Source organism: Dendrobates tinctorius, unplaced genomic scaffold, assembly GCF_039654945.1.
Source record: "Dendrobates tinctorius isolate UK_male_01 unplaced genomic scaffold, ASM3965494v1 ptg000376l, whole genome shotgun sequence".
Classification (NCBI taxonomy): Eukaryota; Metazoa; Chordata; class Amphibia; order Anura; family Dendrobatidae; genus Dendrobates; species Dendrobates tinctorius.
In genome coordinates, this window is record NW_027362042.1 from 158,885 (window position 1) to 303,063 (window position 144,179).

At 49.2% G+C, this 144,179-nt stretch overlaps 1 protein-coding gene and 1 long non-coding RNA gene across 2 annotated transcripts in view; one reads left to right on the forward strand and one right to left on the reverse strand.

The window, feature by feature from the left end:
- LOC141075842 (uncharacterized) overlaps positions 1 to 182 on the reverse strand; it is a 15,781-nt gene extending 15,599 nt beyond the window's left edge. The window contains exon 1 of the long non-coding RNA XR_012227346.1: positions 111 to 182. This is a non-coding gene — a long non-coding RNA (uncharacterized lncRNA). The remainder of the gene's footprint in view (positions 1 to 110) is intronic.
- Positions 183 to 24,499: 24,317 nt separating this feature from the next.
- On the forward strand, positions 24,500 to 113,858 carry PGM2 (phosphoglucomutase 2). The gene is made up of 14 exons (XM_073563007.1): positions 24,500 to 24,657; positions 51,766 to 51,933; positions 54,759 to 54,865; positions 57,702 to 57,786; positions 58,926 to 59,009; positions 60,066 to 60,259; positions 64,670 to 64,859; positions 75,585 to 75,682; positions 97,074 to 97,254; positions 97,347 to 97,440; positions 97,978 to 98,107; positions 106,167 to 106,356; positions 113,230 to 113,363; positions 113,446 to 113,858. The coding sequence occupies exons 1-14, from the start codon at positions 24,601 to 24,603 to the stop codon at positions 113,546 to 113,548; spliced, it is 1,815 nt and encodes a 604-aa protein (XP_073419108.1). The 5' UTR covers positions 24,500 to 24,600; the 3' UTR covers positions 113,549 to 113,858.
- The last annotated feature ends 30,321 nt before the right edge of the window (positions 113,859 to 144,179 follow it).

The following is a 144,179-nucleotide window of genomic DNA, read 5'->3' on the forward strand; positions in this document are numbered from 1 at the left end:
CCTAGGTGGGTGGGCGCCACGGCCCAGAGGGTCCACTCAAAAAAGGAAAACAACTCAGCGTAAGCTGACGTTCGTCACAATCCCATACACATATTAAAACACATACTCACCTCGACCGTTTCCCCGGTGCTCTGCACCTGTCCTCGAGGCTCCAATTCTACTTGTTGCCAGGGCGTACATGCTGGCGCGCGCAGCTGGCTGTTGACGTCATCACACTGGCATGTCACAGCAGAGGCAATGGGAACTCCCTTGGAGCTGTGTTGCCATGTTTCATCGGCAGCAGAGCGCCAGGAAAGCTATCTGATGGGATGTGTGCCACCGATGGCAGCACATAAAACTTTATAATGAGGGCAATCGGGCCCCATGCGGTAGCCCAGATTGCACTCATTATAATCCGCTTATGTAGGTAGATTTAAATATGCAAGGAAAAATAAGCAGCGTGTGTATGAATCTTCAGCAATCTCATTCACTTTACTGGTCAAAAAAAAAAAAAACGCGATAAAAACACAACGTGTTCACAGATCTTAGGGCTTTTAGTAGGTCACTGAATCGTTCACAAAATCACTGAGGGTCTTGAAGGTCATACTTGTGCCTATCAGGCATTTATACCATAAATGAAGAAATGTGGTAATGTCCCTAAAATTCTATTTTTGATGAAGAAAATAAAGACATCCATTATTTTGGCATTTTTTCCAGTCCAGGTAAAAACTCCACTTGTATGAGGTCCATGCTCCGGTTACCAGAGGGAGCCCAATATTTGTGCTTTATTAGAGATGCTGCATAAATCTGTCACTAATGAAACTGACTAATGTTTAAGGGAAACAACTGTTTATTGTGTAGTCTAATTGTGTAGTCTAATTTTGTAGCACATGACCTGATGAGGGACAGAACGACCTCAATTTAGTAAGAAATGAACATGTCTTCTAGGAAATTCAATTACCCAGAACTTCTACTCACAAATTATCTTTAATCCATGATCACATACCAGACCAAACTTGAGGACATCAAGAATTTGTCCACTTTTGTGGATGATGGAGAGGGGGGGGGGATTTTAGGAGCTCACCACGCCATGTCGTCTTATGTTGAAGGTTGAAATCTAGGCGTCTTGAATTTATATTGAATTTTTTTTAAACTTCTCATTATTATACATCCGACCTGCTGTTCCATTTTAAAATGGGCATAAAGGTGTCCTGCCAGGGATTAAACTTCCCACTTCTTCTGATTGTACATTCCAATTATGGTGGCACCCAGTAGATGTGCAGGAACCTACTGTATTTTACAGTCAACGCTCCACTATAAATGAGATAATGGCTAACAGGTATTTGCATATAGCTGTAGGGTGGGCCCCAAACACCCCAGTACGTTGTTGGGTGTCAACAATTTTGTCCAGCTCATTTTTGGGGCTTTGTGGGATAGTGTCCAATTTGCCTTTCTGTTTGGAGGAAATTTTTATTCACAACAATGGGGTACAGCCATGGGGGCCAATATGGACCTGGTATATGCTAATTTGTTCATGGGTGTCTTGGAGGAGAACCTGGTCTATGTGTACCACCACTTCCGGCATGTGCTAGTGTGGTGGAGATATATAGACGATGTATTCCTCCTATGGGCAGGCACCCAGGAAGAATTGGAGGATTTTCATGTATATTTAAATGAAATTGCTCAAACTATCAATTTCACTTTGGTGTCATCCAAGACGGACATACAATTCCTAGATGTTCTTATCAATATAATGGTGAATTAATTTCAACATTATTTGTCAAAAAACCCAGAAACAATTTAATTATGAACAACAGTCAACATCCTCTTAGTATGGTAAGATCAATATCTTTGAGCCAGCTATTGAGAGTGTGACCTATAGTGAAAGAGACAGGATGTAAATGAGGTTATGGATTCCTTTGTTAAAAAATTTGTGAGCAGGGGTTACCCTAAAAACCTATTAGATTAAACTAAAAAGAAAGTCTCTGGGCAGGAAAGAGTAGAGTTATTGCAGACTAGATCCAAAAAGAAAGGACTGACCTGGATCCCTTTTGTAACAACATACATGGAAGAAAGTAGAGACATAGTAGGTATCATCAAAAAACATTGGAGGATGTTAACAAGATGTCTACCAAATATAAAGGGTTTTAAAATCCCACCACTCCTTTCCTATAGGAAAAATAAAAACATTAGGGACCATCTGATTAAATCAGATATTGGCCCTTTGAGGAAAACCTATTAAACCTCATAAACAGAAATAGAGAAAAAAGGTTGTTTTCCATGCCTAACGTGTGTAAATTGTGCATTATGACAAAGGGGACAACTTTTTAACATCCAAATACATATAAGGTCTAAACAATAAAGCAATACCTGACATGTAATTCTGACTATGTTATCTACCTTCTCCAATGTCCCTGCAATCTATGGTAGATCGGTGAGACGACCTGTGATTTTAAAACACGAATAAATCACCACCTATAAACCATTAGAAAAAAGTGATTAGATCTTCCGGTCTCTAAACACTTAAGGGGGTTTTACACATAGCGATAACGCCAGGGCTGTGGAGTCGGTAAGCCACAGTTGCGACTCCGACTTCGACTCCTGGATTTTATCAGGTTCCGACTCCGGCTCCGACTCCTTCATAAATGGCCAATTCGTAACAATAAATTTACTTTTGTCAAATATTAACATCGTGCTTATTCAGTTTCTCACCATCATATAAGTAATCAGACCACTTAGAGCAAAAACTGTATTTATTAGAATACAATTAGAATATAGCAAATAACTTTTATAAACTTTTCTAAACTCTTGTAAGTAAATATGCAATAAACACTGTTATGCAGTTAATAAGAAGAAATCTATAAATTTGTCCTCAGAAAAAGTATTGCCTCTGTCAGATCCTCCTTCATGGATGCCCTCAAATCTGATCTAATTATTTTGAGAGCAGAGAACAACCTCTCTACACTAACTTGGGTTGGTGGCAAAGCAGTAACCACTCGGGCAACATCTCTGACAATGTCAGGATACAGAGGAATCGCTTGTTGCACTGTTATTTTTGATGAACGGTCAAATTTCTCAATTTCTTTTAGTGCACATGAAAAATTCTGCTGAAATGTACTGGCTGTGTTCCTTGATGGGGATGACTCTTCTATGCGGGAACGCTTTGCATGGTCCTTGTGATCCAAATATTTTTCGAAATTAAATTCTTCATCAGTTGATGAGGGTGAAGATGTGGCAGGACGACCAAATTCTTCTTGTTCCTCCTGACTGTTCTGCAACCCTTTCATCCTGCTATTTCAAACAGAGCTTCTTTTCCTTTAGTTAGCTGTTGATCATCTAGAAGAATCCGATGCATTGGGTCTACATAAACAGCTGCCAAAAGAATGTTATTTTGTAATAGTAGCTCCTCTCTCCGTTTCATTGATGTAGCAATGCCACTTGCAATTAACCCTCCTCTTTAGGACAGGCGAAACATCAGGTTCTTCCACTCCTTTAAGAAAATACCTGGAGTTAAGTCCTCTGCTTGTAATTTTTTAGTCACTGTAAATGGGTGCTCTAGCAATTTTTCCAGCTCAGTCACCTGATTCCACTGACTTTCATTTAGCGTCAGTTGAGGGTTAGCCATGTCTACAAGAAAGGTTTTCAGTTCAACCAAGCACTGAATCATTAATTAAGTACTGCCCCATCGTGTGGCTTAATCAATAATTACCCCTTTTCCAGCACGTCTCTTCAAAATTGAGTCAACTTTAGGGGTTCTGGCAACAGTAGCCAATTTTCTCACCTTGCCAATCAGTGCAGCAGCATGTCCTTCTTGCAGACTGTCTCTTATAGCCAGCTGTAGCGTATGCACCACACAGCGCATGTGATGAATGAAAGAACGTATTGACACAGTTTCAACAAGATCATCTAAACTATCATGTTGCTGTTCATCTGAAGCAACTTCAGTTTGCTCCTCAGTTACAATACTGTGTTCCTCTATTTCAAACATTTCTGTGTCTGTGGACCCAGAATGTTCTTCTAGCTGCTGGTCACCATCATTACTCTCATTCATTAGCTTAATAGTACTTATCATATTTGAAGCATTGTCAGTTACGACAGAAAGAACTTGCTCTTTAAGTTCATAGTCTTGCAGAACCTTTTCCACCAAGACCTGGAGAAACTCACTGGTGTGATGAGCTTTGGTGTCTTTTACTGCCAATGTCTTGGTAACTATTTCATTTTTGTCACAAACAGATCGGACATTGATGGCAAAATAGTTCACTCTGTGACGTGTGCAGGCATCCATTTTAAGAAACAGAAAGCGTCCCTTGAGAGTTTTTTTAAGTTCTTCCTTTTGTTTAAAAGCTTCTTCGATTACTAATTTTCTAATACTCTCTCTCTCCAGAGAAACACCAAGCTTGCGGGCCATTTCCCCATTCAGACACATAAAAGCTGGTTGTGAAAATAATGAAATAGGCACACTATCCTTTACAACAAGCTCTATGATCTGTTTTTTAATTGTATCTACTGTCATCGTCACAGTAACTTTGTCACTGACAAAATATCTTGCAACTGATGGCTGCAAAGTTCTCTGCTCCTTTGTTTGGCTGGAAGAGCTGGGCACTGGTTCATTGGTTTGGATGCAGTCTTTCTCATCCACTGCTTTCAATACTTCTGGATGAAAGCGCTGTAAATGTCTCTTTAGAGTAGAAGCTCTGGTAGGAGCATTTTTATCTTTGCCTGAATATGCACTGATCTTGGCTTCACAGCATTTGTTTTCGTCTGGCTCATTTGTCATACACTGACAGACATAATGTTTTCTATTTTGAGTGATGGTGAAATGTTCAAATACAGCTGATTTAATGTGACGCTTCTTTGACATTCTCAGATTTTTAATTCTGCATTCACAATCCAAATGACAATTGTTTTTCCTAAAAACAATTGTACAAAATTATTGCCAGGTCGTACAACTGATATAGTGGTCAGTAATACTGTTATTCCTCATGTACTCACAGTTAACTGATGCAAAGTTTGTTGAAAGGATAATACTTCTTACAGTCTTCCTCTTCTGAGTAGCAGCTGTGAGATGCTTGGAAGACCAACACCAAACATCTAGTCTAGAGGAGGAGCTTTACTACTAAGAATTTGCAACACATTTTCACTTTCAGTTTCATACATTGTAAGTAGGGGGGTTGGGGCAGCATGAGGTTAACCAAGTATAAGATTAGATAAGGGCAGTGGAGAACAGTGACACACAAGAAGTAAGAAATGTCTCTATCTCCAGCAGAACTGCTTATCACTGTTGTTCATAGTTTGATAGAACATATATATTTGAGTAACATTTATAAAATTCATATGAAAGTTCAATTATGAAATATTAATACATTTTTTTTAAAGCTGGAGTCGGTACATTTCTACCGACTCCGACCAAAACTAACTCCGACTCCACAGCCCTGGATAACGCTAGCAATATCGCTAAAGCATCACCGATTTGGTGCGCTAGCGATATCGCTATGTGTGATACTTACCTCCGACCGGCTCCCCCGCTGTCTGTCGTTGATCGTTGGAGATCGTGCAGCTCCATTTCTCGTCGGGCGCTTCCTGCTGGCGATGCGTGGACGCGGACGGGAGGACGTCAGGATCGCCGCGTCTGAAAGGTAAGTAACGACCGCTGTATCGCTGCTGCATCGCTGTGATAGTTGGGTCGCCCTCCCAGGGCTGTGGGGTACTCAGTACCGGGCCGGTGTCAGGGGAATGTGTCACAGCAGCGGTGACCCGGTCCATGCCCCTCGGCGCCCAATATCAATGGCGGTGGTGTTAAAGGTGTTAGTTTATGGGTATAGTTCGTGACACCACCCGTGGTATTTGGCAAGTGAGGTGTTAGCCAACGCTGAGTACAGATCCTCTGGGACTGATGGTGTGGTGCAGCAGAGATGGTATAGCTCCCCACAGGTGGAGCTGTAGTCCCAGAGCAGTGTAGGTGCAATGGATGAGGAGAGGCACAGGATGGTGTAGATGTTGTTACCCAGGTATAGCGATGCGGGAATAACTGGAGGACACCAGAGTATGCGGTTCCAAAGCTTTACTCACTGTTTGCAGTTCACACCACTGCCTGCCTCCGTACCGTGTTCTCCAGGTCAGGGCTCCAGCCAACCTCCAGGCAGGACAGGACTCTCCCTTGCACACTCCGCCAATATGTACCTTCACTGAACGACTCCTCACATGCGCCTTTAGGTGCGAAGCACTCCAGTACTTAGTTACCCTGGAATGCCTCTCTCTAGATGTTCCTAGTCTCTACTTGTATGACAGACAGCTGTAGCCTGCTTCGGGGACTCCTCTCCTGAGTCCCTGCTCTCTATCCGTTTCGCTGTTGTGTCCCAAGTCTATGGTGGGAGTAAGGCGTTAGCAGCTCACTACTCCTCCGGTGTCTGTTGCCGGATATAAAGATTCAATCAACCTTGGGGACCGGGCCCCGACCTTTGCGCTGAGAACCTATAGGCAGGGTTCCTATCCAACCCACTCCTCCTCTCTGTTCTCCTCCTTCGTTCCGATCTATTCTATCTCTCTCTTATGGAATCTGTAGTCTTCGGTCTATGTCTCTTTCTCCTTCTCTTCCTTCCCTGAGAAGCTCGTTCCACTAAGACCAGTCCTCAGCCTCTCCTGTCTGACTGCCTTCCTCCGCCTTGAGCTCCTCTCAGGCTGACCTGCTGTCAGCTTGCTCTCTTCCCTGGGTCTCTCCCCAGACTGACCCCTTCTGGGTCTCTCCCAGACTGACTCCTTTTGGGTCCCTCCCAGACTGAACTGAAATCCTACACTTTCCCTCTTTTATATCATCTAACTCCACCCGCCTCCCAGCACATCTTGTGTTACGAAGCAGGGTTCTACGAGGGGTGCTCTGCTAACCCCCAGCCTATAGCTGTTAGGTGGCCCCACTGAACTATCCTGTGTGTGGAATGCAGGTGTGGAGCATGGTCAGGAGTTCCCACCTTACCTGGATGGTGGGGTACTACACCTTAGGAGAAGGTGCAGTACCTCTGTGGCGACTGAAGCCTCAGGGGCGCCACTTATCTGCCTGTTTGGCAGCTCACTAGCGACCATTTAGCGATGCACCAGCGATCCTGACCGGGTCGTATCGTTGTCGGGATCGCTGGCTCATTGCTAAATGTAAAGGGGCCTTTAAACACTCTAAAATTCCAATTAAAGGAGAGGGAGCGATAGAGTACGCCTTCTGAAGAAGCAGGAACTAAAATGGATATACGAATTAAATACTCTCAAACCAATGGGATTAAACGTAGATTTTAAAAACCATTCTATTACTTACTATACTGTATAACTAGGATTTCTCTTGATTGTAATTCCTTAGAATTAGCAGTATATGGACCTCAGATTTGTAGGAATATGTTTTCTGTTGTAATTTTAATATGTATGTACTTATTGTTTTACAGATACATCACCTTTACTCACAAGTCACCATCACATCATATAGTCACTAAGGGAGAATCTGTCATGATGGCGTCCAATGCCACCGCTACCTCGGCTGCTGTGCCCACCTCGCGCCTCTCCACTTACGTGCCCTCGCGCTGCGCTGCTTCCCCGTCCTGTCCTCCGGCTGCCCGGGGGTTCCAGCATGTCTCACCTTCACTGTCGGCCTTCCGGCCGGCAGCGGTCCCATGCATGCGCCTTACGCCGCGGGCGCGTGCTTCCCAGCTTCTTTAACCATACAGCACCTGCCCCGGAAGCACTAATGCTCCAATTAGGTACTGACACAGGGTATATCAGGCGGCTCCTCCATATTGGAGGCGCCTGATTACCGTGTGCATACTATACTTTTGTCCTGGCCTTGTTTGTGGGTTCTGCCCACTACTTTCTGTTACCTGCTCCGTCCTGATTCTCCTGCTCCGTCCTATTGTCCCGACCCTCCTCCTTCTCCGTCCTGTTATCCTGATTCTCCTGCCCCGTCCTGAACCTCCTGCTCCATCCTGTTATCCTGCTCCGTCTTGTTATCCTGACCTCCTGCTTCATCCGGATAGTCCTGTCCTCCTGTCCTTCCCTGGTAGTTTCGTTCCCCTTGCTTTGTTCGGGTTTGGCCCATCTGTTCCTCTAGTCCTGTCTGCATGGCTTCTCTGCCTATCCTTGAGCCGTCCCTCTTGGTGCCAGCTGTCGCGGTACTTGACTCCCTCGGGTCAGCCCCAAACAATCCCTGTACAGGGGTTGGCCCCACCTGGTCTGCTTACTCGAGGGTGCTTCAGTGTTGCGACACAGAGGGTCCACTCTCGGAAGCACGCCATCCCCTAGGCCTCACACCATCCCCTAGGCCTCACAGAAGCATAGCCGTATGGAGGACCTATGGTTTTTGTATCTATGCATTTATTATTTTTTTATATATAAAAATGTTTTTTATATCATTACAATGTATAAGACTGTTGGCCAAGAATGTATAAAGGTGGAGAACAGTTATGTGATTTTTTTATCTTGAAAATTTTTTCATCCTAGAATGGAAAAGGTTGCTTAGGAATGGGTATACTTACCTTTACAGACACCTGGGTTGCTGTATCATGGTCCGGGAGGATCAGATGCTTCTCGGCTACTTTCACACTTCAGGTTTTCGGCGTCAGGCGCGATCCGGTGTCGTGCCGGAACGCCGGATCCGGCAAATGTTTAGTAAAACCGGATGTGACGGATCCGTCTCATCCGGTTCATCCGTTTTTCGACGGATTACGCCGGATCCGGTTTTTAAAATTGACCCTTGTGGCCTTCCGAACGGGATTGGCTACTGGAAAACTATATATAGCATGTTCCTACAGCCCTTCTTTGACAGGTTGTAGAGGAGAAAGTGCAGGTTGGAGAGAAGAGCAAGTTATTGGCGAAGATGGATGTTGTCATTGGAAATATTTTGAAGAATTTGGCGGATTTTATAGCGGAGGCGAATCGTTTGAGGGTGATTGTTCTGGAGAAGTAGAGAGCGAGACAGCAGCGCATCAGGCATCGTAGACGACGTTTGTGGATCCACCCCATCACAGCCAAGAGAATGACGCATGGGGTCTATTCTACACTCTGCATGGACCTTCGACGAAACCCGGATAAATTTTTTGGATATGTTAGGATGAAAATGGAGAATTTTGATTACTTGGTGGAGCGCATTGCACACCTCATAAGAAAAGCGGACACCTATTGCCGCTTCTCTGTTTCACCCACAGAGTGTCTGATGGTGACTTTAAGGTAAGCCACATTTATTGGATGTGATCGCATCAGAGCACACTTTCACTGCAATCTTATTGGTGGTAGTTTGTATCTCCAAGTGTTATAGCTCAGTTTTGGTATGTAATGCTGTGATTTAAAACTAATTTATTGTTTTTTAATTCCCCACAGATTTCTTGCAACTGGAGAATCCCTTTCGTCACTGCATTTCCAGTACAGACTCGGGATTTCCACCATATCTGGAATAGTGAAGTACACATGTCGTGCACTGTGGGACTCCTTAGCTGAAGAGTTTTTACCAGAGCCCACAACAGAGAGGTGGATTGAAATTGCTGACAAGTTTCAACAGATATGTCAGTTTCCCAACTGCTTGGGCGCTGTGGACGGGAAACATATCCGCATTGTAAAGCCAGCTGGATCGGGATCGGAATATTTCAATTACAAGAAATATTTTTCAATTGTCCTCATGGCCATCGCTGACGCGGAATACAAATTTATTGCGGTTGATATTGGGGCCTATGGCCGCTCCAATGACTCTCAAGTTTTCAAACTGTCTGCCATGGGGCGTAAACTGTATGGAAACACCTTCCAGTTCCCACCACCTAGACCGCTGCCGCAAACATCTGGTCCACCTATGCCATTTGTCTGTGTAGGGGATGAAGCCTTCCAGCTGTCAGAACACCTTTTGAAACCGTACTCTAGCAGAGGATTGACAAGACCAAAACGCATTTTTAATTACCGCCTCACAAGAGCAAGAAGAATGGTTGAATGTACCTTTGGTATTCTGACAGCCAAATGGCGGGTCCTATTGACTGCGATCAACCTCAAGACAGAAACTGTGGACGAGGTGATCAAAGCGTGCGTGGTACTCCACAATTTTGTTATCTGCAAGGAACCCATTTCCATTGAGGACACCTCTGAAGAAACCACCTTGCAAGATTACCATGACATTACCACTAGAAGTTCTGTGACGGTTTCAGTAATGAGGGACAATTTTGCACTATACTTTATGTCACCTCAAGGCAGAGTACACTGGCAGGATGACAGAGTGTGAAAGATTTGTGCCCAACCAAACTTGTGTACCTTCTGTACCAACAGTATATACCTTTGCCAACCAAAGTTGGCTATCTTGTCATGGTCTCTATTTTTAGCTTTAGGCCACAGGTGTGTACCTGGTTGTGTTTTATGCAAAGTATTTCACCTTTTAACAAAAGTTGTGTACATTGTTAGGAAATCACCAACAATAAACACAACTTTTTAGGTGAAATACTTTGCTTCAAACACAACCAGGAACACAACTGTGGCAAAAAGCTAAAATTTACCCACAGTTATATACCTAGTTTTGAATACCATTTCACCTTTTAAATACCCTGTATTTAACCTTTTTCGCCGCAGAAAGAAATGACAGACAACCAGTGTAAAATAATTTAACTTTTATTGAAAAATGTTTTTTTTAGTAAACTTTTTTAAAATTTTAATAAACTTGTTTAATAAAGCTTTGAAACTATAAAACTGAAACCATAAAACTGGTCATTTTTATTTAAATACACACATTATAAATCTGTGTAGTGTGTGGTGGAAATACTGCTGTAGGGGCTGCGGGACACTTCGACACTGGGAGTGTGGAGAGAGGACTGGGATCGTGGTGGGGAAGGAACAGTTAGAGGTGAAGGTGTGGAAAAAACTACAGAATGGGTGGACATGTGTGAAGCAGAAGAGGTGGTGGGTGGTGGAGTGGAGGGTTGGGCAGGGACTGTAGGAGCAGATGATGTTGATGGCAAGTTGTATGGGGAAGGAGTTTGGTACGGGGCAGGTTGCTGGAAGTGGGGAGATGTCTGGTACGGGGCAGGTTGCTGGAAGTGGGGAGATGTCTGGTACGGGGCAGGTTGCTGGAAGTGGGGAGATGTCTGGTACGGGGCAGGTTGCTGGAAGTGGGGAGATGTCTGGTACTGGGGAGGTTGCTGGTACTGGGGAGTTTGCAGGTACTGGGGAGGTTGCTGGTACTGGGGAGGTTGCTGGTACTGGGGAGGTTGCTGGTACTGGGGAGGTTGCTGGTACTGGGGAGGTTGCTGGTACTGGGGAGGTTGCTGGTACTGGGGAGGTTGCTGGTACTGGGGAGGTTGCTGGTGCTGGGGAGGTGGATGGTATGTAATAGGAGGGGGAGGATGGAAAGTGGCTGGAGGGGGTGTAGATGTAATAGGAGGGGGAGGATGGAAAGTGGCTGGAGGGGGTGTAGATGTAATAGGAGGGGGAGGATGGAAAGTGGCTGGAGGGGGTGCAGGTGGAGGAACTACTGTGGTGGGAGGAGGAGGTTGGGAGGTAACTTGCTGGAGAGCAGCGTGGCATGAATGCATTACATGCATCTGCTGGGCAGGAGAGAGCGTTTCCATGCGCTCCACAACAGACCTGAAAAAGGTGTGGTTTGGCGAAGATCTTGCTTCTGAATGCATGGTTTGCAGAAGTGTCTTCACCTCCAGAATGCTGGAGTTGATCTGCTGTGTGACATCGGCGGCCGTGCCCGCCGATGCCCCTTCAGCGGCGGTGCCCGCCGCAGCTTCCCCTCACCTGCGTCCTCCTGTCCACGCGCACTCCCGCTCTGCTCCCCGCTCTGCTGCGGGTAACCGCGCCGGCCTTAGGCCGCGCACGCGCGTTCCCCCGCTCTCTTCTGCTAGTAGGGGGCGTCGCTGAGGGGAGGGTCTGTAGGACGTACTTCCGGCCTCTGGATATATCAGGCGTCCGCTCTATTCTGAGGGCGCCTGGTGATTGTGTGTGACTTCTTGCACCCATCGGCCCATACCTATTCTAGTGTACCCTGCCTATCCTTTGCTGTTCTCCCTGTGTGCTCTCTGTGGCCTGCTCCACTCCCGTCTGTCTGTCTCTGCCCTGTGGCCCCCCTCTCAACCCTTCCCTGTGGACTCCTGGCCAGTATTTTCCGCTATCCCATTCCGCTATCCTTGCTCTGCCTGCCTGTCCATCGAGTCGTCCCTCCTGGCACCGGCTGTCGCGGTTCTGCCCCCTGCGGTCCTGCCCCTAACGATCCCTGTACAGGGGTCGGTCTTCACCAGGTGCGCTCGGCCCAGGGGCTCCTGATCCACGACCCAGAGGGTCCACTCTTGGACGTATTAGCCCAGAGTTGTCACAGTATCACCAGGCCATGGATCCCGCCGGTGCCGCAGCCGCCACACAAAAGGAATTACTTTTCCTTCGTGAAAATCAGACCCGGATAATGTCCTTTATGAAGTCTATGGACACCCGGCTATCCGCCCTGCAGACCTCTGACCCCGGGCACGCTCCCCTCCTAGTCAGCCTCCAGCAGGAGCTCGCGCAGCAGCGCGACGCTCAATCCCACATCTTAGGTTACATGGCATCCGTGGATGATCGATTGCTTGCTCTGCAATCCTCTGCTGCCGCAGCAACTTCCCCCCCTGACGTAGTCTCTGCCCCGGCTCCCCGTCTGGGTAAACCCCCCAGGTACAGCGGAGACCCTAAGTTATGCCGGGGTTTTCTGAATCAATGCAGGCTACATTTTGAGCTTGCCCCCCTTCAGTATCCTACTGACCGTGCCAAGGTGGCGTTCATTGTGTCCCATCTCGAGGGTGAGGCCCTGTCCTGGGTGAACCCCTTGTGGGAGAGGGATGACCCCGTAGTGTTAAGCATTCAGACCTTCTTGGAAACCTTTCGCAAGGTATTCGATGAACCGGGTCGCTTAGCATCCTCCACGGAGGCCCTTTTTAACCTCCGCCAGGGTTCCCTCACAGTGGGGCAATACGCCATCCGCTTCCGGACCCTCTCTTCAGAGTTGGGGTGGAACAATGAGGCTCTTGTGGGAGCCTTTTGGAGAGGCCTCTCCAGTAAGATCAAGGATGAGCTTGCCGGGCGAGACACCCCCACCACTCTGGAGGACCTTATTTCGCTGGCCACTCGTATTGATCTACGCTTTCAGGAGCGCGCTCGAGAGGCGGTCGGAGAGAGAAGGTCCTTTAGGCTGTACCAGGCTCCTGTCCCTCGTTTCCCTGCATCTCCTGTTAGTACCGCTCCTGAGCCACTGCAGATTGATCGTGTCAGACTGTCCGAGCAACGGCGCAGGGAGAGGATGACCAAGGGACTCTGCCTGTACTGCGGAGGTGCCAACCATTTTGTGCGTTCTTGTCCGGAGAAGCCAGAGAGGTCGGGAAATGCCTCCACCTAGGTCAGGTAAGAGAGGACCCCCTAGGTGATCAAAATTCCTCTCTCCCCCTTACCCTTTCAGCTTTGATAATTACAGGTCGGGAGCGTGGATCTGTGGAGGCGTATGTGGACTCGGGTGCTGCTGGTAATTTTATCCGCCAGGAGGAGGTTGATAAACTCCGGATCCCGGTGATTGTATTGAGGAACCCTCGCGCTATTTCCTCCGTTGATGGTAAACCTTTACCCGGACTCATCACCACGGTTACCGTCGAAGTAGACCTTCAAATCGGAGCACTCCACCTCGAGAGGATAGCCTTTTATGTCCTGCCACAACTAGCCCATGCTGTTCTTCTAGGGCTACCCTGGCTCAGACGGCACGAGCCGGTGATTGACTGGCGCTCTGGGGAAGTTCTCCGTTGGGGGCACTTCTGCCAGGAGCACTGCCTACGGGCTCTCACTCGTCCCCGTCCATGCTCGAAGCCTGCCGACCTTCCGGGCCTACCCGCACCCTATCACATGTTTGCCGATGTGTTCAGCAAAAAGGAGGCGGACTCCTTACCACCTCATCGCTCCTATGACTGCCCTATCGACCTGGTCCCCGGAGCCACCCCTCCCAGAGGGAGAACTTATCCTCTATCCCCAGCAGAGACCACGGCTATGACGGAATACATACAGGAGAATCTGGCCAAGGGGTTCATCCGGAAATCCTCGTCCCCTGCGGGCGCAGGTTTCTTCTTCGTCCGGAAGAAAGATGGGTCCCTGCGACCCTGTATTGATTACCGGGGCCTGAACAACATCACTGTTAAAAACCGGTACCCGCTCCCGCTGATTCCAGAACTCTTCGACCGGCTGAGGGGGGCCAGAATCTTCACGAAGTTGGATCTGCGGGGAGCTTACAACTTAATCCGAATCCGAGCGGGGGACGAGTGGAAGACGGCCTTCAATACTCGGGACGGCCATTATGAATACTTGGTCATGCCGTTCGGTCTCTGCAATGCTCCGGCGGTGTTTCAGGAATTCGTAAATGAGGTGTTCCGGGACCTACTCTATTCCTGCGTGGTGGTGTATTTGGATGATATCCTCGTTTTCTCGGCCGATCTCTCCTCCCATCGGAGAAGTGTACGCATGGTTCTGCAGCGCCTTCGAGAAAATCGTCTTTACGCCAAGATTGAGAAGTGCCTCTTCGAGCAAACAGCGTTACCTTTCTTGGGATATATCATCACGGATTCCGGCCTTAAGATGGATCCGGAGAAGCTGTCCGCGGTACTCCAGTGGCCTCGTCCAGTTGGCATAAAGGCCATCCAGCGTTTCCTCGGCTTCGCTAACTATTACCGACAGTTTGTACCCCACTTTTCTACAGTCACCAAGCCCATCACGGTCCTGACCCGTAAGGGGACGAAGTCCAACGTCTGGTCTTCCGAAGCCGAGGACGCCTTTCTTGCCCTGAAACGCTCGTTTGCCTCTGCTCCGATCCTACACCGCCCAGTGGCTAGTAGGCCCTTCATCCTGGAAGTTGATGCCTCCTCCACTGGAGCTGGGGCGGTTCTTTCCCAACAGGCTCCATCCGGACGTCTAGTCCCCTGCGGGTTCTTCTCCAAATCCTTTTCTCCTTCATCCGTTGCCTGTGCCAGAGGCCCCTTGGCAGCAAATCGCCATGGATTTCGTGACTGATCTGCCTCGCTCTGCTGGATGTACTACCATCTTAGTCGTCGCAGACCGCTTCTCCAAGATGGCCCACTTTATTCCCTTGTTCGGACTGCCATCTGCTCCAAAGTTGGCCGAGATCTTTATCCACCAGGTTTTCAGGCTGCATGGTCTTCCTCTACGAATCGTAACCGATCGAGGGGTCCAGTTTACCTCCCGATTCTGGAGGGCCCTCTGTCGGCTCCTGGGCACGTCTCTCGACTTCTCCTCAGCGTATCATCCTCAAACCAACGGCCAAGTGGAACGGATTAACCAAATTCTGACCACCTACTTACGCCACTTTTCTAACGCCCATCAGGATAATTGGGTCTCACTCCTACCTTGGGCGGAATTCGCTCATAATAATCATCCCAGCGAATCAACGTCCAAGACGCCGTTCTTTGTGGTAACTGGGCTAAATCCTGGGGTTCCGTTGCCCTTTTCCGCATCGTCTGGAGTCCCTGCAGCAGATACTCTCGCCAAGGAATTTTCGCAAATTTGGAAGGAGACCAGGGAGGCGCTCGAGGTAGCCAGCATCCGAATTAAGAAACACGCAGACAAGAGACGAAGGGATCTACCATCCCGGGGACAAAGTCTGGCTTTCTACCAAACATATCCGCCTGAAAGTCCCTGCTTACAAATTAAGTCCTCGATACATCGGGCCTTTTGAAGTACTTGGGCGCATTAACGAAGTAGCCTACAAATTGAGGTTGCCGGCATCGCTCCGGGTCCCTAACGCCTTCCATATCTCGCTCCTTAAACCTGTAGTTTTGAATCGGTTCCAACCAACCTCCATGTCCCCTCCCTCGCCAATTTGTTCTAACGATGTCTTTGAAGTAAAGGACATTTTGGCTATGAAAAGGGTCAAGGGTAAAACTCTTTTTCTTATCGACTGGAAGGGTTTTGGTCCAGAGGAGAGGTCCTGGGAGCCCCGAGAGAATGTCGATGCCCCCCTTATCATGAAAAGATTTCTGACCAACCTCAGAAGGGGAGGACATATGGGGGGGGTACTGTGACATCGGCGGCCGTGCCCGCCGATGCCCCTTCAGCGGCGGTGCCCGCCGCAGCTTCCCCTCACCTGCGGCCTCCTGTCCACGCGCACTCCCGCTCTGCTCCCCGCTCTGCTGCGGGTAACCGCGCCGGCCTTAGGCCGCGCACGCGCGTTCCCCCGCTCTCTTCTGCTAGTAGGGGGCGTCGCTGAGGGGAGGGTCTGTAGGACGTACTTCCGGCCTCTGGATATATCAGGCGTCCGCTCTATTCTGAGGGCGCCTGGTGATTGTGTGTGACTTCTTGCACCCATCGGCCCATACCTATTCTAGTGTACCCTGCCTATCCTTTGCTGTTCTCCCTGTGTGCTCTCTGTGGCCTGCTCCACTCCCGTCTGTCTGTCTCTGCCCTGTGGCCCCCCTCTCAACCCTTCCCTGTGGACTCCTGGCCAGTATTTTCCGCTATCCCATTCCGCTATCCTTGCTCTGCCTGCCTGTCCATCGAGTCGTCCCTTCTGGCACCGGCTGTCGCGGTTCTGCCCCCTGCGGTCCTGCCCCTAACGATCCCTGTACAGGGGTCGGTCTTCACCAGGTGCGCTCGGCCCAGGGGCTCCTGATCCACGACCCAGAGGGTCCACTCTTGGACGTATTAGCCCAGAGTTGTCACATGCTGATAGCCTGCGGAGATTTGCTCTGACAAGACTTTTAGACAGTTCTGGAAAGATGCATTCAGATGCAAGAACTCTGGCGCATAAGTCTTTTCCTGACCCCTCTGCCGCTGCCGCCCAGTACCCGCAGGTGTACTAGAGGTGGCAGGGGCAGAAGGGTGGGGTAAAGGGAAAGCGATCTCCTCACCAGCAGCTTCATGTAATGTAGGCGGCCACGATGCTCCTGTGCTGGTGGATGAGACTGATGGGTCGAATGTGTGGGAAGGCTGGGAAGGTGCAGATGTACCGGGGCGGTCGAAGTCTCCCTCGGTGCCGGTCTCCTCAGGGATCGCCTCAGAAGGGTCCAATCGTGCAGGCTCCCGAGTGCTGCTCACCGTGCTGTGGAATAAAGAGAAAAAAAAAAAAATAAAATAGTGACATGGTATGGCCCTGGCTGAAAAAAAAAAGTTACATCTAAACATTTTTTTGTCACATGTGGTGTGTAATATTTACCTTCTGGTGAGCATTGTCTCCCGGAGGAACGACAGGGTTCGTGCGTACTTGTACTTGCTCCTGCGTCCTCCAGATCCACTCGGGGCCCGCATCTCTTTATTGAACTCCTTCTTGAAACGATCCCTCACAGACCGCCACCGCTTCACAATTCTCTCCCCTGAAATGAGAAAGGACAAAGTGGTTAGTATACAACATCAGTGTTTCCCAAACTCCAGTCCTCATGGTCCCCAGGGGTCATGTTTTCAGGATTTCCAAAGTAAATAGAAATCCTGAACATATGATCCGTGGGGACCACGAGGACTGGAGTTCGGGAAACACAGGTTTAAATCAAGCAACCGGTACTGTATATACTTACGCTCTTTAATCTGGGCCCGAGCTTCGAGGTCCTCCCAGCGGTCCACAAGGAGCGAACAGATTTCCTCCCAGAGTCGTCGGGTAACAATCAGGTCAGCGTGGCGTCGGTCAGCCATATTCCAGAGCGGCTCCCTTTCTCTGACGAGATCGATGAGGCGGTCGACATCAATCCCTCCATCCTCACCGTCAGAGTCGGGAGCACGCTGTGAAGGCTGTTAAAGAAAAAGACAAAAATAACATAATTAGCCTCCACAAAAGAAATGAAATAAAAAGTGCAAAAAAAACAAAGCAAAAATATTTATACTTACACGCTGGTGACCGCCGCGTTGCTGTCGCCGACGACCCTGGGAGGCACTGCAAGGACCTCTTGGCCGAGCACCAGATTGGGAAGACTAGAGAAGAAAACAAAAAATGTTATGTCTTTGGATGTAGGCATTTGTTTGCTGTGTGTGGTCTGCAGAACATTGTTTTCTATGTGTTGTGTGTAGTGTGATGTTGTGTTTCTGCGTTTGATGCAAAAAACTTACCAATTGTGAGCCCACTCTAAGTGTCTGTCCACCCCTTCCTTCTTCTTCTGGGAGCTCCTCTTCATCTTGTGATTCCTGTTTTGAAATAAAAGGCAATGAATACACATATATTACAGAGATGATGGATTTTGGAAATAAAAACTTACCGTCAAACGCTGACGATGCGAGGGAGGGCTCCCAGAAGATGTGCTGTCTTCCTCATGGCCAGACTCCATGGCTGTGGGTGGTGTTTCTGCTGCTGCCATTGCTGCTGCTGCTGCTGCATCTATTGGGCGGCTGTTGAATAAAGAGAAACAAAGGGCCAATGAATATCTTGATATTCCATAGCCCTAGTTTGGAGGAATGGGGGATTTGATAATTACCGTCTCTCATCTGCTGCTGGACTCCCCTCCCGTTGTTCAGCATGCTGCTCCATTTGGGGTGGTGCTGATGGTGCTGCAGATGTCTGCTGCCTTCTCCTGCTCCTGGTTCTTGGCTTGGGTGGCATGTTGGGTGTGGCTGAGGGTCCCATTGTCTTGCTTTTATATATGTCCTGTGGGCAGAGCTACTGAGCATGCTCAGACCAAAAAAAACGGATCCGGCGCATTGCGGCGCTCATAGGCTTTCATTGTATGAAAAAGCCGGACACGCCGGATCCGGCGTGTCCGGCTTTTTCGACGGATACAAAAAACGTTACAGTCACCGTTTTTTCCAGACGCCGGATCGCGTCACATTGCCGGATCCGGCGAAAATCGGATGAAACGCATGGCCATCCGGCTCGATCCGGCTCTAATGCAAGTCAATGGGGGGGAAACCGGATCCGGCATTGCATTTCGACGGATCCGGTTTTAGTCAAAAGCGCCGGATCGCGCCTGAAGCAGAAAACCTGATGTGTGAAAGAGGCCTAAGGTGCAATTTGCTTAGTTTTAGGCACTCCCTCAAAACACATTTGTTCAGCGCGGCCTATCACATTCACTAATCAAAGTCATTTTATGTGGAAGTGTGCGTGTGTAGCCCATGCACCAGCTCCATCTATCCCTCACTCCCTCAAGAAGGCTGGACCATCATTGTAAATACACACCTGTACTTTGCATCTCCCCCACCTCATTGTAGATTGTAAGCTCTCACGAGCAGGCTCATCTTATTTTGCTTTAATGATAGTATTGTTAACGCTGTTACTTATGACATGTGTTTTTAAACTGTTAAACTGTAAAGCGCTGCAGAATATGTTGGCGCTATATAAATACAGATTATTATTATTATTGGTGACTGGAGGTAACCTGCATAGGGTGCCATCCGGTACATCAGAGTAGGTTTAAAATACTTCTAAAATCCTATACACACTTACATTCCTTTTGTGTTCTATTTTCTAAAAAACCCCTGCGAACTATGGTCACAAATGCACAATTGTTATATATATAAATAAGAAAGGAATGGGTTGAAATTGATGACCAAGGTTCAATAAAGCAGTGATATCATGCAAGCACAATGTAAGAATACGAAGTTTACCATCAATAATAGGGCAAAGATGCTTCATAGAGAAGGTATACGCTGGCGATACGCTATACACTGGGAAGAACCGCCCTCTATTATGCAGATGTTGTGCTTTGCAAAAAATCCCTCTTCTTAAGCATTTTGCCTCACCTAAGATGGCGCTGAGACATCCGGAATGTGGGAGTGCGCATGCACGGGCAGAATATGCCACACACTCCCGAGGATTGGCAGGCAGCTTATGACACTGCAGTGATGCGCTGATACATGCGCAGTGGGCAGTAGAGGATGCTGAATTCAGCGCTCATGGCTTCCTCCATGTGAAATTCAATGATCCCGAGGAGGTGAGACACATAATATCAATTTATACACAGCTGCACTGAGTATAATAATGTGATTAACAGATATTGAATCATTTTATATCAATGTATATGACACTTTAGCACTAAAGCACTATCTTTGGGGATGTATACGATATTATGTCACATGGACATAGATGGAATAGCATATGCTTTATGAAATACTGTTTTTTATTGCACTTTGCAATATAATTATGAGTGATTAATGATTGTTAAATATACCTAGAAAATTACACCTGTACAGTATTACGGTATGTCACACCCACTGCTTGAGAAAGGCTCAGTGTGAGCCGAAACGTCGTCTTGCTATGTGGGTCTGAATAAAGTCCACTTTTCATCACCTTAAACAATATGGAGTGCTGCCTTCATTTTTATATCTTTAACTGGATATATATATATATTCATGGTCAAAAGTGTTGGCACTATATATAGTGGCTGGTATAGTGTAATGGTTAAGCGCACAGCCTACGACATGGGAGACTGAGGATTGATCCTGGCTCTGCCATGTGCCTGCTTCAATAAACATGGGAGTGTCACGAACAAAGAGAGTCATGCCGCCTCGGACGTTGCCCAGATTACCAAGGTCCGCGTCAGATGTTCGAGGAACCAGGACAACCTGATGATAAATGGGTTACTGGAACAAACCATACATGGACAAGGCAAGAGAACCTGGATCTGATGAAATGTTACTATAACAGAGAGGATATATGAAGTGTATGAGGAAACTCTGGATGATACGAGACCTGCATGTCCACTGAGAAACAACTTGAGATGGATCAACTGCACCTTCTGAAAATCCTGATCCAATCCTGCAACTAGAGAGCACTGCAGCTGATCTGAAACAGAAGATCTTAGATAAACTAAACACCATCAATACCAGAGCAATAATGTAAGGGGTTGCAAAGTATGGCATCTCTCTCCAACCCCTTTAAGTGACATCCCGGTTCAATATAATTGTGATTTATTAATATTTCTATGCATATGTAAAGTTTTTTTTGTTGTATCAATATAGGGAAAGTGTAGTGTTCCTTTCTGGTCACTATATGGGGGCATTATAGTGACCTAGCTGTGAGTAGGTATCCTGTGTGGTAAATAGTTAAATATAGGAGGGGCAGGATGGATAAGGCAGGGAGGACTTCCTGATAGTTTGAGTTGAGGGCCAGAGAGCCCATTAGCTCAAGTGGGCTGACTAGCCCTAGGCAACACCGTGTCACGCAACGTGGAATAAGTCTAAGGCCCAGCCATATAGTATCCATGGCCAGGACCTCATTAGGAGCAACAGTGGTAGCAGTGCAGTATTAGTGGGACTGCAGATGCTAAAGACTAAGCAGTACGGGCAGGTCGCTCATCATGTGGCAGTTTATTGCGTCGGCTAATGCCCTCAGAATGGGGCGAAATGGCTGAGTGAATCCCCAAACAGAGTAAGGCTGGACAGAGAGGAGGCTGAGGGATCGAAAGTTACGGTCTGTCCTGGAAGTGAGCTTAGTGACAGAGAGAAGGACAGGGACAGAAGAAGAGTTGCACGTTGTGAAACCTGATGTTAATGCTGGAAAGAATGCTGATATGCTGTGTACAAGATTCAGTAAAGTTTCCTATTTGAAAGTTGAGTTGGACTGTGGCTCAATTTATAGAAAACCGGACCGAGAAAACATCCAGAATAGTACAGAGGATCCTGACGGTGCTGGTGAAGGAGCCACAGGTATGCAGAGTTATGGACAGTATGTGTATGTGATGGGAGGGCAGGGCGCGCTAACTCAAATGCTGTCAGCCACGACTACCGCCATGTAACTCCCTCACAATTCAACCAGCAAGAACAGCAGAAGTATACCTGGAGCCCTCCCGATGACCAGCTGTACGGCGCTGCATGTGTCGCGGCTGTTTCACTGTCACAACACATGTATGGAGAGCCCAACAAACTAAGATCCTACGCAGAACCTTCAAACTTCCAGGCCTCTGGTAGAGGACCTGAGAATGAGAAAGGACAAAAAAGACTAACCCCATTGGGGGCATGTACATGGAACATTGAAACGTGCGTCGGGGCTCCTAACCTGAGCACACAGTCTTGTACTGGTATCCTATGTGTTTATAGCCTTAGTAATTTTGTTATATGCACCTATGCAACCATTCTATAGATGAGACCTCCATCTTTCCCTTCGCCTACTTTGTGCTGCTCTCGTAGTTCTACCTCATATCCCCTTGTTTACACATTACTTCTTTGCACATATCTACTTGCTAGCTTTGAGTGCTGCTATTATGTGCTTCAATCATTGATAATCACTGGATACTTTATTTATTGCATTATTCTCTTTTATATATATAATGCATTAGATTTCTGCACCTTAGCTACTATCCATGACATTATGTGCTGCTAGCAGTTTCACACACATGCACTTTTCTGCATTTATTGTGCCTCTGATCGTGTAACTTGGTCATTTATTTTTTCACCCAGCAGGCGGCTCTACTATATTATTACAGCTTTGATTTGTGATTTTTTTTTTGCTCCTATTTGAATTCCCCTGTATTGTACACTATGTATTCATTGCTTTACTCTGCCCTCTGTTTGTTCCTATTTATTTGTATTTTATTGTTGTTTTTATTAATTGGACAATAAAGATCTCTACATTTTATCATTTGGGTTTATCTACTTCTCTTCTTTTTGGGTATACATACACATTTATTGGAGATGTTCACCAACTAAAAACTAACAGTTGAGCTTCTTTAAAGAGGTTGTCCGGTCTAGAATGACAAGTTTGCGCATGCTGTGCGCTGCGGGGATTCGCCATTGTCTGCGCTGGGAATGGCGATCAAGTATGCGATATGCATACTCCAGGTTAGAACCTGTCCAGTGGGTGCAGCATCGCTCAATACACTTGTATTCATGGGTTCTGCCCGGGAGTTTGCATATCACATACTTGACCGTCGTTCCCAGCACAGACAACTAGTCTGCACTCACCAGAGGGAATGCAAACAACCGGACAACCCCTTTAAAGCACCACTCCAGCGTTTGGGTTCTTTTTTTTATCAGCACTGGAGTGGTGCCTCTAATGTAAGATCACGGCCCCCAGTCTTATATTTTCCCCATTTTTTTTTTACGCTGCTCTGGTCCCGCGGCGCCATCTTGTGACCATAACTTTTGAGTGGTTGGAATGAGGCTCTCATAGACTTGCAGAGTGACCTCATTGCAGCAAACACTGGAGCAGCGGACAGGTCACAAATTGCCGTAGACCGACAGAAGTGGTGAGGATAGAAGGTAAAGACGGCGGAGGGTGAGTACACCAAGCACAATGGGTAAAAGAGAAGAAAATGCCGGAGTGGTGCTGCAAAAATATTTATGGCTCTCTACAGATTTGAAAAGCAAATTCAAATGCAGTTTAGAATTATGGAGTTTTGGTGAATAAGGCCTGATGATTGTAATAGTGACAGGCACAGCCATAGGGTATCAATATAAAACACATGGGGGATCACTGACAACACACGGAGCATTGCTGAAGGCACAGGGGGCATCGCTGACAACATATGGAGCATCATGGACAACACACAGGGCATCACTGACGATACAGGGAGCATCGCTGACAACACACAGGGCATCACTGACAACATATGGAGCATCATGGACAACACACAGGGCATCACTGACGATACAGGGAGCATCGCTGACAACACACAGGGCATCACTGACAACATATGGAGCATCATGGACAACACACAGGGCATCACTGACGACACAGGGGGCATCGCTGACGACACGGGGGCATCGCTGACGACACAGGGGGCATCGCTGACGACACAGGGGGCATCACTGACGATACAGGGGGCATCGCTGACGACACGGGGGCATCGCTGACGACACAGGGGGCATCGCTGACGATACAGGGGGCATCGCTGACGACACAGGGGGCATCGCTGACGACACGGGGGCATCGCTGACGATACAGGGGGCATCATGGACAACACATGGGGCATCACTGGCGACACAGGGGGCATCGCTGACGACACAGGGGGCATCACTGACGATACAGGGGGCATCGCTGACGACACGGGGGCATCGCTGACGACACAGGGGGCATCGCTGACGACACAGGGGGCATCGCTGACGACACAGGGGGCATCGCTGACGACACAGGGGGCATCGCTGACGATACAGGGGGCATCATGGACAACACATGGGGCATCACTGGCGACACAGGGGCTGGTCTGGGGCTGTGAGGGTCCCGCTGCCATATCCGCACTCCTGACTCACAGCCGGTCACAAACACTCCATTGTTGGGATGGTGGTGCGACCCCCAGCGGTAATGACGGAGCCCCCTACTGCAGGTGGAGGCAGGGACAATCCTCTCCTGCCCCGGCTCTTCATATCGCTAGACTGGTGGCTGCCCTCTGCGATGCCAGGCGCCGCCATCACTCTCGGGCACGGGGTGAGGAGGGCAGTGGGCTGTAGGCGTTTAACCCTTTCGCTACCCCCCCTCCGCGCCCCTTCTGTACGCTCTGCCGCCCCCTCCCCGGTGTCCGTTCCTCCGGTCCCCGCGCTGTGTCTTGTTACTGTCATCATTTCTCATTGAAATTATTAAAGTTGTAAAACTAAAAAAAATGAAAATGTGAATTAGAAACCAACTCCCCGGTAACCACTGACAGCGCCGCCGCCCACTGCCACACGTGCCTGGTCACATGACGCGGTGACGGAGGCGGCCCTGGTGATGAGGACGGCCGATCTGTGAGCAGTGACGGGCGGACCGCTGACATGGCCGGGAAGAAAGCGCTGGACGCGGCCGCCGCCACCTGGCTCACGTGGGACAAGGTGAGGAGGCCCCGGCCGCCCCGTATCCGCTGCAGCCGCCATTCATCGCTCCTGTCACTGGCGGCTCGGCGGGACAGACAGTATCCAGCCCATCACACGCATCAGCTCCGAGCTCGCAAAATGATCGGCCACATTATAACATCGATTGTGCTCAGATCGAGGGTTAAAGAAATAACTCATTTATCGGGCATGACAGATTGTGACCGATCTAAATGCACCAAAAGCCAGGACTGTGAGCAGCTCACTGTGCTACAGATCTGTGCACTGCGTGTGAGGTCCCCTGGGAACGGCATCTGCGCCCCCCCCCCTCAGATCTGATCTGCAGACGATTCCCTGGGGACGGCATCTACGCCCTCAGATCTGATCTGCAGACGATTCCCTGGGGACGGCATCTACGCCCTCCCCTCAGATCTGATCTGCAGACGATTCCCTGGGGACGGCATCTGCGCCCCCCCTCAGATCTGATCTGCAGACGATTCCCTGGGGACGGCATCTGCGCCCCCCCTCAGATCTGATCTGCAGACGATTCCCTGGGGACGGCATCTACGCCCCCCCTCAGATCTGATCTGCAGACGATTCCCTGGGGACGGCATCTGCGCCCTCAGATCTGATCTGCAGACGATTCCCTGGGGACGGCATCTGCGCCCCCCCCCTCAGATCTGATCTGCAGACGATTCCCTGGGGACGGCATCTACGCCCTCAGATCTGATCTGCAGACGATTCCCTGGGGACGGCATCTGCGCCCCCCCCCTCAGATCTGATCTGCAGACGATTCCCTGGGGACGGCATCTACGCCCTCAGATCTGATCTGCAGACGATTCCCTGGGAACGGCATCTGCGCCCCCCCCCTCAGATCTGATCTGCAGACGATTCCCTGGGGACGGCATCTACGCCCTCAGATCTGATCTGCAGACGATTCCCTGGGGACGGCATCTACGCCCTCCCCTCAGATCTGATCTGCAGACGATTCCCTGGGGACGGCATCTGCGCCCCCCCTCAGATCTGATCTGCAGACGATTCCCTGGGGACGGCATCTGCGCCCCCCCTCAGATCTGATCTGCAGACGATTCCCTGGGGACGGCATCTACGCCCCCCCTCAGATCTGATCTGCAGACGATTCCCTGGGGACGGCATCTGCGCCCTCAGATCTGATCTGCAGACGATTCCCTGGGGACGGCATCTGCGCCCCCCCCCTCAGATCTGATCTGCAGACGATTCCCTGGGGACGGCATCTACGCCCTCAGATCTGATCTGCAGACGATTCCCTGGGGACGGCATCTGCGCCCCCCCCCTCAGATCTGATCTGCAGACGATTCCCTGGGGACGGCATCTACGCCCTCAGATCTGATCTGCAGACGATTCCCTGGGAACGGCATCTGCGCCCCCCCCCTCAGATCTGATCTGCAGACGATTCCCTGGGGACGGCATCTACGCCCTCAGATCTGATCTGCAGACGATTCCCTGGGGACGGCATCTGCGCCCCCCCCCTCAGATCTGATCTGCAGACGATTCCCTGGGGACGGCATCTACGCCCTCAGATCTGATCTGCAGACGATTCCCTGGGGACGGCATCTACGCCCTCAGATCTGATCTGCAGACGATTCCCTGGGGACGGCATCTGCGCCCCCCCCCTCAGATCTGATCTGCAGACGATTCCCTGGGGACGGCATCTACGCCCTCAGATCTGATCTGCAGACGATTCCCTGGGGACGGCATCTTTGCCCCCCCCCCAGATCTGATCTGCAGACGATTCCCTGGGGACGGCATCTACGCCCTCAGATCTGATCTGCAGACGATTCCCTGGGGACGGCATCTGCGCCCCCCCCCAGATCTGATCTGCAGACGATTCCCTGGGGACGGCATCTACGCCCTCAGATCTGATCTGCAGACGATTCCCTGGGGACGGCATCTGCGCCCCCCCCCTCAGATCTGATCTGCAGACGATTCCCTGGGGACGGCATCTACGCCCTCAGATCTCATCTGCAGACGATTCCCTGGGGATGGCATCTACGCCCTCAGATCTGATCTGCAGACGATTCCCTGGGGACGGCATCTACGCCCTCAGATCTGATCTGCAGACGATTCCCTGGGGACGGCATCTACGCCCCCCCCCCCTCAGATCTGATCTGCAGACGATTCCCTGGGGACGGCATCTACACCCTCAGATCTGATCTGCAGACGATTCCCTGGGGACGGCATCTACGCCCTCAGATCTGATCTGCAGACGATTCCCTGGGGACGGCATCTACGCCCTCAGATCTGATCTGCAGACGATTCCCTGGGAACGGCATCTGCGCCCCCCCCCTCAGATCTGATCTGCAGACGATTCCCTGGGGATGGCATCTACGCCCTCAGATCTGATCTGCAGACGATTCCCTGGGGACGGCATCTACGCCCTCAGATCTGATCTGCAGACGATTCCCTGGGGACGGCATCTACGCCCTCAGATCTGATCTGCAGACGATTCCCTGGGGACGGCATCTACGCCCCCCCCCCTCAGATCTGATCTGCAGACGATTCCCTGGGGACGGCATCTACGCCCTCAGATCTGATCTGCAGACGATTCCCTGGGGACGGCATCTACGCCCTCAGATCTGATCTGCAGACGATTCCCTGGGAACGGCATCTGCGCCCCCCCCCTCAGATCTGATCTGCAGACGATTCCCTGGGGACGGCATCTACGCCCTCAGATCTGATCTGCAGACGATTCCCTGGGGACGGCATCTGCGCCCCCCCCCTCAGATCTGATCTGCAGACGATTCCCTGGGGACGGCATCTACGCCCTCAGATCTGATCTGCAGACGATTCCCTGGGGACGGCATCTGCGCCCCCCCCCTCAGATCTGATCTGCAGACGATTCCCTGGGGACGGCATCTACGCCCTCAGATCTGATCTGCAGACGATTCCCTGGGGACGGCATCTGCGCCCCCCCCCTCAGATCTGATCTGCAGACGATTCCCTGGGGACGGCATCTACGCCCTCAGATCTGATCTGCAGACGATTCCCTGGGGACGGCATCTGCGCCCCCCCCCTCAGATCTGATCTGCAGACGATTCCCTGGGGACGGCATCTACGCCCTCAGATCTGATCTGCAGACGATTCCCTGGGAACGGCATCTGCGCCCCCCCCCTCAGATCTGATCTGCAGACGATTCCCTGGGGACGGCATCTACGCCCTCAGATCTGATCTGCAGACGATTCCCTGGGGACGGCATCTGCGCCCCCCCCCTCAGATCTGATCTGCAGACGATTCCCTGGGGACGGCATCTACGCCCTCAGATCTGATCTGCAGACGATTCCCTGGGGACGGCATCTGCGCCCCCCCCCTCAGATCTGATCTGCAGACGATTCCCTGGGGACGGCATCTACGCCCTCAGATCTGATCTGCAGACGATTCCCTGGGGACGGCATCTTTGCCCCCCCCCCAGATCTGATCTGCAGACGATTCCCTGGGGACGGCATCTACGCCCTCAGATCTGATCTGCAGACGATTCCCTGGGGACGGCATCTGCGCCCCCCCCCCAGATCTGATCTGCAGACGATTCCCTGGGGACGGCATCTACGCCCTCAGATCTGATCTGCAGACGATTCCCTGGGGACGGCATCTGCGCCCCCCCCCTCAGATCTGATCTGCAGACGATTCCCTGGGGACGGCATCTACGCCCTCAGATCTCATCTGCAGACGATTCCCTGGGGATGGCATCTACGCCCTCAGATCTGATCTGCAGACGATTCCCTGGGGACGGCATCTACGCCCTCAGATCTGATCTGCAGACGATTCCCTGGGGACGGCATCTACGCCCCCCCCCCCTCAGATCTGATCTGCAGACGATTCCCTGGGGACGGCATCTACACCCTCAGATCTGATCTGCAGACGATTCCCTGGGGACGGCATCTACGCCCTCAGATCTGATCTGCAGACGATTCCCTGGGAACGGCATCTGCGCCCCCCCCCTCAGATCTGATCTGCAGACGATTCCCTGGGGATGGCATCTACGCCCTCAGATCTGATCTGCAGACGATTCCCTGGGGACGGCATCTACGCCCTCAGATCTGATCTGCAGACGATTCCCTGGGGACGGCATCTACGCCCTCAGATCTGATCTGCAGACGATTCCCTGGGGACGGCATCTACGCCCCCCCCCCTCAGATCTGATCTGCAGACGATTCCCTGGGGACGGCATCTACGCCCTCAGATCTGATCTGCAGACGATTCCCTGGGGACGGCATCTACGCCCTCAGATCTGATCTGCAGACGATTCCCTGGGAACGGCATCTGCGCCCCCCCCCTCAGATCTGATCTGCAGACGATTCCCTGGGGATGGCATCTACGCCCTCAGATCTGATCTGCAGACGATTCCCTGGGGACGGCATCTACGCCCTCAGATCTGATCTGCAGACGATTCCCTGGGGACGGCATCTACGCCCTCAGATCTGATCTGCAGACGATTCCCTGGGGACGGCATCTACGCCCCCCCCCCTCAGATCTGATCTGCAGACGATTCCCTGGGGACGGCATCTACGCCCTCAGATCTGATCTGCAGACGATTCCCTGGGGACGGCATCTACGCCCTCAGATCTGATCTGCAGACGATTCCCTGGGGACGGCATCTACGCCCTCAGATCTGATCTGCAGACGATTCCCTGGGAACGGCATCTGCGCCCCCCCCCTCAGATCTGATCTGCAGACGATTCCCTGGGGATGGCATCTACGCCCTCAGATCTGATCTGCAGACGATTCCCTGGGGACGGCATCTACGCCCTCAGATCTGATCTGCAGACGATTCCCTGGGGACGGCATCTGCGCCCCCCCCCTCAGATCTGATCTGCAGACGATTCCCTGGGGACGGCATCTACGCCCTCAGATCTGATCTGCAGACGATTCCCTGGGGACGGCATCTACGCCCTCAGATCTGATCTGCAGACGATTCCCTGGGGACGGCATCTACGCCTTCAGATCTGATCTGCAGACGATTCCCTGGGGAAGGCATCTGCGCCCCCCCCCTCAGATCTGATCTGCAGACGATTCCCTGGGGACGGCATCTACGCCCTCAGATCTGATCTGCAGACGATTCCCTGGGGACGGCATCTACGCCCTCAGATCTGATCTGCAGACGATTCCCTGGGAACGGCATCTGCGCCCCCCCCCTCAGATCTGATCTGCAGACGATTCCCTGGGGACGGCATCTACGCCCTCAGGTCTGATTTGCAGACGATTCCCTGGGGACGGCATCTACGCCCTCAGATCTGATCTGCAGACGATTCCCTGGGGACGGCATCTACGCCCTCAGATCTGATCTGCAGACGATTCCCTGGGGACGGCATCTACGCCCTCAGATCTGATCTGCAGACGATTCCCTGGGGACGGCATCTACGCCCTCAGATCTGATCTGCAGACGATTCCCTGGGGACGGCATCTACGCCCTCAGATCTGATCTGCAGACGATTCCCTGGGGACGGCATCTACGCCCTCAGATCTGATCTGCAGACGATTCCCTGGGGACGGCATCTACGCCCTCAGATCTGATCTGCAGACGATTCCCTGGGGACGGCATCTACGCCCCCCCCCCCTCAGATCTGATCTGCAGACGATTCCCTGGGGACGGCATCTACGCCCTCAGATCTGATCTGCAGACGATTCCCTGGGGACGGCATCTACGCCCTCAGATCTGATCTGCAGAGGATTCCCTGGGGACGGCATCTACGCCCTCAGATCTGATCTGCAGACGATTCCCTGGGAACGGCATCTGCACCCCCCCCCTCAGATCTGATCTGCAGACGATTCCCTGGGGATGGCATCTACGCCCTCAGATCTGATCTGCAGACGATTCCCTGGGGACGGCATCTACGCCCTCAGATCTGATCTGCAGACGATTCCCTGGGGACGGCATCTGCGCCCCCCCCCTCAGATCTGATCTGCAGACGATTCCCTGGGGACGGCATCTACGCCCTCAGATCTGATCTGCAGACGATTCCCTGGGGACGGCATCTACGCCCTCAGATCTGATCTGCAGACGATTCCCTGGGGACGGCATCTACGCCTTCAGATCTGATCTGCAGACGATTCCCTGGGGAAGGCATCTGCGCCCCCCCCCTCAGATCTGATCTGCAGACGATTCCCTGGGGACGGCATCTACGCCCTCAGATCTGATCTGCAGACGATTCCCTGGGGACGGCATCTACGCCCTCAGATCTGATCTGCAGACGATTCCCTGGGGACGGCATCTACGCCCTCAGATCTGATCTGCAGACGATTCCCTGGGAACGGCATCTGCGCCCCCCCCCCTCAGATCTGATCTGCAGACGATTCCCTGGGGACGGCATCTACGCCCTCAGGTCTGATTTGCAGACGATTCCCTGGGGACGGCATCTACGCCCTCAGATCTGATCTGCAGACGATTCCCTGGGGACGGCATCTACGCCCTCAGATCTGATCTGCAGACGATTCCCTGGGGACGGCATCTACGCCCTCAGATCTGATCTGCAGACGATTCCCTGGGGAAGGCATCTGCGCCCCCCCCTCAGATCTGATCTGCAGACGATTCCCTGGGGACGGCATCTACGCCCTCAGATCTGATCTGCAGACGATTCCCTGGGGACGGCATCTACGCCCTCAGATCTGATCTGCAGACGATTCCCTGGGGACGGCATCTACGCCCTCAGATCTGATCTGCAGACGATTCCCTGGGAACGGCATCTGCGCCCCCCCCTCAGCTCTGATCTGCAGATGATTCCCTGGGGACGGCATCTACGCCCTCAGATCTGATCTGCAGACGATTCCCTGGGGACGGCATCTACGCCCTCAGATCTGATCTGCAGACGATTCCCTGGGGACGGCATCTACGCCCTCAGATCTGATCTGCAGACGATTCCCTGGGAACGGCATCTGCGCCCCCCCCCTCAGATCTGATCTGCAGACGATTCCCTGGGGATGGCATCTACGCCCTCAGATCTGATCTGCAGACGATTCCCTGGGGACGGCATCTACGCCCTCAGATCTGATCTGCAGACGATTCCCTGGGGACGGCATCTGCGCCCCCCCCTCAGATCTGATCTGCAGACGATTCCCTGGGGACGGCATCTACGCCCTCAGATCTGATCTGCAGACGATTCCCTGGGGACGGCATCTACGCCCTCAGATCTGATCTGCAGACGATTCCCTGGGGACGGCATCTACGCCTTCAGATCTGATCTGCAGACGATTCCCTGGGGAAGGCATCTGCGCCCCCCCCTCAGATCTGATCTGCAGACGATTCCCTGGGGACGGCATCTACGCCCTCAGATCTGATCTGCAGACGATTCCCTGGGAACGGCATCTGCGCCCCCCCCCTCAGATCTGATCTGCAGACGATTCCCTGGGGATGGCATCTACGCCCTCAGATCTGATCTGCAGACGATTCCCTGGGGACGGCATCTACGCCCTCAGATCTGATCTGCAGACGATTCCCTGGGGACGGCATCTGCGCCCCCCCCCCTCAGATCTGATCTGCAGACGATTCCCTGGGGACGGCATCTACGCCCTCAGATCTCATCTGCAGACGATTCCCTGGGGATGGCATCTACGCCCTCAGATCTGATCTGCAGACGATTCCCTGGGGACGGCATCTACGCCCTCAGATCTGATCTGCAGACGATTCCCTGGGACGGCATCTACGCCCCCCCCCCTCAGATCTGATCTGCAGACGATTCCCTGGGGACGGCATCTACACCCTCAGATCTGATCTGCAGACGATTCCCTGGGGACGGCATCTACGCCCTCAGATCTGATCTGCAGACGATTCCCTGGGGACGGCATCTACGCCCTCAGATCTGATCTGCAGACGATTCCCTGGGAACGGCATCTGCGCCCCCCCCCTCAGATCTGATCTGCAGACGATTCCCTGGGGATGGCATCTACGCCCTCAGATCTGATCTGCAGACGATTCCCTGGGGACGGCATCTACGCCCTCAGATCTGATCTGCAGACGATTCCCTGGGGACGGCATCTACGCCCTCAGATCTGATCTGCAGACGATTCCCTGGGGACGGCATCTACGCCCCCCCCCTCAGATCTGATCTGCAGACGATTCCCTGGGGACGGCATCTACGCCCCCCCCCTCAGATCTGATCTGCAGACGATTCCCTGGGGACGGCATCTACGCCCTCAGATCTGATCTGCAGACGATTCCCTGGGGACGGCATCTACGCCCTCAGATCTGATCTGCAGACGATTCCCTGGGGACGGCATCTACGCCCTCAGATCTGATCTGCAGACGATTCCCTGGGAACGGCATCTGCGCCCCCCCCCTCAGATCTGATCTGCAGACGATTCCCTGGGGATGGCATCTACGCCCTCAGATCTGATCTGCAGACGATTCCCTGGGGACGGCATCTACGCCCTCAGATCTGATCTGCAGACGATTCCCTGGGGACGGCATCTGCGCCCCCCCCCTCAGATCTGATCTGCAGACGATTCCCTGGGGACGGCATCTACGCCCTCAGATCTGATCTGCAGACGATTCCCTGGGGACGGCATCTACGCCCTCAGATCTGATCTGCAGACGATTCCCTGGGGACGGCATCTACGCCTTCAGATCTGATCTGCAGACGATTCCCTGGGGAAGGCATCTGCGCCCCCCCCCTCAGATCTGATCTGCAGACGATTCCCTGGGGACGGCATCTACGCCCTCAGATCTGATCTGCAGACGATTCCCTGGGGACGGCATCTACGCCCTCAGATCTGATCTGCAGACGATTCCCTGGGGACGGCATCTACGCCCTCAGATCTGATCTGCAGACGATTCCCTGGGAACGGCATCTGCGCCCCCCCCCTCAGATCTGATCTGCAGACGATTCCCTGGGGACGGCATCTACGCCCTCAGGTCTGATTTGCAGACGATTCCCTGGGGACGGCATCTACGCCCTCAGATCTGATCTGCAGACGATTCCCTGGGGACGGCATCTACGCCCTCAGATCTGATCTGCAGACGATTCCCTGGGGACGGCATCTACGCCCTCAGATCTGATCTGCAGACGATTCCCTGGGGAAGGCATCTGCGCCCCCCCCTCAGATCTGATCTGCAGACGATTCCCTGGGGACGGCATCTACGCCCTCAGATCTGATCTGCAGACGATTCCCTGGGGACGGCATCTACGCCCTCAGATCTGATCTGCAGACGATTCCCTGGGGACGGCATCTACGCCCTCAGATCTGATCTGCAGACGATTCCCTGGGAACGGCATCTGCGCCCCCCCCTCAGCTCTGATCTGCAGATGATTCCCTGCGGACGGCATCTACGCCCTCAGATCTGATCTGCAGACGATTCCCTGGGGACGGCATCTACGCCCTCAGATCTGATCTGCAGACGATTCCCTGGGGACGGCATCTACGCCCTCAGATCTGATCTGCAGACGATTCCCTGGGAACGGCATCTGCGCCCCCCCCCTCAGATCTGATCTGCAGACGATTCCCTGGGGATGGCATCTACGCCCTCAGATCTGATCTGCAGACGATTCCCTGGGGACGGCATCTACGCCCTCAGATCTGATCTGCAGACGATTCCCTGGGGACGGCATCTGCGCCCCCCCCCTCAGATCTGATCTGCAGACGATTCCCTGGGGACGGCATCTACGCCCTCAGATCTGATCTGCAGACGATTCCCTGGGGACGGCATCTACGCCCTCAGATCTGATCTGCAGACGATTCCCTGGGGACGGCATCTACGCCTTCAGATCTGATCTGCAGACGATTCCCTGGGGAAGGCATCTGCGCCCCCCCCTCAGATCTGATCTGCAGACGATTCCCTGGGGACGGCATCTACGCCCTCAGATCTGATCTGCAGACGATTCCCTGGGGACGGCATCTACGCCCTCAGATCTGATCTGCAGACGATTCCCTGGGAACGGCATCTGCGCCCCCCCCCTCAGATCTGATCTGCAGACGATTCCCTGGGGATGGCATCTACGCCCTCAGATCTGATCTGCAGACGATTCCCTGGGGACGGCATCTACGCCCTCAGATCTGATCTGCAGACGATTCCCTGGGGACGGCATCTGCGCCCCCCCCCTCAGATCTGATCTGCAGACGATTCCCTGGGGACGGCATCTACGCCCTCAGATCTGATCTGCAGACGATTCCCTGGGGACGGCATCTACGCCCTCAGATCTGATCTGCAGACGATTCCCTGGGGACGGCATCTACGCCTTCAGATCTGATCTGCAGACGATTCCCTGGGGAAGGCATCTGCGCCCCCCCCTCAGATCTGATCTGCAGACGATTCCCTGGGGACGGCATCTACGCCCTCAGATCTGATCTGCAGACGATTCCCTGGGGACGGCATCTACGCCCTCAGATCTGATCTGCAGACGATTCCCTGGGGACGGCATCTACGCCCTCAGATCTGATCTGCAGACGATTCCCTGGGAACGGCATCTGCGCCCCCCCCCTCAGATCTGATTTGCAGACGATTCCCTGGGGACGGCATCTACGCCCTCAGGTCTGATCTGCAGACGATTCCCTGGGGACGGCATCTACGCCCTCAGATCTGATCTGCAGACGATTCCCTGGGGACGGCATCTACGCCCTCAGATCTGATCTGCAGACGATTCCCTGGGGACGGCATCTACGCCCTCAGATTTGATCTGCAGACGATTCCCTGGGGAAGGCATCTGCGCCCCCCCCTCAGATCTGATCTGCAGACGATTCCCTGGGGACGGCATCTACGCCCTCAGATCTGATCTGCAGACGATTCCCTGGGGACGGCATCTACGCCCTCAGATCTGATCTGCAGACGATTCCCTGGGAACGGCATCTGCGCCCCCCCCTCAGCTCTGATCTGCAGATGATTCCCTGGGGACGGCATCTACGCCCTCAGATCTGATCTGCAGACGATTCCCTGGGGACGGCATCTACGCCCTCAGATCTGATCTGCAGACGATTCCCTGGGGACGGCATCTACGCCCTCAGATCTGATCTGCAGACGATTCCCTGGGAACGGCATCTGCGCCCCCCCCCTCAGATCTGATCTGCAGACGATTCCCTGGGGATGGCATCTACGCCCTCAGATCTGATCTGCAGACGATTCCCTGGGGACGGCATCTACGCCCTCAGATCTGATCTGCAGACGATTCCCTGGGGACGGCATCTACGCCCTCAGATCTGATCTGCAGACGATTCCCTGGGGACGGCATCTGCGCCCCCCCCCTCAGATCTGATCTGCAGACGATTCCCTGGGGACGGCATCTACGCCCCCCCCCCCTCAGATCTGATCTGCAGACGATTCCCTGGGGACGGCATCTACGCCCTCAGATCTGATCTGCAGACGATTCCCTGGGGACGGCATCTACGCCCTCAGATCTGATCTGCAGACGATTCCCTGGGAACGGCATCTGCGCCCCCCCCCTCAGATCTGATCTGCAGACGATTCCCTGGGGATGGCATCTACGCCCTCAGATCTGATCTGCAGACGATTCCCTGGGGACGGCATCTACGCCCTCAGATCTGATCTGCAGACGATTCCCTGGGGACGGCATCTACGCCCTCAGATCTGATCTGCAGACGATTCCCTGGGGACGGCATCTACGCCCCCCCCCCTCAGATCTGATCTGCAGACGATTCCCTGGGGACGGCATCTACGCCCTCAGATCTGATCTGCAGACGATTCCCTGGGGACGGCATCTACGCCCTCAGATCTGATCTGCAGACGATTCCCTGGGGACGGCATCTACGCCCTCAGATCTGATCTGCAGACGATTCCCTGGGAACGGCATCTGCGCCCCCCCCCTCAGATCTGATCTGCAGACGATTCCCTGGGGATGGCATCTACGCCCTCAGATCTGATCTGCAGACGATTCCCTGGGGACGGCATCTACGCCCTCAGATCTGATCTGCAGACGATTCCCTGGGGACGGCATCTGCGCCCCCCCCCCTCAGATCTGATCTGCAGACGATTCCCTGGGGACGGCATCTACGCCCTCAGATCTGATCTGCAGACGATTCCCTGGGGACGGCATTTACGCCCTCAGATCTGATCTGCAGACGATTCCCTGGGGACGGCATCTACGCCTTCAGATCTGATCTGCAGACGATTCCCTGGGGAAGGCATCTGCGCCCCCCCCCTCAGATCTGATCTGCAGACGATTCCCTGGGGACGGCATCTACGCCCTCAGATCTGATCTGCAGACGATTCCCTGGGGACGGCATCTACGCCCTCAGATCTGATCTGCAGACGATTCCCTGGGGACGGCATCTACGCCCTCAGATCTGATCTGCAGACGATTCCCTGGGAACGGCATCTGCGCCCCCCCCCTCAGATCTGATCTGCAGACGATTCCCTGGGGACGGCATCTACGCCCTCAGGTCTGATTTGCAGACGATTCCCTGGGGACGGCATCTACGCCCTCAGATCTGATCTGCAGACGATTCCCTGGGGACGGCATCTACGCCCTCAGATCTGATCTGCAGACGATTCCCTGGGGACGGCATCTACGCCCTCAGATCTGATCTGCAGACGATTCCCTGGGGACGGCATCTACGCCCTCAGATCTGATCTGCAGACGATTCCCTGGGGACGGCATCTGCGCCCCCCCCCTCAGATCTGATCTGCAGACGATTCCCTGGGGACGGCATCTACGCCCTCAGATCTCATCTGCAGACGATTCCCTGGGGACGGCATCTACGCCCTCAGATCTGATCTGCAGACGATTCCCTGGGGACGGCATCTACGCCCTCAGATCTGATCTGCAGACGATTCCCTGGGGACGGCATCTACGCCCCCCCCCCCCTCAGATCTGATCTGCAGACGATTCCCTGGGGACGGCATCTACGCCCTCAGATCTGATCTGCAGACGATTCCCTGGGGACGGCATCTACGCCCTCAGATCTGATCTGCAGAGGATTCCCTGGGGACGGCATCTACGCCCTCAGATCTGATCTGCAGACGATTCCCTGGGAACGGCATCTGCGCCCCCCCCCTCAGATCTGATCTGCAGACGATTCCCTGGGGATGGCATCTACGCCCTCAGATCTGATCTGCAGACGATTCCCTGGGGACGGCATCTACGCCCTCAGATCTGATCTGCAGACGATTCCCTGGGGATGGCATCTGCGCCCCCCCCCTCAGATCTGATCTGCAGACGATTCCCTGGGGACGGCATCTACGCCCTCAGATCTGATCTGCAGACGATTCCCTGGGGACGGCATCTACGCCCTCAGATCTGATCTGCAGACGATTCCCTGGGGACGGCATCTACGCCTTCAGATCTGATCTGCAGACGATTCCCTGGGGAAGGCATCTGCGCCCCCCCCCTCAGATCTGATCTGCAGACGATTCCCTGGGGACGGCATCTACGCCCTCAGATCTGATCTGCAGACGATTCCCTGGGGACGGCATCTACGCCCTCAGATCTGATCTGCAGACGATTCCCTGGGGACGGCATCTACGCCCTCAGATCTGATCTGCAGACGATTCCCTGGGAACGGCATCTGCGCCCCCCCCCTCAGATCTGATCTGCAGACGATTCCCTGGGGACGGCATCTACGCCCTCAGGTCTGATTTGCAGACGATTCCCTGGGGACGGCATCTACGCCCTCAGATCTGATCTGCAGACGATTCCCTGGGGACGGCATCTACGCCCTCAGATCTGATCTGCAGACGATTCCCTGGGGACGGCATCTACGCCCTCAGATCTGATCTGCAGACGATTCCCTGGGGAAGGCATCTGCGCCCCCCCCTCAGATCTGATCTGCAGACGATTCCCTGGGGACGGCATCTACGCCCTCAGATCTGATCTGCAGACGATTCCCTGGGGACGGCATCTACGCCCTCAGATCTGATCTGCAGACGATTCCCTGGGGACGGCATCTACGCCCTCAGATCTGATCTGCAGACGATTCCCTGGGAACGGCATCTGCGCCCCCCCCTCAGCTCTGATCTGCAGATGATTCCCTGGGGACGGCATCTACGCCCTCAGATCTGATCTGCAGACGATTCCCTGGGGACGGCATCTACGCCCTCAGATCTGATCTGCAGACGATTCCCTGGGAACGGCATCTGCGCCCCCCCCCCCAGATCTGATCTGCAGACGATTCCCTGGGGATGGCATCTACGCCCTCAGATCTGATCTGCAGACGATTCCCTGGGGACGGCATCTACGCCCTCAGATCTGATCTGCAGACGATTCCCTGGGGACGGCATCTGCGCCCCCCCCTCAGATCTGATCTGCAGACGATTCCCTGGGAACGGCATCTGCGCCCCCCCCCTCAGATCTGATCTGCAGACGATTCCCTGGGGATGGCATCTACGCCCTCAGATCTGATCTGCAGACGATTCCCTGGGGACGGCATCTACGCCCTCAGATCTGATCTGCAGACGATTCCCTGGGGACGGCATCTGCGCCCCCCCCCTCAGATCTGATCTGCAGACGATTCCCTGGGGACGGCATCTACGCCCTCAGATCTGATCTGCAGACGATTCCCTGGGGACGGCATCTACGCCCTCAGATCTGATCTGCAGACGATTCCCTGGGGACGGCATCTACGCCTTCAGATCTGATCTGCAGACGATTCCCTGGGGAAGGCATCTGCGCCCCCCCCTCAGATCTGATCTGCAGACGATTCCCTGGGGACGGCATCTACGCCCTCAGATCTGATCTGCAGACGATTCCCTGGGAACGGCATCTGCGCCCCCCCCCCTCAGATCTGATCTGCAGACGATTCCCTGGGGATGGCATCTACGCCCTCAGATCTGATCTGCAGACGATTCCCTGGGGACGGCATCTACGCCCTCAGATCTGATCTGCAGACGATTCCCTGGGGACGGCATCTGCGCCCCCCCCCTCAGATCTGATCTGCAGACGATTCCCTGGGGACGGCATCTACGCCCTCAGATCTCATCTGCAGACGATTCCCTGGGGATGGCATCTACGCCCTCAGATCTGATCTGCAGACGATTCCCTGGGGACGGCATCTACGCCCTCAAATCTGATCTGCAGACGATTCCCTGGGGACGGCATCTACGCCCCCCCCCCCCTCAGATCTGATCTGCAGACGATTCCCTGGGGACGGCATCTACACCCTCAGATCTGATCTGCAGACGATTCCCTGGGGACGGCATCTACGCCCTCAGATCTGATCTGCAGACGATTCCCTGGGGACGGCATCTACGCCCTCAGATCTGATCTGCAGACGATTCCCTGGGAACGGCATCTGCGCCCCCCCCCTCAGATCTGATCTGCAGACGATTCCCTGGGGATGGCATCTACGCCCTCAGATCTGATCTGCAGACGATTCCCTGGGGACGGCATCTACGCCCTCAGATCTGATCTGCAGACGATTCCCTGGGGACGGCATCTACGCCCTCAGATCTGATCTGCAGACGATTCCCTGGGGACGGCATCTACGCCCCCCCCCCTCAGATCTGATCTGCAGACGATTCCCTGGGGACGGCATCTACGCCCTCAGATCTGATCTGCAGACGATTCCCTGGGGACGGCATCTACGCCCTCAGATCTGATCTGCAGACGATTCCCTGGGGACGGCATCTACGCCCTCAGATCTGATCTGCAGACGATTCCCTGGGAACGGCATCTGCGCCCCCCCCCTCAGATCTGATCTGCAGACGATTCCCTGGGGATGGCATCTACGCCCTCAGATCTGATCTGCAGACGATTCCCTGGGGACGGCATCTACGCCCTCAGATCTGATCTGCAGACGATTCCCTGGGGACGGCATCTGCGCCCCCCCCCTCAGATCTGATCTGCAGACGATTCCCTGGGGACGGCATCTACGCCCTCAGATCTGATCTGCAGACGATTCCCTGGGGATGGCATCTACGCCCTCAGATCTGATCTGCAGACGATTCCCTGGGGACGGCATCTACGCCTTCAGATCTGATCTGCAGACGATTCCCTGGGGAAGGCATCTGCGCCCCCCCCCTCAGATCTGATCTGCAGACGATTCCCTGGGGACGGCATCTACGCCCTCAGATCTGATCTGCAGACGATTCCCTGGGGACGGCATCTACGCCCTCAGATCTGATCTGCAGACGATTCCCTGGGGACGGCATCTACGCCCTCAGATCTGATCTGCAGACGATTCCCTGGGGACGGCATCTACGCCCTCAGATCTGATCTGCAGACGATTCCCTGGGAACGGCATCTGCGCCCCCCCCCCTCAGATCTGATCTGCAGACGATTCCCTGGGGACGGCATCTACGCCCTCAGGTCTGATTTGCAGACAATTCCCTGGGGACGGCATCTACGCCCTCAGATCTGATCTGCAGACGATTCCCTGGGGACGGCATCTACGCCCTCAGATCTGATCTGCAGACGATTCCCTGGGGACGGCATCTACGCCCTCAGATCTGATCTGCAGACGATTCCCTGGGGAAGGCATCTGCGCCCCCCCCTCAGATCTGATCTGCAGACGATTCCCTGGGGACGGCATCTACGCCCTCAGATCTGATCTGCAGAAGATTCCCTTGGGACGGCATCTACGCCCTCAGATCTGATCTGCAGACGATTCCCTGGGGACGGCATCTACGCCCTCAGATCTGATCTGCAGACGATTCCCTGGGAACGGCATCTGCGCCCCCCCCTCAGCTCTGATCTGCAGATGATTCCCTGCGGACGGCATCTACGCCCTCAGATCTGATCTGCAGACGATTCCCTGGGGACGGCATCTACGCCCTCAGATCTGATCTGCAGACGATTCCCTGGGGACGGCATCTACGCCCTCAGATCTGATCTGCAGACGATTCCCTGGGAACGGCATCTGCGCCCCCCCTCTCAGATCTGATCTGCAGACGATTCCCTGGGGATGGCATCTACGCCCTCAGATCTGATCTGCAGACGATTCCCTGGGGACGGCATCTACGCCCTCAGATCTGATCTGCAGACGATTCCCTGGGGACGGCATCTGCGCCCCCCCCCTCAGATCTGATCTGCAGACGATTCCCTGGGGACGGCATCTACGCCCTCAGATCTGATCTGCAGACGATTCCCTGGGGACGGCATCTACGCCCTCAGATCTGATCTGCAGACGATTCCCTGGGAACGGCATCTGCGCCCCCCCCCCTCAGATCTGATCTGCAGACGATTCCCTGGGGATGGCATCTACGCCCTCAGATCTGATCTGCAGACGATTCCCTGGGGACGGCATCTACGCCCTCAGATCTGATCTGCAGACGATTCCCTGGGGACGGCATCTACGCCCTCAGATCTGATCTGCAGACGATTCCCTGGGGACGGCATCTACGCCCCCCCCCCTCAGATCTGATCTGCAGACGATTCCCTGGGGACGGCATCTACGCCCTCAGATCTGATCTGCAGACGATTCCCTGGGGACGGCATCTACGCCCTCAGATCTGATCTGCAGACGATTCCCTGGGGACGGCATCTACGCCCTCAGATCTGATCTGCAGACGATTCCCTGGGAACGGCATCTGCGCCCCCCCCCTCAGATCTGATCTGCAGACGATTCCCTGGGGATGGCATCTACGCCCTCAGATCTGATCTGCAGACGATTCCCTGGGGACGGCATCTACGCCCTCAGATCTGATCTGCAGACGATTCCCTGGGGACGGCATCTGCGCCCCCCCCCTCAGATCTGATCTGCAGACGATTCCCTGGGGACGGCATCTACGCCCTCAGATCTGATCTGCAGACGATTCCCTGGGGACGGCATCTACGCCCTCAGATCTGATCTGCAGACGATTCCCTGGGGACGGCATCTACGCCTTCAGATCTGATCTGCAGACGATTCCCTGGGGAAGGCATCTGCGCCCCCCCCTCAGATCTGATCTGCAGACGATTCCCTGGGGACGGCATCTACGCCCTCAGATCTGATCTGCAGACGATTCCCTGGGGACGGCATCTACGCCCTCAGATCTGATCTGCAGACGATTCCCTGGGGACGGCATCTACGCCCTCAGATCTGATCTGCAGACGATTCCCTGGGAACGGCATCTGCGCCCCCCCCCTCAGATCTGATTTGCAGACGATTCCCTGGGGACGGCATCTACGCCCTCAGGTCTGATTTGCAGACGATTCCCTGGGGACGGCATCTACGCCCTCAGATCTGATCTGCAGACGATTCCCTGGGGACGGCATCTACGCCCTCAGATCTGATCTGCAGACGATTCCCTGGGGACGGCATCTACGCCCTCAGATCTGATCTGCAGACGATTCCCTGGGGACGGCATCTACGCCCTCAGATCTGATCTGCAGACGATTCCCTGGGGAAGGCATCTGCGCCCCCCCCTCAGATCTGATCTGCAGACGATTCCCTGGGGACGGCATCTACGCCCTCAGATCTGATCTGCAGACGATTCCCTGGGGACGGCATCTACGCCCTCAGATCTGATCTGCAGACGATTCCCTGGGAACGGCATCTGCGCCCCCCCCTCAGCTCTGATCTGCAGATGATTCCCTGGGGACGGCATCTACGCCCTCAGATCTGATCTGCAGACGATTCCCTGGGGACGGCATCTACGCCCTCAGATCTGATCTGCAGACGATTCCCTGGGGACGGCATCTACGCCCTCAGATCTGATCTGCAGACGATTCCCTGGGAACGGCATCTGCGCCCCCCCCCCTCAGATCTGATCTGCAGACGATTCCCTGGGGATGGCATCTACGCCCTCAGATCTGATCTGCAGACGATTCCCTGGGGACGGCATCTACGCCCTCAGATCTGATCTGCAGACGATTCCCTGGGGACGGCATCTACGCCCTCAGATCTGATCTGCAGACGATTCCCTGGGGACGGCATCTGCGCCCCCCCCCTCAGATCTGATCTGCAGACGATTCCCTGGGGACGGCATCTACGCCCTCAGATCTGATCTGCAGACGATTCCCTGGGGACGGCATCTACGCCCTCAGATCTGATCTGCAGACGATTCCCTGGGGACGGCATCTACGCCTTCAGATCTGATCTGCAGACGATTCCCTGGGGAAGGCATCTGCGCCCCCCCCTCAGATCTGATCTGCAGACGATTCCCTGGGGACGGCATCTACGCCCTCAGATCTGATCTGCAGACGATTCCCTGGGGACGGCATCTACGCCCTCAGATCTGATCTGCAGACGATTCCCTGGGGACGGCATCTACGCCCTCAGATCTGATCTGCAGACGATTCCCTGGGAACGGCATCTGCGCCCCCCCTCAGATCTGATCTGCAGACGATTCCCTGGGGACGGCATCTACGCCCTCAGGTCTGATTTGCAGACGATTCCCTGGGGACGGCATCTACGCCCTCAGATCTGATCTGCAGACGATTCCCTGGGGACGGCATCTACGCCCTCAGATCTGATCTGCAGACGATTCCCTGGGGACGGCATCTACGCCCTCAGATCTGATCTGCAGACGATTCCCTGGGGAAGGCATCTGCGCCCCCCCCTCAGATCTGATCTGCAGACGATTCCCTGGGGACGGCATCTACGCCCTCAGATCTGATCTGCAGACGATTCCCTGGGGACGGCATCTACGCCCTCAGATCTGATCTGCAGACGATTCCCTGGGGACGGCATCTACACCCTCAGATCTGATCTGCAGACGATTCCCTGGGGACGGCATCTGCGCCCCCCCCCCTCAGATCTGATCTGCAGACGATTCCCTGGGGACGGCATCTACGCCCTCAGATCTGATCTGCAGACGATTCCCTGGGGACGGCATCTACGCCCTCAGATCTGATCTGCAGATGATTCCCTGGGGACGGCATCTACGCCCTCAGATCTGATCTGCAGACGATTCCCTGGGGACGGCATCTACGCCCTCAGATCTCATCTGCAGACGATTCCCTGGGGACGGCATCTACGCCCTCAGATCTCATCTGCAGACGATTCCCTGGGGACGGCATCTGCGCCCCCCCCCCTCAGATCTGATCTGCAGACGATTCCCTGGGGACGGCATCTACGCCCTCAGATCTGATCTGCAGACGATTCCCTGGGGACGGCATCTACGCCCTCAGATCTGATCTGCAGACGATTCCCTGGGGACGGCATCTACGCCCTCAGATCTGATCTGCAGACGATTCCCTGGGGACGGCATCTACGCCCTCAGATCTGATCTGCAGACGATTCCCTGGGGACGGCATCTACGCCCTCAGATCTCATCTGCAGACGATTCCCTGGGGACGGCATCTGCGCCCCCCCCCCCCCTCAGATCTGATCTGCAGACGATTCCCTGGGGACGGCATCTATGCCCTCAGATCTGTTCTGCAGACGATTCCCTGGGGACGGCATCTGCGCCCCCCCCCCTCAGATCTGATCTGCAGACAATTCCCTGGGGACGGCATCTACGCCCTCAGATCTGATCTGCAGACGATTCCCTGGGGACGGCATCTACGCCCTCAGATCTGATCTGCAGACGATTCCCTGGGGACGGCATCTGCGCCCTCAGATCTGATCTGCAGACGATTCCCTGGGGAAGGCATCTGCGCCCTCAGATCTGATCTGCAGACGATTCCCTGGGGACGGCATCTGCGCCCTCAGATCTGATCTGCAGACGATTCCCTGGGGACGGCATCTACGCCCTCAGATCTGATCTGCAGACGATTCCCTGGGGACGGCATCTACGCCCTCAGATCTGATCTGCAGACGATTCCCTGGGGACGGCATCTGCGCCCCCCCCCTCAGATCTGATCTGCAGACGATTCCCTGGGGACGGCATCTACGCCCTCAGATCTGATCTGCAGACGATTCCCTGGGGACGGCATCTGCGCCCCCCCCTCAGATCTGATCTGCAGACGATTCCCTGGGGACGGCATCTACGCCCTCAGATCTGATCTGCAGACGATTCCCTGGGGACGGCATCTACGCCCTCAGATCTGATCTGCAGACGATTCCCTGGGGACGGCATCTACGCCCTCAGATCTGATCTGCAGACGATTCCCTGGGGACGGCATCTACGCCCTCAGATCTGATCTGCAGACGATTCCCTGGGGACGGCATCTACGCCCTCAGATCTGATCTGCAGACGATTCCCTGGGGACGGCATCTGCGCCCCCCCCCTCAGATCTGACCTGCAGACGATTCCCTGGGGACGGCATCTACGCCCTCAGATCTGATCTGCAGACGATTCCCTGGGGACGGCATCTACGCCCTCAGATCTGATCTGCAGACTATTCCCTGGGGACGGCATCTGCGCCCCCCCCCTCAGATCTGATCTGCAGACGATTCCCTGGGGAAGGCATCTACGCCCTCAGATCTGATCTGCAGACGATTCCCTGGGGACGGCATCTACGCCCTCAGATCTGATCTGCAGACGATTCCCTGGGGACGGCATCTACGCCCTCAGATCTGATCTGCAGACGATTCCCTGGGGACGGCATCTACGCCCTCAGATCTGATCTGCAGACGATTCCCTGGGGACGGCATCTACGCCCTCAGATCTGATCTGCAGACGATTCCCTGGGGACGGCATCTACGCCCTCAGATCTGATCTGCAGACGATTCCCTGGGGACGGCATCTACGCCCTCAGATCTGACCTGCAGACGATTCCCTGGGGACGGCATCTACGCCCTCAGATCTGACCTGCAGACGATTCCCTGGGGACGGCATCTACGCCCTCAGATCTGATCTGCAGACGATTCCCTGGGGACGGCATCTACGCCCTCAGATCTGATCTGCAGACGATTCCCTGGGGACGGCATCTACGCCCTCAGATCTGATCTGCAGACGATTCCCTGGGGACGGCATCTACGCCCTCAGATCTGATCTGCAGACGATTCCCTGGGGACGGCATCTACGCCCTCAGATCTGATCTGCAGACGATTCCCTGGGGACGGCATCTACGCCCTCAGATCTGATCTGCAGACGATTCCCTGGGGACGGCATCTACGCCCTCAGATCTGATCTGCAGACGATTCCCTGGGGACGGCATCTACGCCCTCAGATCTGATCTGCAGACGATTCCCTGGGGACGGCATCTACGCCCTCAGATCGGATCTGCAGACGATTCCCTGGGGACGGCATCTACGCCCTCAGATCGGATCTGCAGACGATTCCCTGGGGACGGCATCTACGCCCTCAGATCGGATCTGCAGACGATTCCCTGGGGACGGCATCTACGCCCTCAGATCGGATCTGCAGACGATTCCCTGGGGACGGCATCTACGCCCTCAGATCGGATCTGCAGACGATTCCCTGGGGACGGCATCTACGCCCTCAGATCGGATCTGCAGACGATTCCCTGGGGACGGCATCTACGCCCTCAGATCGGATCTGCAGACGATTCCCTGGGGACGGCATCTACGCCCTCCTCAGATGGGATCTGCAGACGATTCTCTGGGGACGGCATCTACGCCCTCAGATCTGATCTGCAGACGATTCCCTGGGGACGGCATCTACACACCCCCTCAGATGGGATCTGCAGACAATTCATTGGGGAAAGCATCTACACCCCCCTCAGATCTGATCTGCAGACGATTCCTTGGGGATGGCATCTACACCCCCCTCAGATGGGATCTGCAGACGATTCCTTGGGGAAGGCATCTACACCCCCCTCAGATCTGATCTGCAGACGATTCCCTGGGGACGGTATCTACGCCCTCCTCAGATGGGATCTGCAGACGATTCTCTGGGGACGGCATCTACGCCCTCCTCAGATGGGATCTGCAGACGATTCCTTGGGGAAGGCATCTACACCCCCCTCAGATCTGATCTGCAGACGATTGGGGACGGCATCTACACTCCCCCCCAGATTTGATCTGCAGACGATTCCTTGGGGTAAGCATCTACCCCCCCCCCTGTCAGATGGGATCTGCAGACGATTTCTTGGGGAAAGCATCTACGCCCTCCTCAGATGGGATCTGCTGACGATTCCTTGGGGAAAGCATCTACCCCCCCCTCAGATCTGATCTGCAGATGATTCCCTGGCGACGGCATCTACGCCCTCCTCAGATGGGATCTTCAGACGATTCCTTGGGGAAAGCATCTACCCCTCCCTCAGATCTGATCTGCAGACGATTCCCTGGGGACGGCATCTACACCCCCCTCAGATGGGATCTGCAGACGATTCCCTGGGGACGGCATCTACACCCCCCTCAGATGGGATCTGCAGACGATTCCTTGGGGAAAGCATCTACACCCTCCTCAGATGGGATCTGCAGACGATTCCTTGGGGAAGGCATCTACGCTCTCCTCAGATGGGATCTGCAGACGATTCCTTGGGGAAGGCATCTACTCCCCCCTCAGATCTGATCTGCAGACGATTCCCTGGGGACGGCATCTACGCCCTCCTCAGATGGGATCTGCAGACGATTCCTTGGGGAAGGCGACTACACCCCCCTCTGATCTGCAGACGATTCCCTTGGGACGGCATCTACGCCCTCCTCAGATGGGATCTGCAGACGATTCCTTGGGGAAGGCATCTACACCCCCCTCTGATCTGCAGACGATTCCCTGGGGACGGCATCTACGCCCTCCTCAGATGGGTTCTGCAGACGATTCTTTGGGGACGGCATCTACGCCCCCCTCAGATGGGATCTGCAGACGATTCCTTGAGGAAGGCATTTACACCCCCCTCAGATCTGATCTGCAAACGATTCCCTGGGGACGGCATCTACACCCTCAGATGGGATCTGCAGACGCTTCCTTGGGGAAAGCATCTACACCCCCCTCAGATCTGATCTGCAGACGATTCCCTGGGGACAGCATCTACACCCTTCTCAGATGGGATCTGCAGACGATTCCCTGGGGACTGCATCTACACCCCTCCCTCAGATCTGATCTGCAGACGATTCCTTGGGGATGGCATCTACGCCCTCCTCAGATGGGATCTGCAGCGAATTCCCAGGGGACGGCATCTACACCCCCCTCAGATCTGATCTGCAGACAATTCCCTGGGGACGGCATCTACGCCCTCCTCAGATGGCATCTGCAGACGATTCCTTGGGGAAGGCATCTACACCCCCCTCAGATCTGATATGCAGACAATTCCCTGGGGACGGCATCTACGCCCTCCTCAGATGGGATCTGCAGACGATTCCTTGGGGACGGCATCTACGCCCTCCTCAGATGGGATCTGCAGACGATTCCTTGGGGACGGCATCTACGCCCTCCTCAGATGGGATCTGCAGACGATTCCTTGGGGAAGGCATCTATGCCCTCCTCAGATGGGATCTGCAGACGATTCCTTGGGAAAGGCATCTACGCCCTCCTCAGATGGGATCTGCAGACGATTCCTTGGGGAAGGCATCTACGCCCTCCTCAGATGGGATCTGCAGATGATTCCTTGGGGAAGGCATCTACGCCCTCCTCAGATGGGATCTGCAGACGATTCCTTGGGGAAGGCATCTACGCCCTCCTCAGATGGGATCTGCAGACGATTCCTTGGGGAAGGCATCTACGCCCTCCTGAGATGGGATCTGCAGACGATTCCTTGGGGAAGGCATCTACACCCCCCTCAGATCTGATCTGCAGACGATTCCCTGGGGACGGCATCTACGCCCTCCTCAGATGGGATCTGCAGGCGATTCCTTGGGGAAGGCATCTACACCCCTCTCAGATCTGATCTGCAGACGATTCCCTGGGGACGGCATCTACGCCCCCCCCCTCAGATGGAATCTGCAGACGATTCCTTGGGGAAGGCATCTACACCCCCCTCAGATCTGATCTGCAGACGATTCCCTGGGGACGGCATCTACGCCCTCCTCAGATGGGATCTGCAGACGATTCCTTGGGGAAGGCATCTTCACCCCCCCTCAGCTCTGATCTGCAGACGATTCCTTGGGGACGGCATCAACGCCCTCCTCAGATGGGATCTGCAGACGATTCCCTGGGGACGGCATCTACACCCCCCTCAGATCTGATCTGCAGACGATTCCCTGGGGACGGTATCTACGCCCTCCTCAGATGGGATCTGCAGACGATTCTCTGGGGACGACATCTACGCCCTCCTCAGATGGGATCTGCAGACGATTCCTTGGGGAAGGCATCTACACCCCCCTCTGATCTGACCTGCAGACGATTCCTTGGGGACGACATCTACACCGCCCCCCCCAGATCTGATCTGCAGACGATTCCTTGGGGACAGCATCTACGCCCTCCTCAGGTGTGATCTGCAGACGTTTTTTTTTTTCTTACTTAAATACTTTTCTTTGAGACTAAAAATAATATTTGCAATAGGGTTTTATTAATAATTTTGTACTGTGCTGTATATTCTACTGCTGGCTGCATATTGAGGTAACTGAGAATTCATCAGTGAGCTCTTTCTGTTACAGTTTGTAGCTAGGGTGAGTGCACACAGTGCAGATTGTGCTGCGGATTTTTCCGCGCAGATTTGCAGGTAAATCCGCAGGTAAAATGACCTGCGGATTTGCCTGCGGTTTGCCCCTGCGGATTGACACCTGGACAATGGAACAGGTGTCAACCCGCTCTGGAATCTGCAGAAAGAATTGACATGCTGCGGATTTAAAACCGCAGCAAATCCGCGTGGAAAAATCCGCAGCATGTACACTGCGGTTTTTAAATTCCATTCATTAACATTGTACTGTACAATGCTTGCAGATCCGCAGCAGAATCCGCACCGTGTGCACATGCCCTTACTCGTCTCCTTTGTGCTCATTTATAACCTCAAAACCCCATTAAAGAAGAGCTGAGCTTTCATGTGGTGATAAATCATCTGAGAGGAGCTCGGCTTGTTTCTTGCCCTTCAACTATTAATGGCGATGGCCGGAGACGGTGTCAGCACAGGACACACCGAGAGAACGGTTACGATGTATTCCCCACATACACAATGTTCTGTGGCTGTTGTGTGGCCACTGACTGGGGCCAGTGTCTGTTGTCAGACATTTGAGGGGGGGGTCTGCTTTAGAAAATATATTAGAAAATGTGACACTTTTTTTTCATTCCGAAACAGCGCCACTCTTGTACAGGGGATGTGACTGGTATTACATCTCCGCTGTGTTTCCTTGATTTGGGATAAGCTGCAATACCAAGCACAACCTGTGAACAGGAGTGGTGCTGTTTTTGGAAGAAGTAGATTCCAAAACAGCTGCCAGCCCTCTAAGATATCAGAGGGAAGTGGCAGGCACTCTGCAGCCATATAGCGCTCACTGCATGCACATTTTATACCATATTCTATTTTTGGGGAGAATACCAGTCACCATTTATTCTTTAGATTGGCGCTTAGAGCCGATTCCATAAGACGGTCATGTTATATGTCAGTCTTGATCTGGGGTAAGATGTGCCAGATTCATGGAGGCATGGGCTGGAGGACGTCTCTGTCTTAGTTTACACCTATTAGGATGAAAAAGTGGTGACATTTCAAGCCGTTTTACCCCAACTTTCTGGAACAAACAGATGATTTGACCTCACGGTGTAGAAATAATAACATGAGGGCCCATAGAAGTGCACGGGAGCCTCGCCACAGCTCCGGGGTTCTACAGAGCCTCAGTACTTCTAGCTGCATAGCCGGTAAGGTCCTGTTCACATGCTCAGGATTTTGGCTCCGTTTCTGTGCGGAGAAGCTGTCATATCAGTGCTGTGAGGGATCCGGGTCACTGTCTTTCTCTCCCTGGCAGTTAGGACAGAAGTGTTGGTGGTGCACAAGTAGTACCAGCACGTCTGTATAATGTCTGTGACCGTGCCAGAAAGTGACGGCGTCGTGTCCTGCCATTATATCGATCTCCTGACAGCAGATTTATTCCCTGAACCTTTCTACATGTGTGCAGGCAGGTTCAGTAAAGTACTGTGTGATCGCCGTCTTCTCCAGTTTCCAGCGCGGTTCCGGTCCTCTTCTCACGTGATTGCGATTCTGGATCACACCGGGGTTTATGTCATCTGGACATCAATTTTGCAATACGTCTTGATGTGACACTCCACAGTCACACATTGTATCAGTAACCTCCAGTTCACACACAAGCCCTGATGATGTGAGGTGACATGACGTGAGTGATTTGAGGAGCCATGCCGGAAACTGGAGATGATGGCGACCAGTGAGTATAGTAATGCACCTGCTCTGTGCTGAGGTGCCGGGATGTCCCCTCAAATTCCCATCATCACGCGCTGATCGTTGCCCCGGAATATCACGGCGATGCCGCCTCTGAGCGAAGCCGCTTCCTTCTGTTGTGACTTCATCCATCTGTTTGTACTTTTTGGTAAATCAATAAGTTTTGCTTCTTATTTTGCAGAATCCCAAGACATGTGAGCAGGTGAAGAAGCTGCTGACTGACGGGAACAAAGAGGAGCTGGAGAAATGTTTTGGCTCCAGAATGGAGTTCGGTACAGCGGGGCTACGAGCGGCCATGGGGCCTGGCATATCCCACATGAACGACCTGACCATTATCCAGACCACTCAGGTATTGACTTTGTTGGATTGTTTTTACCATGTCTCCACCGTACGTGTGTGCTGCTCAGCATAACATGGTGACCGGTCACTAATATGGCCTCCTGAGCTGGCAGCCACCTGGTGTAATAGGGCACCTCTTGTAGGATTGACACTGATGATTGAGCCTTCCCTAAAATACAGGGGTGTCACAGAGGGTTAGTAGGGTGCTATGTCCTGATGAGGGGGTCTGAGATGAGCCCCATGACGATACCACCCTCCTTACTGTGCCATCCCCCGGGCCGGACGTCTCTGATCCTAAGTGCCAGGATCTAGTTCTAGTCAGCATTGGTTATATCAGATGAGTTTCCTAATTGGCAGGAAATGAGTGTGAGGAAATGAGTGTGAGGTAACGCTGGGAAGTGGCTTACTGGTTCCTGTAACTGAGGACAGCAGACGTGGTAATAGTATTAGGACAGCGCGACGGCGTGCGAGCTCAGCCTTGGGCAGTAATGACCTGAAACCCTTGTATATTACAGCTAAGACTGTGCTCACTACGTGTGTGTATGTGTGGGGGGGGATGGTGCGCGCCCTGCTCGCCACGTGTAAGGGGTGTTCTCCTTGCTCACCACAGGTGGGGGATTGCGCCCTGCTCGCCACGTGTAAGGGGTGTTCTCCCTGCTCGCCACATGTAAGGGGTGATCTCCCTGCTCGCCACAGGTAAGGGGTGATCTCCCTGCTCGCCACATGTAAGGGGTGATCTCCCTGCTCGCCACAGGTGGGGGATTGCGCCCTGCTCGCCACGTGTAAGGGGTGATCTCCCTGCTCGCCACAGGTGGGGCATTGCGCCCTGCTCGCCACATGTAAGGGGTGATCTACCTGCTCGCCACATGTAAGGGGTGATCTCCCTGCTCGCCACATGTAAGGGGTGATCTCCCTGCTCGCCACATGTAAGGGGTGATCTCCCTGCTCGCCACATGTAAGGGGTGATCTCCCTGCTCGCCACATGTAAGGGGTGATCTCCCTGCTCGCCACATGTAAGGGGTGATCTCCCTGCTCGCCACATGTAAGGGGTGATCTCCCTGCTCGCCACATGTAACGGGTGATCTCCCTGCTCGCCACATGTAAGGGGTGATCTCCCTGCTCGCCACAGGTGGGGGATTGCGCCCTGCTCGCCACATGTAAGGGGTGATCTCCCTGCTCGCCACAGGTGGGGGATTGCGCCCTGCTCGCCACATGTAAGGGGTGATCTCCCTGCTCGCCACATGTAAGGGGTGATCTCCCTGCTCGCCACATGTAAGGGGTGATCTCCCTGCTCGCCACAGGTGGGGGATTGCGCCCTGCTCGCCACATGTAAGGGGTGATCTCCCTTCTCGTCACATGTAAGGGGTGATCTCCCTGCTCGCCACAGGTGGGGGATTGCGCCCTGCTCGCCACGTGTAAGGGGTGATCTCCCTGCTCGCCACAGGTGGGGGATTGCACCCTCCCCGCTCACCACGTGTGGGGGATTGCATGCGCCCTGCTTGTGCCCTGCTTGCCACGTGTGGAGGATTGCGCTCCCCGCTTTCTTCTGCCATAGATACACAATAATGTCCAGGCCGCCCGGCTCTTTGCATTTCTCCCCAGGATCTAGTGTCTGGTGTTTGGATGGAGCAGAGCTCTCTGCTGTTCCGTGCTAGTCGTGTTTCTGTTTTTGCTCACTGACCATCTGAAAGAAAACTGAACTTCAGCTTTGTGAATCGTCTGATATCTACGACTTCTAAACAGTAATTTATTAAATATACTAAGCTTAAGCCCTTAAGTAAGCTAGAGAATAGGTCAAAAGTGCATCCTGCCGAGGAAGGAAGGTGTATTGTGTCCGTAGGTCTAAAGTTTCTCCTGGTGAGCTCCAGCGGGGTCAGGGAGACTTATCGTCCGGGCAGTGCCTTCTGGGAAAAAGGTATGCAAATTAGCCAAGAAAAAGAAACCTAGCTCTCTAGTGCCACCTAGAGGCAGACACCCTTTAAAGCAGTGTTTCTCAACTCCAGTCCTCAAGACCCACACACAGGTCATGTTTTCAGGATTTCCTTAGTATTGCACAGGTGATGGAATTAATGCTTGAGCAGGTGTTGAAATCACCTGTGCAATGCTAAGGAAATCCTGAAAACTTGACCTGTGTGTGTGGGTCTTGAGGACTGGAGTTGAGAAACACTGCTTTAAAGGGAATCGGTCATCAGAAAAAAAAACACCATGGCTCTGTAAATATGGGGGTTAATCTGCATGTTATCATTTCTAACCTGCCCGGCGCTAGCACTGCAGGGAGAAAACAATCAGTATTCTTCCTGGCAGCGTTCAGGTTTCAGTCACGGTGCCATGTCGGTGCGGGGTCAGTCACCGCTCTGAATATACACTGTGGTGGCTGTAGCTGCGCCTCCGGCCCTGACTGACAGCCGGACCCAATACAGAATGAGTGTCAGTCGGTGGAGCGGTTACAGCCGACGATCTGTATTCTCACGGCGGTGAGCAGGTTAATAAGCAGTTGTTTGGAGCTCTTCACTGAAGTAGCCATGAAGCTGCTGTTTCCGGATAGGTCTTTTTCTTTTGGAGAAGGCCCTGATTTAGCTGATTTTCCTCAGTCTTCTAATTCATCTACCTCCTGTAGGGGGTACTAGAGACACGGCCTGCCGCTTTCTCTGGGATCGGGGCTCAGTTTCCCACATATGTACGTCCTGGCTGTACACCGCTCCTCCATCATCATTTCATGGGATAAAAAAGGGTTCAGGCCATTAGAAGAAACTCCAACATGACAATAACCTCCAACACTTCTGGTGAAGGCGCTGTTTGAGATCTAATAAAGTAGTTTTTTATCTTTTTCCTTAGGGTTTCTGCAGATACCTGGAGAAGAACATCAGTGACCTGAAAGACAGAGGAGTAGTGATTGGCTATGATGCCCGCGCTCACCCAGCAAGTGGAGGCAGCAGTAAGAGGCATGTCACATTGGTCATCGTGTACATTACCAGAACCACAGGTCAGATAGTGCCGCAGGAGGCAGCCGCTCGTCCCCGTGGGGCCTTTTTGTGGCAGGAGGCAGCCGCTCGTCCCCGTGGGGCCTTTTTGTGGCAGGAGGCAGCCGCTCGTCCCCGTGGGGCCTTTTTGTGGCAGGAGGCAGACGCTCATCCCCGTGGGGCCTTTTTGCGGCAGGAGGCAGACGCTCGTCCCCGTGGGGCCTTTTTGCAGCAGGAGGCAGACGCTCGTCCCCGTGGGGCCTTTTTGCGGCAGGAGGCAGACGCTCGTCCCCGTGGGGCCTTTTTGCGGCAGGAGGCAGACGCTCGTCCCCGTGGGGCCTTTTTGCGGCAGGAGGCAGACGCTCGTCCCCGTGGGGCCTTTTTGCGGCAGGAGGCAGACGCTCGTCCCCGTGGGGCCTTTTTGTGGCAGGAGGCAGACGCTCGTCCCCGTGGGGCCTTTTTGTGGCAGGAGGCAGCCGCTCGTCCCCGTGGGGCCTTTTTGTGGCAGGAGGCAGCCGCTCGTCCCCGTGGGGCCTTTTTGCGGCAGGAGGCAGCCGCTCGTCCCCGTGGGGCCTTTTTGCGGCAGGAGGCAGACGCTCGTCCCCGTGGGGTCTTTTTGCGGCAGGAGGCAGACGCTCATCCCCGTGGGGCCTTTTTGCGGCAGGAGGCAGACGCTCGTCCCCGTGGGGCCTTTTTTGCGGCAGGAGGCAGACGCTCGTCCCCGTGGGGCCTTTTTTGCGGCAGGAGGCAGCCGCTCGTCCCCGTGGGGCCTTTTTGCGGCAGGAGGCAGCCGCTCGTCCCCGTGGGGCCTTTTTGCGGCAGGAGGCAGCCGCTCGTCCCCGTGGGGCCTTTTTGCGGCAGGAGGCAGCCGCTCGTCCCCGTGGGGCCTTTTTTGTGGCAGGAGGCAGCCGCTCGTCCCCGTGGGGCCTTTTTGTGGCAGGAGGCAGCCGCTCGTCCCTGTGGGGCCTTTTTGCGGCAGGAGGCAGCCGCTCGTCCCCGTGGGGCCTTTTTGCGGCAGGAGGAGGCACTCGCCCCCCGTGGGGCCTGTGCCGCAAGGTGGAATGACTGCAGGTCAGGAGACAGTAACCCGGCACAGTCCTCCATGTAGTCCTAATGTTAAGGCCCCATCTCACTAAGCGATCTCAGTAGCGAGATCGCTGCTGAGTCACAACTTTTGTGACGTAACAGCGATCTCACCAGCGAGATCGCTATGTGTGACAGCGATCAGTGACCGGCCTCCCTGCCGGTATCGCTGATCGCTGCAAGAAATCTCTGGACATTTCTTTGGTCGCTGGTCTCCCGCTGGCCAGCACGCATCGCTGTGTGTGACAGGCGAGAGACCAGCGATCAGGTGTAAAAAATAATTAAAAAAATAAAAAATATAGTTATTCTCACCTTCCGACGTCCCGTTCAGCCATCCCGCCTCTCTCCACGCTCCGGTCCCAGTGATCCTTTGCACGAATGACCGCGAGACTTTGTTATCCTGCGAGACTGTGATATCTCGCGTTCATTCGTGCAAAGGATCACTGGGACCGGAGCGTGGAGAGAGGCAGGATGGCTGAACGGGACGTCGGAAGGTGAGAATAACAATATTTTTTATTTTGATTCTATTTTTTACAGGATGGCCAGCGATGCCGGGCGCTCGGCATCGCTGTGCTAATCGCTGGTGAAGCTGTCTGTGTGACAGCTCACCAGCGATCACATAGCGACTTACTAGCCATCCTGACACCTTGATATCGGTGTCGGGATCGCTGGTAAGTCGCTTAGTGTGACGGGGCCTTTAGTCACATAGTCTAACTCCGGCCCATTGGAGCCAATTCTCGTTTTTGCACTTTTGCTTTTTCCTCCCTTTTTTTCAAAAAGCTATAACTTTTTTCTTTTGTAGTGAATGTAGCGCTAGGAGTTGTAGATCTGAATGTCGCCATTCACTTTTACATATAAGATACCGAAAAACACAAGGAGGAAGAAAACTCTAAGTGTGTATGCGAAGAACCACATTTTTGCTGTTGTGTTTTGGGTTTTCTTTATACGGAGTTCACTTTTCTGTTCTCGTTTTTTTTTTGTTGTTGATCGATTTGATGTTATTTTACAGGTGCGTACAATATTTTGACCACTTTTCATTTAAGTCTATGGCGAGGTGACCAAAAAAAACTATTCTGGCGTTTTGTTTTTTAAAGTCATTTGACATATGGATTAAATAATTGACAGAATCCTGCTCTCCTGCCAGTAAAGAACCGGCTTACAAAAGGAATATATTTTTGCATTTTTATTGCGTGTTTGCTGCATTTTATTGTCTCTTGTGCATGCTGATAAAGTTTAGCGCCCCCCCCCCCAAAAAAAAAAACCATGATGCAACTTCCGTTTGTTTTTGCACCAGACATGCAGCAAAGCCTGATTCCTGCGTTTTTTGCTGCGTTTTTTTGCCCTCACTTATTGATTTCTACGAGTGAAAAAACGCTGAAAGTGACAGGCAGCAGTTTTCCAACTCGGTCAGGAGAAAAAAACCAGTGTGCATGAGATTTCTGAAATGCTTTTGCTGGTTCTGTAAAACGCAGCTTAAAATTTGCAAAAAAAAAAAACGCAGCAAGAACGCAGTGTGTGAACGCAGCCTTACGTGTACTGTTGCGATTTATTCACTTATTGCGGGGAATGTGCTCATTCTGTTTCCATCGGAGGTCAGTGTGAACGTGCACCTACACATTGCACTTACGCCAACATATGATACAGCCCATTTCTTTGGATTTGGGAAAGCTTTGATGAATCAGAGTCTGTGATTTTGATTTGTGTCGTTTAACATTTTAATCTACTTTGTCTCCAGGTTTGCGAGACTCGCTGCCACAACCTTCGTCAGTCAGGGCATCCCCGTCTACCTCTTCTCCGGTATCACGCCAACACCCTTCGTGGTAAGTTCCTTTAAAGGCACGTTCACATCCTGTATAGTGATGTCTTTTGACTAGGTTGTCATCACTGAGCGGTGGGGATCTGAACTTTGGGCCTCCCACTAATATCTGTTAAAGGGGTTTTCTGGTTTCGGAAAACCCCTGTTCCCTGGCTGTAGACTGTTTGTTTAAAAAAAAAAAAAAGCCCCGAAGCTTTACTCACCCTCCTTGGGTCCAGCGCCGAGTCTCTGCCACTGCTCCCAGTGTTTGTTATTGTCTGCAGCGCTGACGTCACATATTCAGCCAATCAATGAGCTCAGAAGCTCAAGGCATCAACTCTGTTTTAGTTGATGCAGGACAAATCTGGTGACAGGTTCCCTTTAAGTCCTGTGTCGCTTTCTGTTCTCCGTACGCAGTGGCGCTCTTCTCTGCAGCCTGGCGATACTGGGAATGGCAGACATGACCATGGGCACGTCGTGTAGGCACCGCTGTACAGGAAGAGACTTTACATTATATAAGGAACCGATAAAACCAGCAGGTGACAGACTGGTGAGGGGGCCCTGCACCACCAGGGTGTAGTGCTCTTAGGTCAGGGAGAGGCAGCGTATACAGTGGTGTGACGGGAGCAGGATTGATGGAGGGAGAGCACCAATGCTGGTAGAAGGTGGGAAAGAATCTGATATATGGAGGTACGAGCACCGCACTCTTATCTGAGAACTTGACTGTAAGAAAGCTGAAATTATCTTTTCTTAAAGGGAATCTGTCAGGTTTTTGCTATGTAATCTGAGGGCAGCATGATGTAGGGGCTGAGACACTGATTTCAGCAATGTGTCACTTATTAGGCCGTGTGCTGTTGTTTCAATACAATCAGCGTTTTATTGGCAGGAGATTATCACTGCCAGGACTGGTGCCAATATGAGACTCGGTCTGACCACGCCCCCATCACTGATTAGCAGCTCACTGTCAATAGACCATGTACATATCTAGGAATTCTAATTGTGTCACAACGGCTGTACCCAGTAATCTAAGTGACACATCGCTGGAATCGGGGTCTCTTTCCCTACATTGTGCTGCTCTCAGATAAGGCAGCAAAAACCTGCCGACAGAGTCCCTTTAAGCTCTTCTCTCTGTATAGTCGGGTAACTATTTCTTTCCTTTTCTAGCCGTATACCGTGATTCATCTTAACCTGTGTGCAGGGATTATGGTTACTGCCTCTCACAATCCTAAGCAGGACAATGGATACAAGGTAGGACCAGTGTTACTATACACCCCTGGCTCATTATATCCAGAGGAACGACACAATCATTTATTCCTGTCTACATTTTACCCATCGTATTCTACCCGGGAGCAAAAATTCACATCCTGCATAATGTTGTCTCCAGTGTGTTAGCATTTTGGGCCCCTTTTTGACAGAGATTAAAAAAAAAAAAAGTAGTATTTTTGTGATTTCCCAGTGCTATTCCCTGCACAAGCTTCAGTGTAGCCGCACCACTCTGCTTTACCCTCCCATACAGCTCTTGTGTGATGTCCTCTCCCCTGTGCGGGCACTGATGCTGCCTCTGTACATTCTCCTACACGCTGCTTCCATCTGTGATTGTCCCCCCGCACCCCGGACACTGTATGCTCCCCTCCCTGTTTCCACTTGATATCTCTTATCATTGCATTGCCCATTATGTTATTTTATGGGGTGTCCTCACTCTTCCTCAGTGGTGGATTTCAGGGGTTGAGGAGGATTGGGCCTGTTTCTTTGACCTTCTCCCTAGTAAGACATATGCACGCTCAGCAGAGTGTGGCGTGCATATTTATGGGGGAATTGGGATGAGTAGCTGTTGGCCCAATGAGTTATTGATTAGGAATATCTTCGGTTTTCTGGCCACCTTAAGGCATAATTGTAATCTCAGGTGAGTGCCTTGTGTACTTGGGGAATCTGCCCATTACATGACCTTGATCCTGTATTTGTCACCAGTTTTTTGCTCTGCAGTCTTTGTCTCTGATTTTCAGTTGTCTCTGAGCTGGTGGGTGGAGACTGGCTGGTATAAGAGCACAGACAAATGAGGGATTCCCGCTCTTCTGTCTCTATGTACTGAGCAGTGTAGCTGTAAATGTTGCCCCCTCTCTGCCTAGACAAAGACCCTAATGTCCCATCACGTCTAGTTCTGCAGTTGCCAAGTATGGATTCACCCACCAGCTCAGACTTGTATTTAAAGCTATACACTCAGAGCAAGCGAGTCCGGTCCTGGCCCTCCTCCTATACATCCTGCTACACTGTATCATTATGTCTGATTTTTTATTTCTGCCGTAGGTTTATTGGGAGAACGGAGCTCAGATCATTCCTCCGCATGACAAAGGTATCGCTCTTGCCATTGAGGAGAATCTGGAGCCATGGCCTCAAGCCTGGAACGATGCTCTCATTGATGGCAGCCCCCTCCTTAAAGATCCCTACTGCTCCATAAACAAGGATTATTTTTCTGACATACAGACACATTGCTACCACAGGTAAAGGGGGGCTCAGCTGGAAACACTCTAATAATAAGAGACAATAAGGGGCTCCACCCCTCCTACTCATGGACGCTCAGTATGGCAGAGCATGCATGTGTACTCAAAAGGGAGAAGGGCACAAGCTGCTGCCAGAAATTCTGGCGGTGACTTTTCTAGCTTAACCCCTTAATGACCGCCGATACGCCTTTTAACCGCGGTAATTAACGGCGCTATGGAAAAAGTGTATAGCGCCCCCCAGAGTCGGATTTTCTCCGGGGTCTCGGCTGCTGGGGGTAGCCGAGACCCCAGAGAACATAATTCGGGTAGGTTTTTACCGACCCTGCTTTTGCGATCGCCGTTATTAATTGTATAACGGCGTCCGCAAAAAAAAAACCTGCGATTTTACATTAACTTTCTCTCTCCTCTGATGTGATCGCACATCAGAGGAGAGAGAAATAGGGTCCCTGATCCCCCGGTACCTCCCGGTGGTCCTCGGGCCCTCTTGCATCCTCCGGTGAGTGCCGCCATCTTCGTCCGGGAAGATTCCATTCATTCATTCATTCAATGTACATTTTGATCACTGTGATAAACCCTATCACATGATCAAAATAAAAAAAAATCGTAAATAACACCCCCCCCCCCTTTATCACCCCCTTAGTTAGGGAAATATAATGAAATAAAGAAAATATATTAATTTTAATTTTTCCATTAGGGTTGGAATTGGGGTTAGGGTTGGAATTGGGGTTAGGGTTGGAATTGGGGTTAGGGTTGGAATTGGGGTTAGGGTTGGAATTGGGGTTAGGGATGGAATTGGGGTTAGGGATGGAATTGGGGTTAGGGATGGAATTGGGGTTAGGGATGGAATTGGGGTTAGGGATGGAATTAGAGTTAGGGTTGGAATTAAGGTTAGGGGTGTGTTGGGTTGGAGCTAGAATTGATGGGTTTCCACTATTTAGGCACATCAGGGGGTCTCTAAACGCGACATGGTGCCACCATTGATTCCAGCCAATTTTGCGTTCAAAAAGTCAAATGGTGCTCCCTCCCTTCCGAGCCCTGACATGCGCCCAAACAGTGGTTTACCCCCACATATGGGGTATGGGCGTACTCAGGACAATTTTGCACAACAACTTTGGGGTCTAATTTCTCCTGTTACCCTTGGGAAAATAAAAATTTGGGGCGAAAAGATTGTTTTTGTGAAAAAAAAAATGATTTTTTTATTTTCACGGCTCTACATTATAAACTTCTGTGAAGCACTTGGAGGTTCAAAGTTCTCACAACACATCTAGATAAGTTCCTTAAGGGGTCTAGTTTCCAAATGGGGTCACTTGTTGGGGGTTTCCACTGTTCAGACACATCAGGGGCTCTCCAAACGCAACATGGCGTCCGATCTCAATTCCTGCCAATTCTGCTTTGAAAAAATCAAAAATCAAACGGCGCTCCTTCCCTTGTGAGCTCTGCCGTGCGCCAAAAAAGTGATCTACCCCCACATATGGGGTATCTGCGTATTCAGGAGAAACTGCACAACAAATTTTGTGGTTCATCTTCTCTTTTAGCACTTGTGAAAATAAAAAAAAATTGGTTCTGAAATAAATTTTTTGCAAAAAAAAGTTGAATGTAAATTTTTTCCATATTGCTTCAGTTCCTGTGAAGCACGTAAAGGGTTAATAAACTTCTTATATGTGGTTTTGAGTACCTTGAGGGGTCCAGTTTTTAGAATGGTGTCATTTTTGGGTATTTTCTGCCATATTGACCCCTCAAAATGACTTTAAATATGATGTGGTCCCTAAAAAAAAAAAAAAAAAATGGTTTTGTAAATTTTGTTGTAAAAATGAGAAATCGCTGGTCAACTTTTAACCCTTATAACTTCCTAACAAAAAAATTTTGTTTCCAAAATTGTGCTGATGTAAAGTAGACATGTGGGAAATGTTATTTAATAAGAAATTTGTGTGACAGATCTCTCTGCTTTAAGGGCATAACATTTTAAAATTTAAAAATTGCTAAAGTTTCAAAATTTTCGCCATATTCCCGTTTTTTTCATAAATAAACACAAGTCATATAGAAGACATTTTACCACTAACATGAAGAAAAATATATCACGAAAAACAAAACCTCAGAATCAGAGGGATCCGTTAAAGCAGTGGTCCCCAACCTTTTTTGCACCAGGGACCGGTTTCAAGCAAGACCATTCTTCCATGGCCCGGCAGGGCGGGGATGGAGGTGTGGCAGGGGTGGGGCTTTGGTCATAAGGGGGCGGGGCTATGGACACGGTTGTAGTGTAGCAGTGCATACTTATAATTAAATAACATTTATAATGTGACTCAACTCACCATAGGTTTTGAATAAGTGCTCCATCACCCCCTTCTCCCCATCATTGCCTTCACCCCATCACTCCCTTCTCCCCATCATTGCCTTCACCCCATCACTCCCTTCTCCCCATCATTGCCTTCACCCCATCACTCCCCTCTCCCCATCATTGCCTTCACCCCATCACTGCTGTCTCCCCATCATTGCCTTCACCCCATCACTCCCCTCTCCCCATCATTGCCTTCACCCCATCACTCCCCTCTCCCCATCATTGCCTTCACCCCATCACTCCCTTCTCCCCATCATTGCCTTCACCCCATCACTCCCCTCTCCCCATCATTGCCTTCACCCCATCACTCCCTTCTCCCCATCATTGCCTTCACCCCATCACTCCCCTCTCCCCATCATTGCCTTCACCCCATCACTGCTGTCTCCCCATCATTGCCTTCACCCCATCACTCCCTTCTCCCCATCATTGCCTTCACCCCATCACTCCCTTCTCCCCATCATTGCCTTCACCCCATCACTCCCTTCTCCCCATCATTGCCTTCACCCCATCACTGCTGTCTCCCCATCATTGCCTTCACCCCATCACTGCCTTTTCCCCATCACTGCCTTCTCCCCATCATTGCCTTCACCCCATCACTCCCTTCTCCCCATCATTGCCTTCACCCCATCACTCCCCTCTCCCCATCATTGCCTTCTCCCCATCACTCCCCTCTCCCCATCATTGCCTTCTCCCCATCACTGCCTTCTCCCCATCACTGCCTTCTCCCCATCATTGCCTTCACCCCATCACTGCTGTCTCCCCATCATTGCCTTCAATCCATCACTGCCTTCTCCCCATCATTGCCTTCTCCCCATCACTCCCCTCTCACCATCATTGCCTTCACCCCATCACTGCCATCTCTTCATCATTGCCTTCACCCCATCACTGCTGTCTCCCCATCACTGCCGTCTCTCCATCACTCCCCTCATGGCCTTCTCCTCATGTCCCCATCTCCTCCAGGGCCAGGCTACACAAACACAGACCAACGCGCACACACACACACACACACACACACACACACACACACACACACAGACATACATACACACACACATTATACATACACACACAGACACCACCTCTCTCCTCTCACCTGCCCGCCGCCCGCGCTTCCTCGCTCTGACACAGCAGCAGCCGCGCTCTCCTCTCTGTGTCAGTCAGAGACAGGAAGCGCGGGCGGCGGGCAGGAAGCTGGACGCAGTGGACGGGTCCTTGCAGCTCCGCTCCTGCTATTCCCTCTTGCAGGCAGCGGAGCTGCTTGGATCACTCCCTGGCGGCCGCTAAGAACTGCTGCGCGCCGCCCCAGCCCCCGCTGCGCCACTGACTGCCCCTGGCTCCCCTTGTGTCCGCGGACCGGCAAGGGCACTGCAGCGGCCCGGTGCTGGGCCGCGGACCGGCGGTTGGGGACCCCTGCGTTAAAGCATTCCAGAGTCATAACCTCATAAAGTGACAATGGTCAGAATTGTAAAAATTGGCCTTGTCATTAAGCTGCAAATTGGCTCCATCACTAAGGGGATTAAATGGGTTTTTCCCTTAACTTTTTTCTTATTACCTATTAATCATGGTTGTGTTATAAATAATAAAGTCTGGCTCCAGCTGGGGTTCTGCACCGCTGCTTCGGTGATTGTTTGCAGGCTGATGGTATCATGGTAAATATGGTGTAGCCCATCATTGGGCTAAGCGGAGGACTGTACAAGCTCACAATCACCGGAGCAGCGGCAGACACGCAGTGCTGGACATGGGGATGCTGGGGACCAGCTGTCATTTTTAATACCAACAATAGTTGAAGGGAAGAATTTCCTTTAAGAACAGAATCTTGCACATTACAATCCATCTGCTGGAATCATCCTCACACCCGACATCTGTCCGCAGAGGGGGTCGGGAAGCTTACGTCTACGTAGATGTTGGTCTGATGCCACTGATACATAATGTATATAGCCACCGTTATTACAAAGTACATGGGAATAATCCTTTAAAGTCCTTGGGAGTTACTGTTCCCAGGACTAATGAGGGTCTGTATAAATGTGTATTTTCTGTGCCATATTTCTTGTCCTGATCACACCTCTTTGTTTCAGAGACATAAACCAAATATCCCCGCTGAAGTTCGTGCACACGTCTGTCCATGGCGTAGGCCACCAGTTTGTCCAGTCTGCGTTCCAGGCTTTCAGCTTCAGCCCCCCACTCGCCGTCTCTGAGCAAAAGGACCCGGATCCGGAATTCCCTACAGTGAAATACCCCAATCCTGAAGAGGGCAAAGGAGTCCTGGTATATATAAGCATTTATCTCTGTCCCCTCCTTCTGCTCCTCCTCTGCCCTCTGTCCTTCCTGCTCCTCCTCTGCCCTTCCTGCTCCTCCTCTGCCCTCTGCCCTTCCTGCTCCTCCTCTGCCCTCTGCCCTTCCTGCTCCTCATCTGCCCTTCCTGCTTGTCTGCCCTTCCTGCTCCTCCACTGCCCTTCCTGCTCCTCCACTGCCCTTCCTGCTCCTCCACTGCCCTTCCTGCTCCTCGTCTGCCCTTCCTGCTCCTCGTCTGCCCTTTCCTGCTTGTCTGCCCTTCCTGCTCCTCCACTGCCCTTCCTGCTCCTCCACTGCCCTTCCTGCTCCTCCACTGCCCTTCCTGCTCCTCCACTGCCCTTCCTGCTCCTCCACTGCCCTTCCTGCTCCTCCACTGCCCTTCCTGCTCCTCCACTGCCCTTCCTGCTCCTCCACTGCCCTTCCTGCTCCTCCACTGCCCTTCCTGCTCCTCCACTGCCCTTCCTGCTCCTCCACTGCCCTTCCTGCTCCTCCACTGCCCTTCCTGCTCCTCGTCTGTCCTTCCTGCTCCTCGTCTGTCCTTCCTGCTCCTCGTCTGCCCTTCCTGCTCCTCGTCTGCCCTTCCTGCTCCTCGTCTGCCCTTCCTGCTCCTCGTCTGCCCTTCCTGCTCCTCGTCTGCCCTTCCTGCTCCTCGTCTGCCCTTCCTGCTCCTCGTCTGCCCTTCCTGCTCCTCGTCTGCCCTTCCTGCCCCTCGTCTGCCCTTCCTGCCCCTCGTCTGCCCTTCCTGCTCCTCGTCTGCCCTTCCTGCTCCTCGTCTGCCCTTCCTGCTCCTCGTCTGCCCTTCCTGCTCCTCGTCTGCCCTTCCTGCTCCTCGTCTGCCCTTCCTGCTCCTCGTCTGCCCTTCCTGCTCCTCGTCTGCCCTTCCTGCTCCTCGTCTGCCCTTCCTGCTCCTCGTCTGCCCTTCCTGCTCCTCGTCTGCCCTTCCTGCTCCTCGTCTGCCCTTCCTGCTCCTCGTCTGCCTTTCCTGCTCCTCCACTGCCCTTCCTGCTCCTCGTCTGTCCTTCCTGCTCCTCGTCTGTCCTTCCTGCTCCTCGTCTGTCCTTCCTGCTCCTCGTCTGCCCTTCCTGCTCCTCGTCTGCCCTTCCTGCTCCTCGTCTGCCCTTCCTGCTCCTCGTCTGCCCTTCCTGCTCCTCGTCTGCCCTTCCTGCTCCTCCTGTTTTGTGGGCTCTCCATGCATGTGCTGTGACTGTGACAAAGCCGCCACACATGCAGCTGCGGCGCCTATCAGCTGATCAGCCGGCGCGATCCAGAAAGCCAGGTTCCCTCTGCAGCTTATTCAGTAAGCACTATAGCTTGTCAAAAAAGAGGGAACCCAAACAAATTTGCTTAACTCTAGTCGTAACCAGCCAGATTATGCACCCAGCCATCCAGACTCTGCCTCACACTGATGAGTGGCACACACCCCATACCTGGAAACTCCCTCTCCTACGTGGTGATTGTGGACAGTTTCTTTCATTCTGCAAGGGAGTTAATTTGCACACCTTTTTCCCTATATAGTGTCACCGCCCCTGCCTCCCTCCTGTAAGGGGTTCTCAGAGAAAGGTGTCCAAAAAGACCCCCTGTCACATATTTCAGGCTCCTACCTGTCTTATCCACACGTCTCCAGTGATGTCTGGGTGAGGAGCAGCGTTCTGAACAGGCATAGCTGATCTGCTCACTCAGCCTGACAGCTTTCCAACGGGACTTGAATAGGGACCAAAACAAATTTCCAGCCCTTTCGGATTAAATCCTTATAATCCATCATTATTTCCACAGCTTTATTTTACATTCCAAGTACAATCCACTACTAATTACAGGATCCTACATGTTGTAGACAGAACGCTGTCCCTTGGGGTTGTACCTGGAGTGTAAAGCTGTGGAAATAAAGATGGATGCAAAAGTTTTAGTCCAAATCTGCTGTAAACCTTCTATTTGTTGGTGACTATGTTTGCTGTGTCTGTCCACCAGATGGCAATGTGGAGTAGTAGGTAATGACGGCTATAGGGGAGCACTGCGCTGCCATGAGCCCCATCCACATGAATTGAGCTGCAGTGCTCGGCCCAGACCGTCATTCTTCTACCCCCATTCTCATAATTTTTGTTGCTGTTTTCTGACACCTGTAGCGTTTTCATTTCTTGATTGATAGGGCTGTGTGATTACTTGAGTTTAAGGTGTGGAAAACGGATGTTGATATTGCTGCCATGTTTGAGGAGATATAATGTTTAATTGCTTCTTGTTGTATTTTTTTAATGGAGTTGCGGCAACTGAAATAACATAATTTCTTTCAATTTTTTTTCTGTTTAGTGTGTTTACCGATGAGGTTAAATATTTTGATAGGTCAGACTCTTTTGGGCAAGGCAATATCACATGTTAATTTGTTCACTTTTTTGTATATTTTTATCCTTTTTTTTTCATATTTTTAAGTTTTCTTTTCTCGTTCGCCTTATTGGGGGACACAGAGACCATGGGGTGTATGCTGCTGACACTATGCACGAAAAAAGGTTAGCTCCTCCTCCGCAGTGTACACCCCACCGACCGGCAGGGAATTTCTCAGTTTAGCTTAGTGTCAGTAGGAGGTGGACACAGGTCTTTGATTAGACCCATATCTATCTCGATGTGCGTCGTTCCTTTTCAGGTTCCGGAGGGATACAGTGTGAAGAGTCACAACTGTACTCCCACAAAGAGACTATGAGTACGGCGTGTACTGCCACCCCGTATCCTCATAGGTCTCTACGGCAGGACCAAGAGCTCAGCACGGATGCTTGCCAGCGATCCAGATGGTCCTCGCTCCCCGTCTCCCACCCACTCGCCCACCAGAGCCTGTCGGCCTGGATGAGACGCGGACACTACAGAAGACAGACAGCGTGGGATATTGTGGTACCTTTATTGATTGCCAGACGGAGGTAAGTATGGGGGCCGAGTCACGTCCTCCTCATCCCTAGATAGGCATCTCGGCGGCTCCAATCTATTCAAAGCGGCCACTGAGGCCGCCGCAATTACTCCTGGCCCTGGCGTCAGAAGGGGCCTTGCCCGGCGTTTCCCCCCCCCCCCCCCGCCTTCAGTCCTGGGCCCAGCAGATGGCAACGGCGCTCTGCAGAGCGGTTGCCGCGGCAGCGCTGCGGGACCTCCGCGCCGCCCCGCGCTGACAGGCGGCCGCCGCTATTAATTTAGGCCCCGGCTTCATTTCGGGCCTTCTTCTGCGTCGCGGCCACGCCCCCTGCCCCTTTCTTCTAAGCGGGCTTCTCTCCCGCCCGTCCCAGGCCCTCCCACCGCCTCCTTCTTGCACCCCAGCTTATTCTTGGCCAGCGGGCGGTGCCTCCTTCAGCCAGGCAGTTAACGCCGCCCTTCTTCTTCCCCTGGAAGCGCGCGTTCTCCCATTCCTCTCAGGCGGTCGCCATCTTCCCAGCCTGTCAGCCAGACGCAGTTCTGTCAGCCGGATATCGCTCTCTGGGCCCGTCAGCCGGATTTCGCTCTGACCTGCAGACAAGCCGGATAGCATTGTCTCTGGAGACACCGGACTGTGAGTAGCGCTGCATCTGCATACTGACACCCTCCTCTGCCTTCTGTCCCCCAACCTTCCGGCACTACCTCAGTTATCACTATGTCTAACTCTAAATCTGATCGTGCCCGCTCTACGGCTCCCCCCTGCACTCTAGTCAAGTACTTTGTGTGCTCTTCTTGCAATCGCAAACTTCCCTCAGGTCAGTCCACTCCCCTCATCCTGGACTGTAGCAATCCAATTCAGCCTGACACCGCCCATGAGCCATCTATGGCCCCATGTGAGAGTGAACCCCCCCATTCCTGGCTGGGCTTCATCTCTTTCTCAATCAGTGGCAGACCTCACCAGGGTGTCTCAGTCCCTGGTAGCCGCTCTGGATAAGTTGCCCCTGGACACTTCTGCAGGGTCCAGCAGGCTTCAAGAGATTCCGTCTGAGTCAGCCAGCGTTAGTCGCAAAAGACCCAGGCAGGATCTCCAGCCGGAATCCTCCCCTCGTCCCATCTCACCGCATAGTCCGTCTCAGCAGCCTCCTTCCCGGGCCTCCTCTCCCGAGTCAGGTGAAGCGTTCTCGGACAGGTCTTCTGAGGGAATTTTAGAGCTGGATTCGGACCAGGATGCGAACATGAAGGTTACGGTGCAGAACCTCATTGCAGCGATTCACCAGACCTTCGAGATTGCTGACCCCCCTGCGAAATCCTCAGATCAGGAGGTTTCGTTCAGATGGGCGGAAACACCCTCCAGGGTATTTCCTTTCCATTCCGAGTTTGGAAAGATTTTTACCAGGGAAAGACAAGATCCGACCAGACGCTTTCAAAGAGGAAAGCGTCTCGGCGTACTGTACCCGTTTGCTAAAGAGCTCACGGACAACTGGGCTGCTTCTCCCTCGGTGGACCCGCCCGTGTCCAGACTTTCTAATAACACGGTTCTCCCGCTTTCAGGCGTGGCGGCTCTAAAGGATTCTAATGATAGGATTATAGAATCCCTAGCTAAGTCCGCCTTCGAAGCGGCTTCAGCGGCGGTATGTCCAAGCTTTGCTTCGTCTTGGGCAGCAAAAGCCATAGCGACTTGGGCAGAGGATCTTCGTCAGGGCATCCTAGATAAAGCACAACCAGAGCGATTGGCCGATCTCGCCAATCAGATTTCCCATGCGGGGGATTATCTGCTTTCTGCTTCTTTGGATGCCGCATCCTGCGCGGTTCAGGCGGCAAACAACGTTGTGGCAATCCGACGTACAATTTGGCTCAAGGCCTGGCAGGCGGACTTGTCTTCTAAGAAGTCTCTTACTAATCTGCCTTTTCAGGGAGTACGCCTCTTTGGATCCCAATTGGACCAGATTATTAAGGACGCCACCGGAGGCACGAGTTCCCTTCTCCCTCAGTCTAAGCCTCGCAGACCTCCACTAAGGCGTCAGTTTCGACCCTTTCGGGCTTTCCGCCGTTTCAATACGGCGAAGAACCCATCCAACCAACAAAGACCGCAGGCGCGCCAAGATAGAAAGTTTCCTTCAGACCCACTCCTTCCTGGCGATCCCACTCTTCCCAGGGCAGACCATCCAGATCCAGGTCTGGACGGTCTACATCTGCATGACTATCGTCAGACTCCCGAGGGTCCCTTCCGATTGGGAGGTCGACTTCTCTTCTTCAGGGACGTTTGGCTGGCCTCAGTAGAGGATGCTTGGGTCAGGGAGGTTGTATCGTCAGGATACAAGATAGAGTTTGTTTCTCTTCCACCGAATCGTTTCTTCGAATCCCGTCCTCCAAAGGATCCAGCCTTGATTCCGGGGTTCTTTATGGCCATCACCTCTCTCCTCAGTTCCGGGGTGATTGTGCCCGTTCCGTCTCAGAGCGGTTCACAGGATTTTATTCGAACCTTTTTGTGGTGCCGAAAAAAGGCGGGGCGGTCCGACCCATCTTGGATCTCAAGCTTCTCAACAAGAGAGTACGCCTTCGCCACTTCCGGATGGAGTCGGTTCGTTCGGTAATCGCTTCCATGGAGGAGCAGGAATTCATGTGTTCAATAGACATCCAAGACGCCTATCTACATGTTCCCATATTCTCCGGACATCAGAAGTTCCTGCGGTTTGCGATTCGCCAGGAACATTACCAGTTCGTCGCGCTGCCCTTCGGTCTCGCCACCGCACCCAGAGTCTTCACGAAGATCATGGCTGCGCTGATGGCCTTGTTGAGGATCAGAGGTCTCGTTCTTTTTCCGTACCTCGACGATATTCTGATCAAAGCTTCCTCTTTTCAACAGGCTCGCCTAAGTTTGACGATCGTCCCAGACACCCTTTCCAATTTCGGGTGGATCGTCAACAGGAAAAAGTCTTGTCTGATTCCTTCTCAACGTCTTGTGTTTCTGGGCCTACTGTTCGACACGCGTCGGTCAAGGGTCTTTCTTCCATTAGAGAAGATTCTTTCCCTGCAGCAGGATGTACGATCGCTGCAGACCACACGATTTCTGTCCCTCCGAACAGCTATGAGGGTCCTGGGAAAGATGGTGGCGGCGATAGAGGCAGTTCCCTTTGCCCAATTTCACGCCAGACCTCTCCAGCACGCCATTCTGTCGAGGTGGAACAGGTCGGCTCTGTCCCTGGATCGCCCTGTACGTTTTTCATGCCAGGTCAAGCGGTCACTCAACTGGTGGTTGACGTCACCTCTTATCCACTTGGGTCGGTCTTTTCTTCCCATTCACTGGCAGATTGTAACAACGGATGCCAGCCTCCTCGGCTGGGGTGCAGTGTTCCGCCATCACACTGTTCAGGGTCGTTGGTCGACTCAGGAATCAGCCCTGCCGATCAACGTCCTAGAGATACGAGCGATCCATCTGGCTCTCGTCCACTGGGAGAGGCTCCTCAGGGGCCTGCCAGTCCGGATTCAGACAGACAATGCCACAGCGGTGGCATATGTCAACCGCCAAGGAGGGACACGGAGTGTCTCAGCCCTGGCAGAAGTGTCCAAGATCCTTCAGTGGGCAGAGATATCGGTACCGACAATCTCCGCGGTACACATTCCCGGCGTAGACAACTGGGCCGCCGAGTTTCTCAGCCGCGAGGGTCTCGCGGCAGGAGAGTGGTCCCTACATCCGGAGGTCTTTCTTCAGCTCTGCAGTCGTTGGGGAACCCCGGACGTAGATCTGCTAGCTTCTCGCCTCAACAGGAAGGTCCCACAGTTTGTATCCAGAGCTCGAGATCCTCTCGCATTGGGCGCCGACGCTCTGGCCATTCCTTGGTCACAGTTCGAGCTCCCCTACCTGTTTCCTTCCCTGCCTCTTCATCCCAAGCTGTTGAAGAAGATCAAAGCAGAAGGAATTCCAGTCATTCTCATCACCCCGAATTGGCCCAGAAGGTCTTGGTTCCCGGACGCCCCCTGGAAGCTTCCAGACAGGGCAGATCTGCTGTCTCAAGGTCCGATTTGCCACCCCAATTCTCGGCCGCTCAATTTAACGGCGTGGCTGTTGAGACCGAGGTTTTGAAACGAGCAGGATTCTCCGGTCGTGTAATTCATAACATGATCCGAGCCAGGAAGACATCATCTTCCAGAATTTACTACCGTACTTGGAAGGCCTATTTCACTTGGTGTGAGGCCAATAACATCGCGCCTATGTGCTTTTCGCTCCCTTCCGTTCTGGCGTTTCTTCAGGCAGGGCTGGATGCGGGGCTTGCTCTCATTTCCTTGAAGGGTCAAGTTCCGGCGCTGTCCATTTTATTTCAGAAGACTTTGGCCTCTCGCCCTCAGGTCAAAACCTTTCTTCACGGCGTGGCTCACACGGCTCCTCCGTATCGAGCGCCCGTGGATCCATGGGATCTTAATCTGGTTCTTGAGGTTCTGCAAGGTTCTCCCTTTGAACCGCTCAGAGAAGTCTCCCTTTCCCTTCTCTCCTGGAAGGTAGCCTTTCTGGTGGCCATCACCTCCATCCGGTGCGTGTCGGAATTGGCGGCTCTTTCTTGTCGCTTTCCTTTTCTGGTACTTCACCAGGACAAGGTAGTGCTGCGGCCTCCGCCCTCTTTTCTTCCGAAGGTGGTGTCCTCCATTCACCTCAATGAGGATATTGTTCTGCCATCCTTCTGTCCGAGTCCAACTCATCCTCTGGAGCGGTCCCTGAACAAGCTGGATCTGGTCAGGGCGATGAGAGTCTATCTGTCTAGGACGTCTTCCTTGCGAAAGACAGAATCTCTTTTCGTCATTCCAGATGGGGCGCGGAAAGGTCACCCGGCTTCCAAAGCTACTATTGCTCGCTGGATCAGATCGGCAATTTTGGAGGCCTACCGGGTTAAGCATCGAGTGGCCCCTCCGGGGAATCAGAGCGCACTCTACCCGGGCAGTGGGTGCTTCCTGGGCGGTACGTCACAGAACCTCCGTGCTGCAGCTTTGCAAAGCGGCAAACTGGTCTTCGGTTCACACGTTTGTGAAATTCTACAGGGTCCACACCTACACTTCGGCGGACGCCAGCCTAGGTAGAAGGATTCTGCAGGCAGCGGTGGTGAGTCCACTGGCCTGATGGAAGTTTGTTTCCCACCCCAGGGACTGCTTTGGGACGTCCCATGGTCTCTGTGTCCCCCAATAAGACGAACGAGAAAACAGGATTTTTGGGTTGCTTACCGTAAAATCTGTTTCTCGGAGCCTTCATTGGGGGACACAGCACCCTCCCATGTTCTACAGCTCCTGTTCTTACTTTGGTTGATTTGGTTACAGTTGAGTTGTTTGTTCTGTTTTCAATCTATTCTGTTACTTCTCCTACTGCTTTCTCACTAACTGAGGAATTCCCTGCCGGTCGGTGGGGTGTACACTGCGGAGGAGGAGCTAACCTTTTTTTGTGCATAGTGTCAGCCTCCTAGTGGCAGCAGCATACACCCCATGGTCTCTGTGTCCCCCAATGAAGGCTCCGAGAAACAGATTTTACGGTAAGCAACCCAAAAATCCTGTTTTTGTTCTTTTTGAAACCCTTTACGACCTATGATGTATAGGTACGTCACATGTCATGTCCCTGCCTTCGACGCCGGCTCCAGCGCTGAGCCCGCATCTTTCCTGACACATGACGGCTGATTTGATCAGCAGTCATGTTCCACTAACAGCCGTGGGTGGAATCACGATCTTCTCACAGCTGTTAACATGTTAAATGCTGCTCATTGAAACAGGACTTGCTTCACATAGCGCCCTGCTATATGCAGCATGAGCGATCGGATGATCGCAGATTCAAGTCACCTAAGGGGACTATTGAAGCAAGCGAAAAGTAGAAAAAAAGTTTAAAAAAATATGAAACGAAATTGAAAAAAAATATAAAAGGTCAAATCGCCCCCCCTTTTGCCCCATTCAAAATTAGAGCCATTAAAAAAAATCAAAAACACACATTAGGTATCGCTGTTTTCATAAATGTCTAATCTGTCAAAATATGAAAACAATCCGATCGGTAAACGGCATAATGAGATAAAAATCAAAACGCCAGAATTACTTTTTTTTTGGTCGCCCTAACATTTCAATAAAATGCAATAACGGGCAATCAAAAGAACGTATCGGCACCAAGAATGGTATCCATAAAAACGTCAGCTCAGTGTGCAAAAAATAAGCCCTCACCCAACCCGAGATCCTGAAAATGGAGGCTCTATATGTCTCTGAAAATGGCGCCTTTTATTTATTTATTTTTTTACAAATTTGGATTTTTTTTCACCACTTAAATAAAAAAAGAATCTAGACATGTTTGGTGTCTATGAAGTCGTAATGACCTGGAGAGTCGTAATGGCAGGGCAGTTTTAGCATTTAGTGAACATGGTAAATTAAAAAAAAAAACCAATTGTGGAATTGCTTTTTTTTTTTTTGTAATTTCACTGCACTTGGAATTTTTATTTCCAGTACACGATATTGTAAAATCAGTGGTGTCGTTCAAAAGTACAACTCTTCCCGCAAAAAAACAAGCCCTCACTCGTCCATATTGCTGGAAAAATAAAGGTTATGGCTCTGGGAAAAAGTAGAAAATGGAAAATCGTAAGGTCATGAAGGGGTTAAAGGGAATTGAATTTTCGATTGTTCCATCACTTATACTTTAAGCCGCAGTGTTACAGTATACAGTGAAATTGTGATTCTCTTACGAAGCTTCACCTTTGGCTGTTTTGGTGGAGCTTTGCAGGAGGACCAAGTTGTCAGTTACAGTGGTTTTTGGCTGCCATTGGAACCCATTGGATCGGGGGCTGCAGCTCATACCAATGTACCAGTGTTGGTGCGATTTACATAATGGCTTTAGAGACTGCCAGTGGAATTTATGTAAAACAGCAGAGATCAGAGTGTGCTCTGGCCACTGCTGGTACAGCCAGATGTCGGCTATGTAACACAGACTACATCTGTCTAGTATGGTACAGGCTGTCTCCAAACATGGGGGCAGGGACCTGTGATGGAGTATTATATTATGTGAAAGGAAGGGGTTAAATAGATCTGTTGAGGCTGTGAGAATGGCTGTGTAATTCTGATATTGGGTTGAGCATTTTGTGAGTCCAGTTCTAGAGGGAAATGGCTCCTAAGTTCAGTAGATTCATTCCCTGTCCACACAGCCTGACTGATGAGTGTGAGATCTCAACAGGGAGGAGGTACACTGAGGAGGCTGAGTGGGAGAAGATTGAGGTTAAACCTTCACCGCAGCCGATTCAGGTCTAAGATCTATTTAATATACATGCAGTTTGCTTTGTGAAATCTGGTGACGGATCCATTTTCAAGTTGAACATCTAGCATAGTGCTATATAAGGATCACACCGCCATGCCATGGCAATTATTTTTCCAGTGTCCCCTTAACCGGAGTGGATCCTGTGTGTTAGCACATGACATTTACTTGGAGCAATAATGCCGCAGTATGAATGCCAGCGACTAGTGATGAGCGAGTATACTGGTTGCTCCGGTTTTCCCGAGCATGCTCAGGTGTCCTTCGAATATTTGGCGTGCTCGGAGTTGTCGTCTCAGCTGCATGATTTGCGGCTGCTAAACAGCCTGAATACATGTGTGGAATGCCTGCCTGTAATCAGCCTGTCTACATGTCGCAAATCATGCAGCTGAGACGACAAAAACTAGATCTCCGAGCACGCCAAAATACTCAGAGGACACCCGAGCATGCTCGGGGAAACCCGAGCAACGAGTATACTCGCTCATCGCTATCAGCGACGTATATCTGAGGCTGAAGGTGTTACTGGCTGCTTAGCTCCTCTTCAATTGCATCTTTTGCAGAAATTATCCTTTGAGTTGGCTGATAAAGAAGGAGCCAGGATTATCCTGGCAAATGACCCCGATGCCGACCGGCTGGCTGTGGCGGAGAAGCAGGAGAGGTGAGAACAGAACCGGTGTTCTGGATGATTGGCTCTTTGCTGTGGATCACCGGACATGCTTTGTACCTGTACTGGTTTGGTCTCTATAGATCTGTATCAGTGCTGTCAGTGAGGAGTTATGTGATAGATAAAGCCATCTTCGGCCTTGTGCACTTTTTGCACTTTATTTAGACATTGTTGTTTCTTTAGTATATGGTAATTCTTTATGTAGATGTTTCACGATAAAAGACAAAATATTGATGCAGATTTCCCCTTAAATCTACTTCTTTAGGGGACACTACATATTTTTTTTTTTGGGGGGGGCTCTTATTGCATTTTGTTTTTCACGTTTATATATATTTTAAATAAAATCCCACTTAAAATTATAAAGGGGATAAGGAGACATAGGCAATAGTATCTCCCATAACAAGGTAACTGTAATTATGGCATTTATGGCAAAGTGCATATATGATGATTAATAGTGCAAATCTGCATCAATATGAAGCTGCCAAAGGAACCAGGTGTCACGTGGACCCGTCCTGTGTGACGCGACCCGTAGGCCGGTAACTATAACGACAAGACACGGCACGTGTAACTGAAACAGCAAGACACGGGGAAAGGGGCAACAGTTACAACGGTGGGCCCTGCGATAGGGAACGGGGAGGTGTCCCTCCACTCCTAACGATCCCTAGGCTGGTTCCGCACCGGGCGCCGATCAGGATACCTGTCACCCTAGCACACCCTACACCTATCCTTTGCTAGGGAGCTGGATGGTGCAGGCACTGGCCCCACCGCTGTACTAATACACACCAGGGAAAAATACAAACAGAGGAAACACAAAAAGACTTATCTTGCTCTGCTGCAGCACCAGGTAGCAGAGTGCATCACTGGATTAACTTTTCGCAGTGGCTCGACACCTCAGAGCCAGCTGCCACCTTCACCATCTCACTCTGCTGCGAACACCGGGCAGCCAGAGTTCAACACCAGTTTCAGCAGTGGCTCCAACCTTCAAGCCAGCTGCTAACTTCACCAGGTTTCTGCAGTGGCTTCAACCCTCAGCCAGCTCCTCCCTTCACCGTGGTTGGAATCCCAAAAAGACGCTATCACCAACAGTGATTGCAACCATCTGACACTCTTTTATAGGTAAGAGACAGCAATCACACCTGCTTCATAATCACGGGCACTAAACTAAAGAAACCAGTGTGCAATGACCCTAACGGCCACCGGGGGCAAAACTAGAACTGAAACCACCACAGTGCAAGAAAAAAAAAAGGTTATTAGTGCATTTTATCTGTCATGATCCATGCTGGATCATGACACCAGGTCTCATGCCTTACTTACATAAGTGTAAATCCCTGCCACAGACACACCACAGCTACACCTCGAGAGCGCTGTTTCGCCTACCTGGCTTCTTCCTATGGGTCTTTTTTTCTTTGGGGGGGTTCTTATTGCATTTTGTTTTTCACGTTTTTGTGGGTGTGTATATACAGTGGGTATGAAAAGTATTCAGACCCCTTTAAATTTTTCACTCTTTGTTTCATTGCAGCCATTTGGTAAATTCAAAAAAAGTTCATTTTTTTTTTCTCATTAATGTACACTCTGCACCCCATCTGGACTGAAAAAAACAGAAATGTAGAATTTTTTGCAAATTTATTAAAGAATAACTGAAATATCACAAGGTCATAAGTATTCAGACCCTTTGCTCAGTATTATTATTATTATTATTAAACATTTTTATAGCGCCATTTATTCCATAGCTCTTTACATGTAAAAAGGGGAAATATAGACAAGTACAATAAACATGAGCAAAACAAGGCACAAACAAGTACAGAAGGAGAGAGGACCCTCACAGTCTACAGGGGATGGGTGAGGATACACTAGGAGAGGGTAGAGTTGGTCGTGCGGCGCTTCAGCAGACTGAGGATCGCTGCAGGCTGTAGGCTTGTCGGAAGAGGTGGGTCTTCAGGTTCCTTTTGGAGGTTTCCGTGATAGTGTTGGGTTATAGAGAGCTCCAGTATAGAGCAGGGCTGTGTAGTCGGTAAGCCACAGTTGCGACTCCGACTCCTGGATTTTATCAGGCTCCGACTCCGGCTCCGACTCCGACTCCTTCATAAATGGCCAATTCATAACAACAAATTTACTGTTGTAAAATATTAAACATTGTGCTTATTCAGTTTCTCACCATCATATAAGTAATCAGACCACTTAGAGCAAAAACTACATTTATTAGAATACAATTAGAATATAGCAAATAACTTTTATAAACTTTTCTAAACTGTAAGTAAATATGCAATAAACACTTTTATGCAGTTAATAAGAAGAAATCTATAAATTTGTCCTCAGAAAAAGTATTTCCTCTGTCAGATCCTCCTTCATGGATGCCCTCAAATCTGATCTAATTATTTTGAGAGCAGAGAACAACCTCTCTACACTAACTTGCGTTGGTGGCAAAGCAGTAACCACTCGGGCAACATCTCTGACAATGTCAGGATACAGAGGAATCGCTTGTTGCACTGTTATTTTTGATGAACGGTCAAATTTCTCAATTTCTTTTAGTGCACATGAAAAATTCTGCTGAAATGTACTGGCTGTGTTCCTTGATGGGGATGACTCTTCTTCTATGCGGGAACACTTTGCACGGTCCTTGTGATCCAAATATTTTTCGAAATTAAATTCTTCATCAGTTGATGATGAGGGTGAAGATGTGGCAGGCAGGACGACCAAATTCTTCTTGTTCCTCCTGACTGTTCTGCAACCCTTTCATCCTTACTGCTATTTCAAACAGAGCTTCTTTTCCTTTACTTAGCTGTTGATCATCTAGAAGAATCCGATGCATTGGGTCTACATAAACAGCTGCCAAAAGAATGTTATTTTGTAATAGTAGCTCCTCTCTTCGTTTCATTGATGTAGCAATGCCACTTGCAATTAACCCTCCTCTTTGGGACAGGCGAAACATCAGGTTCTTCCACTCCTTTTAGAAAATACCTGGAGTTAAGTCCTCTGCTTGTAATTTTTTAGTCACTGTAAATGGGTGCTCTAGCAATTTTTCCAGCTCAGTCACCTGATTCCACTGACTTTCATTTAGCGTCAGTTGAGGGTTAGCCATGTCTACAAGAAAGGTTTTCAGTTCAACCAAGCGCTGAATCATTAAGTAAGTACTGCCCCATCGTGTGGCTTGATCAATAATTGCCCCTTTTCCAGCACGTCTCTTCAAAATTGAGTCAACTTTAGGGGTTCTGGCAACAGTAGCCAATTTTCTCATCTTGCCAATCAGTGCAGCAGCATGTCCTTCTTGCAGACTGTCTCTTATAGCCAGCTGTAGCGTATGCACAACACAGCGCATGTGATGAATGTAAGAACATATTGACACAGTTTCAACAAGATCATCTAAACTATCATGTTGCTGTTCATCTGAAGCAACTTCAGTTTGCTCCTCAGTTACAATACTGTGTTCCTCTATTTCAAACATTTCTGTGTCTGTGGACCCAGAATGTTCTTCTAGCTGCTGGTCACCATCATTACTCTCATTCATTAGCTTAATAGTACTTATCATATTTGAAGCATTGTCAGTTACGACAGAAAGAACTTGCTCTTTTTTAAGTTCATAGTCTTGCAGAACCTTTTCCACCAAGATCTGGAGAAACTCACTGGTGTGATGAGCTTTGGTGTCTTTTACTGCCAATGTCTTGGTAACTATTTCATTTTTGTCACAAACAAATCGGACATTGATGGCAAAATAGTTCACTCTGTGACGTGTGCAGGCATCCATTTTAAGAAACAGAAAGCGTCCCTTGAGAGTTTTTTTAAGTTCTTCCTTTTGTTTAAAAGCTTCTTCGATTACTAATTTTCTAATACTCTCTCTCTCCAGAGAAACACCAAGCTTGCGGGCCATTTCCCCATTCAGACACATAAAAGCTAGTCGTGAAAATAATGAAATAGGCACACTATCCTTTACAACAAGCTCTATGATCTGTTTTTTAAATGTATCTACTGTCATTGTCACAGTAACTTTGTCACTGACAAAATATCTTGCAACTGATGGCTGCAAAGTTCTCTGCTCCTTTGTTTGGCTGGAAGAGCTGGGCACTGGTTCATTGGTTTGGATGCAGTCTTTCTCATCCACTGCTTTCAGTACTTCTGGATGAAAGCGCTGTAAATGTCTCTTTAGATTTTTTCCTAAAAACAATTGTACAAAATTATTGCCAGGTCGTACAACTGATATAGTGGTCAGTAATACTGTTATTATTCCTCATGTACTCACAGTTAACTGATGCAAAGTTTGTTGAAAGGATAATACTTCTTACAGTCTTCCTCTTCTGAGTAGCAGGCAGCTGTGAGATGCTTGGAAGACGCACACCTAGTATGATCTAGTCTAGAGGAGGAGCTTTACTACTAAGAATTTGCAACACATTTTCACTTTCAGTTTCATACATTGTAAGTAGGGGGGTTGGGGCAGCATGAGGTTAACCAAGTATAAGATTAGATAAGGGCAGTGGAGAACAGTGACACACAAGAAGGAAGAAATGTCTCTATCTCCAGCAGAACTGCTTATCACTGTTGTTCATAGTTTGATAGAACATACAGTATATATTTGAGTAACATTTATAAAATTCATATGAAAGTTCAATTATGAAATATTAATACATTTTTTTTAAAGCTGGAGTCGGTACATTTCTACCGACTCCGACCAAAACTAACTCCGACTCCCACTCCACGACTCCGACTCCGGCTCCACAGCCCTGGTATAGAGCACGGGAGAAGTCTTATATGCGGTTGTGGGAGGAAGAGATGAGAGGGGAGGAGAGAAGGAGATCTTGAGAGAGTATTGAGTAGAAGCACCCTTTTGAGCTAGTACAGCCATAAGTCTTCTTGAGAATAATGCAACAAGTTTTTCACACCTGGATTTGTGGATCTTCTGCCATTTTTCCTTGCAGATCCTCTCCAGTTCCGTCAGGATGGATGGTGAACGTTGGTGGACAGCCATTTTCAGGTCTCTCCAGAGATGCTCAATTGGGTTTAGGTCAGGGCTCTGGTTGGGTCAGTCAGAAATGATCACAGAGTTGTTCTGAAGCCACTCCTTTGTTATTTTAGCTGTGTGCTTAGGGTTATTGTCTTGTTGGAAGGTGAACCTTCAGCCACGTCTGAGGTCCAGAGCACTCTGGAAGAGGTTTTCATACAGGATTTCTGTATACTTGACCGCATTCATGTTTCCTTCAATTGCAACCAGTCGTCCAGTCCCTGCAGCTGAAAAACACCCCCACCTGTTCCGACAAGCCTACAGCCTGCAATGATCCTCAGTTTACTCAACCAACGCACGACCAGCTTTCCTCTCTCCTAGTGTATCCTCACCCATCCCTGTAGACTGTGAGCCCTCGCGGGCAGGGTCCTCTCTCCTGTACTTGTGTGTCCCTTGTCTTGCACATGTTTATTGTACTTGTCTGTATTTTCCCTTTTCACATGTAAAGCGCGATGGAATAAATGGCGCTATATAAATGTATAATAATAATAGTATGATGCTGCCACCACCACCACCACCATGTTTTACAGTTGAGATTGTATTGGGCAGGTGATGAGCAGTGCCTGGTTTTCTCCACACATACCGCTTAGAACTTTTTGGTGATAATTCTATCTTCATCTCATCAGACCAGAGAATCTTATTTCTCATAGTCTGGGAGTCCTTCATGTGTTTTTTAGAGAACTCTTATGTGGGCTTTCATTTGTCTGGCACTGAGGAGATTGCTCAGTTTGGCTGGACGGCCAGGTCTAGGAAGACTTCTGGTGGTCGGTCCTAAACTTCTTCCATTTAAGGATTATGGAGGCCATTGTGGTCTTAGGAACCTTGAGTACTGCAGAAATTCTTTTGTAACCTTGGCCAGATCTGTGCCTTGCCACAATTCTGTCTCAGCTCCTTGGCCAGTTCCTTTGACCTCATGATTCTCATTTGGTCTTGCATGCACTGTGAGCTGTGAGATCTTGTATAGACAGGTATGTGCCTTTACAAAGCAAGTCCTATCAATTTAGTTAAACACAGCTGGACTCTAATGAAGGAGTAGAACCATCTCAAGGAGAATCACAAGGAAATGGACAGCATGTGACTTAAATATGAGTGTCTGAGCAAAGGGTCTGAATACTTATGACCAAGTGATAGTTCAGATTTTCTTTTTTAATAAATTTGCAAAAATGTCTACATTTCTGGGGGGGGGTTTCAGTCAAAATGGGGTGCAGAGTGTACATTGAGAAAAAAATGAACTTTTTTGAATTTACCAAATGGCTGCAATGAAACAGTGAAAAATTTAAAGGGGTCTGAATACTTTAGATACCCACTGTGTGTGTGTATAAGACCAATTAATGGAGAATTAGCAAAAATATATGTAATAATACACACATTACACATTATATTGCAAATTATGGTGGAAAATAAGCATTTGGTCATTAACAAAAGGTCATCTCAATATTTTGTTACATATCCTTTGTTGGCAATGACAGAGGTCAAACGTTTTCTGTAAGTCTTCACAAGGTTGGCACACACTGTTTGGTGGTATGTTGGCCCATTCCTCTATGCAGATCTCCTCTATAGTGATGTTTTGGGCCTGTCGCTGGGCAACATGGACTTTCAAATCCATCCAAAGGTTTTCTATTGTGCTGAGATCTGGAGACTGGCTAGACCACTCCAGGACCTTCATATGCTTCTTATGAAGCCACTCCTTCGTTGCCCTGGAGTGTGCTTGGGATCATTATCATGATGAAAGACCCATCCATGTTTCATCTTCGGTGTCCTTGCTGATGGAAGGAGGTATATTATATTATATTATACACACACAAATATTTTTTTTCCAAATCTTTAGAGAATCTTTAGAGAGCCCCTGAAAGGGCAAAGTTTTTGGGGCCCCCTTGAGAGTCCACCCAGGCTCCACCCCAGCCCCACCCCTCAAACTGTCCACAGCCCCACCGCTCTCTCTTGGAAAAACTCCACTTCTCACAAATCACACATTAACAGTTCCCATCACCAGATCACACATAGCGCCGGCAACTTTTGTTTTGGCCAAAAGATTTTTTTAAGCCGCCACCACAACACGGTAGACACTTTTAGCCGAGCTCTATTGTAACCAATTAAATATTTGTTAAAATATGCAATACAATTTAAGTATATTTTTATTTTTCAATTTTTAAAATAACCAATATCACATACAAGGGACAAATACCACCGCACCATGACCAGACACAATATTACCACCACATAGTGACCTATAATACCACATACAAGGAACAAATACCGCCACACCATGTCCAGACCACATATTACCACCACAGTGACTAAATAATATCACATACAATTAACAAATACTGCCACACCATGACCAGACCAGGTATTACCACCACAAAGTTACCAAATAATATTGCAATTAACAAATACCGCCACACCATGACCAGACCACATATTACCACCACAGTAACCGAATAATATCACATACAAGGAACAAATACCGCCACACCATTGCCCGACAACATATTACCATCACATAGTGATTGAATACTACAATACTGATCAGTAATCAGAAATCACAATACTATCATCATAATTGCCATTATACACAGGAGATCTGTACTTAGTAAGCAGCGTCTGTGTACAGGTAATACAGTGATCAATGGCATTATACACAGGAGCTCTGTATATAATGTACATGTAATACAGTGATCACTGGTGACATTATACACAGGACCTCTGCATATAGTATACAGTGTATAGTGTCAGTGTATAGGTAACACACTGACTCACCAGTGACGTCTTTAGGTGAAGTCCTTCATCTTCGCTTTTCATCTTTCATCCAGCACAGACTACCATCACTTCTTTCAGCCAGGGCTCGTCTCTGCAGGAAATAATACAGTTATCTAGAGCTACGCTTGCAGAACACATTACTTATTTTTTTCCCAACTTCTGCATTACACCACATGAAGAAAAAAAGGCAACATAGTATCACTGCACAGTAGCAGGACCGCCCCCCCCATTTAAAACAGTATACTAAAGAAATAAAATACATCACTGCAGTAATAATATCCCTTAATTAGCCCCTATGGTAAAAATATTCCCCATCCTGACCCCCGTGTTTCTCATTCCTGGCTTCAGCCATAAGTTCTCTTATCCTGCCCTCATGAGTATCCATTCTGCCCCATATGATCTCCCCATCCTGCCCCATCTGTCTCCATCGTATCCATCCTGCCCCATGATCCTGCACGATCTGTCTCCATCTTGCCCCATGATCCTGCCCCATCTGTCTCCATCCCGCACCATGTCTCCAATCCTGCCCCCATGTCTTTTATCCTGCCCCGTGTCTCCTATCCTTCCCCATCTGTCTCCATCCTGCCCCCTGTGTCTCCAGTCATGCCCCTATGTCTTTCATACTGCCCCCTGTGTCTCCAATCCTGGCCCCTGTGTCTCCAATCCTACCACCCTGTGTCTCCAATCCTGCCCCCCTGTGTCTCCAATCCTGCCCCCCTGTGTCTCCAATCCTGCCCCCTGTGTCTCCAATCATGCCCCTATGTCTTTCATACTGCCCCCTGTGCCTCCAATCCTGCCCCCTGTGCCTCCAATCCTGCCCCCTGTGTCTCCAATCGTGCCCCGTGTCTCCAATCGTGCCCCCTGTGTCTCCAATCATGCCTCTGTGGCTGCGGGCCTGCCCTGGGCCGGGGCCATGCTGGAATGCTGTGGGCTGCCCTGGGCCCTGTTTGGTGTATGGTGTGGCTGCGTCGGGCCCCCCCTTCCTGCCCTGAGACTACTCACCCTGCTTGCCTGACACATCCACCTGCATGTCCGGGCACGCCACCGCCTCTTCTCATCTGGTCTGCGCCTCACCGACCGCCGTCCACCGTCTTCTGCTCCCAGCCACCAGGCACACCGCACACGCTGCTCTGCTCCGGAATGAGGAAGTGGAGCAGAGCAGCGTGTGACGTCAGATGCTGGCTGGACCATGATGCACCGGGGCAGGCCGTAGCTTAAAGCTACAGTGCCTGCCCATTTCCTTTTGCTGGCTGGAGCGCTTATGAATATAAAGCGGCAAAGCCTGCTGCTGCCTGAACAAAACATCGGGGGGCCCGAGCACGCAGACCGGGCTGCCAGCATGCTCGGGGCCCCCCCCCACTAATCACTGGGCCCCATACACTAGTAAGGGCTGTAATGCCCCGATTGCGGCCCTGGGCGTGCCTCACCTGACCAAGATCTGTTGCAAGCGCCACCGGTGCGTCTCATGCTCAAGGGGATGCACTAGATCTAGCAACATTATGAGGACCTTACTGCGCTTGCGTCCCTCCCAGGCACAGATGGCACTTGCTCAAGATCTCGGTTAGGTGAAGCAGGGCACTGAAGAGGCTTTCTTAGCCAGTACACGTCATTTCCAGAAGTGATGATCACCCTTCATTATAATACTGCTGCTCATACTTTGCTGTGTCCTGAGTGTCCATGATGAGCAGTGGGCATCCTCTGTGTAGCCCTTCTCCCCCCCCGTAACTTACTACGGACTATACTGAAGGTTTGTGATTTCTTCTCTCACCCGTAGTTGTTAAGGAGATGGCACGCAGCAGACGTAAATCTTCAGGGCTCCGTGTTTTATTAATCAATGTGATAGATCTGCAGTGACGCACACATCCACTCCTGAGGATGAATGACTGCGCTCTGCAGATCCCGCAGGATAATGACCCATCGAGTATTAATGATATCCTGCCGGCACACAGCGCGGGAATCTTATACACTGCGGAAAATAAGTATTTGACTCACTACCGATTTAGCAGGTTTTCCCACCCACAAAGAAAGGAGAGGTCTGTAATATTTATCGTAGATACACTTGACCTGTGAGAATCTTAAAAATAAAAAACAGAAAATCACATTGTATGATTGTTACATAATTAATTTGCATTTTATGCATGAAATAAGTATTTGATAAAAAAAAAAAAAACCAGAACTTAATATTTGGTACAGAAACCTTTCTTTGCAATTACAGAGGTCAGATGTTTCCTGTAATTCTTGACCAAGTTTGCACACACTGCAGGAGGGATTTTGGCCCACTCCTCCATACAGATCTTCTCCAGATCGTTCAGGTTTTGGGGTTGTTGCTGGGCAACATTGAGTTTCATCTCCCTCCAAAGATTTTCTATTGGGTTCAGGTGTGGAGACTGGCTAGGCCACTCCAGGGCCTTGACATGTTTCTGAGAGAACCACTCCTTAGTTGCCCTGGCCGTGTGTTTTGTGTCATTTTCCCGCTGTGTCAGTGCGCAGGCGTCGGGAGAGGTCTGGCGCCTGCGCACTGCAGTATTCTGCTCTGCCCTCAATAGGGCAGAGCAGTGCACCTGTGCTGGAGCCACTACAGGAAGGGAAGAAGAGGACGGCATCATATGAAGATGGGAGGCGCCGGACCGGACCGCCGCCCCCCCCCCCCCCCACGTGAGTATAATCTAACGTGTTTTTTTTTTTTTTTTCAGGTCACGTCAGGGGCTTGCAGAATGCTGTAGATAAGCCCCTGATGTCAATGCCGGCAGCTGATAGTGCAAAAAAAGGGTGACAGATTCCCTTTAAGACTTTGGACCCAGCTCTCTTCAGTTCATTGGTCCGGTAGAGTTGTGGGCTGATTCCATGAGGTGAGATCTCATGGAGCCCCAGACCAAGGAAGATTGACATTCATCTTGTGTTTCTTCCATTTTCTAATAATTGTGCCAACAGTTGCCTTCTCACCAAGCTGCTTACCTTTTGTCCTGTGACCCATCCCAGCCTTGTGCAGGTTTACAATTTTGTCCCTGGTGTTCTTAGACAGCTCTTTGGTCTTGGCCATGGTGAAGAGGTTTGAGTGTAATTGATTGAGTGTGTGGACAGGTGTCTTTTATACAGGTAACAAGTTCAAACAGGAGCAATTAATTCAGGTAATGAGTGCAGAGTAGGAGGGCTTCTTAAAGAAAAACTAACAGGTCTGTGAGAGCCAGAATTCTTGCTGATTGGTCGGTGATCAAATACTTATTTTGGGCAATAAAATGCAAATTAATTATGTAAAAATCATACAATGTGATTTTCTGTTTTTTATTTTTAGATTTTGTCTTATATTTGAAGTGTACCTACGATAAAAATTATAGACCTCTCCATTCTTTGTAGGTGAGAAAACTTACAAAATCATCCGTGTATCAAATAATTATTTTTCCCCACTGTATGATCCCACTGAGATCGCAGGTCCTGTCTTTAGGGAAAAACCCAGCCAAACATTAATCTGCTGGGAGAAATGTATCCCCCATCCAGTAAAACACCCTTTACTGTACCACATACCTCCCTCCTATGTTTAACCCTAGAGGGGTGGACACATGACATACAGTGAACTCTGGACAGGGCATCTGCATTCCCCTGTAGTCTGCCTTCCCGATGTTTTACTGAAAATGTAAAATTTTGCTGGGACAGGAACCACTTGGTGACTCGGGCATTCCTCTCCTTAGCTTGACTCATCCATGTAAGAGGGGAATGATCTGTCACCAACCGAAATGTTCTCCCCAGCAAATAGTAGCGCAATGACTCCAGTGCCCACTTGATGGCCAGGCACTCTCTCTCCACACTACTGTACCTGGTTTCGGCTGGGGTAAGCTTCTGGCTTAGGAAACTAACGGGATGCTCTTCCCCGTTAACCTCCTGAGACAGCACGGCACCAAGCCCTATCTCAGAGGCATCAGTCTGCACAACGAACTCTTTTGAAATTTGGAGTGATCAGGACTGGTGTACCACACGGTACCTCTTTTAACTTTGTAAAGGCCCCCTCTAACTGATCATTCCAGTGAACCATCACAGATTTCCTAAAGGCGAGGTCAGGGTCGCAAAAGTTGGGAATGAACTGCCTGTAATATCCCACCAAACCTAAAAAGGCTTTTACCTGTTTTGTTGTGAGGGGACGGGGCCAGTTCTGAATTGCCTCCACTTTGTTTACTTGAGGCTTGAGAACTCCTCTCCCAATGACGTAACCCAAGTAACGAGCTTCCTCCAACCCTATGGAAGACTTGTCGCAGAGAGTCTATCACTGCCTGTACTTTTACTAAGTGACTTTCCCAGTCGGTGCTGTGCACAATAATATCGTCTAGATAGGCTGAGGCATATCGGCAATGGGGACGGAGAACAATATCCATTAATTGCTGGAACGTTGCTGGTGCGCCATGCAACCCAAAGGGTAACGCCTTATACTGGAACAGCCCCTCGGACATTACAAAAGCCGTTTTTTTCCTTCGCCTCCTCTGTTAGGGGTACCTGCCAATAGCCTTTTGTGAGGTCCAGAGTTGTAAAATACCGTGCCTGCCCAAATCGCTCTATCAACTCGTCAACCCGAGGCATAGGGTAGGCTTCAAACTTTGAAATGTCATTAAGCTTTCTAAAATCATTCCAGAATCTTAGAGACCGATCAGGCTTGGGTATTAGGACTATTGGGCTGGCCTTCTCACTTTGGGACTTTTCTATGACCCCTAACTGTAGCATAGTTTTCACCTCTTCCGAGATGGCTTGTCGCCGGGCCTCAGGCACCCGATATGATTTTAGTCGGACTTTGGCCTGTGGCTCCGTGACATTGTCATGTTGGATTAGGGAGGTACATCCAGGGAGCTCCGAAAAAACATCTGTATTCCGGCTAATGAACTCCCGGACCTCCTGAACCTGTCTAGGAGACAAAGTATCTGCAATTTTGACTGCGGGTTGGGCTTCTCCTGCCTCGCCCAGAGGTAATGGAGCCTTCTCCATCTGAAACGCAGGCAGCGGACTATCCCCGTCAAGGTTTTCTCTATCTTTCCATGGTTTAAGCAAATTAACATGGTAAACCTGTTCTGGCTTTCTCCGTCCTGGCTGGTGTACCTTGTAATCTACTGGCCCCACCTTTTCCATGATCTCGTAGGGTCCCTGCCACCTTGCAAGGAATTTGCTATCTACGGTAGGCACAAGTACCAACACCCGATCCCCAGTGCTTAAGGTTCTTACCCGAGCCTCCCGGGTATAGACCCGACTCTGTGACTGTTGTACTGCCTCCATATGTTCCTGGACTAAGGGTAGGACTGTCTCCATTCTTTCTTGCATTTTTGCAACATGTTCTGTCACACTTTTGTGGGGGTTAGGTTGGTTTTCCCAGGCCTCTTTGGCTATATTGAGTAAGCCCCATGGATGTCTGCTGTACAATAGTTCAAAGGGCAAGAACCCCGTAGATGCCTGAGGCACCTCCCGCACTGCAAACAACAAATATGGCAATAAGAGATCCCAGTCCTTCCCATCTTTGGAAACTGCCTTTTTTAACATGCTTTTCAGCATCTTATTGAACCTTTCTACCAGACCGTCTGTTTGGGGATGATAGACCGATGTGCGCAACTGCTTAACATTTAGCAAACGGCAGAGTTCCTTCATAATTTTTTACATAAAGGGGGTTCCCTGGTCTGTTGAAATCTCTTGAGGAATTCCCACCCGCGAAAACATACCCATGGGTTCCTTGACTATAAGCTTAGCTGATGTGTGGCGCAGAGGAATGGCCTCAAGATATTGAGTAGCATAATCTAGAACAACCAGGATGTGTTGGTGTCCCCTTGCTGACTTATTGAGAGGCTCCACCAGAACCATTGCCACTCTCTCGAAGGGTACTTCTATAATTGGCAAAGGCACCAAAGGACTCCGAAAGTGAGGCTGGGGACTGGTTACCTGGCACACTGGACAGGAATTACAGTACCGTTTAACTTCTTCATGGACCCCTAGCCAGTAGAACCGCTGCAGAATTCGGTCTAGGGTTTTCTTTTGGCCCAAATGCCCACCAAGTACATGCGCATGCGCTAAGTACATTACCAGCCTACGATATGTCTGAGGTACGAGTAACTGTTTTACCAGTTCCCCGCATATTTTCTCCACTCGGTACAACAAATATTGGTGTAGCTCAAAGCGTGGCAGCACTGTATCTGCCCCAGGTTGTTGGGGTTCCCCATTGACAAACAATACATTTTCTCTGGCCCGGGCCAAAGTAGGGTCTCGGAGTTGTGCCGTACCAAAATTGTCACCTGACACATTCAAGTCTGACAACTCGGGTCTCGGCGGCAAGTCTTCCACCTCTCCAGCCAATACTTCTATGGGAGAATTCTTCCCCCTCGTCCAGCAAAGGGAAGGTTACCCCTACCGCCAGCACTTCTTCCTCCAGGCCACCAGGTTCATGCCCTACTTCTGGAGAATGTAACCTGGTTGCCTCTGGTGCCGGCAGTTGCTCCGTGGGTGAGACAACAGATGGCCACAGCATAGAAAATAAAGGAAAGTCTCTTCCAATTATCACCTCATAATACAAATTAGTCACAATCCCCACCTCGTGGCACCGACTCCCCGCTGGCGTGCTGATCACCCCAAGTGCAGTGAGATAGTCTTTTAAGTCCCCATGTATACACAAAACCCCAATTTTCCGACCCGTATACTCGCTGGTTTGTATCCAGCTGGCTCGTACCAGGATGACAAGACTCCCTGAGTCCAATAGGGCCACAGCCGGGGTGCCCTCCGCTTCAACCTGACACAAATGTTCCATATTGGGACATTTCGGGGTGCCCATTGCACACATCAGTTCGGCATAGTGAGACTGGCGGTACCCAAAGTTGGTGTTCATGGGCTCAGCCAGGTGGGGGCAATGAGCTCTCATATGCCCTGGTTCCTGGCACTGCCAGCAGATTATGGGGCTTCTTACTTCCCCAGATAAGTTCTGAGCGGCCTTCCTGGGCTCCGCTCGCCGAACCAGAGGTGGAGACTTAGGGAACCTTCCTGTTACCTTCCGGGGAGTCCCTCCCTGTAGCTCTTTGGTAACCCCATACCTTTCTATGAGGTCTATCATCTGCATGGCATTAGTAGGGGATGCCTGTCCGACCCATGTCTGGAGGTAGGGGGGCAAAGCCCTCCAAAACTCATCAGTCACTATGCGGTCCAGCATGGCCGTGGGGGACAACACCTCAGGCTGCAACCATTTTCGTAAGAGGTGCAACAGGTCGTAATACTGGGACCGAGCCGGCTTGGAGGGGGTAAACTCCCACTGGTGTACCCGCTGAGCCCGAACTAACAGATTTACCACAAGACGTGCCAGTATCTCACCCTTGACGACAGTGTAGTCCGCCCTTTTCTCCGTTGGTAGGTCCTGATATGCTTTCAAAGGTCCTGGGGACAGAAACGGAGCGATGATTGCTGCCCACTGGTCCCGCAGTAGCTTCTCTCTCTCAGCGACTCCTTCGAACATCTCCAGGTACGCCTCCACATCGTCCGACTTCTCCATTTTGGGAACCGCTGTACGAACCGCTTTCCGGACATCATGGATTCCCCGGTTAGTTCCTTTTGTCTGTGCTGTCGTGATATGCTGTATCAACAGCTGATTGGTCTCCTGCTGCTGCTGCATAGCCTGCTGCTGCATAGCCTGCTGTCGCATGGCCTCCTGCTGCTGCTGCATAGCCTGCTGCTGCTGTCGCGTGGCCTCTATGAGCATTTTGACCGTGGCCTCCATTTCTGGAAAGTTCCCCTCCTGGATCTGTGCCACTTGTTTCACCCAGGACATAGGCTGGGGTACAGATCAAAAATAAGCAAAAACAGCCTGGCCTCACTGCGTTTGCCCGCATTCAGTCCACCAATTGTAGGGATTCGCTCTGGTAGGTAATGGCAGGGCTGCAGTAACGAGGCAACACACAGGCTTAAAGTCTAATTTCAGTGGTTTAATGTCACTTTGCAAACAGCAGGTTAACAGAAAATAAGGGAAAAACATAAATTTTCTCCAGCTTGGAGAACCACTGGTCCCAGACTCACCCTTTGCACGGGACGGGCTTAACTAAGCGGCTGTCAGGTCCTGCGGCATCCGCCAGGTGCCATTCCCAGGGTTGTTGAGAGTCTTGCTGCTATAGTCCTGCAGCACAGGGATCCTGTATACAAGTTCAGGCTAAGTCCAGCCAAGTTCCTGTGACTTCCAGACACACTCACCATGTGCCAAATACCATCCTCCATTACATAGCCCATAACCCCTCCCAACGGTGAGGTAGACAATGGCTCATCACATGACCATGACATCATCGCAGGTCCTGTCTGTAGGGAAAAACCCGGCCAAACATTAATCTGCTGGGAGAAATGTATCTCCCATCCTGTAAACCGCCCTTTACTGTACCACACCCCGTATACACAGGGTAACAAGAGCACAGGGCATACATGTTCTTGTAGTCCACATTACCGCTGCTGCACCGTAGACATATGGGATGTCTCTTTGGTGTCCCTCATGAAGTGGTGACCATTACTTGAGAAATCGCCTCACATTGGGTAGTGCTGGATCTTCTTTTCCACAGGCTGCGGAGCATTGATGTCAGGACTGTAAGGATCTATAGTTCCAGACGTTGTAGAAACTGAATTTGTGGTGCCTCAGCAGTACATATGAAAAGGTGCAAATTGGGTGTTAGTACATGAAGTAGCAAACAAGTGCAATAACAGGGCTTAATGACTGACAGCCTGGTACAGGGGGAGAGGGCACCCTGCCACCGAGAGCTTGCAATCCACAAAGGGAGGTAGCCAGAGGCAGTAAGCGAGGTAAAGCCTGCAACTTTCAATATGTGACCAGTTGGGTGGGTTTCTAGGTTGTTTTTGCATGTGGCGGAGAGTCTCACCAGTTTGAGTAGCAAATTCTAGAGTATGGTAGATGTACGACAAGGAACCAAAAACAGCAAAGATGGAGGAGGTCTTCTGAACCCTGGAGATTAAAGGATTATTCTCAAGATCTTAAATGGTTAAAATTGCAAAGTGCTTGGAAAAACAAGTAAATATGCAATTTACTTATTAATGATGTTCTCCATTCTCAAGAACATAGGGACTATTAATTCTATTGTGTACTGCTCATTGCCTGGATACTTGCCACTGCTGCGGTTTATCAGAGGTGGCCGGTCTCCCAGGCAAGGAGCGCAAGTTTGAAAGCTCTTCACTATGAAGCTTGTAAGCGCTACTCTGAAGCTGACTGATTGCTGGATGTGGCCAGTTTCTGTGCCCTTGCGTCTCTTCAATGCTCTCAGCATGGGAGATCGCACAGTTTGGGCCAGTGGCATAATGAACGTGCGCAACACGTCAAGCAGGAAGCCAGGAGTCTGAGGAGCGGTGTGTTAGGTGTCGAGTTCCCGCCGCTGCACATGGGAAATCTCAAACCATGTCCGCTGCGGTCTCCCATTATTCTGCGGCCGCAGAGGTTCCTGCTCAGCAGAGACGTCGGTCCCAGCGACTTGCCCGGGCTAATGCTATGTGTTTGGTTGCTGCTGCCGCTCCAGGCTCAGCTATAGCATCATGCATTGGTCAGCGGCGAGCAGAAGCTCCTGGGACTAAGTCCTACTTTTCTCCTACTGAGCATGCCCGTGGGACGACCTCTCATTGGAGGTCGAAGGTCACAAGCTCAGATCCTATTGCTGCTCCGATTGGACCACCGGGAAGGTCCCGGAAGGCTGCAACTATAAAAGGTTTGCATGGCTGCCTGGCTATGCACTAATATAGAAAAAGATTATAGACCATGTGGAGTGAGTGTGAACTTAGCCTAAGGCCTGTTTCACACATCCGTTTTTTAGCTCAGTCGAAATCCGCCAAAATGGCGGAAAACGGATCCGTTGTCGGATTGAAACAAAGAGAGAGAACGAGAATCCGTATAAAAATGGATCCGTCAAGATCCGCCGGTAATGCAACTCAATGGGAAAAAAAACGAATCCGCCAACAAAAATGTCGGATCCGTTTTTTTAGCAAAACGGCGGATTTTGACTGATGGTGACAGACGGATGTGTGAAAGAGGCCTAAGAGTTTTAGCAAGTTCAAAGGTGAGAAATGGTCAGATTCTGGAGATGTTTTTAAGATGCAGGTGACATGAGTGAGTGATCGGATATAGGGAATGAAGGAAAGTTCTGTGTCAAAGCAGGTGTGCTGCTTGGGAGTTATGGTTGAACCTTCCAAGGTAATTGCAATGTCATGTAGAGTTAGGGTAGTAGAGGAGAGAAGCGCAAGAAGTTCAGTTTTCGAAAGATTCAGTTTCAGATAGAACATGATGTTATGGACAGCGGACTAACAATCACTGGTATTTTGTATTGGGATGTGGATGAGGTCAGGAGAAGTGTATAATTGGTTGTTATCTGTGTCAACACTAAGCACAGGGTGCACTACAATGAGTCAGCAATAATACAATAAAAATCAGGGTGCTACATCATGCACGGAAAGGAGAATCTGTAGAAAAAGGCCAATGCATATAAACTGTGCACATCTGCAATAAGATATATCCAAAAACGCTACTTTGTCACAAGAGCACAAAGACAATTAAAAACCTATTTAAAGCATGAACTTCACACCCCCAGATCATATCTCATGTACATAATGCACTAAACAGTAAATTAGCAAGATGTAAATACGGTATAAATCAATTGCAATATGAGTCAATAACCAGGCAACAGTGTAATATGATATAACACCGTATTTTTCGGATTATAAGATGCACTTTTGTTCCCCCAAATTTTAGGGGAAAGTGGGGGGTGCGTCTTATAATCCAAATCTGTGTGCTGCTGTGCTACAGAGTAGGGGGGAGGGTACAAAAACCAAATGAAAAAAACCTTGCTATAATTAAATAAGTAAAAAGCAAAAGTGCATTTAAATCATACAGAGTTCTTAGTAATACTGTATTTGATCAAACATAGCATAAAAGCCATCCCACCATCGACAAGGTGACTGTGGTCGGGGCGGTCCTACACTGTCTAGTATTAATAACCTTATCATGTGTCAAAGTTGACATCTGTGTGAATAAAGGCCCCGTCTCACTAAGCAATCTCGGTAGTGAGACGGGTAGCTGAGTCACAACTTTTGTGACATAACAGCGATCTCACCAGCGAGATCGCTGTGTGTGACAGCGATCAGCGAGCGGCCCCCCTGCCGGTATCGCTGATCGCTGCAAGAAATCTCTGGACATTTCTTTTGTCGCTGGTCTCCCGCTGGCCAGCACGCATCGCTGTGTGTGACAGGCGGGAGACCAGCGATCAGGTGTAAAAAAATAATAAAAAAAATAAAAAATATAGTTATTCTCACCTTCCGACGTCGCGTTCAGCCATCCCGCCTCTCTCCACGCTCCGGTCCCAGTGATCCTTTGCATGAATGACCGCGAGACTTTGTTATCCCGCGAGACTGTGACATCTCGCGGTCATTCGTGCAAAGGATCACTGGGACCGGAGCGGGGAGAGAGACAGGATGGCTGAACGGGACGTCGGAAGGTGAGAATAATATATTTTTTATTTTGATTCTATTTTTTACAGGATGGCCAGCGATGCCGGGCGCTCGGCATCGCTGTGCTGATCGCTGGTGAAGCTGTCTGTGTGACAACTCACCAGCGATCACATAGCGATTTACCAGCAATCCTGACACCTTCATATCGGTGTCGGGATCGCTGGTAAGTCGCTTAGTGTGACGGGGCCTTAAGGGCAGACAAGGACCGGGTCCCAACCACTGGACACCAGTCAGGGGAAGCCCTTAAATACAATTTCCAGCTCAGGAGTGGGAGGCCACACCCCAGTTTGTACAGAATGCAAAAATACAAAGAAAAAACACAAAAATTGAGCTTGGTTTGAGTTGGTATACATGCAACATATAAATGCATGTTCACATGGCCAAAAAGCATACAAAAGACATGCTGCATGTGTACCAACTCAAACTCATTTTGTCTTTTGTAGGCTTTTGTATGCTTTTTGTGAAAAATGAGGATGAATGAACTCATGGAGATCAACATCCAACACTGCGGAGACACCATCACATGTTTCTCAACACAGTGATTCTAGAGCAATGCCCCCATCCCTTATGGGAAATATGCAAAAACATGCAAAACAAAAGCCGCGGAGACACCATCACATGTTTCTCAACGCAAGCAATGACTAGCCAGGTCTTTCCCCGGGAAGGAACAACCACGGGAAGGGCAGTCTCCAAGTAAGGAAACCACCTATGCCAAAACATGGTATCCATCCACAGACAGCTGTTTCGGGGTATTGCCCCTCATCAGTGTGGAGTAGGAAACTGGCTAGTAGGAGCAATGCCTAGTAGAAGACTGTGAAAAATGAGGATGAATGAACTCATGGAGATCAACATCCAACCCTGCGGAAACACCATCACATGTTTCTCAGCACAGTGATTCTAAAGCAATGCCCCCATCCCTTATGGGAAATATGCAAAAACATGCAAAACACACATGTATGCTTTTTGGCCATGTGAACATGCATTTATATGCTGCATGTGTACCAACTCAAACCAAGCTCAATTTTTGTGTTTTTTCAGAGTAGGGGGGGGGGTGGCCCGCTCTGGCGTGATGTCAGGGGGCTGGGGTGGGCTGGCTGCGGGCTGCAGAGACAGCAGGTGGTCATGTGCTCCCGCTCATTAGGCTCATGTAATGTTCACTGCACCCGCTGTCCATCACCTTGGTGCTGAAGCCGTGCCGAGTTGGTAGACAGGGGAGCGGTGCATATTACATGAGCCTTCACTCTCCCCCCGCCCCGTCACTATATTCACCTTCTGATGATGGCTCCTGCTTCCAGCATCCCCGTTGCTCTTCCTGTGTCTGTGCTGACATCCTCCTGCGAAGGTGCGCGGCAACAGCTGCTCATTCAGGTAGTTCATTGTAGCTTTAGGACCTTCCGTCACGTGACCAAACCAATAGGTGTTAAAGGCTGTGAACCCAGTGCAGGCTTACCTGCACACCTGGGGCTTATGATTGTGGCCTCTCCCTGGTTCTGGGAAAGGCTTCTTATAGCCTCAGGAAGCTCCTATCCCCGTCAGTTATACTTTAGCCCTTGGCATAGTGTGTGGTGACCCCTTAGTGTGTTTGTGCTGTGTTCTTGTTTATCTGATACTCTGTGTACGACTCGGCCTGTTCTCTGGATACTGCTTGTTGGATTCTGCTTGGTACCTTCTATGTCTGTTTGGCTTTGACCACTGCCTGTCCCCGACTCTCCGTTCTGTCTCATCCCTGGTACTTTACTGTTATCTCTGTGTATGACCCGGTTTGTCTGACTTTGAGAATTCCTGTATTAGTGTTCTGCCTATCTCTGACAGCAGGATGCTAAACCCCGCCCCCTTGTGGTCACATGACCGTAGGTCCTTCAATGCTCACTGACTAGCTTCTCCAGGTCCTGTCTGCCTGAACTATCCGGCTGTGTCTGACCCCGGGCCCCTCTGCAGTGTGGGTGAGTCCTTGCTCAGCGATGGCTGCACGCCGACCTTAACAGGACCGTGACATACATATATATATATATATATATATATATAGTATATACACAAAGATTATTACATATATTTTTGCTAATTCTCCATTAATTTGTCTTATACAAACTATTTCTTGAGTGTAAATAATTTCTTGTGGCTGAGTGTTTATTCATTGCTTTTCTTGGTCAGCGGTGATTGGAGAGTCTTTACTGGCAATGAGCTTGGTGCCCTTCTCGGCTGGTGGATCTTTACATGCTGGAAAGAGCAGAACCCGGACCCAGGTGCGGTGAAGAACGTGTACATGCTGGCGAGCACGGTTTCCTCTAAGATCCTCCGAGCCATTGCTCTGCAGGAAGGCTTTCACTTTGAGGTACTCTATACCCGGGCTCCCCTCTGTCCCTTAGGAGTCACCACTATAATTTAATACATGATATCCTCATTACCGTCTTCTCTTCTTTCCAGGAAACACTGACCGGATTTAAGTGGATGGGAAATAGAGCGAAAGAACTGATTGACCAGGGGAAAACGGTTTTATTTGCCTTTGAGGAAGCCATAGGTGAGAGCTGATGGCGTGTATTGGAGCATGTGCAGCGGGTGGGTCGATATGTGTAGAAGTTGTATTATTCCTCATTGGTTTCTCCAGTTTTCTTTCTTGCAGTGTTTGTTCCAGGGATTATTTTTAGGGATCTGATAATTAATCCTACATTTGCAGGGGTCGGCCACGTTATCTTTATTTTATCCCGTGTATTGGGGACATGACTGTGTGGCACTTACTCACATATAAGTACTATAGTTTCTCCCCTCCTGTGAAGCGCTGCCTGCTTGTTATTGCTGCCTTCCTCCCACACCGTGCCATGTTGTCCGATGTCAGCTTACAAATGTAATTTCTCTGGTTAGCCAATAAAGCTATCACTCCTTGAAACTTGTCTCAATTTTTTGGGACATAAGTATTTACATCGACATTTAACGGGGCATTTTGTATACTTACAACTGAAGACCTCCCTTGCTGGTTCCCCGTTCTCACATTAGACCAGGTTCTTCAATCCATCAGCCCCATGTCCTACTCTTACTCCACCCATGTCTTGTGTTCCAGGTTACATGTGCTGCCCTCTAGTCTTGGACAAAGATGGAGTAAGTGCTGCTGTTATCGCTGCAGAAATGGCCAGCTACATCGCAACTAAAAACCTCACCCTGTCTCAGCAGCTCAGTGCAATTTTTAACAAGTAAGTTCTCTATGGATTGTATATACTGTCTCCTGTACAGCACCAACATATGTCACAGCATTGTACACTGACACTAGGCAAGCACCATGCCTTGTCATTATAGTCAGTATTCATGATAGAGAATATTTTACTAAGCAATTTAGGAAATATATACAGTTGTGTGAAAAAATGTGTGCCCCCTTCCTGATATTCTATTCTTTTGCATGTTTGCCACACTTAAATGTTTGTGATCACCAAACCAATTTAAATATTAGACAAAGATAACACAAGTAATCACAAAATGCAGTTTTTAAAGGGAATCTGTCACCTCATTTTTGACCTATAAGCTGGCGGCACCACCGTCGGGCTTATCTACAGCATTCTGTAATGCTGTAGATAAGCCCCGATGTAACCTGAAAGACAAGAAAAACGAGTTTGATTATACTCACCGGGGGTGTAGTGCGGTGGGTGTCGCAGTCCGGTCCGATGCCTCCCATCTTCTAGCGATGACGTCCTCCTTCTTACTTCTGCCGCAGCTCCTGCGCAGGCGTATTTACTCTGCCCTGTTGAGGGCAGAGTAAAGTACTGCAGTGTGCAGGCGCCGGACCTCTTTGACCTTTCCCGGCGCCTGCGCACCACAGTACTTTGCTCTGCCCTGAATAAGGCAGATAAAGTACGCCTGCGCAGGAAGCCGCGGCAGAAGTAAGAAGGAGGACGTCATTACTAAAAGATGGGAGGCACCAGCCCGCACCGCAACACCCATTGGACCAGACCGGACCCCCAGGTGAGTATAATCTAACTTCTTTTTCTTACCTTTCAGGTTACATTGGGGGCTTATCTACAGCATACAAAGAAAGGATGCACTCTATCATGCTAAAGCATGTCAATGTTGAATATATGTAATTTGAATAGCAATACAGCTTTAAAATATTAAGAAAAAATATATGAGACGCTTAGCATAAAATTTGGCCAAATATTATCTGCCCACCAGCCAATGTCAAGTCGGTCTCAAATCTGATGGGTACCTTCACTCTGCATTACAGAATGCTGTAGATAAGCCCCTGATGGCGGTGCCGGCAGTTTATAGGCCAAAAATGAGGTGACAGATTCCCTTTAAATTAAGGTTTTTATTATTAATGGAAATAGAAATCCAAACCTACAGGCTCTTGTGTGAAAACGTGATTGCCCCTACACCTAATAACTGGTTGGGCAACCCTTAGTAGCAACAACTGCAATCAAACGTTTGCAGTAACTGGCAATGAGTCTTTTACAATGCTCTGGGGGAATTTTGGCCCACTCATCTTCGCAGAATTATTGTAATTCAGCCACATTGGACGGTTTCTGAGCATAAATCGCGTTTTTTAAGGTCATACCTCAGCACCTCAATCGGGTTAAGGTCAGGACTTTGACTAGGCCACTCCAAAGTCTTAATTTTGTTTTTCTGAAGACTTTCAGAGGTGGACTTGCTGGTTTACTTTGGGTAATTGTCCTGCTGCATAACCAAAGTGCGCTTCAGCCTGAGGTCATGAGCAGATGGCCGGATATTCTTCTTCAGGATTTTTCATAAGACCGCAGAATTCATGCTTCCATTTACCACAGCAAGTCTTCCAGGTCCTGTAGCAGCAAAACAGCCCCAGACCATCATACTACCAGCACCATCTTTTACTGTTGGTATGATGTTCCTTTTCTGAAATGCTGTGTTACTTCTATGCCAGATGTAATGGGACATACACCTTCCAAAATGTTCTCATCAGTCCACAGAGTATTCTCCCAAAAGTCTTGGGGATCATCAAGATTTTTTGTGGCAAAATTGAGACCAGCCTTTATGTTCTTATTGCTCAGCAGTGGTTATAGTCTTGGAACTCTGCCATGTAGGCAATTTTTGCCAAGTCTCTTTCTTACGGTAGAGTCATGAACACTGACCTTAAAGGGAATCTGCCACCCTACTTTTCGCCTATCAGCTGTGGCCACCGCCATCAGGGGCTTATCTACAGTCCCTCTCAGTCCCGAGATCACCATCAGCGCATGCGCCGCCCCCGGACACAGCGCCGACGGACACCCGGACACCCCTGCGGCCTACACCCGGTAAATGTCGGCAGAGCCTTGGACTGCTGCACAGACCCCCCTGGCAGCAGTACAGCCCCCCGGTAGCAGCCCGAGCCCTTCTGGCAGCAGCACAAGCCCCCCTGGCAGCAGCACGAGCCCCCCTGGCAGCAGCACGAGCCCCCCTGGCAGCACGCTGCACATCGGAGCACCCTTTCATCCCTTTCTGCGGCCTGCCGTATCACCCCACTCCTGCCTCCTCCAGCAGCGACCCTGGGACCCCGCTTCACCGCAGCCACCACCCCGGGTAAGCAATAAGACGCCTGGATTATAAGAGGCACCACCATTTTATTAAGAAAAAAACTTTTTTTCCTATTTTTCTCCTCAAAATTTGGGGTGCGTCTTATAATCCGGAGCGTCTTATAAAGCGAAAAATACGGTAACTGCTGGAATGCTAAAGGTCTGCAATGCTGGAATTGCTGCAAAGGGAGCATTCTGTAGTTCCAACAGTTTTATTGAAATGAAAGCATCATTTAACATGAGATACATTCATATTAAAGTACAAGGATCCCCTCGCAGGGGGAAATACATAGAAAAAAAAGGCACCTAAGGTCATACGGTATCCTTGACTACAAAATCTTTGCTTAGAATATGTGTAGAAAAACAATTATAACACAACTAAGTTAGACTTAATGGGATGGGGAGGGAAAGTGGGGGGTTCAAAGTGAGTGTCGATAATGCGAGATACACAAACGTGGGGCGCCAGTGTACCTGTTTCAGATTCTCTAATTGTAAGGAGCTACTACCATGCCAATATATTATATGCACGTTTCCTTTTTATCGGGGAACTGAATCCCCTAACATTGTGTGATAGTACCTTATACATTAAGTATGCATAAAGAGACTCTAATGAAATTTCTAATTAAACTACGGCCTGGAACAGGCATTTTCACCTTTGTCACATATCCTAAAATATTTTTACATCTCATCGACACTCTTGTAGGGAAAAGAGGGACGGGAGGGTAACAAGAAATACAACAACAAGAAAAATGGTCGCAACCAATGACCAATTTGTGGGCTATAATGTGCTGGTCCACTATCAGTAGGACCAGAGGCAGTAATAGCCAAAATGGAGTGGCATACTTACTCCAGGGGCACAACACTCCACTAGTAGAAAAAGAAAACAATATTATTCATAAATTGTCATTAGAAACATCAAATAGCAATACTATCAGAACGATAACGCAGCATCTTGGTCGTTCTTTGAGAATATTCCAGCACATTCGTCGATAGTGGACTCAAGAAATGGGCTATTTGTTGTGCTGTGATTTATTGAGTCTGGTATGGCGAACTTCCATCCACTCTCTGCGCGGTCTCTGTCTCTGTGGTAGGGCTCCCGAATCAGAAATCGGGATGCCTGCCTTCTCCAGTGCTTTTCTCCCTTCCTCAAGATTTCTTGGGGAATAGGTGGTGTTGCCATAGGAGAAAATTAAAGCATGTGGGAATCCCCACCTGTACTTAATCTTTGCTTTTATTAAGGCCAGAGCTATGTCTTTCATGGCTTCTCTCCTTATCAAGGTTGCCGGGCAGATGTCAGGGAACAGAGATACGGTATCTGGGACACCTGGTAAATTATTCAGTTTACGAGCTGTGGATAGAAACAGGTCTCTGGATTCCTCATGATGCATTTTAAGGACAACGTCCCTAGGTGAGGCATCAGATTTGGGACCTCCCAAAGCCCTGTGAATTCTGGTTATTTTTAAAGAATTAGGATCTTCTTGGGGCTGGAGGGTACAGAAGAGGTTTGAGGCAACCTCCATTAGATTGGAGCTACTTTCCGGTAGTCCTTTAATTCTGATATTACCTCGGCGAGATCGATTTTCCAAGTCTTCACACTTTAGCTCTAGGAACTCGAGTCTAGCATCTTGTTCCTGTAGTTGTTCACTATTAGGTTCTGCGGCATCCACTGTGTCATCCATTCTTCTTTCCAAATCGTTGGTTCTTTGAGCAATATCCTGGTTTTGCTGTGTGAAGTTGCTGAAGGCAGAGGATAATTCGGCTCTGAACGTTTTCTGAATGGAAGTCAGGAGATCCTCCATTGTCATTGGAATCATGTTTGTTGGAGTAGTCAAGTTAGTTTGCTGTGACCTCTGGGGGGAGCTCCTGGTGTTCAGTGAGGTTGATTGTGACCCTGACATAGTGCGATTAGCTGATTTTGTACGTTGAGTCATCAGTTGTGTGATCGGACGGGTATTGTTTTCTGACGAAACAGACTTTCTGGGACGCATTGCTCAGTGACCTCCTGCGTTCTGAAATTTATCGCATGACAATTACTCATATAGATGGGTGCATATTTGTGCCCGTAGTGACAGATCTAGTGTTCCATAATTATAGTCCACCAGGATCGTCCATGCCCTCCGTGTTGGATTTTAGCAAGATATGGGGTATATTTTATAGAACAGAGTATGCCTCTGGTGCAGTTCTGCTGCAATACCCCTTTAATATCACAAGAGCAAGGGGGCGCGTGAGCCTATAAGTCAGAGCAACATCCCAAAAAAGGGGAAAGGGAAAAAAAACTCTATCCTCCTTCTTTTTAAATATGGGCAATTGCGTCAAATGGCCAACAGAGGGAGTCTCACACCTTTATACATAAAATAAGGTATCTATGGAGATTGTATTAACTCTTAGGCTGGGTTTACACATAGCGGAACTCTTGCGGAAATTACCGCTAGAATTCCGGAATTCCATTTCGCGGGAAAATCGCATTTTAAATTCTCGTGATTTTCCCGCGGAAAAACTAGCTTTTTGCAATCGTAATTAGCTTGCAGAATTGCTAGCGTTTTCCAAGCGATCTGGAGCATCGCTTGGAGAACTGATTGACAAGTTGGTCACACTCGTCAAACATAGTGTTTGACGAGTGTGACCAACTTTTTACTATTGAGGCCGCCTATGCGGCATCAATAGTAAAAGATAGAATGTAAAAAATAATAATGAAAAAAAAAAATATTGTTATTCTCACCTTCCGATGTCCCGCGCAGCCTTCCCGCCTCTCCACGCTCCCGGTCCCAGTAATCCTTTGCGACAATTACCGCGATGACGTCTGTTCTCGCGGGATCGCGTCGTCTCACGGTCATTCGCGATGACGTCGCGCGAATGACCGCGAGAACGGACGTCATCGCTCGTAAAGGCTTACTGGGACCGGGAGGGTGGAGAGAGGCGGGAAGGCTGCGCGGGACGTCGGAAGGTGAGAATAGCAATATTTTTTACTTTAAATTCTATTTCTTACAGGGATATGGTACCCAAAGCCTGGAGGACAGTCTCCTCTCCTCCGGACAGTGGGTACCATCCGCAAATGTTCTGCTTACTTTTCGCATGGTGTGCACAGCCACATGCGGAAAGTAAGCAGAACAACGCATTCCTATGGGTGCGGGATCGCCGCGATTCCACTAAATTAATGAGCATGCTGCGTTTTTTACCGCAAAGCGATTCCGCCGCGGTAAAAACCGCAGCATTAGCACAGCATTGCGGAATCCCATAGGAATGCATGGGATGCTTAATTTTCACGTTTTTGCTGCAAAATCGCGCGGTTAAAACCGCCACGGAAACGCGAAAAAACGCCAAGTGTGAACTCAGCCTTACAGTCTCGTAGCTTCTCCTTTATCTGGTGACAAGATAGAACACACAGCCCTCCAACAGTCAGGGCTGGGAGACAGCAAGGCTCCTGCAATCTTCTCAGGTGCTCTGCTGAGCAGGGAGGATCCTACAAGTGGTCCACAACCTGGCTCCTGCTGTCCTTCCCGCTATTAATTAAATGAAATTTTCCCCGATTTGTTAAGGTTAAGTACCTGTTTGCTGGAGGGTCCAGTGTTTTGTGCCTGAGGCAATTTTCCTGTTGTGGCCTGGTGGGGCCTCCAGTGAAGCAGATGGTTGTCCCTGGTGTTTTTCAATCCAGAGCGGTGTCTCTTATGTCTCACGCCGCTCCTGTGGTGCCGGAAGGAAAGCTTTAGTTCCGGGTACTATGGCAATGCCTAGGTAACTATAGCACAAATGTATGAGTTCTGTATATAATCCATGAGCCGGCAGGGCCTAGATCAGGCCTGTAGCAGTGAGAAGAGGCCTAGGCCTCAGTCCTGAAGTCTCTCTCCAGTTCCAAGTAAAAAATCTCTGCTTGTAAATATCCGAAACAGTCCAAATTGGGCTCAAAATGTTCTGTATCAAATCCTTAGTAGGATCCAAAAGAAAAATTGAGTTTTGAGTGATTTTTGGTCGGGATGGGAGTAGATTCAGAGGTTATCCCTCAGGAGCTCTGCCTTTCTTTAGCTCACATGTGCTATGTCCTAGGCCACACCTCCAGTTTTATCGTTTTTGTAGCTTTTTTTAAGTGTATTCACATCAGGGCAACTCGCTGCATTGTGTTTTATTATTGTGATTAATTTTTGTTGTTTACCCTCATTGAGGACACCAGCCCTGTGAACAGCTTCAGCGAGCAGCATCAGCTCAGACAGCAGCCCGGCAGCAGCCAATGACAGCGCTCCCCAGACTCCAAAGGGAGCATTCTTTGACGAAAGCAAAGCTTGAAGGAGAAAATTATTATTTAAAATAAAAATCTTTTTTTTTTTCGAACCTTGTCAATGTCTGGACTAGATTTTAAATTCATTTGGCAACTGTGGCCAAGCATGGCTGACAAATGCATCCTAATTTACACCACAAAAGTGGCGTCAATTTTGAGAGTAATACAAAAATGTAAATCAGCCCCTGACTGACGTCCATCACTGGCATTGGAGCACAACAATTGAATAATGCACCAGACTCATTAAGGAAGTGCAGGAATTTTACCCTGGTGTTCTGCTCCTTAAAGTGGAGGTCCGTGACTTTTAATATTGATGGCCTATCCTTAGGGCCCCGTCACACATAGCGTCTCACCAGCGATCCCGACAACGATATCATCGTGTCAGGATTGCTGGTGAGCTGCCAAACAGGCAGATCTCAGTAGCGATCAGCACCAGCGACGACGAGCGCGGGCGTCGCTGTGTACCTTAGATACCAACGCGCTGGTGCAGGGAGCTGGTAACCAAGGTAAACAGCGGGTTTCTAAGCACCGCTCGGCACTTAGAAACCCGCTGTTTACCTTGGTTACCAGCTCCCTGCACCAGCGCACTGGTAACTAAGGTACACAGAGGGTTTCTAAGCGGCGCGCGGCACTTAGAAACCTGCTGTTTACCTTGGATATGAGCTGGGAGCTCCCTGGTCGTTGCTCTCCCGCCTGCTACACGCAGCAATGCGTGCTGGCCAGCGGGAGACCAACGACCCAAAAAAAAAGTCCAGAGCTTTCAAGAACGATCAGCGATACCCGGCAGGTCGCATTCGCTGATAGATGTCACACACAGCGATCTCGCTGGTGAGATCGCTGTTGCGTCACAAAACTTGTGACTCAGCAACGATCTTGCTAGCGAGATCGCTGTGTGTGATGGGGGCTTTAGAATGGGTCATCAATATCTAATCAGTGGGGGTGCAACAACCAGTATCTCTGCCGATCTGCTGTTCCTGGTGGCGGCAGCGGCCAGTGATGCTGAGTGGTGCAGCCGGGAACTGCACATCCGTCGTCCGCCCATTGATTCACACGGTGTGGATATTCTGTACCCGGCCGCGGACACTGTTCTGTTGACCGAGCTGTGGTGTGCAGGTCCGCAACGCGGCACATCTGGCCAGCATTGGGAAGAGCTGAGCGGTTGAGTGATGCACCCCCACTGATCAGATACTGATGACTCATTTTAAGGATAGGCCATCAGTATAAAGGTCCAGGACAACCCCTTTAAGACTGGCCTAGAAATTAGTGAATGTGTCAATAAATCAGGCCCTAAGAGTATTCAGTATATGTGTACGTGCAAGTCTGTCTTCCATGCTTGCACAGACAGGTCAGGTCGCTGTCTTATATGTCCGTCATATCTCAGACACTGTTATCCCCCGTTATCAGTATAATGATCCTTATAATCATCAGTTATATAACCAGTTATAATAATTTTCATGACTTTAACAGGTATGGCTATCACATAAGCAGGAATTCCTATTTTCTATGCTATGATCAAACTACTATCCGAAACTTATTTGACAACCTCCGAAGCTACAATGGAGACGCCAAGTACCCCAAAATGTGTGGAAAATTTGAGGTGACCGGAGTGCGTGACCTAACCACAGGGTACGATGACAGCCAGCCCAATAACAAAGCCGTGAGTATCTTCTCTGTGTGTCCGCATTAATATTATAGAGCCTTTATTACAATAGGCATTTAGTGACTTTTTACATTCAGGGCACTTTAAAGGGGTTGTCCAGGTTTGAGATGAAAGTTTGCACTCACTCTAGCGAGCATTGCACGCTGTCAGGATCTTCTGGTGCCAGCGGCAAGAGCGAAGGTAACGTGACCACAAGTAAGCGAATTGCATACTTACCGTCCACATTCCAACTAAACGCGTCCTGAATACATCGAGGCCGCTCACGTCTAGTCTGCACGGTACTGCCCAGTCTTTCCGAAACAGAATATTCTGTGTTTCCTTGCATATTTGTGCCCCCATTCATCATCCAATGACTACTTTTCCATCATTGTTAGTGAATAAGTTCTATGAGGACACATGAGACGTCTGTGCCCCCCACTGGTGCCAGGGTATCCTAAACCTCTTGTGCTTCATCAGACAGGCGCTGGGTCAGATTCGTGTCACACCGCACATCTCATTAGTTAATGCACGGCAGTGGTGAGAGTGGGGGGCACATATATTCCAGGAATGTCTTTTGTTGTAACATAGAAACACCCTTTAACCCCTTCCTGACATGAGACGTACTATCCCGTCCATGGGACCCGGGCCCCTATGCCCATGGACGGGATAGTACGTCTACCGCGATCAGCGGCGCCCACGTGGTGAGCGCCGCTGATCGCGGCCGGGTGTCAGCTGATTATCACAGCTGACACCCGGCACAATGTGTCAGGGGCGGTCACGGACCGCCCCCGACACGTTAACCCCTTGCACACCACGATCAAACACGATCGCGGTGTACCGGGAGTTAAAGGGAAGCATCGGCAGGGAGGGGGCTCCCTCCGTGCTTCCCTGAGCCCCCCACGGCAGCGCAGTGTGCAGCGCTGCTGCGGGGGACTCCTTTCCTCCAAGCCCCCGATTCCAAGATGGCGACGGGGGCCTTCGGGGGCCTGCAGGAAGCTGGCTTCCTCAGTGCCTGCAAAGCGCAGGCAAGAGGAAGTCTTCTTCAATGCCTGTGACAGATTGCTGATCTGTCACAGTGATCTGTGATGTGACAGATCAGCGATCTGTCACAGGACAGTGATCTCCCACCTGGGACTATATAATAAAGTAAAAAAAAAAAAAAAAAAAGTGTAAAAATAATTTTAAAAAAATCGCCAAATAAATTAGTAAAAAAAAAAAAATATATTCCCCAATAAATTCATTTTTTGAAAATAAAAAAAAAACAAAACAATAAAAGTACACATATTAGGTATCGCCGCGTCCGTAACGACCCGCCCTATAAAACTGTCCCATTAGTTAACCCCTTTAGCGAACCCCTTAAAAAATAAAAATAAAAAACGAAGCAAAAAATAATGATTAATTATCATACCGCCAAACAAAAAGTGTAATAACGCGTGATCAAAAAGACGCTTATAAATATCCATGGTACCGCTGAAAACGTCATCTTGTCCCGCAAAAAACGAGCCGCCACACAGCATCATCAGCGAAAAAATAAAAAAGTTATAGCTCGCAGAATAAAGCGATGCAAAAATAATTATTTTTTATATAAAATAGTTTTCATTGCATAAAACCGACAAAACATAAAAAAACGACCTAAATGAGGTATCGCTGTAACCGTACTGACCCGAAGAATAAAACCGCTTTATCAATTTTACCGCACGCGGAACGGTGTAAACGCACCCCCCCAAAAGAAATTCATGAAACGCTGGTTTTTGTTCATTCTGCGTCCCAAAAATCGGAATAAAAAGCGATCAAAAAATGTCACGTGCCCGAAAATGGTACCGATAAAAACGTCAACTTGTCCTGCAAAAAATAAGACCTCACATGACTCGGTGGGTCAAAATACGGAAAAATTATAGCTCTCAATATGTGGTGATGCAAAAACTATTTTTACAATAAAAAGCGTCTTTCAGCGTGCGACAGCTGCCAAAAATAAAAACCGCCATAAATAGTAAATCAAACCCCCCGTTATCACCCCCTTAGTTAGGGAAAAATAATAAAATTTAAAAAATGTATTTATTTCCATTTTTCCATTAGGGTTAGGGCTAGGGTTAGGGCTAGGGTTAGGGCTGAGATTAGGGTTAGGGGTGTGTTGGGGTTCGGGTTGGAGTTAGAATTGGGGGTTTCCACTGTTTGGGCACATCAGGGGCTCTCCAAATGCAACATTGCGTCTGATCTCAATTCCAGCCAATTCTGAGTTGAAAAAGTCATATGGTGCTCCTTCCCTTCCAAGCTCTGCCATGCGCCCAAACAGTGTTTTACCCCCACATGTAGGGTATCAGCCTACTCAGGACAAATTGCAAAACAATTTTTGGGGTCCAATTTCTCCTGTTACCCTTGGGAAAATAAAAAATTGGGGGCAAAAATATCATTTTTGTGGAAAAAAATGATTTTTTTATTTTCACGTCCAAGCGTTTTAAACTTCTGTGAAGCACTTGGGGGTTCAAAGTGCTCACCACACATCTAGATAAGTTCCTTAGGGGTTCTCGTTTCCAAAATGGGGTCATTTGTGGGTGTTTCCACTGTTTAGGTACATTAGGGGCTCTCCAAAGGCAACATGACACCCGCAGACCATTCCATCAAAGTCTGCATTCCAAAACGTCACTACTTCCCTTCCGAGCCATGACGTGTGTCCATACAGTAGTTTTCTCCCACATATGGGGTGTCAGCGTACTCAGGACAAATTGGACAACAACTTTTGGGGTTCAATTTCTCCTATTACCCTTGGGAAAATAAAAAAATTGGGGACTAATTGATCATGTTTGTGGAAAAAATACGATTTTTTTATTTTCATGCCCTGGCATTATAAACTTCTGTGAAGCCCTTGGGGGTTCAAAGTGCTCACCTCACATCTAAATAAGTTCCTTAGGGGGTCTAGTTTTCAAAATGGGGTCATTTGTGGGGGGTTTCCACTGTTTAGGTACATTAGGGGCTCTCCAAAGGCAACATGACACCCGCAGACCATTCCATCAATGTCTGCATTCCAAAATGTCACTACTTCCCTTCCGAGCCCTGACGTGTGTCCATACAGTAGTTTTCTCCCACATATGGGGTGTCAGCTTACTCAGGACAAATTGGACAACAACTTTTGGGGTTCAATTTCTCCTGTTACCCTTGGGAAAATAAAAAAATTGGGGACTAATTGATCATGTTTGTGGAAAAAATACGATTTTTTTATTTTCATGCCCTGGCATTATAAACTTCTGTGAAGCCCTTGGGGGTTCAAAGTGCTCACCTCACATCTAGATAAGTTCCTTAGGGGGTCTAGTTTCCAAAATGGTGTCATTTGTGGGGGGTTTCCACTGTTTAGGTACATCAGGGGTTTTTCAATCGCGACATGGTGTCCGATCTCAATTCCAGCCAAAAACGTCAAATGGCGCTGCTTCCCTTCCGAGCTCTGCCATGCGCCCAAATAGTGGTTTACCCCCACATGTGGGGTATCAGCGTACTCAGAACAAATTGCACAATAACTTTTAGGGTGCTGTTACCCTTGGAAAAATAAGAATTGAGGGTGAAAAGATCATTTTTGTGGAAAAAATATGATTTTTTAATTGTACGGCTTTATGTTATAAACTTCTGTGAAGCCCTTGGGGGTTCAAAGTTCTCACCACACATTTAGATAAGTTCCTTAGGGGGTCTAGTTTCCAAAATGGTGTCATTTGTGGGGGGTTTCCACTGTTTTGGTACATCAGAGGTTTTCCAATCGCGACATGATGTCCGATCTCAATTCCAGCTAAAAACGTCAAATGGCGCTGCTTCCCTTCCGAGCTCTGCCATGCGCCCAAATAGTGGTTTACCCCCACATGTGGGGTATCAGCATACTCAGGACAAATTGCACAATAACTTTTAGGGTCCTGTTACCCTTGGGAAAATAAAAATTGGGGTGAAAAGATCATTTTTGTGGAAAAAATATGATTTTTTAATTGTACCGCTGTACGTTATAAACTTCTGTAAATCCCTTGTGGGTTCAAAGTTCTCACCACATATCTAGATAAGTTCCTTGGGGGGTCTAGTTTCCAAAATGGGGTTACTTGTAGGGGGTTTCCACTGTTTAGGTACATCAGGGACTCTCCAAACGTGACATGGCGTCCGATCTGAATTCCAGCCAATTTTGCATTGAAAAAGTCAAACGGCGCTCCTTCCATTCTGAGCTCTGCCATGCGCCGAAACAGTCGTTCCCCCCACAAATCAGGTATCAGCGTACTCAGGACAAATTTCACAATAACTTTTGCAGTCCAATTTCTCTTGTTACCCTTGGTAAAATAAAAAAAATTGAACCTGAAGTACTTTTTTTGTGAGAAAAAGTTAGATGTTCATTTTTTTTTAAATATTCAAAAAAATTCCTGTGACGCATCTGAAGGGTTAATAAACTTCTTGAATGTGGTTTTGAGCACCTTAAGGGGTGCAGTTTTTAGAATGGTGTCACTTTTGGGTATTTTCTATCCTATAGACCCCTCAAAGTGGCTTCAAATGTGATGTGGTCCTAAAAATAAAATGGTGTTGTAAAAATGAGAAATCGCTGGTCAACTTTTAACCCTTATAACTTCCTAACAAAAAAATATTTTGGTTCCAAAATTGTGCTGATGTAAAGTAAACATGTGGGAAATGTTAGTTATCAAGTTTTTTGTGTGCCGTATCTCTGTGATTTAAGGGCATAAAAATTCAAAGTTGGAAAATTGCGAAATTTTCAAAATTTTTGCCAAATTTCCATTTTTTTCACAAATAAACGCAAGTTATTTGAATGAAATTTTACCAGTAACATGAAGTACAATATGTCACGAGAAAACAATGTCAGAATCACCGGGATCCATGGAAGCGTTCCAGAGTTATGACCTCATAAAGGGACAGTGGTCAGAATTGTAAAAATTGGCCCGGTCATGAACGTGCAAACCACCCTTGGGGGTGAAGGGGTTAAGACTTATTATGGTCTTTCCTAATGATATTGTATGAAGCTTTTTCTTCATTATAGGTCTCTGTTAGCGGACACAACCACATAAACATCCTTATCATTAAGCCAGTGGCTTCTCTTTGAAGCCAGCATAGGGTCTGGCTTCAGAAACCCCCAATTATTTGCTGTGATCATTGGGGAAAGCTGCGGATCGCTTAGCAGTGACCAGACTCAATGAAGTAGATAACAACAGGTTCTCTTGGTGAGAATGGGAGCGAGATTATCAGCTCCAACACACGTCAGGTGACAGCCCCACGTATGTGTCTATGAGCAGGGGCGTAAAAATCGTGCTTGCAGAGGGGGCCAGACCCATGTGGGAGGGTGGCCTGCCGACGCCAGCTCATATTTCAGGTGGTTGTGTGTCAGAGGATGGGCCCAGGATGGGAGACATGTATACCAGGATGGGCCCAGGATGGGAGACATGTATACCAGGATGAGCCCAGGATGGGGGATATATATACCAGGAGGAGCCCAGGATGGGGGATATATATACCAGGATGAGCCCAGGATGGGGGACATGTATACCAGGATGAGCCCAGGATGGGGGATATATATACCAGGATGGGAGATATGTATGCCACGGTGGGCCCAGGATGGGAGATATGTATACCAGGATGAGCCCAGGATGGGGGATATATGCACCAGGATGGGAGACATGTATACCAGGATGAGTCCAGGATGGCGGATATGTATACCAGGATGAGCCCAGGATGGGGGATATATGTACCAGGATGAGCCCAGGATGGGGGATATGTATACCAGGATGAGCCCAGGATGGGGGATATATGTACCAGGATGGGAGACATGTATACCAGGATGAGCCCAGGATGGGGGATATGTATACCAGGATGAGCCCAGGATGGGGGATATATATACCAGGATGAGCCCAGGATGGGGGATATGTATACCAGGGTGGGCACAGGATGGGGGACATGTATGCCAGGGTGGGCCCAGGATGGGCGGACATGTATGCCAGGGTGGGCACAGGATGGGCGGACATGTATGCCAGGGTGGGCACAGGATGGGGGACATGTATGCCAGGGTGGGCACAGGATGGGGGACATGTATGCCAGGGTGGGCCCAGGATGGGCGGACATGTATGCCAGGATAGGCCCAGGATGGGCGGACATGTATGCCAGGGTGGGCACAGGATGGCGGACATGTATGCCAGGGTGGGCACAGGATGGGCGGACATGTATGCCAGGGTGGGCACAGGATGGCGGACATGTATGCCAGGGTGGGCACAGGACGGGGGACATGTATGCCAGGGTGGGCACAGGATGGGTGGACATGTATGCCAGGGTGGGCTCAGGATGGGGGACATGTATGCCAGGGTGGGCCCAGGATGGGCGGACATGTATGCCAGGGTGGGCACAGGATGGGCGGACATGTATGCCAGGGTGGGCACAGGATGGGCGGACATGTATGCCAGGGTGGGCACAGAATGGGGGACATGTATGCCAGGGTGGGCACAGGATGGGGGACATGTATGCCAGGGTGGGCTCAGGATGGGGGACATGTATGCCAGGGTGGGCCCAGGATGGGGGACATGTATGCCAGGGTGGGGATCATTACTACATAATAGGACCGGGGAGCAACACTTATGTCCTTACAGCATTTAGAAGGTTCCATACATCTGACCAACATGCAGGGGGACCCAGGTCCAAACTTTATATGGGGGCCCTCTATTCCAAACTTTGCTTAGACCGAGAAGTAGGCTGTCCCCATACCTATTAGTCAGGGGATTAGCTGACAAGTATCTTGTGCAGAGGTTTGCAAGCTGTAGCTCCCCAGCTGTTGCAAGACTACAACTCCCAGCATTCCCATTAGCTGACTGGCCTTATGTGTGTGGCTGGCAGCTTGCACATTCGCACCATGTAATCCTGCCTTTTCTGCCTTTGCAGATTCTCCCAACTAGTAAGAGCAGCCAGATGATCACTTTCACCTTTGCCAATGGCGGAGTGGCGACCATGAGGACCAGTGGCACTGAGCCAAAAATTAAATATTACGCAGAATTGTGTGCCGCACCAGGAAACAGGTACGTGAGGGCGTCCACTACCTGATCTCGCACGTCCTGCTGTTTACTATGTTTAACCCCTGCATTGCTTGTGTGTTCACAGCGACTACAATCAGCTGAAGAAGGAACTGAACGATCTCGCTGACGCCATCGAAGAACATTTCTTTCAGCCAGAAAAAAATAAATTGCATATAAAAACTGAATAAAGACAGAGACCTCTTGTAGCAAAATTGTCTATCAGAGGAACTGGTCCGTACCCGCCAATCAGAGCTCAGCTTTCATCTCTGAAACTGCTGTGGCTAAATAAAAGCTGCTCTAGGATTGGTTGGTTGCTTTTGGCAATAAGGACAGTTTTGGTAAATGAGGCCGCTATCTATTATAGTGTTACATTGGAGGCTTTTATTACATCTATATTATTCTTTTTTTCTTCTAACAATTTCTGCAGTAGACAGAAGTGATATTCTCTATGATTTTATACAATGTGTTCTATGAGCATTAAACCTTGTGGTACACTAATTATTGTTCAAATTTTTTTAACTTTGTCTACGTCTTTAATCACATGGATGTTGTTGGTCCATTTTATACTTTCTTCCAAATATTCTGATTTATAACCCAGGCTGTAATGGGGAATCGGTTGATGTGACCATTATTAACTCATTCCCAACATAAGGATGCAATATTCCGTCCTGTATCGGGTGCAGGTGTAGAGAACGGGCTCAGGAGCTGAGCCTGCACCTACATGGCAGATGGCGCCTTTGCTTTGTGAGACAGCTGGCATCTGTCTGTAACAGCAGCAACCAGAGCTGCAATCATTCCTCTACAACCACTTAAATGCTACTGTCAATCACTGATGGCTTCATATAAATGGCCTGGTGCAACGACTCCCATCCCACCATCCCCCAACCATGACAGGATCCCGGGGTGCTAACTGCTTGGCATTGCAACCAAAGTCTCATGAAGACCCTTGTTCATCAGAGAAAGTCATTTTCATTACATACTGCAGGATATAGACCAAACGATTGCAGGTTCATGTTTTCTAAGGGAGCTAAAAAGGTAAAAAAAAAAAATTAAAATTATGGAAAAAATGAACTTTTGAATCATACCCTTTGCCCGGTTTAAAAATAGAGAAATACAAAATATACATATTTGGCATTTTCCCAAATCCATAAAATGTCTTATCTATCAAAATAAAAAAAAATAATTACGCCATCAAACACTAATAACAAAAACAAATCAAAACGCCACAATTGCAGTTCAGTTGCGGCACCTCCTTAAAAAATAGTTGTTCCATAAGGGGTTAATGAAGACGGGAATGGGCAATACTATGGTGTTACTGGTATTAAAGGGAACCTGTCATGTAAAAAAAAAAAAAAAGAAAAGGCTATTAACCTGCAGTTAATCTGCAGGTTAATAGTGTTCTGAACCTGCTCAGCGCCCGCACTGAAAGCCCGCTGTCAGGAGGAAATGAACTTTAAAGGGAATCTGTCACCTCATTTGGCGGGCTATGTAAATTACTTGTGTCCGGTCCGATGGGCGGTCTTTGGGCTCCTTTCTCCACCCCTCCTTGGCCGCTGTCCGCAATAATTCTGGGAATTTATGTTCTTGGCCTCCATATTACACATGTGCGCATTGCAATCTTGCTTCGCGCACGCGCAGTATGCTTTGCCCAACTGCGGACAAAGCCGAAAAGCATTACTGCGCATGTGCCGGTGAAATATGTCCCGGAACACAGCAAAATACTTCCGGGACATATTACTGCGCATGCATCGGTGAACTGCTTTTCGGTTTGCCTGCATTTGGACAAAGCATACTGCGCGAGTCCTGATTGCAATGCGCATGCACGGAATATGGAGGACAAGTATGGAAATTCCCAGAAATATTGCGGACAGCGGCCAAGGAGGGGTGGAGGAAAAGGAGCCCAAAGACCGCCCATCGGACCGGATACAAGTCATTTACATAGCCCGCCAAAATGAGGTGACAAATTCCCTTTAATCCTACCGCTAGCCTCGGCTTTAAGTCATAGAGGCGCGGCCGCTGCAGCTTCAGTCACTGGTCACTACATAGTGAGCGTCGGCTGTAGCCATGCTCCGGCACTGACTGACAGCCAGCTCTAATGCTGGGCCGGCTGTCAGTCAGTGCCTGGACACTGTTACACCCGCCGCTCACTATGCCCTCAGCGGTAATTGAAGCCGTGCCACTATGACTGAAGCTCAAGGCTGCCGGAATGAATAAAGTTCCTGTCCTCCTGGCCGCAGGGTTTTCAGTGTGGGCGCCGGGCAGGTTCAGAACACTATTAACCTATATGGCTGCCACTTCTGGACGGATGTGACTTGGTTTGGAGACCTGAGCACGTGCTGAATATTATTTCTCCTATATATTAAGTTTTTGTTTTACGCCCAAGTTCAAACCAAGGTGAACTTCCTATTATTATAATCCGACTTTTCACATTTTAGAACAAAAAGGGCAATCCTGCTTTTCTACCAGGCAAAAGTATAATATCGCAGAATGTGGGCTTTAGAGTGTAATATATTTATGGTCCTGAAGGAGAGCAAAGTCATAAGGACATTTTAATGATGTAAAACTGGTGAAAATGTGTCAACATTTTTGTGCAACTTACAGTTGCTTTAAAATGTTGTGACTTTTATCTCCGCACCATTTTGAACAGTGGGAAAAGCCTCGCAGGAGGGAGGGTGGCCGAGCGTTGCCAACAAATTTACGCAAAAAAGTGTCGTATATTACAACAGAAATATATTCCGTTTCTTGAAGTGGCGCAACACAGCGGAAAGATGCCCCAAAATCATTGTGGTACACTGCTAATGAGTTTTACACATCTTACTCCAGTGCACTGTTCATCGAGGCTGGAGTACAAAATTCCAGTCTTGATAGATTGGGGCCTATACATTTTACTACGAAAATAAAAAAAAAAAAAAAACTAATGTTTTGAATTGGGGGAAATGTCTATATTATATTTGTAATAAAGAGAATCTCGCCAAGTTTTTGCTATCTACTTTGAAAGCATGATTTAAGGACAAAGACCCTGATTCCAGCAATGTGTTCCTTAGTTTTCTCTGCTGCAAATCTAGCAGAGCTCAGTTGCTGAGCCGCGTATAACGTCATGGTTGGATTGGGATGCAGGAGGCCAGTTGTCCCTTAGTGATTTCCTGATAACATACTGATTTGTATTGAAACCGCAATACACAGCACAGTAAGTGACACATCGCTGAAATTAGGCGCTCTGCCCCTTCATCATGGTGCCCTAAGATTACTAAGCAAACACTTGCTGACAGATTCCCTGTAATAATCAGTGCTATCTGTGTTATAAACCGGCACACACTCATTAGATGCTTTAAAGGAAACTTGTCAGAAATGTTTACTTCCAATCCCAAACTGTGTGGTGATGCACTTACAGCTTCTCAGCTTCACACTGTATTCCCTACTGAGCCTCACACTCCTGTGGCTGATTGTACACGACCACTGACCTGTCAATCAGCCAGGGTAGGGTGCTTCAAGGCAGAAAGACAATGTGCGTCTGAGCAGCTGTAAGTGCATGATCACACCCCAATGTACTTCCAGTCATATGCACAGTATACAGGACTCCTAAATGTCATTTCACACTGCTGGAACTGCACTTTTGGGTCAAAGGGATCAACTATCTTATTTTTTAAAGTGGCTTTACAATCATATGTATGATTTGAGGGAGGGGTGGCGGGTGTTAAAGTTTGACAAATTCCATTTAATTTAAAAGAAAGGGCCTCTGGAGCCTTGGGGGCCTCAAAAGGTCGCTATGACCCATATGAAAAGACAAACCTCATTATAGGCTTATGATGATTGGTACCCACACACTTCGTTATGCCACTGCCCTCTACCAACACAATCCCTCCTCCTCCTGATGCCCGTGTTTAGTCTGTGATGCACCCAATACAATTCCTACCATCCAGTTGCTCCCAGTATTGTGCCTGACACAAATCCTTCCCACACTGTGCCTGCCATGCTGTTCCCCAAAACCGCACCTGGTCCTGCACCAGTATGATGGCCACTGCTACCGCCAGTATAGGAAGTTCTGAACCAAATACTTTGCTTTTTGCTGCCCCACGTGCTCCTGATACTTTGCCTACTGCTATGCGTACCAGTAGCATTTGTTGGCTGCTTGCTGTGGACCACAAGACTATCTGCTACCAGAGATCTTCACCTTAAGGCGAAGTGACACCCGTCACTTCAGGTGATAGCTCGCAGGTAATCTTTATGTGAAATTGTAAGGGATCATCGTTAGTGAAGTTTTCCTTGGCACTAGGTTACGGTACCCCTGAGTGTGTGTGTGATCTTGGGGTTTGCCGCTTAGACTTATTCAGGCCATCAGTGGTTGCATGATACGGGGACCATGGAAATATGCGAAAAATCGGTGAGACCAGAATCTGTTGGGTAAAAATCAAAGCATCTTGTACAATACATTTGACACATCTCTTCTGTATCAAACAGAGGATTTTCGATATTAAAGGTGAGTGACAAAGTACTTCTCAGGCTCCCTAGCTCTCGTCTTCACTTCTCCCAATTTTTTGCCAGGGAAAGAAGTGTACAGTGAAGTTAGAAGCATAAGGAGCGTGCGCTTTGCAGGGCCTTATTACCTGACTCTTACCAAAAGAGACTAAGTCAGTCATGTATTGAACAGACTGTAGAACAGGAAGTCCCTAGCTTTGCCACTATCTTAAGCGCTATCATCGGCGGAGGTTAAGGAATCCATGAAATCCCTTTCCCAGTAAGAGGCCCATAAGGGAAAGGGAGAAGAGCTAGGTCCCCTGAGTCGGACGTAGGTAGTGGCTCAGAAAAAATGGCTAGTACTCTGTATCAGCTTCCTCCTCTTCAGACGACAAGTCAAGTCGTTCCTGCTTTCTCATAGACCAGATCGACAAGCTTGTTAAAGGGAAGCTGTCACCTCTTTTGGCCACTATAAGATGTGGCTACTGCCTTTCAGGGCTTATCTACAGCATTATATAATGCTGTAGATAAGCCCCCGGTCCGACCTGAAAGATAAGAAAAAGACGTTTTATTATACCCACCTGGGGGGGGACGGTCCAATGAACTGGTCCAATGGGTGTCATAGGTCCGGGTGCGGCGCCTCCCATCTTCTTGCGATGCCGCCATCCTGCTTGCTTTATCGCTCTCCGGCATCGCACTTCTGCGCAGGCGCACTGCTCTGTCCTGTTGAGGGCAGAGCGAAGTACTGCAGTGCGCAGGCGCTGGGCCTCTCTGACCTTTCCCGGCGCCTGCGCACTGCAGTAATTTGCTCTGCCCTCAACAGGGCAGAGAAGTGCGCCTGCACAGGAGCACGATGCCGGGGAGTGATGATGCAAGCAGGAGGACAGTCGCAAGAAGATGGGAGGCGCCGGACCTGGACTTCGACACCCATCGGACCGCCCCCCGGGTGAGTATAATAAAACTTATTTTCTTATCTTGCAGGTTGGACTGGGTGATTATCTACAGCATTATAGAATGCTGTAGATAAGCCCTGAAAGGCAGTGGCCGCATCTTATGGCGGCCAAAACAGCTGGCTCTGTATATAGAATGTTAGCACTCTGGACAGGATGGTTCCGCCTCCATCCTGGTCAGGTCAGGGTTATTTCTAGTTCATCTCTCTGGCTCTCGGGCGGCTATTTAATTTTGGTAGTTCCTGGGTTTGGTGTCGGTGAGACTTCTGTATACTCGGTTTGTGGTTGCTGACCCAGGTTACTCGTCCGTAATCGTTGTGCCTCTGTTCGTGTGAGCTTTGCTTGTATGACCCTGTTTGTCCCCTGACTTTTGTCTCTGTATCCTGTGTTGTACTGCCCTGTCCTTCCTGGTTATCTGACCCCTTGGCTTGTCTTGGTTTACTTTCTCTTATCCCTAGGTACCACGCTCCCATCTGGCATTTGACCCTCGGCTCTCCTTTGACTACGTTTATATTCTGTGCCCTGTACTCCATGCTCTCAGCTGCCTTCCCTGTCCTCACGTGCGGTGACTTTGCCCCACTTTTATCACGTGACTTCTTAGTTCCAGGTCCTTGCGCACTGTGTGCCTTGTTCCTTCACTCCCTGTGCTTGTTTCCTTGTCCCCTGATAGCACCCCCTAGGCTGCTCCAGTGAAACCATCAGTGTCATTACATTATCACCGACCCTTACATTTTTTCAGGGGGTTTTGTGTGTTTGTGTGTTATGGACCCGCTGCATGCTCTGTCGGATCGGGTATCTAACCTAACCAAAGTGATGCAGAACCTATCGTTAGAGCAAAGAGCGTTGGTTGCTTCTCACCAACAGGTACAGAGGGAGTTGGCAGATACAGTTAATACTGTTCGGGGTGCCTCTTCTTCATCTGGCAATGTGGTGGGTGCTGTGTCTGATGTTTCCCTATCATCTCCTGTACCCTCTGTCAAACTTCCAGATACCTTTTCTCGGGATAAGAGAAAATTCTGGGTGTTTAGGGAGAGCTGTAAATTACTTTTTTCCCTGCGTCCTCGCTCCTGGGGTGGTGAGAGTCAGGGTAGGGATAGTTATTTCCCTGTTATGTGAGGGGCTGCAATCCTGGGCTTTCTCCCTATCCCCTACCTTCCCTGAGAGAATGTCTGTTGATCGGTTCTTCAAGGCCTTGGGTCTAATTTACAATGAACCTGATCAAGTGAGATTATGAGTCTTACCCAGGGAAATCTCTCTGCTGAGTGGTACTGTTCCGAGTACAGGTGATAGGCACCAGAAGTATCCTGAAACGACACGGCACTCGGGGCTATTCCGAAGGGGTCTCTCCGAGCATTTAAAGGATGCCTTGGCCCTGCACCCACCACTTGATTCTCTGGAGGAAGCCATGACCCAGGCCATCCGAATGGACCGCAGGCTGAGAGAGAAGTCGAGCAAAGTGAAGATCTTCTGTTGCCAACGAAACCAGAGCCTTTGTTGTCGATTGATCCCATGGAGGTGGGGGCTGTCTCCATGAAGGAAAAGGAGAGGAGACGTCATCTGGGTGGTAGTGGACAGGTTTACGAAGCAAGAACACTTTATATCCTTAGTGGCACTGCCCTCTGCTGAAACCTTGTCTAGGTTGTTTGTTCAACATTCATTTGCATGGCGTACCCTTGAATATGGGTGTGTGCAAGTTGTGTCCAGGTTTTGGAGGACGTTTTGTAAAAGGTTGGGTATTGAGTTGTCCTTTTCGTCTTCATACCATCCGGAGTCCAATGGTCAGACCGAACAGACCAATCAGTCTTTAGAGCAAATTTTGTGCTGTCTTTCCACTTCCAGTCAAGATGACTGGTCCGATACCTTGCCATTAGCAGAGTTTGCATTCAATAACCGTGTTAACCACTCTACAGATATCTCCCCCTTTCTTCTGTAATTATGGGTTTAATCCACACTTTCGGGAGTTTTCTCGTCTGGATTCCGATTTCGAGGGCTGATTTAGCTGTACAGCAGTTGGGGAATTTATGGTGGGAGGTCCAAAAGAATATAGGGGAGGCTCAGAGGAAGTTTAAGATTTTTGCGGACAGGAGACAGACGGTGGGACTCACCCTTCGGGTTAGGGATAAAGTGTGTCTGTCTACTAGTAGGAACATTAAGCTTAAGGTTCCTTCGGCAAAATTAGGGCCTAAGTTTATTGGCCCTTATGAGATCTCGGAGGTGGTTAACCCAGTGGCGTTTTGTTTGCGCCTCCCAGTGTCTTTTAAGATTCCCAATGTATTCCATAGGGCCCTGCTGAAACTATTGGGGGCTGTGGAAGAAGCATCATTGGGTCCCTCGCCACCTGTATCGGTGAATAGTGAGGAGGATTCATGGATTCACAGTTGGTCCGCCGTTCCCTCCAATATCTCGTGAACTGGAAGGGGTATGGGCCTGAGGACCGATCCTGGGTTCCTGCCCGATCGTTTCATGCCGATTGTCTGGTGCGCTTCTTTCAGAGATATATATGTTTTTAGTTTTGTGAACAGGACTTTTTGTATTTGTCATGTGATCTTCATGGACACTTCTATAGGTCATTTCAAACTATTTAAATGACTTGGATATAGTAGTTGAGATGGCTTGATAAAGATCTTCTGATCAAAACACATTGCCTCTTGCTATGATATTTGACCACATGAGAACTTGCCACCATGTATCCATTTTAATGAAGATATAATAAAGTAATTGATTTTTACGGAGCTGGAACCCTTCTTTTTCCTTTGGATTCTTCCGGTGTCTACATGGCTGTTCCGAGCACCAAGTGGCGTATTCTGGTGAGCTGGCTACATTTTATTTCTTTTGGCGCTTCTTTCATGCCCGGTTTCCTGGGAAACCTGGGGGACAAGTGGCCCCCGTTGAGAGGGGGGTACTGTCATAACTCTGGACAGGATGTTCTGCCTCTCTTTGGTTCTGGGGCGGCTATTTAATATTGGTAGTTCCTGGGTTTGGTGTCGGTGATACTTCCGTATACTCGGAAAACCTGGGGGTCCGTTGGCCCGCCGTTGAGAGGGGAGTACTGTCATGACTCTGGACAGGTTGGTTCCGCCTCCATCCTGGTCAGGTCCTGGTTAATTCTAGTTCGCCTCTCTTTGGTTCTAGGGCAGCTATTTAATGTTGGTAGTTCCTGGGTTTGGTGTCGGTGAGACTTCTGTATACTCGGTTTGTGGTTGCTGACCCAGGTTACTCATTCATAATCGTTGTGCTTCTGTGCGTGTGAGCTTTGCTCTGTATAACTCGGTTTGTCCCCTGACTTTTGCTTCTGTATGCTGCGTTATACTGCCCTGTCCTTCCTGGTTATCTGACCCCTTGACTCGTCTCGGTTTACTCTCTGTCTTATCCCTACGTACCATGCTTTCGTCTGGCTTTTGACCCTCGGTTCTCCTTTGACTACGTTTACATTCTGTGCCCTGTACTCCGCGCACTCAGCTGCCTTCCCTGTCCTCACGCTCGGTGACTCCGCCACCTATTATCACTTGACTTCTTAGTTCCAGGTCCTGTGCTCATTGCTTAGTCTCAGGTCCTTGCACACTGCGTGCCTTGTTTCTTCACTACCAGCGCTCATTCCCGCGCCCCCTAGGCCGCTTCAGTGATACCATCGGTGTTATTACATAGAGTACAGGTATTAAGAGGTTCTGTATCCAGGTGCAGGTGTGATCCATCCAGTGCTTACAGCATTGCATATGTGAAAACAGCACAGCACATCCAGTATAAAGAAGGCCCATCTGATGGTTTATAATATATAGAGATACAGACATCAGATGTTATACAGCGTCCACACTGTCATATACAGTATATGTATATACTGTACATACAACAATGTGTATACTGTATAGCATCTGATGTCAGTAGTCACTGTATATCTAATACCATCGCTTATCATGTACTGTATGTAATATACTATGTGCACAGATATCAGATGTTATATACAGATATTATGTAACTGGTGTAATGTCTGATGTTCTGTACTCATAGTATAATATATACCATCACACATTATCCTGGTATCTCTAGTCACCGTGTATCATATACATCACATATTCTGCTGTACACTGTAGGTGGTATACGGTGTGCACAGACATCAGATGATATATATAGGATAATATGCGGCTGATATATCTGATATCTGTACTCATAATATAATATATACCATCACATATCCTCTATATAACATCTGGTATCTGTAGTCACAGTAAATCATATACCAGTAGAAGTGAGTGACTTGAGTCTCATGACACTTGTCAGTGATCTTTATGTCTTTGATCTGTTTCTTCATTCCCGAGAAATTAGAGCTTTAATTAATATGCAAATTAGACATTAAGTGCTGTGGATGTGAAAGAGCACATAACGAGCCTCCTCCTCCCAGCTAAGGATAGGGCTCAGGCCATCAAATTAGCTCTTCAGTCACTAAATTGGAACTGTCTCATAAACTAGCTCCCTAGATCTTTGGTATTTGACCTTGTGAGTCTGGACATCGGGCCTTGACTGGTGAAGTTTGGGCTTTGGGTCTTGACTAGTGTTGAGCGATACCTTCCGATATCGGGAAATATCGGATCGGACCGATACCCCAAAAATATCGGATATCGCCGATTCCGATACCGGAAACCAATGCAAGTCAATCGGACACAAATATCGGAATGAAGAAAACCCCTTACTTTCCTTGTAGGTTAATTCTACATGAAGGAAAACAACTAAGAATAATGTAGAATGTATTGGGGGAGGTGGAGGAGACATTAAAGGCATAGAGGTTTAGCCCAATCAAATGGAATAGCAGGAATTAATTTAAAAAAATTTTTTTTTAATTCTTCTGGGTGGTCTTCAGGGTCGTCGTCTCCAAGGTCGTCGTTTTTGGGGTAGTCATCTTCTTCGGGGTGGTCTTCAGGGTCGTCGTCTTTAGGGTCGTCGTCAGGGAGATCCAGAGTGATTACCAAAAACCATTTCAAAAAGCTTGAAATTGGAAATGTAGTAAAAGGTACAAGAAGGCTGAGGAACTACTGAGAACCAGCTGACGGTACTGGAACCTGGATGGGTAGCTGAAGGTACAAGAGCCAATGGAACTGCCGAGGACCAGCTGATGGTACTGGAACCCGGTTACTTAGCAGGAGGTACCAGAAAGCACTACCAAGGACCAGTAGACATTGGTGGAACTCTGATACTGAGAAGGAGGCACCTAAGCCAAAGGCTCTGCCTGGAACCAGCGACGTTACTGGAACCCAGGGGGACATATTCAAGATTGACTTCCAAAGAACCAGCTTATGGTACTGGAACTCAGATTGGCAGCAGAAGGTACACATGAAAAAAAAGTTGCAAGGCCGCGAGCCGGCCGGAGTTACCGAAACCCACAGTCCTACAGGGGGAGCTTGTCCTATTGGCACTACGGAAGCAGCCTTCATTGCCAGATCCCGCAGCCCACATAGGAAGCACCTAAACTGCAGGCACCATAGAGTCGGCAAACTCGACCGCAGTACGACAGGACAACGTATTGGAGGCAAAGTAACGTTCACACTACCCGGAAACAGCTGGCGTGCTGGAACCAGGCTGGGCAGGAGGGAGTACCCGTGCCAAAGACACTTGTGAGCAGCAACTGGCGGTGTTGGAGCACAGGGATTACAGTTCAGGTGGTAGAAACATGAACGCAACAGGAGACCTGGATACTGTTGCCAACCAATTATTTAATCTGGAAGAGGACTGGCAAATTCCTGCGAGATCCAGGCCTTGTTCATTTTCAGAAAAGTAAGCCAGTCAACGTTATCGGAGGATAGTCGCATGCGACGGTCTATTAGTACACCACATGCGGCACTAAAGACGCGTTCCGATAATACACTACCTGCAAAAAATTCAATAAACCAAAGGTTTTTTTATTTTTTTATTTTAGTTAATAACGAGTGATTGCGCGCCCTTCGGGAGTGCGCTGGGATTACGAACCACACAATGGGGTGTAATCACGCATCAGACTGACCTCGCATAGGGGTGTAACCACACACCAGACAGGCGTATGTGCAGACTAACAGCAAGCATAAATACCTGGCGTACCTCTCCTTGTGTATGAAAAAGCTCTTTCATTAATGCTGTTCGGGTAGAGCTATTCGATAGCGCTATCCATGAAGAAAGTGCACGGGTAGAGCTATCCCATAGCTCTGTTCCTAAAGGAAATGAACGGGTAGAGCTATCCGATAGCGCTATCCCTCAATGTTCCTGAGTGTAAGCTATTTCACATGGTTGAGCGCACTTGGGATCTGCCCCCAAGGCCCTGCCCATGCCCAATGTTTGGTCCGTAGACCGCGGCTAGGAGTTAGTCCCGCTTCTAAACAGGTCCAGCAGTGATGGTCCAGCAGTGATGGTGAATCTGCTGGACTTCAGGGCGCTGGATGCTTAGGTCTTTCAGATGGTTCTAGGGCAGCAGTAACAACAAGCAAATACTTGCGCTGCCCTGGATAATCCGCTCCAGAAGGATGATGAGATCCGGCGGAAGATGGATCCTAAGAGAAGAGAAGTACATATAATGTGAGTGATTGGGGCTCCATATGACATTATATCACTGTGCGGTCACTGTGGCTGGACAGCAGAGGAATATTATCACACAGAGGGCAGGATCATTGTCAGCCATCATTAATGTGATAATCCCATCACTGACAGATGACATCTGCTCCACACGAATAATTCTTACTGACATCACACAACATGGAGCTGATTCTCACACTTACCTAGTCTCTTTTTCCCCTTTTCTCTAGTTTCTGATTTTTCTTCTTTAATCAAATTTATTGCAGATATTCTTTCAGTCTGTGCTGGAAATTCTGATTAGAATGTAAAAAAAAAAACCCTCAGTAATGACATATTCTAAAGGGATCTGCTTTGTCTCCTGTATATAGTAGGATTGTTCTAGTCCTGTCTCCTATAGTCCTGATAATCTGGTATTATATCATAATTAGAGTTGAGCGATACCGTCCGATACTTCAAAGTATCGGATCGGAATGGATCGGCCGATCTTAAAAAAAAGTATCGGTATCGCCGATTCCGATACCGGAAGTCCCATTCAAGTCTATGGGACTTCCGGTATCGGAATAAGAAAAACCCTGTTTTTGCCTTGTACAGCCTCTCTGGGGTCTGTACGGGCATTTCGGGGGGCTGTGCCGGCCTGCCAGGGGGTCTGTACAGGCTCCGGGGGGCTGTGCCGGCCTGCCGGGGGGGGCTGTGCAGGCTCCGGGGGGCTGTGCCGGCCTGCCGGTGGTCTGTGCAGGCTCCGGTGGGCTGTGCCGGCCTGCCGGGGGGGCTGTGCCGGCCTGCCGGGGGGGCTGTGCAGGCTCCGGGGGGCTGTGCCGGCCTGCCGGTGGTCTGTGCAGGCTCCGGTGGGCTGTGCCGGCCTGCCGGGGGGCTGTGCCGGCCTGCCGGTGGTCTGTGCAGGCTCCGGTGGGCTGTGCCGGCCTGCCGGGGGGCTGTGCCGGCCTGCCGGGGGTCTGTGCAGGCTTCGGGGGTCTGTGCACTTATAGTCCCATCGGACGATGCTTGCACAGACCCCCGGACATCAGCACAGCCCCCCGGCAGGCCGGCACAGCCCCCCGGCAGGCCGGTACAGACCCCCACAGGGTGCACAGCCCCCCCGGCAGGCCGGCACAGCCCCCCGGCAGGCCGGTACAGACCCCGGGCAGTCCACACAGCCCCCCGGCAGGCCGGCACAGCCCCCCGGCAGGCCGGTACAGACCCCGGGCAGTCCACACAGCCCCCCGGCAGGCCGGCAGAGACCCCCGGAAGGCCCGAAATGACGGCGCATCATGATGCGCACACACCGTGCATCATGATGACGTCAGGCTGTCAATCAACTTTGAACTTCCGATTCCGATGCCGACTTCCGATATTGAAAAAATATCGGAAGTCGGTATCGGAATTCCGATACCGCAAGTATCGGCCGATACCCGATACTTGCGGTATCGGAATGCTCAACACTAATCATAATAGGACAGAATAAGTCCTATATAATATACATAATCCCATCTGAGGGGCATTAGAGGTGTCACTGATATAGAGCAGTAAGCGCCCTGTGTGCCGCCATGTGGTGCATCACTGATGAGCAATATTCTATTATAGGAGATGATGTCTTCTTATGATGATGTAGGTCATTGAACGCTGCAACGTATCTCACAGAATCCAAGAAAACAATTGTACAAAATTAGTGAAATAGGGATTCAGTATGGGCCCATGGGCGACATAATTGTGATCCATGAATCATGAATAACATAGGAGACCTATTACAGAAAAACAATGTGGAAATATTTGAGCCTTGAAGTCAACATTCCCATTGTTGGTGCTGCAGACATGAACATACCTGATAGTGAGGACGAGGATGGTAGGATGCTAATAGCATCGTCTCTATCAGGTACGGGGACAGATTCTTTCTGCCTGTTTGGAAGAACAAAAACACGTAAATCTAAGGCAACAGTATAAAAGGGGTTGTCAAACTATAAGAACACTAACTATACTATAAGGCCTAATATGACATATGACTTCCATAGTAGGGAAGGTTTAGTGCTCAAAACTAACTTTTATAGAGCAGAGAGTAAAACAACTACCAATAATGTCTGGCATGTAATACTATATCTCTCCTACAGTGTGGGGGCAGCACTAAAGATGCATGACCGGCCTCAATCGTGGGCTGCTATCACCAGCACTTTCTAAGGACAAAAGCACAATGACTGCTAACCATGGGGCGGTGGATGTTGCTTTTGATATTATGGTATTCCTGTCCTCTATTTGGTGTTGTGAACATATATCAGCCTGGAGCTTCAAGTAATGACTCCATAATCTACTCACATTTCTGAGATATTTGTGCTGGATTTTGGTGCACACTCTGGAGATGACTTGCGATCCTCCTCATCCTCTGAGACCAGATGTGTGTCTATATCAGAGTGATCTACAAGACATAGGAAATGAAGTGTTATTACAACTTGTCAATATAGCACAGTCAACATTTATACATGAAACATGGAAAACATAAAAAGCACGTGGAGATATTTGAGCCTTGAAGTCAACATTCCCATCGTTGGTGCTGCAGACAAGGACATACCTGACATTTGGGACAAGGATGGCAAGATAATAGCGTTGTCTCTAGCGTTGTCTCTATCAGATACGGGGACAGATTCTATCTGCCTGTTTGGAAGAAGAAAAACACGTGAATCACAAGGAAACGCAGTATAAAAGGGGTTGTCTCACTATAAGAACACCAACTATAATGCCTAATAGGACATATGACTGCAATAGTGGGGAAGGTCTAATGCTCAAAACTAACTTTTATAGAGCGGAGTGGAAAACAACTACCAAGAATTTCTGGCATGTAATACTACATTTTTCCTACAGTGTGGGCATTACTAAAAATGCATGACTGGCCACAATCATGGGCTGTTATCACCAGCGGTTTCTGAAGCCAAAAGCACAATGACTGCTAACCATGGATGCTGCATATGATATTATGGTATTTCTGTCCTATATTTGGTTTTGTGCACATATATCAGCCTGGATCTCCCAGTAATGATCCAATAATCTACTCACATTTCTGAACTGTCAGTGTTGGATGTTGGGGTACACTCTGGAGGTGACTTGGGATCCTCATCGTTCATCATGCTGTTAGTGGTGGTACAGAGCTACATGTCAAAGCAACAAGATATTAAATAATTTTATATTTACTTTTAAGGGTCTTTTTATACATATTTTGGATTTATTAATCCCATACTTACTTTAGAAAGCCTTTCAGATGATGATGTAAAATTTTGGAAGTCAAACCACTCATTGTCCTCTATTGTGCCTTTCTCATCCTCTGAGACCAGATGTTTTTTCATATTATAATGGTCTATAAGAAATAGACAATGAAGTGTTATTAGAGGTTGTCAGTATAACAGTCACCATTTATCATTAATATTAATGGGATCCGATTATCACATAATATGGAAGACGAGACAAGCAGACACCAAGTCTAGATGATGTCTTTTCTACTTACTGATGAATAAACTGGTGTCCACAGCTGATGCAATCTGTGGAATGTACACAGGCTTTTGACTTAGAAGGTTATCAAAGTCTAAATCTCTAAGGAATGCATGACTCTTGATCTCAGATGCGCCTCCTGGATAAAGAAAAACAGAAGTGATGGGGACATTGTCAGAGACAGCTCCATACCAACAAATTAAGGTTAGCGCTTAATCGAGGAGGCTGGGACCATCTCATGGTAACTGGGAATTCCATCCATAAATGGGGCATGTTTAATGATATCATACTAGAATCCTGTAGAAAACTTATACCCTCTGGTAATAAAATGTCCAGGACTAAAAAGAAACCATTATGGATAAATAAGACACTACAAAGTTTAATCAGACTAAAACAAAGGGCACTTAAAATCTTGAAAGCCAAGAATACTGAAATACCATTTCAAGAGTATAAAGAACTAAGTAAGAAATGTTAAAAAGAAATCAAGCTGGCAAAGTTATCCACAGAGAAACAAATTGCCAGTGACATTAGAATACATCCCTTAAAATGTATTGGGAGCAGTGGAGACTGCAGGGATCTGTACTGGGAGCAGTGGGGACCACAGGAATCTGTACTGGAAGCAGTGGGGTACTGCAGTGATCTGTACTGAGATCAGTGGGGTACCGCAGGGATCTTTACTGAGAGCAGTGATGACCACAGTGATCTGTACTGGGAGCAGTGGGAACCACAGGGATCTGTATTGGGAGCAGTGTGGTACCACAGGCATCTGTACTGGGAGCAGTGGGGACCACAGGGATCTGTATTGGGAGCAGTGTGGTACCACATGGATCTGTACTGGGAGCAGTGGGGACCACAGGGATCTGTACTGGGAGCAGTGAGGACCACAGAGATCTGTACTGAGAGCAGTGGGACCATAGGGATCTGTAATGGGAGCAGTGGGGTACCACAGGGATCTGTACTGGGACACCAAACTATGTAGAATACTATAATCTGGCCTTGACATTACAATTTTGCAAAACGATCTGGATAAGACGTCTGAATGAGTAAACACTTGGCAAATGAGGTTTAATGTAGATAAATGTAGAGTAATGCACCTGGGATGGAGTAATCCTATTATTGCATATACATTAAATGGGAGAATACTTAGGACTACAGAACAGGTGAAGGACTTGGGTATTCTGGTTACAAGTAAGCTTAGCAGCAGTACTCAATGTCAAGCAGAAGCCGCAAAAGCAAAGATTTTAGGATTTATAAAAAGAGAGATAAAATCCCGTGATCCCAACGTATTGTTAACCCTTTATAAATCACTGATGAGGCCACATCTAGAATATGGGATCCAGCTTTGGGCTCCACATTTAAAAAAGGATATTCAGAAATGGGATGAAACTGAATGGGAGGAGACACAGATTAGATATTAGAAAAAACTTTTTGACAGTTAGAGTGATCAATGAGTGGAACAAGCTGCCACGAGAAGTGGTGAGTTCTCCTTCAATAGAAGTCTTCAAACAGAGGCTGGACAGACATCTGACTGGGATGATTTAGCAAATCCTGCTTTGAGCAGGGAGTTGGACCAGATGGCCCAGGAGGTCCCTTCCAACTCTACGATTCTATGATTCTATGAAATTAGAGTCAGTTCAAAGACGGGCAACTAGATTATTACAAGGGATTGTTTTCCTTAGGAGAAAAGATGCCTCAGAGGAATTCTCATTTATATGTAGAAATATATGTGTGGTCAGTACAGAGGACTGGCGCTTGTCTTATTCCTTTCCAAGGACCATATTAAGGACCAGGGGGCACTCATTATGGTTGGAAGAAAGGCGATTCCAGCAGTTAAATAGGAAAGGGTTCTTTACAGTTAGAGCAGTTAGACTATGGAGTGCCCGACCACAAGAGGTAGTAATGGCAGACAATATAACAGCTTTTAAAAAAGAGCTGGAAGATTTCCTCAGTGCACATAAGGTTGTGGGTTATAGGTAATTTAGTGACAAAATGAACAATTGGTGGAGAAAGGGAGAATTTGATGGATCGAGGTCTTTTTATTCAACCTTTGTAACTATGTAATTATATCTGAACAGTTTATCTTAATCTGAACTAATGACGTAACCGAGCAGACATGTAGGAAATAGACTGAAAATCTTAGTACGGAGGACATGAGCGATATGTCCTCGGTGTAATAAGGGAATATTAATATTATATCCGTTACCTGTCCCAAGTCTATCCATGGGATTTGTTCTCAGCAGCTGAATGATGAAGTCCTTTACAATGTGGGGAAGAGTGTAATCAGGATCCCATATTATATCTCCTGTTATATAGAAAATTACAGAACATGAAACCTCTTTACTGGACTGTAAGATAAAGCAAAGGAAGTAACTAAACCAAGATAACCAGTCAAAGCAATGATCAGATTATTCTACTTACCAGTGATCACATTGTCATTAATCTCAGTTATGGAATCCCCATAAAATGGTGTATATCCCATGAGCATTTCATATAATATGATGCCCATTGCCCACCAGTCAACAGGTCTTCCATAGCCTTCTTTCAGGATGACCTCAGGGGCTATGTATCTCGGGGTGCCATACTCCTGGAAACCAACAGAAGATACAGATGAGAATCGATGAAACAATTATTATGACAAGTTTTTGACATAAAAACAGAATAACAGAAGATAAAATATCAGTGAAAAAGCTCTAAAAATGAAGAACGTAGGGACGAGAAAATAGAGTTGTAAGATTTGTGCAGAACAAGCAAAGTTCCTGTAGGTATTGCTGACCTCCTCGTCCAGGAACTCTGTGGAGATGTCGTCTGCTGATTGTTTGTAGACGTTGGTGTGTGGTATCATGACACCAAGTTTTGAAAGTCCAAAGTCGGTAACTTTAATATGTCCAGAAGATGTTATCAGGAGGCTGTGAAACAGAAGATGATTTTAGCTTCATAGACCGTGAGATAATAAAGGATAACTTTCCTCTCTTTATACTACAGGTATTCACTTACTTATCCGGCTTCAGGTCTCTGTGCACCACACCGTAACTATGCAGATATTCCACAGCAAGGACAGCTTCTGCAATGTACAAGCGGGCTAATGGGATAGGGAAAGGTCCACATGTGTTTAGAAGGGTCCTACAGTCTCCACCTATAGAAGAAAGGAAATATGACCGGTGAGGGGTTTATACAGCAGATCACCATGATGTATGATGAGAAATGAGCGGAAACATTGGGGCAGGAGACAATATATAAAAATATAATGTACTGTATACTGCACAAATGAATTAGTCTGAAGTCATGGTGAAATGTCATCTATGTAACTAATGACATAAAGTGATGTCACGTATCGTCTACAGCTGGAGATACTGACGTTCTCAGTGAGGACATACAGGGAGATCACACAGATCAATGACTTTCTGAGCAGCTAGGTAATAGATAACCTATAGTAAATGCTGTGTGGGATGTAACCGTCCACGGGGACAATCCTAATGATATGAGATGTGATAAGATGTCAGTAGACATGGGCGGAATGTAATTCAATGTACGTGTCCTACCTCCTACATACTCCATGACCATACACAGGTGCGATTTAGTTGGGAAGGAGCAGAGCATGGAGACCACAAAGGGACAGTCTGCAAATGCTAAGATGTCCCTCTCCTGAAAGGCCGCTTTCACATGTTCTGGAGTATTCAGGTTCCTCTTGGCCATTTTCTTCATAGCGAAGATCTGTTGTGATTCTTTATGGCGCACTAAGTAGACGGCCCTGGAGAGAAGGAGAATCCATGGTTTATAATGAACCCTTATTAACAGTCTGTATATACAAGTCATTATATGATCTTTTGTAGTAATGGTTGATACCAGCAGTCCGGCCATCACTAGAAATCCACACCTAGAAATACATAAAAGAGCTCTACATAGATCACCTATGGGAGGTCTGCACAATGCCACGTCTGCCGGACCCTCACCCAGGTCACATTATAGATGAGAGAATCTACTGAAATTCATCTTGGGCAGATTCGCTATAACCGACCAGCACATACGATTCAGTCCAAATATAAATTGGTCTAAATTGAAAATGCTCCAATTGCCATAGCTTGATGGTTTTTAGGCTTTCTCCACAGCCCAAGGCAGAATAAATGGAGGAGGGGGAGAAGTTAAAATATAATTAAAACACAATAACCCAATTGTCCTCGTCCCTCCCTATCCATCACTGCAGTCCTCCGTCCTCTGTGCCAGTCATTGGTTTTTCTCCCTTCTGCTGCTGAGGCCAGTGATCGGACTCACATGGACATGGTGGAGGGTGGGGGTGCAGATGTCATTGGCATCAGTATCCTATCACCCCTCACATGATCGTGTGCAGCCAATCACTGTTATCCGCTCCATAATAGGGTCCGAAAAATCCAAAGATCGGTGCAGAGGACGGGGAAGTGGTGATGGAGGCGGCAGCATAAGAGCAGATGAGGTCTAGGACCGGGGAGTGTAATGTATTATATTATATCATCCCTTTCCTTATAGACTGATTTGTTACAGATCTGGTCGCTCAGCTGTATATAACTGAGCTGAATAGTGACATTGAGATGTGGACAGTGATGTGGACGTGGATCGTTTCCCTATGATAACACTGAATGGCAGAGCACAGAGGCAGAAGCAATGTCATGGGGAACCCTGAGAAATGGGGATTATGGGAACAGAAATCTCACCCAAAAGCTCCGCTGCTGATCAGTTTGGTAGTTTCATAGTCGCTCATACGCGGCTCTCCTGCCGGGATCAATGATCTGATCAAGTCCTAAAAAAGAATAAGAAGTAATACTAAGATATAAAAGCTACAAGAAAACATATCAGGATGTAAAAACTTCTCCTGTATTATTTCCCAGCTGATGTACACTGTTCCGATGTATGGAACGATATAAGCCGGACGCTCCGCAGACACGGATGTAATATATACCAGTATTATTGTAATGTGCTGGATAATATAGGAGATTACACAGGGGAGAACTATGTAGTTTGAGAGCAGCATGATTTAGGAGCAGAGACTCTGATTCCTGTGATGTTACTTAATAGGATATGTGCTGTTTTAATAAAATCAGTGTTTTATCAGCAGGAGATTATCACTGGAGGACTATGTGTCTCTTGCCATGTAGTCCTACAGATATGTAAACCCTCCACTGCCACTGAATAGCTGCTTTCTGCCTATGTACCATGTACACAGAATGCTGCCAATCAGTCGTGAATGCGGGGTTATACAAGGCTCAGGATTCAGAACTCTGCTAGATCTGCAACATAGAAAGCAGCACAGACAGGCGGCCATAAAACCTCCTGTGCCTGCTGAGGACTGACAGGGAGGCCTGTAAGATCTAACACCAGATCTTCTCGTCTCTGACTAGTGATGTGGAGAAGATCAGAAAACAAGGACGTGTGATAGAGAAGATGAAGGCTCCTTACCGGGCGTTCCGACGAGCGGGCCGGAAGTTCTAGTACACACAGGATTTTTTCGGCCAGGTCTTTAATAAAAGCCAAATCTTCAATTTGAGATCTTTTTTCAGCCTATAAGGAAGAAAAGAAAAAGGAAAAATGTGAGATGAGAAAAGACACAATGGAGGCGGCCATTGTATGTGACATCTGCTCCTCTCTGCAGATACACTGACTCCATATCTGGGGACTCATCGTGCTTTATATTGGAGGAAAGAAGAAGCTTCTCTCCCACCATTATTATCTATGATTATGGAGAAGTTTTGTGCGGAGCGTCCGCCATTTACCTGGTGTAGTAATGTCCTGATGTTGTGATGTAAATCCGTCAGATACTCTGACGTTAGTTGATCTATTTGGTGTTTGGTCAGGCAATCCATTACTAGCTGCACCACCAGCCGGTGAGTGAAGCCGAGGATGCCATCAGATGGTGGAAGCACAATGCCAGGGCGATTATTGATAACAATCTCCTGCAATGCTTGCACCTGAAAATTCTGCAAACTTAATTCAGCCATAGTGAAAAATTGCAAATGCTCTCAGTCACTATAGAACCAAAAATGGCACCGGTGACCCAGTGTACATTCTAGAAGTAGTGACTGAGCTGTGATGTCATAATGGCTGAGAATCATCAGTGATGTCATAATGGCCGAGCATCATCAGTGATGTCATCACGGAATCTTGTGATAGAATCTTCAAGGATCGGCTCTGCACAAATACAGTGGGGAAAATAAGTGTTTAATACACTGACAACTTGGCAAGTTTTCTCACCCACAAAGAATGTAGAGATGTGTAATTTTTATCATAGGTACAGTTCAACTTTGAGAGACAGAATCTAAAAATAAAAAATCACATTATATAATTTTTAAATAATTAAATGGCATTTTATTGCATGACATAAGCATTTGATCACCTAACAACCAGCAAGGATTCTGGCTCTCCCAGACCTGTTAGTTTTTCTTTAACCCTTTAGTGACAGAGCCAATTTGGTATTTAATGACCAAGCCAATTTTTTCTGACCACTGTCACTTTATGAGGTTATAGTTTTGGAAGGATTTAACGTATCCCACTGATTCTGAGAATGTTTTTTCATAACATATAGTACTTCATGTCAGTTGTAAAATTTGTTTGATACAACTTGCGTTTTTTATGAAAAAAATGGAAATTTGCCAAAAATGTTGACAATTTTGCTATTTTCAAGCTTTTAATTTTTGAACATTTAAATCAGAGAGATATATCACACAAAATAGTTCATATATAACATTTCCCACATGTCTACTTTACATCAGCACAATTTTAGAAACAATTTTTTTTTGTTAGGACATCGTAAGGGCTAAAAGTTGACCAGTGATTTCTTATTTTTCTAACAAAACTTACAAAACCATTTTTTTTAGGGACCACCTCACATTTGAAATTAGTTTGGGGGTCAATATAACAGAAAATACCCAAAAGTGACACCATTCTAAAAACTGCACCCCTCAAGGTGCGCAAAACCACATTCAAGAAGTTCATTAACGCTTCAGGTGCTTCATGGGAATTAAAGCAATGTGGAAGGAAAACATTAACTTTTCACTGTTATCACAAAAAAATTACTTTGGATCTAATTTCTTTTATTTTCACAAGGGTATCAGAAGAAAATGGACCACAAAATTTGCTGTGCAACTTCTCCTGAGTTTGCCAATACCCCATATGTGGGGAAAAGCCACTGTTTGGGTGCATGGCAGGGCTCAGAAGGGAGGGAGCACCTTTTGACTTTTTGAAAACAAAATTGGCTGAAATCAATGGTGGCGCCATGTCACGTTTGGAGACCCCCTGATGTACCTAACAGTGGTAACCCCCCAATTCTAACTCCAACCCTAAACCCAAACACAACCCTAATCCTAATCCCAACCATAACCAGCCCCCCAACGCGAGCTCCAACCCTAGCCCTAGCCCCAACCCTAACTTTAGCCCCTTCCCTAACCCTAACTTTAGCCTCAACCCTAATCCTAAATTTACCCCAACTCACTTTATCCCATCTCACTTTAGCCCAACTCTAACCCTAATGGGAAAATGGGGGGATGCAGGAGGGACTAGGGACACCGGGAGGTTCCGGGGGAATCAAGGACCCTATTTCTCTCTCATCTGATGTGCGATGACATCAGAGGAGAGAGAAATTAAATGGAAAACCTGACTTTATTTTGTGGTCACCATTATAACGTTAATAACGGCGATCGCAACACCATGGTTGGTAAAAACCGACTCGAATCATGTTCTCTGGGGTCTCTGCAATCCCCGGTAGCCAAGACCATGGAGAAATTCTGAATTTGGGGGCGCTATACCCTTATTCCTCAGCAATGGCGCTGTGGTTTAAGTACCCCTAGCTGCCACCATTAAAAGGAATTTCGGCGGTCGTTAAGGGGGGTAAGAAGCCCTCCTACTCTGCATTCATTACCTGTATTAATTGCTCCTGATTGAATTTAACTGTATAAAAGACACCTGTCTACACAATCAATCTCATTCCAACCTCTCCACCATAGCCAAGACCAAAGAGCTGTCTAAGGACGCCAGGGGCAAAATTATAGACCTGCATAATGCTGGCATGGGCTCCAGAACAATAGGAAGCCATAATAATCATGCCACATGTATGCAACATACAAATCAAGAAGCGCTTATATTCAACGCTAAATAAAATGGAGCACTTTATTTTTGAATATTTAAAGCAATGCATAAAAGAAAAAATATTAATGACATAAAAAGGTGCCTCAAACCAACAAACACACGGAGGGCTTTTGCAGTAAATTACTAGTAGTTGTAAAACAAATGACTATATATAAATCCTAATTGTTCCCGTGTTCAGCCGTCGTGCATAAAGATAGATCTTAAATATATATAATCGGGTAAATATGCTGTACTATAATATCCTGATATCTGCATGGAAGTCAATTATTGCCAGTTGCCAATGGAATCGGGTGAGGGTGAACAATCGCACCCTTCACATGCACAAATAATTTGGCCAGAGTGCCTGGACAACAGGGTGTCCCCAATCCTTGAGGCCTGGAAATGATAAACTCTGCAGACACAGTGTTTGCTGGAGTGATATGAGACATAACAAATATATAAGTTATGCCACCTATGCAGAGAGACACTGCTGTGGGAAAATTCCCATCAGAAGAAAACTACTCATAGAGGTGACATCAAAAAATGACATGCATAGCAAGGCAATGTAGAAATATTCAGGAGGACACTGGCATAGATAAAGACTGTTTGGCAAAACTAGGAGATGTACATTAAACCTGCATGGATCAAAGCTAACACATGGGTAATGGCTGCACACTGCCTCCCGTAAACCCGACGCACGATTTTCCAGTGCTTCCTGGGGGCATGCCTGAGTGGGAAGCGTCATTGCTATAAAAGCAACCTCTAGCCAATGGAGACGGTTGGGGTGGTCTATCGGGGACCCGCCCACTGACATACAACACATGTCCATTTCATTGTGTGCACATTCTAAACTATCAGTGTCGCTGTTTAGACAAACCGCCCACATGATTGCACCAGTGGAATATAGGAGCAAACACAGGGTAACCGCACATTCTACCTATAAGGGTAAACCGCTGTCAATGTGCCTTGTATGGTGATCACATGATCCCACGAGGAGGGACGTTATCCGATTAAGTATCATTCAAATGTTAAACACTAGTTTGTGCTTCTACTGGTCCATGTTACTATGTGAAAACACCTCATTCCCTTTAAACCAGAGGGAGGAAAGTGCAAGACTAGGTGAATACAATAATATTGATCAAACATCACATGTGTCCGCTAAGAAAAACAAGTCACAAAAAACAGACAGATCTAACATGTCATGTAAGCCTAGAGGACCCTGTGCGTCAGTATCTAAAATCCATTTTGCTTCTCTTGGCAGAAGCAATTTATTGATGTTGCTTCCTCTTAGTGGCTTTTCTACATGCAAATTTTAACCTATTAGGATCTGCATTGTGGCAGTCATGCATGTTTATGTGATGAATCTCACTGACCCTTTCATTAGAGTGATAGAATGGAAATGTTCCCTGAAGCGTGTGTATAGCGGCCAATTTGCTTTCCCTGTATAGTAGAACTGACAAGGGCATAAAATTGCATATAACACGTAATTCGTACGACACGCGATGAAATCTTTTATTATATGCATCATTTTACCCAATTTTAAAACCTTCCCTGTAATCCGCAGCCGACAGTATGATCAATGTACACAACGAAAATTACCTAATGGTTTACTATCTGTTAACCATGTAGATTTTTTATATCAGCTGTAAATCTTTTTCTCACTAGTGGGTCGCCAATAATTTTGTTTCTTCTTTAAGTAACTAATGGTTTATTCTGAGCTACAGTACTAAGGTCTCTCTCACTTTCTAATAAATGCCAGTCTCTTCTGATCGCATTCTTTATCAAACTCATATCTGGGTTATTAATAAAAATAAAAAACTTCTTTTTTCTTTTAATCATATCAGTTCTTCTTGGCTTTTTTCTTAATTCTGCGTGCGTTTTTTCTTTAGCTCTATTTTGTGCCTCTTTTAGTAATGTTGAAGGGTAACCCCTAGCTCTAAAGTTTTTAGTGAGTTTTATTGCTTGAGTTTCAAAACCTTCATCACTACTGTTGATTCGTCTTAGGCCGGGGTCACACTTGCGAGTGTGATGCAATAAACTTGTGCGATTCTCTTGCATCAGTACCCGGCACTGCCGCCATCACTCAGTGTGCGGCTGCATAGAATTACATGCAGCTGCACGCTCAGGTCCGAGTACCGGCGGCAGTGCCAGGTATTGATGCGTGAGTTTCTCTCATCACACTCACTAGTCTGACCCCGGCCTTAGTCTAAGATACTGACTAAAAGGTCCTCCTTTCTTAGTATGGCTGGGGTGGGCAATATTATAATGTAGGAGCATGTTAGAAGCTATTGATTATTTTAAAACTTTAGTAATAATATTATCATTTATTATACTTATTTGCACATCTAAAAACTCTAGATTATTAGACGCAAATTTTGCTGTAAATTTCATGTTCATTTTGTTGTAATTATTTAATTAACAAAGTCATTAAACTCTTGTTTCTGTTCCTGTCCATACAACAAATATATCATCCACGTATCTATGATACGCTGCATATACGTATTTAATGTAAAGGTTGCCCACACTGTAGATATAATCATTTTCAAAACTAGCCAAAAACAAATTTGCAAAAGTGGGGCGTCTTCGGCATGACATGCAGGCCATGAGGGGGCGTATTACAGAAGTTGAAACGAGAGTGTCCCAGATAGAAGATACCATTACACCTATGAAGGCCATGCTGACAAAAGTGGCTGGCTCTATGAACGCCTGGAGGCAAAAAGCAGATGACCTAGAAAATAGACTACGTCGAAATAACATCCAAATCGTTGGCCTGCCGGAGCGCTCAAAAGTTCAGCAGCCCAAACAATTTTTAGAAGGCTAGCTTAAAGCTTCAGGATCACCCCCAGGGCTGTGGGATTACTCGGTACCGGGCCGGTGTCTTAAAGGGGAAGTGTCACGGTGGCAGTGACCCGGTCCGTGGCCCTGGGTGTCCATGTAAAATTGGTGGAATTGAATAAAGTTTATATGTAGATTGTTCATGACGCCACCTGTGGTATTTGGTCAGAAGGGGGACCAGTGTTGCAGTGCAGATCATCTGGGACAGATGGTATGATGCAGCAGAGTTAGTAAAGCTCTCCACAGACAGAGCTGTAGTCCCAGGGTAGTAGTAGTAGATGTTAAGGTAGATGATGCAGTGTTTAGACACAGAGATGTAGCAGTGCTGAAGGGGTTGCAGGAAGGATTCAAGGAACATGACAGAGTGCAGTATCTTTTACCTTTTACTGTGCTTTGTAGGTACAGTCCAGGCTTTTGATCACAGATGGTACAGGAATTAGTCGGCCTGGAAGCAACTTAGGAATCTCTGTATGCAGATGGGTTGTGTAGTCTCCTTTCTAGCGCTAATCTGAAGTACTTGAAGCTATGGATTACACTCAAGTTCCTTTTTCTTTCCCTCACTTAGAACTCCACTCGCATGGTAGGCAGCTGTAGCCCTCTCTCTCTGGCTCACATACCTTGCTGCTGTGTCGTTGAGTCTGAGTTGGGAACAGAGCATTTACAGCCTCGAGTTCCTCCAATTTCTGCTGTGGGACCTTTAGTATCCACACAGCCTCGGACGCCAGGGTCTGGGCAATGCGCTTCAGCTTAGGGGTGAGCTTAACTCCAGCTCAGTCCTCAGCTTGTCTCCTCACGTCTACACTCTTCCCTCTCTCTGCACCAACTCCCCAACTTCCTTCCTCCCTCCCCCTCCCGAGCACAGAGAGCAGCTCCTCAGCAGTTAGGTTCAGAGCTCCCTCTGCTGGTCTAGAGTAGGAACTGTGCTTTGTGCTGGATTTAACTGATAGAGACCCTTTCATTGCTTCCAAGCATGACATCACACTCCCTAGGAGGGAGGTAATGCCACTGTGGCGACCGTACTCCTGGGGGTGCCACACTTCTCTGGGGGATGAATTCTCTCCTACATTCTCCGTGGAAAGGACTCACAGGGTCCCTACAAAACCCCTTCCTCCGGGTGCTTCGCCTAGACCTTTTCTGGCACGTCTCCTCAATTGCAAAGATAGGGATTATATTCTACATTTGGTACGGTAGAAAAGTCCTGTTAAGTTCAATAATGCTACGATTTCGATTTTCCCGGAATTCTCTATGGAACTCCAGAAACAGCGGGCAAAGTTCATGGAAATTAAGAAGCAACTTAGAGAAAAGAATATTATGTACTCAATGATGTATCCAGCTCGACTCCAAATTGTCCACGATGGCTCTTCCATATTCTTTACGGATCCAGTGGAAGCTGCTGAGTGGCTATGGTCCCATGGGGGGTCTTGTGGGAAGGAATCCAAATATGCTTACAGTCAAGCAGAACTCTACTAACAATGGTATAATCGGAGCTCTTTCCACAGGCGTCCAGGTTAGCAACAATACCGGACACTAAATTCAGTGAGGCTATGCCCTTGTCTATTTTCTGATAGGAGCACAGGACTTTGCTCCTATACTGTTTGGTTTTTGCTTTGTTTTTTCTTTTACATTGGTTTTATTTGTTATGTATGTACAAGTCGCCACCAACAGTATTTTTCATGTGATATGTGATAATTCTAAATTTTATTTGACTAATAGTATATACCATATTTGGATGAGAAAGTATGGGGTCTGAAATAATATGCATGACCAGGAATGTGAGGGGTATATTCTGACCCGGAGGGGTATAATCTGGCCTAGGCCACTTTAACCCTGACTCTATTCTGGGCGGAAGGTTACTCTGGCCTGTTATACCGGGAAAAGTCAGAGAAGCCCAGCGCCTGCGCACTGCAGTACTTGGCTCTGCCCTCAACAGGGCAGATCAGTATGCCTTTGCAGGAGCCGCGACAAAAAGCAAGGAAGAGGACATCATTGTATGAAGATGGTAGGCACCGGACCGCTCCTTAATGCGCACCTTCACTGCCCTGATGAATGAATCAGCGTCAGGCCAATTGCAGCCTGGCAGCCAATCAAAGCACAGAGCTGCACAGCCAATGAGCGGCTGCAGCTCGCAGAGACTGCCACTCCTCTGACACTCCCATTACACAACTCACCTTCAAAGTGCAGACTCGCTGCCCAGAGCGCCTCCCATCTGTACCACATGATCGCAAGAAATTATGCAAGTTGCTATGAGACCAATGCCTTGCAAATGCACCATGCTGTGTCATAGGATGTCAGCACAGCAAACAGAGCATATGTAGATCATCCAGCCTTGTAAGGCAAAGTGCAACATTGTTGAAGGATACCAGCTGGCGGTAATATTGCTCCAATCCACATTGGGGTTGGGAAAGCTTACAGAGTAAGCAATCAACAATAAAATAATTAATTTATTCCACTGCCTGTTTCTCTTTCTCAGAAGGAGTTAATAATACCCAAATACACACAGATATATGATATATAAAGATATGAACATATAATCATAAGGGAAATACATGCGGGCCCACATGGATCATCCCAAATGCATAGGAGAAAAAAAGTGTCAAAATATATGTATATATATATACCCACACATATACACATGAAAAAATAAATGGTACCATAGAAAAAATGCTTTCATATGAAATCAATAATAAAAATGAAAAATGAAAGAAAATGTAAAAATAAAAAGTAAAAGAAAAATTGGAAAAAGGGATAAAAAATATAAAAATAGAAAGAAAGAAAATAAAAGGACATAAGAAGGAGATTAGGCTAGAAAGATTGAAAAGTATAAAGAAAGTGAAAAACAAAAAACAAAAAACAGCATGCGAGTGAAACAATAATAGTAACTTATTGTGCATACTATGGTGTAAAACTTATATTTAGTGAAGAGCAAAAGTGTTTGCCATTACTCGTTACTAGTGTTGAGCATTCTGATACCGCAAATATCGGGTATCGGCCGATATTCGTGGTATCGCAATTCCGATACTGAGTTCCGATACTTTTTGCATATTGAATACCGGAATCGGAAGTTCCCATAATGCTATGAGCCAGTTTGATTTGATTCAGCCAATGACAATCCTCAGAAGTGTGGGCACATCCTGTTAGGCATGTAGGCATGTTAACTAATGGCATGGCTGTGATTGGCTGCTGAAATGATGTCATGATGCACTATAAAAGCCGCCGCTGCCATTTCGGGTTCACCCTGCTGTGAATTCAGTTAGGGACAGGCTGCTGTTCAAGACTCTGAGGGACAGTTAGAGATAGCGATTTTCCAAATAATATTGTGCTTTACCCAGGCTACATTATCAATCAGTGTAGCTTTCTTTTGCCTTGCAGCAGTGTTCACAGCTGTCTGCAAGGTCTGTGTGAGTGCAGCTCACACTGTGTAGTGTGTCCTGCAGCCACGTCTGGTTGTAGGCCGCTCAGCATGCGTCACTGACTCATACATATTTTTCTTTTATTGCTGCAAATTTTTCATGAATTCTCCTATTAGTGTGCATCCATCCGTATCCATATACATTGGTTGCAGACATATAGGAGTAGACAGCGGAGCCTTTCTGCAGCCTTTCAGTGCTAGTGCCCAGTTATCTGCACTGTTCACGGCTGTCTGAGAGGTCTCTGTGTGAGTGCAGCTCAGGCTGTAGTGTGTCCTGCAGCCACGTCTGGTTGTAGGCCACTCAGCGTGCGTCACTGCCTCACACATTTTCCTTTTATTGCAGCTCATTTTTCATTAATTCTCCTATTAGTGTGCATCCATCCGTATCCATATACATTGGTTGGTTGCAAACACTATATAGGAGTAGATAGAGGAGCTTTTTTTCTGGCTTGTGCCCTGCAGCCGCAGCCAGATTAGTATTACCCTATTTTTTGGAGCCTCATCTATTGCATTGTAGGTTACCTTCCTGCATTCTAATAGCTCCAAAAAGTTTGTGATACTATCGCTTTCACATCTTTGGTCACATCCTTTTTGTTTTTTTGAAAAAAAAACAAAATAAAGTTCACCAAACACTCCACTTGACAGTTGTGTAGGCCACATTAGCTCATATTAAAGTGTAGTCCACACACTTTATAAAATTAGTGTTTCTTATACCTGTTAGCAGCTGTTCAGGAATAAGCACACTAAGCCCCCCCTTTGTACTTTTCTGCCTATCTTTATCAGTCTACCAAGATGAAGAAGGCAGGGAGTAAGGCACGTGGTCGTTGGCGTGGAGTTGCAGCAGGGAGAGGACGTGGGGATTCAGCAGGGAGAGGACGTGGGGATTCTGTGCCTGCTGCGGGCACCAGTGAGTCAGCATCCCCCAGTTTTACCAGGCAACAGTCCTTTATGCGCAGCTTTGTAGGACCTCGCCGTACCCCACTGCTGCGGGACGATCAAATTGAAGCCGTTGTCGGATGGATGGCAGCTAACAGATCGACTTCAATGACTTCCACATCCTCTCAGGGCCAGAGCACTGAAGAT

Excerpts from the sequence above, each read along its gene's own strand:
- PGM2 (XM_073563007.1), top strand. The coding sequence starts at position 24,601 with ATGGCCGGGAAGAAAGCGCTGGACGCGGCCGCCGCCACCTGGCTCACG. Across the intron at positions 54,866-57,701 it reads AGTGGAGGCAGCAGTAAGAG|GTTTGCGAGACTCGCTGCCA; the intron begins GCATGTCACATT and ends CTTTGTCTCCAG. Across the intron at positions 60,260-64,669 it reads CAGACACATTGCTACCACAG|AGACATAAACCAAATATCCC; the intron begins GTAAAGGGGGGC and ends TCTTTGTTTCAG.